Genomic DNA, 139600 nt, shown 5'->3' on the forward strand with positions numbered 1-139600 from the left:
TTATCAAACAAGAAGGTAAATAAATAGGAATTCACAATATGGCATGAAAGGTGGGAGGAGGACCAGAAAGGAAGGAGACATAAGATACAAAACTCAGTCACAACCAAGAACTTCATAGAAAGGAACAGAACAGATGAAGTTCTTATAACAAGACTACGATTAGACCACACAGGACTAAGAGACACCTTGTTTATAATGGGGAAGAGGAAATGTAGTGATTGTGAGGTTAAAGAAAACACCGAACATGTAATCTTCCATTGTAAGTAAGCAGAAAGACAAAGCTTCCAGGATAAAGTCTGGAAAGTGGGACAGGGGTGGGATCAAGTGGGGGATTTGGGGACAGAAGGAGAAGGAATAAGAGACATCAGGAGGCTCTCATTACGTTTTGAAGACACAGGGCTGATCTGTAGAATTTGAGAAAATCTGTTAAATTACATGATATTACACACTCTTGTACAGTAGGTGGCTGTGTGCACCTTACATTGTTTCCGATCCGCCAGTCAATCGAGAGAGGAAGAAGAAGACAAATACAAAAAAAACATTTTCCTCCCCTGTTCATTGGTGCCTGTGTTTCTGGTTTTCACCGTAGGAGGCAGTAATGAGCCTCACAGTTTGGTGTCGAGCTGTAAATGAAGCGAGAGAACCACAAAACAAGTGAATTACTTCCGGGTGTGATAAACATGGCTTCAACAACTGGGATGTCAGCGCTGGCTTTCGGGCGTAGCGGTGTCGCTGCCTCCCTGACAGCGGCTGATGACGGCGAGCGGTTCGCTCCGGCGGGCTTGGATCGTTGGAGGCTCGGGGTCGCGTCGGACGCCGAGAAACAGTTTTCCCGCAGCGCCGCTAAACTCCGATCCGTGCGAGCGGACTCAGGCCAACTCCCAGAAGAGCTCAACCTGGTGTTTGACCAGCTCATGTCGGAAAACTACAACAAAACCCTTTACCCCAACATCGACATCCGACCAGAGGTAACACACACTCCTCTGTCTGGTGGAGACGCCAACCCTAGCATGCTGTAAAACTGAAAAGATTGGGGTGTTATTGATATGTCAAGGTGCACCTGGTGCTATGGCAACACAAACAGGAACAACAACCAAGCCTTGACCAATGTGAACCCAGTGTTTATGAAACTGCATAATTTCAGTGCAAACCCAGTCTTTTAACGTTTTTGACATACATTCCACTTTATTAGGAACACCTCAATAATATTGAGAAAGGCCTCGGCTCTTAATGTCATGGATCCAACAAGATGGTGGAAACACTCATGGCTTCTGATGGAGAGATTCCACAGACTTCCTGTGGGTCATTATAAGCTGCCAGCACTGCACTTGGTATTCTATTGGTTGGTGAATTTTGACAGACAGAAGAAACGTCCAAGAGCAGAGGAGGAATCTGAGTGCAGATGAAGTGCAAGGAATCTATCAAAGCAACAAATCGTCTGAGTGCAAGCACATAGTTTGACCACAAGCTGAATAAGTCGAAGCACAAGCGGGGGCTATTTGAGTGTGAGGGCAGGGATTTGAGTGAAAGCTTTTTGAAATTTGAATGTGAAATCAATACATTCCGCTCTCAAACTGAAAGACCAAACTCTTAAATAAAGAAAGGGGGGGGGGGGGGAATGCACAACATGAGTGCATCACATTATGCATGTACACCAGGCTTTGAGGCAGGATGAATCATCATGCTGGGCGCAGCCATTATAAGATGGTTATAAAGGGATGCAGAGCACATTGTCATCAACAACACTCTTTGGTTGTTGAGCCTGTTGCTACTGCAGCCTCAGACGTCTGTTCTTGGCTGACAGGAGTGAAACATGGTGACCGTGGTCTTCTGCTGTTGAATATTTGTGTATCAGTAAGCAGATGTTTATATTTATCAAATGTCCTGTATCTGTTTCTGTTCCAGCAACAGAATATCTTTGGGTTTTATGTGCTTTTATACGGCTGTTAGACAAATAAGCCTTAACTTCTTTATTATCCATTTCAGGATGTGTGTACTCTGCTGAAACGTGCCGTCTCTCTTGTGCCGCTGACTCAAGAACATTTAGTCATCAAACTCTGCCAGTTAATACATCATCTGCTCTATCAGCTCAAGGTAACAACTTTCCTTTTAGTAAACAGTAGAGCTCAGCCTTCAAATCCATCAATTAGCTAAAAGTTTTTCTCACTCTTCTGTTCTCACTGATTTTTTCTTTAAGGTCATAATGGATGAACAGACATTGATTGTGCTGCTGAAGTATACATCCAGTGCATTGAAAGTGTGCAGTACATGGACACACGCCGACGTCCTCCTGGCACTCTCCACAGTAGTGTATGGGAATGGACCTCAGTGCCACCAGGTATGTATTTGTACAAGCGTTATGAAAGTGTGTTGTAAATAAAGATAACCATTGAATATTTACATTGAGATTCTTCTCGTTCACAGCAACTCAGTGAACTTCTGCTTGAAGATGGCGTCCTTCTTCTGTATAGTGCTCCATCTCAGCCAAATCTGGAACTACGTCGTGTTGCTCTCACCTGTTTAGCAAACATGTTTTTCAGGTAGATTTTTATTGGCAGACAGTTTGAGACGTGGTGTCTGTGATCTGATTTCGAAAAAGGTGTTTTAAAATCGTGGTTCCCCACTTCCAATCTAGAAGCCAGAATGAATATATATGTTGGTTTTTGTGTAGCTAAGGTGAAACAAGCAAGCTAATCATAATCCTAAATGTTTTCTTAATTTAATAACTTTCAATACCTCATCTAGATGCCTTGTACAATAACTAGAATAGCACTCAGTAGAGCACATAACTCCACCGAGGCCCAACAGTCCCCTTAAATTCAATCAAGTTGCACCATATTTCACTCATTTAAAGATATTAGTTACGTAAATATGTCTATCTCTCAATTTTAATGAAAGTGATGAAACATTTCTGCACCTGCCCTCTGGATTCACACCAACATTTTATGGGTTCTACTGCTACCCATATCACACGCTTCCTCCAAGTTTCATTGTAATCCGTCAAGTAGATTTTGCCTTACCTTGCTTATAAACAAATAAACCAGCCAACAAAAAGACAGCGGTGGTATTTAGATTTAAAGACCTTGTATTCAAAGAAATTGTTTTAAGGATTATGTAAGGATTTTGTTTCTTTCAGCAATCTCATTTTAACAAGTCCAGTTGGACCATTAGATTTGAGAAGTGGCATTGAAAAGATTGTAGCTTTGTGGAGGATGGCCACTGGTTTCAGCTTGGATTAGCAAATGTTAAAGTGCATTCTAATGAGGGCACAGTGTCAAGGCAAAAACAAATTTTTTAAAATCAACAATTATGTATATTTCCTTATTTTCAAATTTGTTTTTAAGCTACTCCAGCAGTTGTCCCAGAGTTACTACTATCATAATATGTCTGAAATCCATTCATAATGGATATCTATTAGCATTCTGTCACAAACTGTCTTTTGTATTGTATTGTCATTTCTGCATAAATGTTGCTTCATCTTGGCTGTAAAAGTTTCTGTGCTTGGTTGAATTGTTTCTTTCCAGGATCCCTGGTCAGGCCCCTCTGGATGATCAATACAGAAGTCTATGTTTCAAAGTCTTTCTGAAAAATCTGCAGTCACCCATGCCCCCCGACACTGATGAGCTCTTCTACTGCATGGTACGGACAATTGTGTGTTGTAACAAATAACATTTTGAAGAAAAAAGCACTCTATCATATCTGACCCATGCCTGCCCCTCTCTCCTCTGCAGGTGATCCAGTCAGCGCTGAAGGGACTTCACTGTTGTCTGTCAGGTGGCAGGTGGAAATTTGGTGGAGTGGAGGAGCTTGGATCTGTGCTGGCCACAATTAAGGTGCAAAGCTGTACCACACTTTTGCTTTATCATTCTTGTCCTTTTTCAGGAACATGCACTACACGACAGTTTTAATGTTATAAACCGGAGATATGTACATGTATTCTGCAGAGGCTGATGTTCCAGGCAGTTCCAGGGGTGAACGTCGAGTGGCCGGCTGTGCTTTACCCAGCTCCTCTTCCTCAGTATGAAGGTCTTTCTGCACCAAAACCTGCCGAACCACCAGAAACCCCTGAACCAAAAAAGGATGCTGCCGTGCCAGGCAAAACCTCAGGGGTAAGACAAGCCTTTTTTTTTGTTGGTCTTATTTAAAGAAAGGACCATATTCAAATCAGTTGTGTCTCTCCTAAGAATAAAAAGAAGAAGTCCAGAGGAAAGGCGAAGAAGACGAGCACCGAGCAGAGCAGAGGGGATGATGGAGAAGAAATGTTTGCATTTAAGAAAGAAGGTGGGGAAGAGGGAGGAGAGTCGTTTGCTACACCCTCCGATCCGTCTTTCTACCCGTCCTGGAAGCTTAAGAGTTCTGACTCTGAGTTTTCCGATGCAGAGGGCAACGCACAGAGCAAATTGAGGTACATAAAGACACTGCATGTCCATTCACGTCACTATTTTCTCATTCCAGAGAACGAGCATGTATGTGGTTGTTGTTTTTTCATTGAATGTTCAGTTGACTGAACTTAGGATGTCTTGAATTTATGATTCACAAGTCATGTACAAACGAGCGAGAAATCCTTTTCTGTCGTCCATCCTGTTGCATTTTTCTCTTTCAGATGTCATCATGGTCGTGTGCGTCAGGGAGCTGTGCAGTGTATGCTAGCGCTGGTGAAAAGTGTAGAGAAACGGATGCTGTATGGGTATTGGTTCTCCTTCATCCCTGAATCTCCTATTGGCGGACCACCACCTCTCACTCTGCTCACAATTATACTGAAGGACCCATCACCAAAGGTACAACTTAACCTCACTCATCTTATAATTCTTCTTAACTTATAGGACTGTAACATCTCTCTCTCTCTCTCTCTCTCTCTCTCTCTCTCTCTCTCTCTCTCTCTCTCTCTGTCTCTGTCTCTGTCTCTCTCTGTCTCTGTCTGTCTGCAGGTACGTGCGTGTGCACTTCAGGTATTATCAGCCATGTTGGATGGCTCCCGTCAGTTCCTGGCTGTGGCTGAAGATACGGCGTCTCCTCGGACATCTTACACACCTTTCTCCTTCTCACTGGCCACGACCATCAGAGAGCTGCACCGTGCTCTGAGTCTTGCGCTGGTAGCTGAGACCGCTACTCAAACACTCATACAGGTCTTTAAGGTATGATAACAAAACTTTAATAAAAAAACCTTACTGTGATATGAGATACCACTTCTGCTCTGAAAGTTACAGGAGAAGTGCACAGTTTTTTACTGTCAGCAATCGTGCTGCATTGATCAAACTAAAAGTCAACAGCCACATTAGCTGCCCTGTGAGGTTGTGATGCTCATTTTACGTCAGAAAATAAAATAGATTGCAAAAAAATAACCTTTGCTAAGAAAGTAAGTTAACCCTAAGTCCATTTACTCACATTAGATCCTTACCACGTACAGTAAGAAAGGTAATTTAGAGGGTAAACACAATCATAATCATTTGTATTGTTCATCCTATGAGTTAAAATCATATCTCAGCTTGCCTGACAAAGATATAGTGGTCACAGACTAATAATTACACCTCCCAGAATTACATTATATAATAGAATTAGCATAAAACATAAAACGCCGAGACAACGCCTATCTATCCAGGTTTATCATCCTAACAGTATGTCTCCTCGTTCCCTGTGTGTTAGTGTCTGGCCTGTCTGGTGTTTAACGCTCCCTACCACCGTCTCAGACCTGGTCTACTCAGCCCACTCTGGAAGCAGATGCGTCCTTATTTGGGCCACAGAGGTTTGTTTGTCTTCTCCACATGGCTTCAAGTTACAGGTCAGTACATAATGCTTCTTTTAACACAACTGTTCTCTGTCTTTAGACGTGAATGTGCGTGTGTCCGTCCTGACACTTTACGGGGCTCTGGTGCTGACTCACGCTCCTTTCCCTGAGGTGCAGCTCCTCCTCCAACAGCCAGAAAGCAGCAGCGGCTCCTTCACACAGCATGACTCTGCACTCAGCTGGAGACGGAGAGAGGGAGAGTCGTCACCATCGTGTACACCTCTCACACCCTCCCAGCGCAGCTCGTGCACACACTCCCCCCGCGTGCTTCATACACCGGGGGAGGAGGACAGCTCACCGCCGTGGCTGCTGCAGCTCTGTATGTCGCTGGTGACTCAGCCCAGAGAGGACCACCAGTCAGACAGCGAGGGAGCAGGAACAGGAGGAGGTGTAGTTTTAGAGCCAGCCCCTATTCTAGTGGAAGCTTTACAGGTTGGTGAGACGGTAAAACAAGAAATCCCCCTAGTAGACATTTCTGAAATCTGAAGGTCATTTTTTATGGTGTTTCAGCTCCTGTCCCACCTGGTGCGCGGCTACTTTTCTCTAGTGCAAGCATGTCTGTTAGATATTGGGCAGATGTGCGCTCACTGCCTTGGAGAGTCAAACCCCTTCATGCAACTGCACGCGACAAAGGTACCTCTATTCAAGCTTCAGTAACAGATGCTGAAAAATGTTCAGATATGACATAATTAACAACTGGAAGGTCAAGATCTGGGCGCTGATATCTATGTCCTTGACTTTTGTTTAGCTACTAGTGGAGTTGGGGACGGGAATAATCCAGCAGTATTCAGCAGAGAGCAAAGTGCCTGAGAGCTCGCGGGTCCCCATGAGCCACGTACGTACAAACTGTCCATACCGAATATACTTATACTGTGTCAGACCTGTTTTTATTATTAAGAGAGTCTTGTTTCATTTTTCCTTTTTCCCTTTTTATTGTGTTGGATTCTTCAATCTCTACTGTTGAAAGACACTGATGAACATGCTAACACAATAAAAAAAGACATTTCTGAAATAATGTCAAAACTATTTCCTCAGTCAAATCCTGAAAATGGTTTGTGATTGTGTTTCCACTCATTTCAGGTGGTACAGTTTTGGTCTGAAATATTGAGCGGTCCGCTCAATGGACCGCTGCAGAATGAACAACATACCATGCTGCAGATGAGCGCGTGCGACTCGCTCTCCTCCATACTGCCGCAGGCCTTCGCACAACTGCCTGTGAGTTTCACTGTGACTGAACTCCGTCTGTGGCTGCACAGCTCACACTGTGCTCCGTGAAAGCTGTGTGTGTGATGGTGTCTCGCTGTTTTTAGGACAAGACCCAGATGATGTGCGTCACTGTCCTGCTGGGACTGACATACAGTGAAAAATATCTGGTGAAGAAGTCAGCTGTTAGGGCTCTGGGAGTCTACATCCTGTTCCCCTGTCTGAGAGAGGTAAGGATTGTGATGAGCAGCTACGACCACCAACTTAATATCTTTTAACTTCTGTCAAGAGATTCAAGTCTGGAAAACCCCAGAAAACGTGTTTCTGAGGTGTTGATGTCTTTGCAGGATGTGATGTTCTTGGCAGATACAGCAAACACTGTCCTCGCCGCCCTCAGCGATCGATCTCCAAACGTCCGTGCCAAGGCGGCCTGGACTTTAGGAAATCTCACAGACACGCTTACTGTCAATATGTAAGAAAACATACAGAGTTTGGAGTAAACTGCTACACTGTTTATAATGTTACTTTAACATAATTTGATGTTGAACCGGGTTTCCGTGGAGTCTAAAGAAACCAGAACTTTAGGCCCTAAAAAACTTAAATATGTTAAAGAATTACGTAATAGGTCTTGAATACATTTAGCTATGTCTTAATGATAGTTATGTTCATTTAACTGTTCTTCAGTTGGACTTTAGAATTTTAGATTGTTTTTGGATACATTTCTCTGCAGCCCACATAGTTTCAATGTCTCTGTTTAGTTTTTCTTTGTCAGTGATACAGATAAATACAACCACAAACAAGAGCATTATGGAACTGATAACTACACTCAGCTTGTCTGTGGGAAAGACTATGGATACCTACTGTGTCTGAATGTAGATTGAGAGATAACGTGGTGTATTGAGGGCTATTCTGTACTGGGCTACTTCACCTTATCTGAAATTATAGGGAAGCATAAGTAATTCTAGGACTCCTTCATATCTGTGATACCTGACATTGCCATTAAAATGTATTCTTTAGGATCTTAAACGTTTTTGATATTCATAATTATATTTTCATCCTCGGACAATCGCTTGGAACTAAGAATCGTGGTTTTGAAAAGGAGGGGAGGGATATTCACTTGGTTGCAGTAAGCATCCTCACCACTAGTTGCCACTAAATCCTACACACTGGTCCTTTAAACGTGGATCACTTGCTTATCTTTCAAAATAAAATGCAGAAACACAAACTAAATGGTTTAGATAAAAAACAGTATGTTATATTGTTTAATGTCTATAATTTGTTAAGAGAGATTTGCTTTATGTAATCTGTTTATCAGTGAGAGTGTTGGTGTCGACTTCCAAGAGGAGCTGTCAGACATGCTGCTGCTCAAGATGTTGCAGGCAGCTACTCAAGCATCAGATGACAAGGACATAGTGAGTGCATTCACACTTTCACTCGCACAACACTAAGCAGGTTGTTGACAGGTCTCACGTTATTTCAAGATGTGTCTGTTCTGTCAGAGTAAAAAATCTATGTATGAATGAAAAGTATCTTCTCTGTTTTACCAAGCTCATGAAGACGAGACCATCAGAAAGCCAGTTTTCCCTTACTTTCTATCAAAGTAGAATGGCACCCTTTCCTCCGTCACTCATAGTTACAAAACGTGCCTGCATTTTCTTTTTCATAAAGACCCATGAATGTTTCTCTGGGAAAATGGTGAAAAGGTCCAAACACCCAATCTCCCAATGTTGAAGCAAGTGTAAATATATTCTTGGATCCACCCCCTGATACGGATTCATACCAAATTCTTCTTCCCGGACACGTTCCTTTCCAAATCCATAACCTCCTTGGCGGAGGTGATCAAACATATGCCCTGTAATGACATCATCTCCATATCTTCTTTTTGATTGGCTCTCATCTCCTTCCAACTTTCGTCCTCTCCTCAACCTCAGGTGAAGTCTCACGCAGTGCGAGCGCTCGGGAATCTGCTTCGTTTCCTGCGAGAGAGTCAGCTGACCAAGTCGGCCTTTCAGCGCCCACTGGAAGACGCCGTCCGCGCTCTTGTAAAAACTGTCCAAGCAGAGGCCATTATGAAGGTCAGATGGAACACCTGCTACGCCTTGGGAAATGCTTTCAGGAACCCCGCCATGCCACTCGGTAAGTCTTTATTCCCGGGGCGTCTGTCACTACTCTAATGTTTTTATATGTAGTTTATATATAAAGAACGTAAAACAACAGGATTCAAAGTGGAGGGTTAATCAGTAGGATGTTGCTCTCCTATTAAACTTAACAGTTCATTTTGTTTCTTTCTCTCAGACTCGGCCCTGTGGTCTCAGGACGTCTTCTCTGCCCTCTGCCACGTTGTTACTTTCTGTAAGAACTACAAGGTGCGCATCAAATCGGCTGCTGCGCTGGCGGTTCCCGCCCGCCGCGGCTGCTACGGGGACATAAAGCAGTTCAGTTTTGTGTGGCATTCCCTGGCCACAGCGCTCGAGAACAGTGAAGACACAAACGACTTCTTGGAGTACCGCTACTGTGCCAGCCTGCGACACACACTCTCACAAGCGCTACTGCACCTGCTCAGCGTCAGCCAGTCTCAGGATATGCCCGCCCTCGGGGCATCGATGGACAGCGAGGAGGGGTGTACCATCAAAAAGCATTTGACCAGATGTATCAGAGCAGAGGATGGAGGAGGAGAGTTGGAGGGAGAGAAAGAAATGGGGGGAAACAGTTTCAACACTCAGCAGAGAATTGAGCATCTGCAGCTGACTCTGACCGGAGTAAAGGAGTTGAGGGCTGAAGGGGATGGACGGAGAGAGGAGGAGAGGGGTAAGGACATAGTCGTCAGTTTTCTGGAGGATTGTTTGAAGACCTGTGAAGAGCAGTTAGAGCTACAGCAATAGGTTCCGGAAAACTGAAGTCTGGAGTCACAAAGGCTTCTGGAGGACAGAAGATGTTCAACCACACACCTAATCAGTGTGTAGTGACTGAATCAATGAATGTGAACATGTGTTTTTATTCCACAAAATGTACTATATCATGTAAGCCAAATGATTAACTGAAGTCCTTGATACACCCTGATATCTAAACAGAGTGATGGTCCAACTGGAATTAAAAAATATAAAATAAATCTAAGTGCTCCACATTAAGCACATACACATTTCACATTGATGGAATAGAGTTCTGGCTAATCACTAATTAGGTGAATGATCTGTATTACTGTGACATCTTTTTTTTTTTTTAATTAAGACATTGAAATAAGTCACTATATATCTGAAATATATATATACATATATATATATAAATTTCAGATACATTTAAAAAGAGATTATAAACATATTCATTTATATTTATTTATATATTGCAGACATATTTAAATAAAATTACATGAAAGATTATATTTTATATATTTGTGTATTTCAGACATTTAAATAAGACAAAATATTGAGTTTATTTATTTATTTATTTATATATATACATATATATATAGACACATTTAAATAACAAGACATAAAATATCACATTTATTTAAGTATATTTTTTCAGACACATTTAAATAAGACATTAAGTATTACATTTATATTTTTTTCAGATACTAAGACATTAAGTATCACATTTACATATATATTTTTGGACACATTTAAATAAAAAGACATGAAAGATGGTTTTATTGTGTATTTCAGACACATTTGAATAAGACATAAAATATTACATTACATGTATTTTTCAGACACATTCAAATAAAGACATCAAAGATTATATTTAGTTGTGTATTTCAGACATTTAAATAGTAAGACATAAAATATAACATTTATTTATATATATTTATATATATATATATATATTTTACAGATACATTTAAATAAAAAGACATGAACTGTACATGACATTTATTATTATAATTTGACCAGTCAGTGATTTTTAGTTTATGCATAAACCCCTCGCGGTGTTGGGTGCAGCCAGTGGGGGGCGCCAGAGTCCAGTGGTGGACGATCCGGGTTGATTAGTGATGCCTGATCAGTGAAGACCACGCTGCCTCAGGAATGGACGCGTTCGATTTGTTTCGGAAGCTCGGAGCTGGAGCTAAGTTTGACCTGAAGAGGTTTGGTCAAGACGCGAACCGGTTCAAGGTAAATTCAACACGTGAAGCTGATGTTGTACTACATGAAAATATCGCTCAATAGCAGCAGCACGAGCCATGGTTCAGTCTATTAGCTAACCCCTGTGAAAGTGGGCTAACGTGTTTGTTTTTACGGTATTGAGGAAGTTAAAGTTGGATTTGGTGCCTCAGTACCGCAGTACATTAGATACATGGTGGAACAGGATGTTGTATTTACACATTCAGAGTTTTCTTCTCTGGTTTTCAGGTTGTCAGGGCTCAGGGAGGAGAAGCTTCCTTAGATCCCCTCTCTGCCATTGATTACTTCGGCACAGGCCTGGCCAATGGAGCCCAGAGCAGCCCCACAGAGCTGGAGGAGCATGGAGAAGAGGATGAAAAAGAAAGTGACAGTGGAGATTCTTGTGCAGGAGTCAAAAGACAGAGAGAGGAAGAAGAGAGGAGCCTGAGGACGAAGAAGAAGAAGAAAAAGACGAAAATAAACCAGGTGGAAGGTAAAGGGTTTGTGTGACTGACCACATGTTTGTTTCTTGTGTGTGTATCTATCCACAAACTGTGTGATATATGCACGAAAACATTGAAGAATACAAACACGTTCAGTCACGAGTCGACTAGTGTTGTGAAACAGTAAACATCTGCGCTGTGTGATGTGGACACACAGAAACATAGCTGGTGAACAATATAAACCCCTCTGTTAAAGCAGAATGATAAATACATCTGTAAAGCACTGGACCGATTTTCAACACATGGTTTTACAAAGTCTCCGGGTCCAACTTCAAAAAGATTTTAATAATTCAACCAATGATACTTTTTGAAGATACTTCATATCTTATATAGAAATAGTGATGACCAATTGTGTCTCAGTTAAGTCATTTTAAGTAATTAACTTAATCACTATGATAATTAGTCATGAGAATTATAATTAGCTGCAGACGTAGTGTTAAACTACATAGAAAGTTGGCCACTTATTATTGTTTAAAATGACTCAAGTGAGCCTGTTTTTTCATTGTATGTAAAAGGAAATTCCTCGTAGGGTGGCATGATTTAAATGATTCTACTGTCAGACATTTTGTTGCCCCATATATACACAAACAGTTTGTTTTTATTGGGATCAAATCATCACACTTCTCGGCTTCACTGTCACAGATCTTAATGACATTTTTCATGCTAATTTGGTCATAAGAGGAACCTATGGAACCAAAATGTCAGGTCTTAGTTAAGGGAGATCTGGGATCACGAAGTTTGAACTTTTTAGAGGAACTCTGTGATTTTGACTGGTCATATCTCCTTGAATATATGTCACAGAGAAATTCATAGATTCATATAATTTGCACATCATCGACCAGGACTGATTTACGATGATAAATAATGTATATTCCCTCGCCTGGTTCTTTCATCCACAAACTCACTTCAATTTCCTGCAATTCAAAACATATTGATGTCATAAAAATCACTTTTTGTTTTTCTTGCGTTGCGTCATCCCACACAGCTCTTTGCAGTGTGTTCACTATTGAAACACAGTGACAATGGTGTGTGATGCTGTTTAAAATGAATGTGTTGTAGCTGTGCAGTTCAGAGCCTCACTGCTGTTTGCTGTGTTCTGTCTGACTGAAGCTGGGGGCACAGAGGGAGGTGGCATCACCTGGACGTCCGCACAGGAAAGAAAGATCCTGAATTTGCCGACTGACAAGAAGGAGAAAAACTCTATGAAGAGGCTGAAACATCTTCATCAGCAAAAGGTCGCAACACAAAGAAACACAAAGTGAAATGGAATCGTGTCCCTCCTCTATCTATGTGTAAAGTTCCTTTTCTGTTCTACTGATTTCAGGTGAACCATATTCGCTCCCAACACCGTATAAACGTTCACGGCTGCGATGTGCCCGACCCAGTGTCCACATTTGACGAGCTGCAGTCCGAGTATCGTCTCAACACACGTGTCATTCAGAACCTCAAAGACGCGGGGTTGAATTCCCCAACGCCAATACAGATGCAGGCGATACCGCTCATGATGCATGTGAGCACGCACACACACACCACACAAACCCGCACACATTCAGTTTGTAAACAACAGCCTGTGGGTTTGTCAGGATCTAAGTGACTGGTTTGTCTGTCAGGGTCGGGAGCTCCTGGCCTGCGCTCCCACTGGATCAGGGAAGACTTTGGCTTTCTGTCTCCCGCTGCTCGCACACCTGCAGCAGCCGGCCAACCTGGGCTTCAGAGCGGTGGTTATCTCCCCAACAAGAGAGCTGGCCAGCCAGGTACACACACACAGACACACACACGTCTTTTTTACTCTAATGGATGTTTTCTAATACAGCTGAGGTTTCAGGTAGATCAGACAGTATCTTCGTTTTCATATATACACTCCTGAAAATGTCTGGATAACAGGTTCTGGAATTTGCCTTTCACACATGAAAAACTTCGGACTTGTTCATAACAAAACAGGAACTCTTTGAAGCACTCAGGCAACAGTTGGCACAGGAGGCAGAACATGACGTATAAATACCACGGCGTATATCCTGTGTTTTGTTTACAGCACATCAAAAGTCCAAAAGCTCTGAAATCCTCATTCCAAGTTAACATCTTAGTGTATGACACTTCTTTTCAATCCTCAGATATTTATATCCTTTTTCCTTTTTGCGTATGTCGCATGTAAGAATTGTTATCAAGTCTCACACTTGCGCGTGGTGAGTCCTCTGGATAATTTCCTGCGGTTTATTTGGACATTATCCAGAGTTTTTACTTGGGACGGGCTGGAAAAACTCCTCTGGAGATTCATCAGATTTCAGTGTATGTCTGAAAGCAGCTTATGTTTGCTTGTATTGTAACATTATTCATTGTTGTTGTGCTTAGACCTACAGAGAGCTGGTCCGTCTGTCAGAGGGAGTCGGATTTCGAGTTCACATTATTGACAAAGCCTCTCTGGCAGCGAAGAAATATGGACCACAGTCAAACAAAAAATATGGTAAGAAGGAAGAACTTTGTTTCCAGAAGAGTTAAATGTGATTGCTCTTCCTCGTTGTTTACATCCTACTTTTCTATACACAGACATACTCGTCAGTACTCCGAACAGACTCGTCTTCCTTCTCAATCAGGATCCTCCAGCTCTCGACCTCAGCAGGTCACATGTTCATCCTTTACTCTCACGTTCCTAGATTGTTTCTTTTTTCTATCCTCTGATATTTGCCCATTTAATTGCAATATGCTTTTTACGTGACCTTGATGGTTGTGTTATGTTGCTGTTCAGTGTGGAGTGGCTGGTGGTGGACGAGTCAGACAAGCTGTTTGAAGGTGGTAAGACCGGCTTCAGGGAGCAGCTGGCTACAGTGTTTCTGGCCTGCTCGGGGTCAAAGGCGCGCAGGGCTTTCTTCAGCGCCACCTGCACACCGGATGTTGAGCAGTGGTGTCGTCTGAACCTCGACAACCTGGTGTCGGTCAACATTGGACACAGGTAATAATCTACCAATAATCTACCTGTAACACTAATACTTACTTTGATGGAGTTATATGGGCTTTTGTTCTCACATAAATCATCTATCGTCCTCTCAGAAATACAGCAGTGGAGACGGTGGACCAGCAGCTGCTGTTTGTCGGCACAGAGAGCGGCAAACTGGTCGCCATGAGGGACATCATCAAAAAAGTAAGGGCACATTAAGGAGGTTACCTTTCAAGGTTGTTAAGAATAAATTTTTTTCTGTCATTTTGTGCTTGAGATTATCCCACATCGTTAGTTTGATGAGCTGTTTCTGGCTGAATACAAGCTGTTCAGTATTATTTTGTGGAATCCTACTGACAAACAAGGAAAATAACAAACAAATGGACCGGGGTAAAAACATAGTTCAAATGTCTAAGCTTGGTAATTTCATACACAATCTCGGAGCCCATCGGCTGCTCTCTGATGATAAATTAGTTTCTGGGGGTAACTGCCTTTATTTTGGGGTCGAACGTTTTTACACACAAAACACAAACAGCGATGCTTTTTTAAAATGTGTTTTAGATCCAGATTACATTTGAGCTCATATTTATTAACAGCTATCTGCATAAGAATGCAGATAAATAAAAAAATCAACAGCAGATACATTTCAGTCAATGTGTTCTGCCTCTTCTTCTCACCACACGGACTGTTTACCTGCTCAAACATGATTGGTCAAACTACAAACCGGAACCAGAAGGCCTTCAACCCCAAAATCTTGTCCCTCACCCACAGATTCTGCATTTTCACATGCAGATTCTGTTTATAGTGACGAATTCATTCATTACATTCAGACATGGTCATTACAAATGAAACTAACTCTCTAAAGAGAAGAGACATTAACATGAAGGCATGTTCTTCTTGCTTTATTCCAGGGTTTTCTTCCTCCCATGCTGGTGTTTGTTCAGTCTATAGATCGAGCACGGGAGCTTTTCCATGAGCTGGTGTATGAAGGCATCAACGTAGATGTGATCCACGCAGACCGCACACAGCAGCAGGTACACACAGACACTCTAACAGACCTCAGTGTCGGTCCTCTCTGTGTCACTGAAGTGCAGCCTGGTGATTAACCTCCTCTTCTGTTGCAGAGGGACAATGTGGTGAGCAGTTTCCGCTCCGGTAAGATTTGGGTGTTGATCTGCACGGCGCTGCTCGCCAGAGGAATCGACTTCAAGGGGGTCAACCTCGTGCTGAACTACGACTTCCCCACCAGTGCTGTGGAATACATCCACCGGATTGGTTAGTTCAATATGATCATTGAGATGATTAACCAAATGGATAATGGAAAAATTGAGAAATTCGAGTCTTAATTAAATGTTATATATGTGAAAATGAGATTTGAAACATTAATATAGCAGCTGACAACTGTTCAATGTGTATCTTTGTTATGCTCATTGATTCTGCCTTTATGGATGATAAGAGATGCGTCCATTTCAAACAATGTAACTGTCACTGCACACATGCGTCCTTTACGTTGGCTTGGTTTTTAATCAATATCACTAGAGACAAACATGTCAACAGTTTAAGAGGTTGTGATAATGTTCCCCAGAAGAAAAAGTTAAAAAGATTGTTGTCCCTTTTCCAAGGGGAATTTACTTCATATGGATTCCTGTAGTTACTTACCAACTTCCGCCATTGATGAAATGTTTTCGTCTTGCCCCATGTTTTCTGGTGCTGTTTCCATTGTATCCATAAGCTTTCAGAAAACGTGCAAAAATATGGCTGAAATGAAGGCAGAGTACAAACGGAAAGCTTTGTCCGTTTCCATATCTAACGCTGAGCATTCATTTTTAAGTAGTCGCTCTAATCCTGTGTTGTCTCCTTTAAGGCCTTGCTCCTCTCTTTTCTCTCTGCTCATCTGTTCCTCACTTATTCTCCTGTTTGCTGTTCCTCAGGTCGAACCGGCCGAGCTGGACATCAGGGGAAGGCCATGACCTTCTTCACAGAAGATGACAAACCACTGCTCCGAAGGTACGTTGATGCAGCACAAAAATATAAAATATTAAAACAATTTATCTGCAGTACAGTGATGTTACAATAGTAAAATATTGGATAGTGTTGGATTTGGTTTACTTTTCTCTAAACATGAATTTTAATCAAAGGATCTACTCTTTTGCAGAAACATGCCGCTTCAGTCTGTACAGTTTCCATGCCTGTTTATGTATGTGATATTATTAATGATTGACTTTTCCCCTGAATATATTTCTGTCTCCATCTCTTTGTAACAGCATCGCTAATGTCATTAAACAAGCTGGCTGTCCTGTGCCTGATTACATGATCGGCTTTAAGAAGATACACAGGTAAAAGAGAAGGATGATGATGATCAGGAAGATTTTCAAAATTACTTCAATATTTAAAGCTGTTATTTGTTACTAAATTAATCAGTTGAATTTTTTTTTAATATGGGTCTAATATTCTGTCTTTTTGTCTTTGTACTTTAGCAAAGATAAGCGCAGACTTGAGAAGAAGCCTCCCAAGAGAAGCACAATTTGCACAACCCCTCGTTTCTTAATGAAGAAAACGGGCAAAGCACAAGGACAGAAACAACAGAAGCAAGCAGTGGATGGAGAGCAGAAAGGAGAAAAGAAGACCAAAGGACTGAAACTGAAGAAAAGAAATGAAACTCAAAAAGAAAAGGGAACAGAAAAACAAAGCAAGCCGTCACAGAAGATGGGATCAAATTCCCCTGCGGCTAAGTTTAAGAAGTAAGTTTTTAATTTCCTCATTCCTTAAAACAGAACCATGGAGGAAACAGTCTGAAATAATAATTAAAACTAGATCATTTTTATGTTGTGAGAGTGGACCTTTCATCTGATGTTGTGCTTTTCAACCTGAGTTTTTGTTTTAGAAATTAGACCCATGGAATATATAAATCCGACAACTGGAATGAGTTTTCTTTTCTTTCTCTTTTCTCTTCATCAGGAAAGGAGGGAAGAAGACTAAGCCACAAAAGGAATAGAAGAATTGGCACAAACAGCCTCATATGAACTTGGATGTGGATGCTTATTTTTTTTCTTTTTAAGGTTTGATTTACTGCAAATTGTTTTGCAGTAAATCAAATTGTGCTTTGTGTTATCAGAGTATAAAATAAACTGTTTTATATATATGTATATATAGTTGTTTGTTACATTTGCTCACCACTGAAAGAAGATATTTAACAAACATTCTTCAATACAAAATGAAGACCGTAATAGATGGATGTTGTAATAGAATACAACAAAATTGGTGGTAATCCACAGGTGCAGTCACACATAAAGGAAAATAAGTAAAACACTATAAACTACTAATTAAAGTGCAACTATATAAATAAAAGCCTATAAGATAATACAATGAAATACGAGCTAAATTATTGCACTTTGGGTGTTGCATGTGAGAGTTGAGAGTATCAGATAGTAGTATAAAATAAAAATGAGTGATTGAGTGATGATTATTTTGAACAATATGGACCCAGTTACACTGAAGGAAAAAAATGAATAGGAAAAATACAAATATACCTATCAATGCAGGTAATTATGAGAGAGACAGGGAAACAAATTCCCTTCAATGTGTTTAATGTCCATCAGTCGCTCAACAATGCAATTTGTATTGGTCAATTCAACAAAAAGATTGAGACCTGTGTAGAGTTATATCATTTAAACAATAGATTCTACTTCATGTGCTTGATGGATGTTATATGGATTATTAATGACCACACAACCAGGAAGAAAAACGAAAGACCTAGACATAGACAATAGTGACACTGCACAATAAACAAATAAATGAACAGGACAACATCACATACAGGAACACAACAGTGCAGAGTGTTTAAAGTGGGTGTGATTACTGCAGAGACTTTAGAGTCCTAAAGCTCAGGCCAGCTTGTGCTATTTACAGCACAGGGAATACCCACACTCAGCTGTCCTATGGCTTAAGGAGATTTAAAGATATCACCAGCAAAATTACATGTACATATTTAACTTGTTTTCCTTTTGCAAAGTGTCCCATTAAAATGACCAGTTAAGGTGTCACATCAACGTTTCAGCTCACTGAGGACAACAAAGAGTCTCAATCCAGCAGCTAAAAGTGAATTCAAACGATAAATACTTTGAACTTGCTTGTGATATGGTTCACTCTATTGCAAACTGAAGTGAAGTTTATTAAATGGGAGGAAGTTTTTTTCCCCCTAAAATAGGCCAAAAAAATTAAATGTGCATATGCAGTACAATATCTAACAATACTATACTTTCATGGCCCACTTATGAGAACATTAATGACTGTTGTGACATAATCAAAGAGTTACCTCCAGTTTTTGTTTGTTAGATGAACCCAATAAAATACAAATTGTATGTAGGTCTGGATCAGGGGGCAGATCTAAGATTTATTATTTTCACTTTCTTTAACATTGTGAGATATGTCGTTTTTTAGACATCTTCATTGATTTCTCAGAGAATAATTCATGGATCTTGATTTACAAAAATGTGTAGGAGACTGATATTTATTAGTTTGTGCAATTTAGTGGAGATCCAAACACAAATCTGGATCTAGAGAATTTAAATGTGGTTTCATAAGGGGCCTGTTGGGCCTTGGTGGGGGAATGTGCTCCAGTGAGGGACATTCTAGTTCTTGGAAGTGTATAAAGTCACTTTTGAGTTGGTCCAGTTCTGTGTATGTATTGTGCAATTAATCACAAAAATCCTACAGTTGAAATTAACAATATTTTTTTCTTTAAAATGAAGGGGAAACAATGGATTATCCGTGTAAATTACAATAAAATACTCATATCAAATAAAAGGCAGCTGAGAGCAGTTTGTGGATGTGTCTGATTTGTTCATAGACCGTGTAAACATTGTTTTTAGCGAGATTCATAAACTCATCATTTCAAGAAAGTGCGACTTTCTTTGCTATCGCGATACTTCAGTCATGAGTTCTCGCCCATGCATTATACGGCAGGAAACCCCGTTCAATCTTCCTTTCTCAACATGGCACCGAAGGTGAAGAAGGAAGGTTCGTCAATCTGATCATTTTCTATGAATAAACGGCAGGAATTTCATAAATATCGTCTCCTAGCGTTAACAGCCGGGTCCGACATGAGATGATGAAGCTGTAGCGGGTTAAATTATATCAGTGTGTCGCTGTCAACTGTTGAAATACGTCGGTAACTTAGAGTGGGGCTCCGGCATGTTAGCTGCAACGCGATGCCAAGCTAATGCTAATGTTAGCCTCTCTGGCTCATCGTCACACTTGTACATTTACGCTTCTTTCTTGGTTTCTTCCGACACTGTTCATTGTTGAATCTAAACTAGTTAATCTCATTGTGTGGTGTCGTGCTAGATTTTGTCATAGCTTACTTAGCATGTTAGCTGTGCTTCTGGCGATGCTAGAAGTCGCTGCTCATGTGAAACGTCACAGAACCCACATGTGAACCCTCACCCTCTGTTTTACCGGGAGCAAGATTATATATGAAGAGTAAAACTTAACTCATCATGTTAGCTGAGGTGTTTTAATGGCCACTAGGTGAGTCATTAACGTGATAGTTGACTGTAATTCTGCTAAATGCTAAAAAGTTGTAGTGCTGCTTCTGGCTAAATGACTATTTAGGGTGTGATTAAGTTCATGTAGCTATTATGTTTGTATGCTGCCACAGTATTAAAACAAGAAGCAGTGAGCTGTTAATCATTATATTGATCTATATCGATGTATATTTGTTGGTTAAATAACAGTTTAAGATATAGTAAGTTGTTCTGGAGATGTAATTGATTGCTTCTACAACACTGAAGCAGATGTCATGCACAAGTGAAGCTTGTATCATCTTGTGACTCTATATACTTGGTGAAGGCCAAAGGAGATGTTATTTTGTGGCCTATGACAAACTGTAGGAGCACAAAACGGCTGACTGACAAATGGTTATTTCTCTGTTTTAGCTGTCCCGGCCAAGACTGAGGCCAAGTCAAAGGCCCTGAAGGCCAAGAAGGCTGTGCTCAAAGGCGTCCACAGCCAGAGGAAGAAGAAGATCAGGACTTCTCCCACCTTCCGTCGCCCCAAAACCATGCGTCTTCGCAGGCAGCCCAAGTATCCTCGCAAGAGCGCACCTCGCAGGAACAAGTGAGTTACAATGACTGTATGCTGCCAACAAATGGGCGGACGGGGGCTAAACATGGTGCTCAAAGCGATCAAAGAATGAAAAAACATGATTCCAGCTTTTTAACTCACTGATGCACCCAGGTAGCATATTTAGAAGACTTGAGGGTGTTTTGTTGACTCAATATATATATTTTCCCTACAGGTTGGATCACTATGCCATCATCAAGTTCCCCTTGACGACAGAGTCTGCCATGAAGAAGATTGAAGACAACAACACGCTTGTGTTCATCGTGGACGTCAAGGCAAACAAACACCAGATTAAACACGCTGTCAAGAAGCTGTACGACATCGACGTCGCCAAAGTCAACACACTCATCAGGTAGACATTTTCACCCAGGCTGAGCTGAAGACTGGTTTTATGTTGTTGGAAACTAAGTTGCTGGACTGATGGCATTACTTTGTGCACTACATCTTTGGTTTAGTCCAGATTCTTTGAACAGGATTTTATTCTCACATTGTAAATATAAACTTTGCAATAAATTTGTCGTACCAGTCTTTTCATTGTTTCATCTTCTTCCCTGTATTTTCTGATCTGTGTCCAGGCCTGATGGTGAGAAGAAGGCTTACGTCCGTCTCGCACCAGATTACGATGCGTTGGATGTTGCAAACAAGGTGAGTCTTCAAATTGTTAGTTTTATTTAAGTTAAACCAAATGGTTGCTTTCAGAAATTCAATCCTGTGCACATGATGTAAACTTAAATTTATCTGAATGTCAATGATGCATTCAAAGGAACCACTGATGCCAGATGATGCAGGTGCAGCTCTTCTACTCTGTCTATGAACAGTGTGTAATTTGTCTTTTTTTCCTCCACAGATTGGCATCATCTAAACGGTGGCTGAAGAGACTTGTGGAAGAATAAATTTGTATAAACTAAACCTGATTTATTGTCCTGGTGTATTTGTAATTGGAGTTTTCCATGCGTTTGCAACTACTGCGAGTTAAACATTCAAAAATCCCAGCTGCATAAAGTGAATTCCTAGTTTGATATTTTGGAAATACGTAGTCTCCATCTTGCGAGTAAATGTGTATAATTGTCTCACTAACTAATATCAATCCAGAAGTATTGGGTAAAAGCATACATTTCTAATAACAGTACCACTGTGTAAGTCATGCTCACATTCATGTAAACACTGGTCTTGGTCAGTGTTGGTGTATCACAGTTTTACAACATTTTCTGGGTTTGTGATCATGACTAATTTAAAATTATTAACAGCACCAGGCATTGAAGTGTTTTGTTTATATAATATATATTTTAATGCGAATAACCATAATTTTGATCAAGTTGACTGGCAGTATGCACACAGATTTTTAAGTTAAAAAAAGGGAGAAAACTCATCCTGGTATTTTCACTATTGTGTTTCATCTAAATTGTACAATTGTTTTCTAATTTATATTTAAATACTTTTAATCCTCACTATGTAGGCTGCCATGTTTTGTACTGTAGCCCAGACTGGACAAACACCTTTGAGTTTTTATGACAACTGAAGACTTCCACAGGTTCCCTTTCATGTTTGGAAGGGGAAGGTTGAGGTTTATTCAGCTGCAACATGCAACTTCACCACCAGATGTCACTAAATTCGACACAACTTTTAACCTAAGCCTTACCTTGTATGTTCACATAACATGCAATGAATGTGGCTGTTTCTTTCAGTACAAACGGGGTTCAATTTAAAGAGCCTTTAACCACACAAGATTAACTGAAGTCATGCTCACTGACCGATATAGGGTTTGAATTATGTTTATTAATATAGGTCAAAGTACCTACATTCACTACATGGTAACACAACTGACCGATATTAGTGCTGTCAGTATTAACTGAAGTCCCAGGGTAAATGCTGCTTTATCACCAAGTGACAAATGTTTAATTTGAATATCAATGGAATATTAATGTTTCTTATTAACAGTAATGAAGGGTATACAGTTTGATAGCAATACTATTTATAGTCATCACTGCTCATCAGTTTTGGGTATGAGACTTTGCTTTCCCTCGTTGAAAAATACAAAATGATTCAGCTTCTCAGGTCAAAATAAGCAGACTTGGAGCAGGTGCGTCAAACCATGATTTAGGACCCGGTCAGACATGTTTCAAAGCCGAGGAGAATAAAACATTCAAATGGCAGAAAGTTCAACTTCAGTGATCATTTATATTCACTTCACATTGACTGTGCCCTCACTGTAGTTGCTGCCTGTGCTTGACCCTAAATACATAATGACCATCTCATTGATATTTATACCAGACAGACAAAGTAAAAAAAATTAAGCCTTACCATTGATTGTTTACTTCATGGCAGCAACAGCAAAACATAAATCATTTGATTACTTTGAGATTTTTCATATGGTTTACATATTGATATTTATGTTTTTGATCTCTTATAAACCAGCCCTAACAATAAAAAACAGATTTAATGATATGTAGAAAGTCTTAAATATTTCTTAAGGTGGATGGGTAAGTCACATGAGAAGAAAAAAAGCAAAACCTTTGCAGGTAAAAATGTATATTGTATTGCTTTACATTCAATCACATCATTGTGAAACAAGACTGAGGGAACACAGCTCAGCCTCCTGGTTATGAGAGGAAGGTTCGGACAGTGCCTTTAACCAGACCTCTGCAGATTGGGCACTTTCTAAGTGACGGTGCACACTCTTTGCACACCACCAGATGTCCACACGGGATGAAGACGATGTTGACCTCTTTATCCATACACACCTTGCAGGTACGCTCCTCCTGCAGGCGCCGCAGCTGCTCCTCCATGGGAAGGTCTGTGAAGTGAAAGAAAAATGTCTCCATCTTAATCTGTATTCCTGTTAGTTCCCAAAAACTGAAATTTGTGTAAAAGCTACAAAATCTCAGCAACACAAGTATTAACTATAAAATCAAATGACCTGACGTGTCTGGACCTAACAGGACATCACTGTAAATCTCAACATTAAATTCCTTAAATGTACAATACATGTAATTGCAATTTATGCAGAAAATACTGCATTAAAATGGGAAATCTTGATGGGTGCTGGATCAACAAAACATCACAAAATGTTTGATAAAGATTAGATCTAAACACCTAACCAAACCATTCAAGGATTTAATTCCCGGGACTCTTTTTCGAAACATCTACAGGAAGCTCAAGATGTCACTGGCAGATGTGAGCTTTAGGTGTGCGAAAATACTGCATTACTCTTCTGAAAACTTAGATTTAGAAATTTCCCATGACTTTCAAATAGGAGTTACAAAGTGAACGATAACAAGCCCACAACATTCATTTTGACAGGACATGACGTTCTCTCTGAGGCTCGGGTTTCTTCATACCTGAAAGATCTTGGCTCGGTGACGCAGCTTCATTTGACTGGGCTGAAAATGTGAAAGACAACATGGAGTTAGCTCACGCTTTGGTTTATACTCAGTGGAAACAAAGACTAATCCTTTTTTAATTCTCTTTTAAGACAGAACACTTTTGTGCTGTGGATTTCAACCTGGGCTTGAGTTCACTGAGCTACAGTTTGATCGCTGTGTTATTTGATTACATTTTTAAAAATCTATGTTGATGGTTTCTGTACAAGCTGATCCACAAACCCAACCCTTCATGGCCAAAACATGAAAAACGTCTTATTTCAATGTGAGTAAAAAATTACCCATGAGATCTCTGAGCAGGTGGACATCGTTTTTCTGGATCCAGTTGCGGAAGACTTCGGCCGCAGCGTTGCCCTTGGTGAGGACGAGCTCGATCAGCCTGGCAGTTTGCTGCTGGGGCGTAGCCTGAGCCTGGAGGCTGCTGTACTCCTCTGCAGCTGCAGGTTATCAGGGAAGAGTTACTCCTAATCAAGGTTTCACAACTCTTAGTGCTACAGCTGCATGATAAGGGCTAAAATAAGGACTCAAATAATGATCTTAAATACATAAATATTATAATGTTGAATCATATATCTGCATTATCTCCAAATTAGTGTATATTTAGGGGGAAAACTGATATACTCATTAAATAGTTTCAACTCCGGATACTGTCCTTCAATTACTACGGCGGGATTAATACCTTACTTCCTAACTCCTGTTTTGCTGTTGTTCTGACTGGAGAGTCGTCTGACAACCGTTTAACTCAGTGTAAATGTCAATCTCAGACTAAACCACAAAAGAGATGAGCTTACATAACACATTTTGTTCTCTCAAATGCTCCAACACAGGCTCGACACTCTTTAGACGCTGGATCAAAGCTGCCTGGTGTCTCTTCACAAACGTGAAACCATCTGAAACAGAGAGAGACATAATGATAATGTATAGTTGATCACTTTCACAAGGGTCAGAGAACAGCCGATACACTGGAATTAATGTCTGCTCCATTTTCATGTACCTGATGCCATCGCCTCAGCCAGCATCTCGCGCTCCTCTTCCCTCTTCTGGTCCTCGGCACTCAGCAGGTCCAACACCAGCTCCTGGACCGTTCTGTAGTTCTCTCCGCTGGTCAGGATCTTGCTCTGGACTGTTTGCTTGACTAGACTCCGCTCAAAGCCCATCTCTAATGCAGACTTAATCACTGGGGTGTTCATCATGACGGCATCCTCAGACCGCTCCTCTCCGGGACCGAGGTGGAACACTGAGAGGAAGAAAGAGAAGACACTTCAGACCGGGGGATTTGACTCCTCAGCTTTGACTCCTCAGCTTTGACATTTGAAACATAACATTTCACTCTGGGACCCTTTGTATCCTTCATAATGTATCATTTGATTTTATTAAGGCTCCAGATCAATGAAAAGTTTTATCATCGGGTGTTGTTGCACGGTACAGTTCAGCTGATTCTTAGTATGATGTAGAGAATCTACAGACCCTCTTGCCTAAATTCTCAGATTTATGTAACTTCATACTCACCAGGTGGATCAACAAATTCTCTGGAGCTGCTGTCTCCATTTGTTAAAAGCTTGAGGAGAAAACAGAGGACATATTTAAGCAACTTGTTCTAGGCCAATGATTGAACTGAGAAAACCTTTCCTGCTGTCGACTCACCTGCTCGAACAGCCGAGGGAAGCGAGCCTGGATCTGGTGAACAAATTCTTGTCCCTTCTCCTGGAGTAAATACTCACACCTGAAATGAACCAGAGACACAGGAATACATCCATGTCAGCCAGCCTCTTCACGTGTATTTAGACTATTCAAATATCTGCTGGATGGCGCTAGTTTATAATGCTGATACAAAATGATTAAATCAGCATCAACAAATCAACATAACTGAAAGAGCAGCACCTACCGAGGAAACCATTTAGCATGCTCCACCCAGGGATCATCTCCAGATTCCCAGCACCGAAGGCCTCCATCGCAGCAGAAACACTTGACGTCATCGTTACGACCTTGCGGGCAAACAAAGAGCTTTAAGTGTGACACATGGTTTTTTAGGGGGTTTCAAGGACGGAAAAAACAATAAATAAATTCGTCGTTCCACGAAACATGACTGTTTGAACATTCCCGTCTTTCTTTTTGTACTAGAGTTTCCACATTTGGGCCCAAGGTTTAGAGATCATGAGATTGTGATATTTATAACCAGGTGTCACTACAAAGATTACTGACACTGTGACACTGACAAATAACTGTCTGCAGTGGAATCCCCCCAGACTGGAAAAATCTAACTGGTATCAATACAGAAGAAATTACTTCATTTCAACACTTGATTTGCATATTATGAGTACATTCAGTGTGATATGTTCATGACCTTGAAATGGCAGCTTTCAGATTTAAATTTTAGAATTTTTGCATGAAGGTTTTATCTTTATAAAGCACTTTGGAGCTGTTTTTGAAAAGTGCTACATTAGAATTCCTTTTTATTTTTCATTGCCACTTACGAAGAAAATACACATGTTGATATTGGAAACACGCATATAACCACCTGATTAAATCCAAGTCCAGTATTCAGATTTCTTATGAGGTCGATGAATAACTGTCTCTTGGACATAGTCCTTACCAACATAGTAGAAGCCAGCTTTAGCCAGCTGGTCCGGCCGGACAGGTATACGAGACGGCCAGTTGACGAAGGTGAGCCGCCTCTCTTCGCTCTGCTGCATGGCTGGATTGGAGACGTTACTGAGAGTTGGTCCTCCTGCAGACAGCTGGGAAGTCACTGCTCCAGAAGCAGCTCCTGCTGCTCCGGCCAGCGACACATCGTCGGCTCTGTCTCCTCGGACAAAACGACAATTGGGATAATGTCTCTGGTGTTCGGACACAGCTCTGTCACCTGGCTCCCAGTTACTCAACTGCCAATACAAAACAAAGACTTCTGTCACATCCACTGTTCCACTCTGATGTTAGTAATGCCTGTAATACAATTTAGTAACACAACATAGAAGACAAGCAGGTAAGGAAACTAATCAATTCCATTAAAGTCACTTCAAATCTTAAGTGTTCGTATTTGAATATGACAGTGATGACACACACAAGCACCTGTCCTCCGCAGCTGAAGCACGCCACTTTGTCACCCTGGCCTAAATAGTAGAAGCCCGCCTTGGCAAGTTCTGTGGGGGTGATGATGGAGAGCGTCCATGAATTGAAGGAGTCCAGGCGGTCCTGCTCTCTGCGCATGCCTGGGTTGTGGCATGTTGGTCTCTGGTGGGACATGTCCTCTACACCCCGAGAGCTCAGTGGGCTGGAGGGCGGCGGAGCAGAGAAACCCATATTTAGGTATCCCCCTGGTTCTTCACCTTGGTTTACTGTTGGGTTAGGAGCGGCTGGACCTGGACCAGAAAGCTAGAATAAAGAAAATTACAGTCAGAATATACTCATCTAGCTAAATGCTACTTGTTTGGGCAACTACAGTTTTCAAATAATTTTGTTGTCAAGAAGGTTTAGTTCTTCAGCTATGATTTTTTTCTAGATATAGGAAATATTGGAATCCCTTATTCTGTAAGAAACTACCAATAAACTTACTGGTATGGCTGGGGCAATGCGGAGTGGGGAAAAGGCAGAGTGAGACGAGGAAAGTAGGTTGGCTGTGGACGGGAGGCTCTGGATGAAGGAGCAGGAAGGAGAGAGCTGCCTGTGTCTCTCTGTCGGACAGTCTCCGGCCTGCCATCCGTCTGCCGTCACGTTGCACCTGAAACACTGCACGCGGTCCCCCACCCCTGTGTAGAACCAACCTGCCCTGGCCAGGCTTCGCTCTGTGACTCCCGAGGTCGGGAAACGAGCAAAGGTGGATATGCGAAAGAGCTCTGCAGAGGAAAACGACATTTTATTAGCATGTTTTCTTAAGATTGGCAGATTAATACAACAATAAATTATAAACATAAGTATCTGGTGAAATTCAAGAATAAAAAAGATTGGTACCTGAGGAGTTATCATACTGTAGATCAGATGGAGGTCCGTTACGACACAATCCCATCAAAAACTGGTTGTTTTTGAGTTGAACAAGAGTTTCCATTTTTAGATTGAAGTATAGCGATATAAGGGAAAAGTGATGTCCTTTCAAGGGAGAGAGGTTTGAGAAAACCCAAGGTCTTTCCTTCACACGCACACTCAGTCACACCAAAACAGAAAATATCATGTGGGAGGGGCAACTCAGGAAAAGAAAGTTAAGTGTGAAACTTAAGAACCTTTTGACCGAAGCATGAAAACTCATCACACAGCATATTTATGCCCCTCAAACATCCTGTTCCCTGCATAGGATCTGGAACTTGGACCTACATTACCTGCACCGCTTGGAGAATACCACCAATAAACATTTAACTGGTGAAACTACATTTATGTTTTAATTACAGGCCCATTTGGTGTAAGTCAAACAAAACATCCTGAGCAGTCAAAAAAGGATGAACTATCTTAAAAAGCGTCTTCCCAGGATCACCCAGGATCCATGTAGGCTTTATTATCCTGTACATTTATCAGAAACAAGTCTAAAACATAAACTGACCATCTCAACCTAAACATGGGTGTGATTATATGTAAAAACATTATAAACTAAATGATAAAGTAAATCAATGTCTCAAGCACTCACATTCACACAGACCAAGGGACGCATAATCTCAAACCCCTCCCCCCATCTTGGACACCCCTTTTGTAGGTGATTAAGCCTCCATTATTGAATATTAAAAGCCTAATAAGAAAAACGAGATCCTCCTTTGGTAGAGTAATGGGATCTGCTCTTTTGTTTTCTTGTTAGCAGCACCTGTAGAAATGAAAACAAAAAACACAAGAGACAAAACAGAAAACAAAGGTTAAGTAGAAATAATTTCTGGTGGATTTTAATCTCTATAAATTGTCTGTATTAGTTATAAAAATCGATCTTTGGCAGGTTCATCAATACAATAATCAATGTATGAATCTATGTAACTGCTTTTTATTTTATTCTACTAAAACTCTAGTATAACAAACTCGAGTATAGCATCTAACTCAAGTGCAACATCTGTAAAAATAAATATGAGCTACTTGGAGCAAATATTGGGAAGGAAAATCTTGTGCAATCATTTACAACTAAGTTATTACAGCGTGAATAGCGATTCACCTAACAGTAATTTTCCACAGAAGTACATCCACCAATTATAATTTCAAGGAATCATCTGTTTAATCTTCTAGATCTGTATGACCCAACAGTTTTGAAATATCGAAAACAGAAGCAGCAAATTCTAACATTTGAGAAGCTGGAAATATTTGACAAATTCACTTTACAAATGTCTTGAATGATTTATCAGTTAAAGGATTACTCCAGAGATTTAGAGATACACTTCCATAAAGCTGGGAAAGACACAGGAGGCAGATATTAAAAGGAGTAGTCAAGATTGAACCAACAGAGGGCGAGATAACCCGATAGTTCCTCCATAGTACGAGTCATAATTCAAGGTACTACAATTCCCACAATGAAACCCAATAGCACATTCCTCGTAGATAGAAATAACCCGGATGACCTCATCCGGGTTATTTTCTAAAACCTTAGAGAGAGGTCTCCTTACAGCAACTCTCAGACAGAAATCCACAGCAACTACTTAATGACAGATTCATAATTTGTTATTTTTTAAGCAAAAATGCCAAACACTCAGGTACTGGCTTTGAAAATTTGAATAATTGTTCTTTTTTCTAATCTTCTATGATAGTAAACTCAACACATTTTGTTTCTTGCCGGCTAGTTAGACTAAATAAGACATTGCATTATGTTAATATGGGCTTCAGGGACTAATGATTGGCACTTTTCCCATTTTTTAAAACTCTACAACCGATGGATTAATAAAAGGAAAATTTCTCACATGTATTGATAATTGAAATTGTTGCCTTGAAGTCCTATGATGGACTAAAATAACCTTACTCAAGTTTTTCTGTGGCACTTTAATTTAATTAACTTAAATTTAATATAATATACAAATTACATTATAAATAAATAAGTTGAATATTTGATGAACAATGTGAATTAAAATGGAAGGAGGACCTGGGCAGAGCAGATGTTCCACTTCAGGTTTTACAGATTTATAACAAAACCGCAGTTAATCCAACCCTGCAGACACATGTGGAGTAAAGCTGGCGGCCCAACCTTAGTGGAAATTTTCTGGAATGCCCCATAAACAAAACTGCCAAACAATGTCTTCACCGATCCTTCAAATTACAGCTGCTGGCAGTCAAATAAAGAGTGTGTAGTAAATTAGTGGTTGTTTCCGTCAGGGGAGTTCGGTACTTTCCGCTGCGGGTCACTCTTCCTGTTGCTGCTCTGATTAATTTAAGGTGGAATTTAGCTTTAGCGGCTAACGTTAGCCGTGTCGTAGATATATTTAATCTTAAACACGAGGTCACGTGTTGAGTTATCGTGAGACGTGACCTCCGAGGCCCCCCGTAGAAACCAGTTTTGATAACACTAACTGACGATAGCATTAGCTTAGCGTTAGCAGGCGCTAGCAAAACGGAAGCGGAGTGCACATAGAACGGCTGCTAAGGCTAATAACAGCGAAACTTTGCTAATAATAAGCTGCGCGGCGACACGGGGAAAAGGAAAACGAAAGTGCCAAACAGCCGGGACGACACGGTGACATGTCATCCCCCTCCTCCTCCTCAGAGCCTGGTTTCACTCACCGCTCCACAGCCCAGCCGAGACGCTGCGGAAAGTCCCGGTGACAGTCGGGACTTCACGGCGGAGCACCAGCTACTTCCGGCTGTGAAGAGGCAGAAACAGAGATGATTCACCTGGTAAGAATTCATTCAGCTAAATACTCCCTAATGTATTTATATATATATATATATATTACATAACTATCAGAGATTATAGAAGTCAGAATCAGCCATTTAAAATGACTTGTTTTGGACAGCTGATCTATAAAATGTCTGTAATGCAATCAGTCAAAAGTTGTGTAAAAACAAAGGAAAAAATACTTTCAGAAAATGAAGATCTACAGAGACACTGCTCATTTAGTCACTTTTAACACATCATAACATACATGTATGTGTGTTTGAGAGCAAATGTTCAATGAAAATAAAATGTAAAGACACATTTCTGATTCATTACAACATAGATCTACCTCTGATAACTGCATTTAAACAACACATGATACTGTCTCAATTAATTCAACAACAATATTGTGTTACAAAATGTAAACTTCAAGCTTAATTCAAAATAACAGTACAAGGAATAAAAGAGGAGAAGACACTTACAAGTGGAGGCCTTGTTGAAGACAAGTCAGGAGGTTACAGAAACCATGAGCTGTCATTTAAGCAGATTAGTCTCTGGCATTTCCACTCACTTCCTCAGCAGACTCCACCTACTGCTGTGTGTCACGCCCTCCAGCTTGCCTCACTTTTAAATACAAACATATTTATTTTTTCAAAAAGTGGTTGCCATGACTATCTCGACTCCTGTCATGGCTGCATTTTTTCCCGCGTTCCCTCAAGGCTAATGATAATAAGCTTTATTGAAACACCTTTCAAAACACAGTTACAAGAATTACAAAAGTGAAAAATTTAAGGCAAGCAATAGGAAACAGTTAAATAATAATTAAAACCCAATATTTACAGTTAATAGTGCTCTAAAGTATCAATTTATGGGTAAAAAAATCCTTAGATTGTAACCAGAAAGACGCATTTATAAAGGGACTTAATCCTACTTAATCCTATTTTTTGACCCTACATCGGAAAAAAATTCGTAATTGTACTGGATGTACTTTCTGTTTTTATGCCGGTGAAGCACTTTTGTAAATGTGTTTTTCTTCAAAGTGCTATATGGAGTTTATTACATTATTTTCATTCAGATAAATTATGACTGTTATAGGTTATGTAATAAGGTATAGTGACATTGAATACCAGTACACCTAACTGCTTCTGTGCTGATAATGTTGATTTTAATATACAGTAAATACATATATATGTACAATATGAATTTCTCCATCTTAATTCAAATAGCCTTTAATGCATATAGGTCTGTTTGAGAAATGTCGTTTCAAGATTTTACAAAATGTTTTGTTCATTTTGGATAATAATTGCCTTTACTTTTATTTTTTTTACATAAACTGACAACCCAATGTGCCAACTGCTGCTCAGAAACCTAATGCAGTTAAAGACTGGAGTTTGAAGCTTGCACATTTACAAGCAGTGCAATTCATGTTTTGCTCATCATACAGTCTTTATGTCAGATATGTAAATAAACCTGCACTCAAACAAACTGATGGATGGAAAGGGTTGTTGTGAAAAGTGCACTTTATAAAATAATTGGTCATTATTGAAGTATTTGCATATCTCAAGACACATTTTCCATATAACTTCTTTTAAATAAAGTTAAACTTAAAAATACTATCATGATACAAAGCAGTTTTATATAACACTAAAACATGAGTAGCAATGACTACAGGTCAAGTGTATTTGAAAGTTTATTAAACAGAAACTTCTTTAAAATGATTACAGTGAGAGTATTTTATATAAAGCACATGCATAAAAAGGTATAAAACAAGTGTGATTGCCTCCAAACTCTCTGTAAATAACATAATGAACAGTATATTGAACATACATAGCGTCGTAGTGTCATGCATGCTAAGATAAATAATAGGCTAGGTAGTGTGTTGCATTATGTGTATGAGCCCATGGAACTTTAATTTAGAAAGAAATTACAAAAAAGATGACGTGGCTCTTTGTTTGGGGATGTTGTGAAATCATTCTTTACCTCTATATACTGTGTGTATATATATATAAAAAGGAAGCTGGTTAGAAGTAATGATCTCACCAGTAATAAAACAGCTTCAAAATTAGATAAAATATAAACACACTGCAGAAAAAAAAACAGATTATGGTCTGTGCTTATATAGACCATATACTCAAAATTATATAGTTTAACTAAAAGTGGAGAGTTACAGAGCTCTCCCATATTGATGATTGCCCTCTGTATTACAGATAGCACTTGTTGTTAGAGCAAAAAATAACAAGAACACAGCATCCACAATTAGTACGTTGTGTTTCTGAGGAGGCGGAGCAGAGTCCTTGACTCATGCGAACCTGACACCCATTTTTAAGGCACAATATTTGTTGTCATTCCCACTAAAAACAACGCTCTGCAAGGGGGGAAACTTGAGCCAAGACAGATTCTTTAAGAGCAGGATGATGAGGATTGGTATATGTGGCATCTATGGTGAGTTATCATGAATATTAATATCAAATATACATGAGGAAACCAAGAAGATAGCTGAGTGGTGGAGAAAAGATTTATGACATGTCTTAATTTTGATGGACCTTGAGATGAATCTGCATCTCGCTGTGTCCTCAGAGTAAGAAACAATTCGTTAAGACAGTGAGCATAAAAACTGCACTTTTTATATTAGAGTTACATTATTATTGTTTGTTAATGCAATTGAGACTCTTCAAATCAATCGGCACCCAAATTGCATAACTACAGCTGAAAAAGAGATGCAGACTTGATGCTCACTCTTAATGATGACTTTACTCGAGCAATTTTCAAGGGTCTGTCAATTAATTTAGGAAATTATGGGAAACAAATGATGCCTAAACCTTTGAGAAAATGCATCTGAAAATCTAAATCTTTACTCCATTCATCCCGAAAAAAATCTGCAATGGTATCAAGTGCAGATGATTTGTAAGTTACAAAACTAAAACAAATACTTTGACTGGTTTTATGTCATTCTCTGGAAGACAGGAAGTTTTGTATTACTGTATCAAACCATTAGTGGAAAAAGTGAGAAAAGGGAATAAAATGAAAACCAAGCATCCAGGCCGTGATGAAAATTATATGGCCCCATTTCTAAAACAAGGGGTGGACATAATAATATTACAACTGTACAATATAATGCAACCTGATAAAACAATTCTCCAATAAATACTACCTTTGTGACGCTTATATTCAATGATTGAGTGGGCAAAACAACCAGAACACTGAGCAGTAAAATGCAAACCAATACAAACACCTAAAATCCAGCATTAACAAAATCTGGATATAAGTAACTTCAAGGACGGGGATTGTTTTGGCGCAGATGCAGGCGATTATTCGAAAGAAAAAACAAACAAACACTTGAATATAAGAAAACTAACCAGAGGGTAAAATATAGCTATTTCACACAGCATAGACTATATATTGTTTCTAATGAGTGTGGCTACTGTTGAAGTCGTCGTCTACCAACTGAATTGATCACAAGACCAGATGTGTGGGGATTACAGTTTCCTAGAGGAAACCCTGTATTGTGTTGGATTGCGTTATACTGACCATGTGTTCAATGACAGGAGACATCAACAATACATTCCAGTGGTACCGTCTACCACGAGACACAAGAGATACAAACACACTTTCATGTTAGTTTCAATATGGAGTTCCTCGACACAGCCTCTACTTCTCTAAGTGCTTTGATTAGTTAGGAATGAGGCTTTTACTGTGACAAAAGACAAAGCTTATTCTCCTGAACTTTATTTTGAAAGAGATATGATTGGAAGTTATTACAATCTTGGTTGTGAGCAGCCCCGAAGTCTTCAACACTGTCTTATAAATGACTCGACTAAAGAATGTTAAGTCATTTATTTAATACCTTTTTTGGATTGTGAGCACAAGGGTGCGTCCTCTTCCTCCTCATGTTTCTGTGTCATAATAGTGTGTCTCTTTGAGCAAGATATTTATGGTTTTGTGGAACCAATGTAGTGTTAAATAGTGTCGATTCTTTGATTTGTCTCTTGCAACTCTGTTGTTTTCTGACCACTGTGAGCATGTGCATTGGAATCAGAGATCACAGGCTGCTTAGAGGTAGTAGCACTACTGCGATGTTGAGTCTTTTGTCCCACAGGCTTCTATGTAATAAGAGTTAAATGTGATGCTATTTTTCTGTTACACTTAAATAAATATCTTTTACATGTTTTCTTTGCATTTCTGTAACTTTTGCATGCAGAGTTTTCTTTTAAACTTGACACTGTTCTGTAAAGGCTTGCTGGAAACACTATTACCCATGTGGGGATAATAAAAAATCTGCTACCTAAAATTAGCTACTACTTCACCAGAGATGTGGGGAGCATCAACTGAGGCCAATAACTAAAAATAAAGGAGTGTTGTGAAAATTCTGATGCTCCGTCATGCACCTCTGTAAAACCAGGCCCAAAAAAAGAGGAAAACACTGCAGCTTACCACCTTCTGTCAGAGTCAGGTATTTATATTCCTCTGGGTGAGTAGGGTTAGGTATCCATCACACAACAGTAGCGTTTTCTCTCAGTAATCTTGTTCTGTACCACTTCTGAAGCAAAAAAAAAAAAAAAAGATCCTCCAAAGTTCTCAGTCATGTTGTGACGTCAGACCACACGTCGGGGGTGGCTGGGCGTGTCTATAGCCAGGTGAGCAGGCTGTCCCTGTCCATGTGTGATCCAGAGAGAACGGTCTCCATGTCCATCAGAAGGTCTGAACTGAGACCCTCGGGGATGCAGGGCATAAGCTCCTCGCCCTCAGACATCGGGAGCACGGGCATCGACTCCTGTAGGGACATCGAGGAGTTCTCGCCAGAGTCGCCTACACGAGTCAGAGAAGAAGATAAAATGTCTGAACTGTGTTGAGAATGTAAAAGATCAAGTCTATCAAGCTGTTTGGCCCCAAATCGAGGACTGTGTCTTTAATATAGCTGCACATGGATCAGGTAGTATTTATATACAGAAATAAAATGTGCAATTCATGTTTTGTCTTGTGTTCAATATGAAAAAAAAAAAATCAATACAAAGAAATAAGAGAGGGGAGCTGCTGAAAGCACAAATGTAGATAAATAAATAGATTACAGAGGCATCATTTGGATGCCACTTGATAAAAAGAGAAACTTCTGTGTGTTCTTTATTTTCTTTATATTTTGTGCTATTGCTGATTTGTTTGGGAAGTCTATTCAATAGTGTTTTTAACACACAGTTAATGCATAACTGATAATAAATAAATAAAAAGAATATAAATCTCAGGAGGTGTCATACACGTATAGAAGACACAGAAGAAGATGTCAACTTGGAAAGACAATGAGATTCGAGAATTTTTGGAAACTTGGGAAAATGTCCTGACCCAATTTTCTGGACATTGTCCGGAGTTCATGTCTGATAAAGGCTTAAAATACGGAAAAATAAAATAAACAATAAACTCAAAAGTCTGCTCTTTCACAGCAGAAATCCCAGGTCTATCTTTATCTATGACATTGTTGTTGTACGGTGTAGTGTGTGTGTGTGTGTGTGTGTGTGTGTGTGTGTGTGTGTGTGTGTGTGTGTGTGTGTGTGTGTGTGTGTGTGTGTGTGTGTGTGTGTGTGTGTGTGTGTGTATGTGTATTACCAGTGTCCATGTGATCCACAGAGCTCAACATGTGGTCCGATGTGCGGGGTAAGCTGCTGACACTCAGACCACTGTCAGTGCTCTCGTTGCGAGAGTGAGCGCTACACAACAACACATGCACATATAAACATTCTTGTATTTGTGATCATATTATCTCTTTAAAAATGTAATGCATATTAGAAATGACATGTACATTTCATAGAAATTACATATACAATAAATTTTTACTGGAACTTGGTCTCTTCATAGATTATTTATACATTAAAGATACAGATTTTACTTTGATAAAAGGTTAAAGATTTACTACAACGCTTTAGAAATCAACACTGCAGTTATAGAACATGACGACATTAAACTCACCCGTTAAGAGTAGGTTCGTAGTTCGGGGCTCTGATCCTGACATCCAGAGTTGGGACAAGCGTCTGTGCGTTCCTGTCATGGTCCATCCCACTGGTCATCTGGTTTCTTCCTCCTGCCTCCTACAAGACACACACACGTATGCTGTCATCTAAATTCGAATTGTATTGACGTGAAACACCATTTTTATTACTGGTTAATCTCAACCGAATATCATAATGCAACCGGATAACACAGTAACTAACTTTAAAAAACTTCTGTAGATTTTAATGCGATTTTAAATTGAACGAGTCTGAAGTGGCACATCCAGCTTCAGTTTTCTTTGACCTCTGACCTGTGGTGTGGTTTGCGGTGGGAGGCCTTGTTTGCACCTGAGCCTCTCCTTTTCCTGCCTTTGCTGCAGTGCCAAGTTAAGGATGCCAGGGTTCATCTTCTGTGCTGCAACATAAAAATTCATAGAAAAATTAGCTTTTTTTTTACGATTAAATAAACATTTCAAAGAGATAAAACATTTCAGTAATGGCATATATAAGGAAAAACATGTCAAAACTACTTTGGGATCTTTCTTACTTTTGTTGCTGCTAAACAGCAACTTGTGATGATGGACATTGAAACAAAATGTTCCTCATTGACGAACAAGAATTGTCAATTTAGGAGACACAAATTTGATAGTGCGCTACCTAGACGCGGGTCGACCCATGCGGTGTTCTTATTTATGTGATCGATGTAGAACACCTCTCCATCTGCAGTCACAGCCTGTTCCCAGCCTTCAGGCATTGGACCTGAACAGCAGTGAAAGTACACAGTGAGAAGGCAAATGGTTGATGGAGTGCATGGGGTGTTGGGAGGAAAAAGTAGAATAGCCCATGTCCTCTAATGTCTGTGTCACTTCTAGTTTGTAGAGATTTTAGAATAGAGGTGAAGGTTAGAGGGTAAATAGCTGAAGCATGTTCCTAAGAGTAAAACTGGTGTGCACCGGGCACCGGGCCTAAATGCAGTTGGTGGGAGGTTTTGTAAAAGATTAGTGTCAATACTCAGGGTTAATGCTCATTGTCAAAAAAGAGGGACTAGTTTATAATTTAAGGGTCTGTTCAACCAAATTACAACATAACAACTCCTCTATTCCAGAAACACTGTCCCCATTATTCTGGACAAAATACACTCTGCATTTTTAAAGCTGCATTAATAAATTTGAACCACTTGGGAAAGTCTCTCTTTTAGCTCAGTTTTTGGTCTCTACCACCTCCTGAGAGAAATGTGTGGACCTGCAGCTGCTAAATGCTCCGCTGTTTATCCCACTTTGTCTTTTACTGTGTTGCAGGTTGCATTTTTGGGTGAGCCGACTCGATAACAAATTCACATGGGGGGAATATATATTCAAAAGACAACAATGAGCAAACAATAAAAATGGCATTTTAATAATAAAGATACATTCACCCATCTCTCTTTTAAATGCGGATTCCATCGTGCACTGTCACCAGGGAGACACCACTAGAGTTCACCCTGGGTGTTACCCATTAACATGATCGCTCCCAACCAAAGTCACCACAAAACCACAGATGCTGACACCAAGAACTGAATCCCTGAAGAAAACACACCCAGCAAAGACCTTGCCAGCTGGAGATGGAGTTGAACTATGAAAGGCAGGAGTGTGCTCTAAAGAGAAACTGGATGGTGAGACGGGGGGAGTAGAGTGATACCTGTCTCTGGATTGATGTTTTGTGCTTGCGTAGCGGGCGCTGGGTTGCTGAGGGAGTGGGCATGGATCGGCGTGCCGGTGATAGGATGCTGGGTCGCAGCCGACTGAAGCTGCGACAGACGAGGGTCGTGCCAAGTGGTTGTCTTATCCAGGTGACTGCAAACACACAACAAGTCTAAACGTATCTGCATTTGTCAAACCATTGTAACCTGACGGATGAGATGCACAAGGCTCATTTTGCCTCGGACCTGATTTACCTGTACGACCAGATGTGCACACACATCTACACCTGCACAGGCAAAATGTCACTGCTCGTGCTGGTGTGGCCTTTGACACGAGTGTGAGCTGTCAGGCCATGTGCTCTCATTAATGACACTAGCTGAAACCGCAATGGTTGCAAAACTTGTTGGAACATTTTCTGTCAGCATGCAACTGGTCGGGTTTGAGTCCTGGTAACATCTACACAGTTGCATGTCTCTCCTCTCTTTCCAGTCTTTCACTCTACTGTCTGTAGCAGGACAGACATCTAATCATCTCAATGCTGGAATGTTTGTCAGATATCGTTTATAATGATCTAGATCAAATCAAACAAACAATTTTGACAATTTAATCTTAATCTTTTAGGTAACTAAGTTGGTTCCATGTGAGGATTTGCAAGTTGACAATGAGTCAGAAAAAAACAATATTGTTTTGGGCTTTTGGGAAATTACCTGCAGTGCTTTTCAACAATATCTGACATTTTAAAAAATAAAATAAAAGACAATTAAATACGATGCGTTCAAGTGCAGAAATCTGGATGTTGGAACAAGCCAGGGTCAATTCTTTGGGTTTTTCTAAACAGAAACCCTTCGAGTAACCTGCCGAGCAACAGATCAAACACGGTGATAAACAGAAGGTAGACCTCTTACTTGAGGAAGTATCGTTGGCCAGTAGGCGTTTTCGCCATTTCCCAGCCATGGGGGAGTGGCACGTCGTCAGGTATGATCGGCGTCGCTGCTACATCCGCTGCTTGAGTCGAGAGGGAGTTGACGGGGAGGGAGGCTGGGGAGGAATGGGCGCGGACGTGATGAGGAGTGAGGGAGCCGCACACACCTCCATCCGAACTGGCCTGACGAGAAACAAACAGGGTTTACAAACTGCCATGACGAGCGGCGAGTGGCGATCAGAAATGCAGTGCGAGGCAGAAGGAAGAAGAAGGCTGGATAAAATAATAATAACTTTACATGTATAGCACTTATCTAAACAAGGTTACAAAGTGCTTCACACAAAAGTCCATGGCAAAAATGAAGAATCGATTGTAATAAGAGATGTTCTGTTCAGTCCAATTTAAGAGCCAAATCATGACATAATAAGGTTGAGACCTTAAGTTTGTAGAGAAAACCCAACAGTTCCCACTGGATGAATACCAGAGTGAGAGAAGATGGAAAAACAAACGCTTAGAGGAAGAAGAGTGAAACTGGACATTCGCACGTCCGGTTGTTTTACTTTACAAGATGGTTTGTACAATGTAACAGAAAAGAGGTAAATCCTCACATTGGAAAAGCTGGAACCAGAAAATGATCAACATTGGTGCAGAACAAATGGCATAACATACATATTTATGATCACGCTATAGCTGAAAGTATTTTACTTGATCGCAGAAACTTACCGGCAGCTAATTTGGTATAAAAGTGATTATTATATCAGCTTCTCAAATGTGAGGATCGGATGCTCGTCACTGTTACATGTGAGCGTAAACTGAGAATCTTTGGGTTTTCAAGCATAGTTTGAATTAAAAATACTCTTGGACTATAAAATATTATGATGGGCAGTCATATCTTCCACTATTTATTCCTGACAATTTTTTTTATTTTAATTGATCAATTAAGGGAAAAAAGGACAGATATATTACTAAGCAGTCCTAACTGATCAGTTTACTACTTGTTTCAATGTCATATTGGGCAGAATATTTTGGCCTCTCATGTAGGGCTGGACTATATTACCCAAAAATATATCAAGATTGAAAATGTCAATGATATGTCACATTCTATTTATTTTAAGTTTAAAGACAGTTTTTTGCTCCTGAGTGAAGGTTGTGGTTTTAAAGTCTTCTTTATACAAATCTGAGGTAGCTCAATTATGTGTGACATCTCCTCACTGTGTTTGCACAATGTATAAGCATTATATCAATATATAGTAACAAAATCCAGTCAACAGCACTTTTACTAAAAGTTAGCATGGATATCATGTGACTGAAATCACAGCACTTCTTGGGGGTGATGTCACAGGAAGGGGCTGGGACAATGTTATTCAGAAGGATTGCATGACAAGGTCAATGACATAAGATTCTGAGAAGATTAATGTTAAAGATATATCTGTCATGAATAAGACAATTTTCCTGATTGTCATCAAATTATGTTTGTGACGTATTCAAGCAACAAAATGCTGAAAATGTGTTTTAAATGATCTTTTTTCCAAACTTTTTTTGTTGTCCCACTTTATCAACTATGATTATTCAGGTGGGACCGCATGCTTCTGGGAATCTGGGACAGTTATTTACGTTCTATAAATGGGAAAAATATGCATTTAATGACTTCCTGAAGTAAATAAGAAAAAGATAAACCAAAGAGATGTTGCATGTGGTCTGCAGTTGTCAGACAGGAGTTAATGGTAAATACTGCCTGTCCGTGTCTGTTTAAACTGAGTGTCTGGTTAGCTAACTAGCACATAATCAGTTTGCTCTCTAGGACAGAGATGATCCAAAAAGCACAGAAGAGTGACTGTCCTGTGGGGTGCAGCCATTGGTTTCACCAAACATGTGGAGAAGACAATGGGCTGACCGATGATGATGGACTCTCACCTGCATGTTTGTTTGTCTTTTTTGGCACAAAGAACAGTAAAAATACTCCTCGGAGTACGATATCTCCATTCTTTCTGCTGGTGTGGTTAGAAAACATCTCAAGGAATACAGAAAGGTACAATATTTTGATCTAATATGTACAACAAATATCGGAATAAGTCGCAGAAGTCCAAATTGCAAAAGAATCTCCCAGATTACTCAAATTCACCCTATTAATCATATATTATATCCATATATGTGCATTATGGTGTATACAGCGGTACATCTATGCACCACGTACAGCTGCTGTTGTTTATCATGAATGTGGTGCATATTTATGTAGCTGTTATCGGTACTGGTATTGGTACTTATATTGATACTGGCATTGGTACTGGTATTGATTCTAGTATTGATTCTGGTATTCGTACTGGCATTGGTACTGATATTAGTACTGGTACTGATATTGGTTCTGGCATTGATACTGGTATTGATACTGGAATTGTTACTGGTATTGGTAATAGCATTGGTATCAGTACTTGTCTGGAGTGGCCCCGGGGGTCCGGCTGCCTGAAGAAGGAGTCTGGCAGCTTCCTCATCCTCATGGGCAGGGAGGCCGGCTGCTGTGTGGCCTTGCTGGGGTTCATCACGGCGCTGAACAAGGCCTCCAGCTCCGTCTGCGAGTCCCCGCGGACGTGCACGATCTGCTGCCCGGCCGGAGGCGCGCCGCGGTGCGCGTCCATGTCGCCAAAAAAAGTTTTGCTGGTGTCGAAGCAGATCTGGGAAAAAAAATTAAGTTCAACAAACAAACAATGACAAACAAACACGACCGGATGCGTGTGCGCGCGGTTCTAAGAGTTATAATGATCGGCTGTGTTTACACTCTTCGCCCTCAGACACCCCCCCTCCTCCCCTCCACCCTGATTTCTCCCGTCGCGTCGTTCAGTCTATTTCAAGCCGCAACAATCTCGGAAGTTTAATCGGCTCCGAAAACACGAACAGTCTCCGGGTGTGTAAGTCGAAGTTGTGCGGTGTAAAGCGCCGAATCGCAGACAAAAAACAAAACCAAAGCTCCGCGGTGTGCAACACGTTACGAGCCTCCCACATACCTTCAAGCAGCCAGACCGTTTTCCTCCGTGTCTGCCTCCCTGTGTAATCCTGCAGGAAACTCAACTGAAGAATCACAGCCGAGCGAAAACACGCAGATCAACACTGGCCTCCGATGATTCCACGTTAAAGCCTCCCAACGTAGAAACAAAAAGTATGGAGGTAGTTGGAGAAAAGTGAGAGCTCCAAACTTTTTTTTTTTTTTTCTCATCCAGTGTTGAGTCCAGATTCATGTGATAGTGCTGAGGGGCGGGGCTGTAGGCTTTAAAGCTGCCGCAGCTGCGGGGGAAATGTTTCACTGCAAGGACACACACAATCCCTGCACAGGACAACACTGCAAAGGACAACACACTAATAAACAACACAAGTTGCTTATTATATTCACTGGCTCCGAAAAATGTCCACACACCCACCAGACTCTACTGCACAGGACAATATCCGGAGAACAAATTGTTTATCACAGTTTTTTATATTCACAGGCCACGAAAAATGTCCACTCACTCACCAGCCTTCACTGCACAGGACAATATCCGGAGAACAAGTAGTTTATTAGTGTTTTTATATTCAGAGGCTCCACAAAATGTCCACTCACCCACCAGACTCTACTGCACAGGACAATATCCGGAGAAAAAGTAGTTTATTAGTGTTTTTATATTCAGAGGCTCCACAAAATGTCCACTCACTCACCAGCCTTCACTGCACAGGACAATATCCGGAGAACAAGTTGATTGTTCGTGTTTTTATATTCAGAGGCTCCGAAAAATGTCCACTCACCCACCAGAGTCTCCTGCACAGGACAATACCCAGAGAACAAGTTGGTTATTAATGTTTTTATATTCACACACTACGAACAATTTCCAGCCTTCACTGCACAATACCCGGAGAACAACTTGTTTACGTGCGTTTTTAATGTTCACAGGCTCCTAAAAAATACCGTCAAACAGGACACTCACTCAGCAGTCAGGGGGAAAGCACAACACCGGGTTGTATATTCATATTTTTATTATTCACAGACTCTAAAACAATGCCAGGACAATCACACACCATTCATCACAGTACAACACCCGGAGAACAAGTTGTTAATTCTTGTGTTTTTATTATTCACAGGCTCTCTCACCAGCCATCACAGAATAATGCCTGGCTAACAAGCTAACAAGTTGCTGATCAGTGTTTTTTTAATGGAAGATACTTTAAAACAGGACCATCACTCACCAGCCTTCACTGCACAGGACAATACCAGGAGAACAAGTGTTTTTATAAATCAGAGGCTCAGAGCAGTTTCCAGTTTGTGGCCTTTTCTCCTGCTGAAGTTAAAATAAAAAAGCAGACAGAGGAGATACTGAGGAGGAAACCTGAGACTTTCTGTGTGTTCATGCGGTGTGAGATATAATCGGAAAAATTTGTTTTCCATCTGGGAAAAATTCACATGTACGCCACCTCAACAGCTCGGAAAGTGGGCGAAAATGTTGGTTCATGAGTTGCTGACGTCATCAACAGAATTTTACAATCAGCTCTAAATTGCAGCATTTTATGTGAACTTGTCAAATGTTTTATTTTTTTTGGTCACTTTCAAACTGTATATCAATCTCACACAAGCGCCTAACAGGTTTCAAATTATTTAGTCAAGCTTTATTCCAGAATCAGAGCCGGATCAGTTTAAAAATAAAATAACTACCAAAAAGTTACTAAATACAGCATAAAACATTGATTACAATCATCACACTTTACAAGTACACAGGGATTAAAAACATATACATACATAAGTTCCAGTGTATCAAAAACGACATAGGATAGGTGTATATAAAGTACATACTCAGCATTTTTTATTCAAGCTTTTTTTCTCTCGTCTACCTCATTCTGACCTGCCTGCTGCTGTAACAACTGAATTTCCCCAGTGTGTGGATCAATAAAGTTTTATCTTACCTTATCTTATCGTCCATGTAAATATCGGAAGGAGGTGTCAGGGGCCTCGTTCACACCTGGTAGTAACTTGTGGTTTTTGAGATCTGATGTGAACAGCTTTAAGTACAGGTGTGAACACATTCAGATCGCATATAGATCTGTTCACGCCAGACCACATCCGGTCCAAATCTGTCCACATTCTTTTAGCAGTGTGAACACAAGTCTGTCCTGGGCCACATATGAAGGACCTCCTACTCAGCTGACCTCCTCTGACCTGCTGCAGTTTCACTATGACTCAAATGTTTTCTCTCATGACTCGTCTCTCCACCTTTCTTTCGCTAGCTCGTGCTGACACACACACACACACACACACACTGGACACACTTGTGTACTCAGACTCGGTAAAAACAACATAACTTGGTCTTTGTGAACAGAAATGATGTACATATTAGTTTGTATAGAAAGGGGAGGTGATATATCTGAGATCCGATCACGAGACACATGTGGGGCAACATTTTAATGCCAGGTGTGAACACACACAGTCAGAGCTGTCCACTTGTGATCAGATCACAAAAACCACATGTTAATACCAGGTGTGTACCGGGCTGGGTTGTTGTTTAGACATAAATACAACTCATTTTGTCTACATCGTCCATGTCCACATTTCCACTTCAAAGCACACAAACAGGCCTAAGAACAACTCTACAACTCTGGGAGATGGGACCTCATCTGTCTGTGGGCCTGAGTCTGGCATGCTGCATTTGGAGGAGGTGGGGTGGGGTCGGGGGGTCATTGGGAAGTTGCATTGAGAAAACATCCTTCCCTGGTGTGGCCAACCCCAACCGCAGCAGCCGCAGTGTCCCGCCCTCTAGTGGAAAACATGTGCAACGACGAGCCAGAACTCAGCTGGCCCACAAATTGAATTCAACAATATAATGTCTGGTTCTATGTGGGACTATAATCTATTGTGCATCCAATGACTCGTTCAGTTATTTCTAATAATCCTAATTCACCAGAGTTTATATATTAGACTCTACTGGACATGGAGACTAAAAATATAGATCTAATTAAATGCTCTATTTTTTTATTTTAAAGAGAAATAAATAACTCAAATCACAATTTAACATACAATTTGAAACACCCAGTGGATGGCTGTGGCTCAGGGGGTAGAGGGGGTCGTCCACTAACCTGGAGGATGGTGTTCCAATCCCCTCCAGTTGGGCAAAATACGAAACCCCAAATTCCTCCTGTATGAATTATGTGTGCAAAATAAGCACCACTGCATTCGTGGTGTATGAGTGTGTGTATAAATGGTTGAATGGGACTTATTCTGTCCATTTTGTCCATTTGCTGTAAACAGAACAATGCTAAAATTCTGAGTTGCAATAAGCTGACACTTAATATGTATGAACTCATACGTTCTACCTTTCTCCTACTATCTTAGATTGTTGCCTGTTTGGTTCAGGTATTTAAAGTTATAGAGTATATTTCGAATTTAAAAATATGTTTTCAGAGGCTTTAACATAAAGAGCAAAATGTGAAAACTAAATGTAAAGGAGTGAAAACAGGAATTGTGTTTAATAAGTTAGATTTCACCATTTGGTCATGCAGTTTTCATGCACAGTTTACTGTTTACTGACTTTTAACAAAACATTTTGATGTTCTGAGGTCAAGAAAGAAAGTTTCCTTCCTACCTGTTAGCAACAAAAAGAGGACGACAACACAGCAAGCGTGGTTTAACAAACCAGTCTATGCTGGTTAGTTTTGGATTACCCCTGAAAGGTTTGTTTAACCACCAGTTTCTGATGTGACGTACAAATACATTTTTTTTCGCATATTTTTTATGCACCATGACATAAAGCAAACATACTGTATATATATATATATGTAATGTAATACATGCCAGTGGGCATTAGATGGCACTATCTCACCTTAACGCCTGCAGCATATTTTGTTTATTGTTACTGTCATAGTGATGTAAAGTAGGTCCACAAATACAGTCCAGCAGCAGTTTGAACACAGAGCAGATCTGATTGTTTATTCTCTCTGCAGGGTTTAATCTGTGTTCAGCAAAATCATATCCACACTGTTTTCAACCAGCGGACGGTGCCCATTCATACAAACAAAGCCATTGGGATGAAAAATATTGTTTTCTAATTGATTTCATTTTTAAATATTGATTTGGGAGGTCAGGACTGGGATATACAGAGCGTATTGGACAGAGTTGTGTCATGATTAATACAATAATACTGAGTGATGGTCCAAGAAAATCCAAGTGATTGAGGTTGTGTCTTTTGTCTGTTGTAGGAATAATTAGCATTATTTCACCTTATCAAATGTTTCTTTTACTAAGTCAAGTTTATATTCAGTTACAGACAGCTCTCATTTTGTTAATCAAACAACACAGGTTGAGTTTGTGTTTAGGGATATAACATTTTTTTCACATACATGAATTCTACATAAACATTCATTTTTCATCTTAACTTCTATTATCTTTAAGGTTTGTGTCATTAGTTGGGTCAGTTTTGTTGTGACCAGTTGCTGTTGTGTTTCTGTTTGCTGTACGTTCGGTTACATTTTGTTTTGTTAACCTCTTTTAGGGCCTTTTTACTGGTAAATATATTTTATTGGGTTTAACAGTTTTTATTCCACAAAAGAAAGAGATACGTTGTACGTTGATACATTTAAATCCCCATCCCCAGCACCCTGCCCACCCACCAACCCACGCACAGGGTTACATGCAAAAAAACACACACAGATGAAATTATTATGACATTTTAGAAGTAAAAAATTAATACACAAAATTAAATAAAACAAAAAAAATATTTAAGTGTAATTATATCCAAAACAGAAAGGGGAGGGGGTGCTCTCTGCTGTAATTGGACATTTATGGTTCCTGTAAAGAGTCACACAAATCTGGGAAGTGCCTCCATATGTTAATAAAGCTTTAAAAGGACCCCTTTGAGTTTATATCCCTTTTTTTTCCAGCTTTAGGAAACACGTGACATTTTTGACCCTGTGAGAAAAGGACGGAGAAGCACGTGGACTCTAACATCTCGTATAAGGGGTGAAGTGGAAGCTATGACAACAGAGAGTTCAGGATTCTTTGGATAGAGGGCACACACTGAATCAGGTTCAAATTGGACTTCAAACATCTCACGCAAAGCTTTGAAAACACCAAAAAGTGGAGAGAAGCAGACACAGTTAGACCATGTGCACTTGGTCAGTATGTCAGCTGAGCGTAACATTCAGATAAATCTTTGTTTTGGGGTTTTTAGTTGATTAGTTCACGTGGCCTTGTCTCATTTTTGTGGGTAAATAAAATCCGAAACCCTGAGTTGTGCATCTTGTTGCTTTGTCCATAAAACTTGTGACGTAAAAAACAACCAGTTGTGGTTTTTCAAATTGTTTAATATCTCAAACCTTTACAAAGACACAAGACGAGCATTTGATTAACAGACTGAATATTCTCAATATGTGGCTGTTATGTGTATCTGTTCAGATATGATGTGTCATTCACATGCATAGGTGGCTTTATAGGGCATGTAACATAGGACAGATGTGGGGGCCCCAGGGCTGCGGCACCAGGCTTTTCACATTCCTCTCTGACCGTGGCTGTAAACTCACACAGGTTCAGAACAACAGCGAATCTTTTCTTTGGCACTAGCGGCCCAGTTTTCCGAGGAAGCAACAGGCTGGCTGGCTCCAGCTGGACCCCTGACTGGAATGTGCTGTTGCTCTCCATTGCTTTCCCACTTTCTTCACCTCTTAACGGCCCTGTTAACTGGCCTAATTGGTCTGACCCTCCGGGAGGCTGTTTTCAGATGTATGAGTCAGCGGTCAGAGGGAGAGGAGAGGGGTGTAACAGGGAGGAAATATGAGCAGAAGATGCAGAGACACCCTACCTTCAGCTGCAGCTCCCACACAAAGACAAGCCCAGAGAAAGTGTTCCTGCATTAAAACGAGCTGCCCACTTCCCCTCTTTCCACATCTGTTTCTCATGCTGCTGGCAGGATATAACCTGTAAAACACAGACGGCTGGTAATAGACAGATTGAGGGGGAAGGTAATCACTCCTCACCACAAATCTGGAAAAAGCACATTCAGCAACTTGACAGAAACATCCAGACTTTTATCACCGGCCCTTTTACGAATCTGACCTCATCTCACAGAGCATGTTGTCATGAGTGTTTACAAGAAAAAAAGAGGGAGTGACTGAGCGAGGTGGAGGAAGGAAGAGAGGAGAGTGTAAAGTTTGACAAGTTGGAGGGAGGAGGAGATGCAGGGGCAACTCTGGTAGATGAGAGAGACAGAGGGATGGACACGTGAAGGGGAAAGTGCAGACTCTGTGGAAAACTGAGCCTGAATGGAGGAGTGGCTGCTGCTGACGGAATGGAGAGGGCTCAGCCCCTTCGCTCCTGGAGGAAAGAAGCACAGTCAAACACGTCTGGCATGATGTGGACAACAATTGTCCTCCTGCTCCTTTTGCCTCATCCGCTCTCCTCCACAGTATGTACAATATGCGTGTCAAAAATGTTTTCGACTCTGGTCAGTCGTCTGTCTTGTCACTGTCAGGAATTATTATGGTGACGTTCTTCCGGAAACTAAGAGAGATTTAAGAGCTTGGATTTTGGCATCGTGGACGGATCATAGGTCATGATTTGTCTTTTGTTTTACATCAATATTATATGTTGTGTGTAGTATTACAGGATTGTTATCACTGATGCATTAAACTTAAAGGAGCGTTTTTGTTGTTGTAGGTCAAGGTGGAGATGATTAATGCTATGTGTATGGCTGATTGAGCTCAGAAATCTCAATTGTATAATGACATTTTTGCCAATAATTGAATCTAAACACTCCATTCTGCAGGCACAGAGTTATAATATTTCAAACTGCTCAAGAAATAAGTGTCTGTATTTTGAAAAACACAAGAAATTACACAGTTTTTTGAAAGTGTTGATTCTAGAAAATTCAACAAGTTGTTTTGTATTGAAATAAATGTCAAAGTATTCCTTCCTTTACAAGAATATAAAACATACTTAATTCCAAATTAAAACATCTTCATAAACAGTTTTTATTATTAACATAATAATTACAAAATATGCTACAGATGTCAAATAAACATAAAGCGAAACAAAGAGAAAACTATACTCCACTTTATGTCAAAATTGTAATAAATAATTTTATTTATAACATTCAAATGTGGATTTTCTTCTCATTATGTCCATCTATCCAGCCTCAGTTGAAAAGACATACTTTTCCAGAGGTGAAACACAAAGTTTAAGGGGAGTTTTATCTATGACAAAACATCATATCTTTCGAGTGTGTCATATTTCAAGTATATGAAAATCTGAATTTGTAAAGGACCTGCTGACAGATAAATACAGTGGAGAAAAAAAGTACAATTATTCCATGTGAAGTGTGAAGCAGTTGACACAAGTTTGTTTCTACTGTGCTCAACCCGCCATGACAAAGTCCAGCAGACAAGAAAAAACAAAGAATAATGATTCAATCTGTAATCGTCTATGTGCCCGAAGTAACATATCCCAGGCTTGTCACAGTTATACATCACAGAATGGTGGATCAAAATTTCACTTTGGTTTTCTCTTTATTTCCAGGACACAGAAAATAGCACGGGTTTTAACCAATCAGAAATAGATAGTGAGGACTTCTCTGACGCTTCTGTCAAAGGCCAGACACCTGTCGAAGGGGTCAAAGGTCGGGAAACATGCTCCATCCCGTGTGATGTCACAGTCAAGCTGCTGCGGGATGAGAAACATTCAGTCTGTGGTAAAAAATCTATCTATCTATCTATCTATCTATCTATCTATCTATCTATCTATCTATCTATCTATCTATCTATCTATCTAAAATGATTGTGTGTGTGTGTGTGTGTGTGTGTGTGTGTGTGTGTGTGTGTGTGTGTGTGTGTGTGTGTGTGTGTGTGTGCAGGCCAGCTGCAGCAGTCTCTGTTGTCGTTTGGACGCAGCACCAGGAAGCTGATCAGGGACGTGATGGAGGAGCAGCAGAGGGCTCTGGACATCCTCAGCAGTCAGGTAAGGTCTTAGTCTTCTTTTCTCCTGTTAGCGACATGAGTTTCTAAGCGCCTGATTGGCCGGCCTCATATACAGTAGTGTCACACATTTCCAGGTCACAGAGCTGATGACCAAAGTGCAGACGCTCAGCTTCGAGGTTCAGAGGAGCAACAGCGAGATCTACTCTGTGAGACCTGTGCAGTCCCATGGTAACTCACACACAAACACATAGAGCGGTACAAGATTCATACAGTTGGGTCTTATAAATAAATATAAGTTTTCCAGGGATGGAAAATAACTACATGGATTTACTGAAATACTGTACTTAGGTACTTAGGTACTTAGCAAGTTTGCTTTGATCAGGACGAGACTGCAGCGACATCAAGGACAGTCTTGTGTCAGTCGTCCCCAAGATCCCCAGTGGGATTTACATCGTCCACCCAGAGAACACTGACTCTTCATTTGAGGTACATGCTTCATTCAGTCATTCAGAGTCTGCCGCTCGCTCATCAGTCATCGTTATGTAGCTAAATCAAAGCTTATCCTGCAGGTTTTCTGTGAGATGGACTATATGGGAGGTGGATGGACGGTGGTGCAGAGGAGGACTGATGGTTTGACTGACTTCAAACGACCGTGGGCTGACTATGCCGATGGATTTGGAAACCTTGCAGGTTGGGCACTGCAGCACAGTAACCAGGGCATGTTTCCTGTCTCATGCATTTAACCAACAGCAGCCAATGCAAGGTGTGCCACCTGAAGGTTCATCAACAGCTGTTGGGTGAATGGTGACTGTGCAACCTTGATCATTTTAGATGAATATCATCACAAAGAAATATAAACACTTAAAACATTACATTATTGGAACAACTTCACTTCCTTAGATGCGCTAATGGCAAAAGCTTGATTAATAAGCAGAATGTAGCAGTATGTCATAAACTATAGCTCAAAAAAATAAGTTTCACATCAGTTAGATGTCTGGCTTCATGCCTCAGTCTTTCCCGAACTCCTGGAAAGCTGCACCAAATTGCACCCACTTAAAAAAACAGTGCCTTAAATATGTAAGTAATCACTACCTGGGAAATCAGTGAAATGTCAAAAAATGCCCTATCCTGCAATGTTGATAAAAGTGCTAAATTCCTAGATCCGCCACCTGATCGAGATCTGCATCAAAATTTAAAGGGGGTTCTTCCCTGACCTACACGGCATCCTTTCATCAAGTTTCATGGTAGTCTTTCCCTGATCTTCCTTACAAACAAACCAACAATCAAATGAACAGGGGTAAACACCTAACCTCCTTGGAAGAAATAATAAAAAACTAACTTACAGGAAAACTGAGCACCTAACATAAACAACACTGTGATAGGAACTACCTAAAATGACATACACCATCTTTGATACTTTGTATTCTTAGTTTGGTCCATGTCCCATCTGATAACAGAGCAGGAAGTTTATGACTTGTACTGCAGCCAGCCAACAGGGGGTATCTTCAACCCTTATAAAGTGTAACTAATGGTGTAACATTGTTATTGCTGGAGACCTACAATTACTGGACTTGAGCGTCATTATTGGCCCCTGTACTTTAGGCTGTTACGATAAGTAGAAACATGTGGTGTGAAAATTATTAAAGATTTTGAAATTATAAAATAAAAAAACTGCCATAGAGAGCTGGCTCCAGCATCCAGCAAACACATCAAGAATCTTTGCAAAGCTAACTTTTTGAAGGTAAACACACTAACCCTTGTGTTGCACAAAAGCTGTGTCTCAAATCAGGGGCCACATCCTTCTGAGGACACAGTCTACCTTGACCATGAAGACCACCTCCTTTGTGGGCCGTGTCTGTGAAGGCCAAATCGACACTGAAGACGGTTTGGTCCATAGAGGCTTTCAATGATCGCCTCTATAATGACAGGACAGTCACTGTGATGCAAGGATCCTGCCCCTGAATTGAGACACAGCTAAAGTCAAGGCTAGCTGCTTCTACTAATCCGTACTCTCTGTGCTAAACTAGGCTAATCAGCTGCCTGTAGCTTCATTTAACAGAATAATATCTCATAATTTGAATTGGACAGATTTCCTTCAGGTATCTCTCATTAAACAAAGTCTACAGATGCTGGGGATCATGTTTTGCATCTGACAGTGATGGAAGAATCATATTATTTCTTTGTATGTGTGTGTTTGTGTGTGTTTAGGAGAACACTGGTTGGGCCTAAAGAAGGTGTTTTACATAGTAAACCAGAAAGAAACTCGGTTCCAGCTTCATGTTGCTCTGACCTCCCACTATGATGTGACTTCTTATGCATCATATGATGATTTCAGCCTGGACAATGAAACCCAGTTCTTCAGTATACACTTGGGCCGATATGCAGGCAGTGCAGGTAGGGTATGACTGAATAAATCAAGACTCACCCCCAGACAAATGTGGTCCCACTGTGTATCATGCGTTTCCTCCATGCCCACGTGCATTTCAGTCTATGTTTTTGTGCAGGCGATGCATTTCGTGGCTATGAACAGGAGCAGAACCAGGACACGGCTCCGTTCAGCGCCTCAGACGTGGACAACGACGGCTGCAACCCTTTCTGCTCTATCGACAACCGCACGGTGGAGAGCTGCAGCACTCAGCACAACCAGACAGGATGGTGGTTCAACCAGTGCGGACTGGCAAACCTCAACGGCTCTCCTGAGGATGCAGAGCAGAGCCAAGGGCAGAGGACAAACATTCTGTGGGACACCTGGAGACAGAACGGGGTCCCTCACACCATCAAATCTGTCACGATAAAGATCAGGAGGATTGCAACCAACAATTGACACATTGTCAGAGACAGAAGAGCACAGATTGAGTACTGTATAAGTTGCACTGCATCTTTGTACACCACAAAGTTTTAATAAAACCTTTTCTGAAATCATTCAATTAAGGGGTGTTTATCTCAAAACAAAACTACACGACCAAAACTAGATAAGCAAACAAAATAAAAAAAAAAAAAAAACGGAAATCAATAGCTATTGGCTGTAAATAAAAGTGGGAGTGTCCGGGTCGCAGAGAGCTGTGTCCCGTGGAAAATCTACAAAAGCTTATTAAAAAGCAGCCTCAGGTCCCATGGTTGCCAAAACTTGAGGACAGGTGAAGTCTGCATCACACGGATAAGCAGAGCGCTCTCTCCACTGTGGGAACATCCCATACAGATGTTACACATATCATAGATGGTGTGAAAAGGGTGAAAAGCAGCAAACCTGAATTCATCAAGCAGCAGATGAAGCTGATGCCCTGGTCAAGTGAAAAATTCCCATACCAAGCCATTCCAGAAGGACAATATTTAATATAATAAATACACAGCAGCAGCCTCACCTGTTGGAGATGACGGACATCATCCAAGTTAATTGCAGAACAACAGATTTAGTTTTTTGCTCTTTTTCAAAGAGTTTCAAATGGAAACTCTGAGGTTTTTAAGAGTTTAGGATTATTTACAGTCTTCAGCCACTGTACTGACCATTACATTTCATTCAGCTAACGCTTTTATCCAAAGCGACTTACAATAAGTGCATTCAACCATGAGGGTACCAATAATAACTAATTTCCAATAATAACTCATTCCCAAGTAGCCATATTCTCTTCGACTCCATCCACCTGGGAACAATCCAAGTTGACACCAATGGGACTTAAAGTCTTTTTTGAACAAGCAGATGTTGCACATTTCTCAACACATTTTGTTTAGTGTGTGCATTGATATTAGTGCTTATAGATAGATAGATAGATAGATAGATAGAAAACCTGTCCCCCATTAATATAAAGTTGATATTAAATATGAGTATTAGTTTTATAATAAAGTTACAAAGTTGACACTTAAATATTAGATATCTGAGTATCAATTTAGCTAACAAGATACTGAACCATCTGCCATGCATATTTTAAATGTCATATTTTCAAGTATTTAAAAATTAATAAAAAGGTAATCACTAATGGGAAATATATGTAGGCCAGTATCCCTGTATAAATGTATGTAATTTTTTATTTATAGATTATATTCCAGTCATTTCGTTTTCTAAATATGTATCCATTGTCACCTATTGAATATATACAACCTGTGTAAATATTTGCATTACTTTTAAAGTGTGTGTTTCTGTGGTCACAACTTATAAAATACATACACACATACATACATACAAATGTACAGTGTACGTACACACAATGTGGTACTTTAATGATGACTAGTTCTTTAGTCAACTAAAGATGAAAACCAATCTCCTTTTAATTGTGCTGAAATATTTGCATATCGCTTAAAATAGTTTCTTTTTTCGGCAGGCTCCATAAGGGCCAGTCTTGTTCGTTGCTGCTGAGGTCCTGAATTGTAATGATTTTGCATGTAAGTGTATACATGCTTATGCCTGGACCTCTCAGGGAGTTCATTCATTTCTTTTGACAGGCCAGTAGAATTCCTCAACTGAAATCTCATTCAGTTCAGACCCTTCACTGCAGGATGAGATAATTGCTGATATAGGCCAGGCCAGGGGAGGTTAAACCTTCTTTCACATTTACACACAGCTTTAAACTTCTCCGGTGTCTGTAGGATTCCCCAACTGAAATCCTCATCAGTTCAGACCCTTCACTGCAGGACAAGGTCATTGCTGATGTACATGCCGAGCCTGTGGGCGCTGAACCTTCATTGGACTTTAAACAGAGCCCAAAATTTCTCTTATGGCGTGTCTCTTCATCCCACCAGGAGTTATTGGCTGATTCCCTTTCAGTTTCATAATCCATATCTACAGCATGGGAATCCTCTTGGTCTGGGGAATCGTTTGATTTATCCAGATGTTTGGTTTCCTCTTCATAAACCAGGTGAACCCCTGTTATAAAACGGTGATTAAGAGCATCCTTGGGACTAATTCTATGTTCAGCTGATGTATGCAGACAGCATTTCAGGAAGTCTAAAAAAGCCATATCTTCAGGCTCGTTTACTTTTATTGCATCCTCCAAATTCTTAGCCAAGTTAAAACGCGTCCAGGCAATGTTTGTACGGCCATGGTACTCCTTTTGTGTCCTTAGTCTCCAAACTCCAGTCTGATCATCACAGATGAAATACCTCCGGCTGTATTTTCCAGCAAGTAACTGGTGATCATCTGGCTGGCCCAGCAAGCGCACCACAGTTTCCATCCAATGATACTTACAGCTGTTAGGGAAGAGGTTATTGCCAAAGTACATATATGCCATGACACAGCCTACTCCCCACATATCGACAGCCTCTGACAAGGGGAGGCCCAAGACTACTTCTGGAGCCCTGAATGCAGTAGCCTGCATGGTCATTCCAACTTTCAATTGGCTCACTGGAAGAGCCAGACCAAAGTCGATCAGCTTGATTTTGAACGGCAGATTCGTGTGATTGACAAGCATTATGTTGTCAGGTTTCAGGTCCGTATGAAGTATCCCAATATTCTTCAGGCCATCAAATGCCACCAGTAGCTGTTGAGTCACGTAACCAATTTCAGGGATCTTCAGGGTGAACTTATTCTCTTTCATCAGGGCATGAAGGCTCCTGTCAAGCATTTCAAAAGCCAGACAAGACATGTTTTTGAACCAGAAATTTTCAATGAATTTCACGATGTTGTTTTGGTCAGGGTCAAGAGCCTTGATCTTTTGTAACATCGCCACTTCTCTCTGAATGTCTTCATCTTGTAGATTTTTGTGGATTTTTATCGCCACATGTTCTCTCGTGGATAGGTTGACACATTTGACGACTTTGCCAAACATTCCCTCTCCATTAAAGCCATATATTTTATAGCTGAAGTTATTGCTGTGGAGTATATCCTTTATTTTTACTGCTTTCTCCATGCTGGTTCTCAATGTCAATGCTGTGGACAACACTTTTGAAAGAAAATGTTTTTTCCAAATGCTGTTGACTGAAAATAACCTACCATTTACCATTCCCGCTGTAATATTTGATAACAATGGTGACATTGATCTCTTTGTTCAGTCATTGACATCATACAGAACAAAGAAGAAGATAACAAAATATTAAAAAGATCAAAGGTCTAGCCTCAACGATTGAAATGCAATGGACAAATTAAAAGAAACACTGTATAACACAAGAATAATTTATTCACTTTTTAAGTTAATGATAGTATTTGTTTCTCTCTGTCATTTTGGAGATATTTCGGAAAACTAGAAAATGCATTTCCTGCTGAATATGCAGTGTATATGCTAAACTGGTGAAAGGCTTTGCTGATTCAAGCAGAAAATGTGTGATAAAAAAGATTAAAGGAACCTGTCCTTGTATCAACTTTCTAGAAGCATCCCATAGAAACCCATAATGAAGCAGAATATTGCAGGAAAAGTTTAATATGTTTAAAAGTATAAATATTTGAACTAAGTGGTTTACTAGCTGAAATGTCCTCAAGCTGAGTGTTGTGATGATAATTGAAATTGGTTGAAGTATGTTTAAGTGGCGTAATTAGAGAAAAATCAAAAACGTGACTGTCCGCATACAGGTAAATGAAGCTACATGAGACTTTGTTCACATTCCTGCAATACAATAAAATAAGAACAACTGAAAATTGCATTTGGTATAATGAGTTAATCCTATTATAATGGCTACATTACAAAAATCTACATATATCAAATACAATCCTCCAATACTTTTTACACCTGAGACTACAAAAACTGTTTTGTGGACTCAAACACTCAAACCCACCCCACCATAGTGGTCAACAGCTAATGGGTGAATTTTCATTTTTCGGTGAACTATCCTTTTAAGACTGTGAATGCAGTAATTCATCACCACTAGAGGGAGGCAGCACCTCTGTTCTGCCCTGCCCTGCCATGCAGGTTTCCTGGCTCTAAAGACCCACAGTGTGTGAGTGTGATGCAGAAGTGAAATAACATAATTACCTTTGAGGGAAAATTCGGCCAAGAGATTTAGCTGAGGTGTGAGTAGCAAACACAGCTGTGTGTGTGTGTGCATTTGTGGATTCATTGGAAAAACGCACACAGAAGACCACCCAAAGAGCCAGAGTTCCAACAATGTTATCACCAGAATCAGTGATACTAAAACACACACACACACACACACACACACACACACACACACACACACACACACACGCACACACGCACACACACACACACACACACACACACACACACACACACACACACACACACACACACAGAGTTGCGCTTGTCCACTCAATGCCCCCAAATAAGAGTGTGTATGTTTGAGCTGACAGTGTTTACATCCAAATCTTAGGTCTGTTCTGTTCCGAAGGGGAAGTCTTAACAAACTATTGCTGGTGTCATTTATCAGAGATTAGCCTCCTTATCCCTACTGTCAAATATGATGCGTTTACACCTTGAAATGTCCAAAGTGACTAAGCTTCAGCAACGAGGCCCTTAAAAGGCAATTTTCACGACCACAAACATAAATCAGAGACTCTGCTTTATCAGTTTTTTTTATTGTTGAGATAATCCTGTCATATAATGTGGAGTTTTTTTTATGATATTCATATCAAAACTGGGAAAGCGAGCGAGTGTTGCAGGCCGCACTGTACTATCAGACAAGAAAAGCTAAAGTACAAGTTTTTACAAGTGTGTTTGTGAGTGAGAGTGTGTTCTTGTCATGTTCTTGACTCACCTTTGAACTGCTGATGAGGTAATGCATGTTTGCGTTCTTAAACAGTGTATGTATACAAATTGTGTGTGCGTGCAGAGTAAGACGTCAGTTTCCCACAGTGGACAAGGATCAGTGGAGAGTGGGAGCGCACAGGAAGCAAAGAATTTGAACCCTGGGGAATCTCATCTGCCATCAGTCACTCCACACACACACACACACACACACACACACACACACACACACACACACACACACACACACACACACACACACACACGCACGCACTGACACAATTGAACATGTACTCTAAACACTGCAGTTTAAAATAACGTTTTACAGCCTGAGCTTTGAATCAGCTGCTGAAACCCAATATTTGGAGAATACTCCACTGCTGAAAATGTACGTACATTTTTTACTGATTAGACTCCAGTGTGTTCATTCATAACACTGAGCTGCCCTCCACATCTGTCAGGTTCAACGAGTCACGTAAATAAAAGTATAGTGGGACCCAAAAGGGAGCATTCTTTCTCAAGGACATAGAAAAAAAAACCGAGGGGGAGGGAGACGGAGGGAGAGTCATTCCACAGGCACTTGATTACTCGTTCGTATCAAGCTGGAGCAGACCCTCTAGTGTTGACCACTTGCAGGATGAACCACAAACCACTGGAGCCTTATTATAAGCCTGTGGGTTACACTAACAGCCCGAGGGCCAGGAGCCGTGATAACCTGTTGACCTACGATGATTTGGGAGAGGAAAACTGCTGCACTGCAGGACGAAGCTTTGGGTAACTCTTTGATTTACCTTCCTTATTGAGGCAGATGTTTATGTATTGGTCAGGTGTGTTTTTGTGCTTTGTTATCAGAATCAATAACCATTCGGCATTTAGCCATTTCAGAGTATTTATATTAACACAACATGGCAGATTAAAGTATATAAAGAAACATGACATAAGACAATGAAGTAGGACAATAACCTCATCAATCACCTCAGCATGTGTGTAGCTACTTGTATTCTCCACAGTGAGAGTGTACAGCCAAAGCTGTTCTGTCTATAAAAAAGCTGGTGATGAAAGTTAGATTCTTAAAAATTGATGTAAAACCTTCAAAGACATGAGGCTAAGGATTTTGTCCAGCATGTCTACTGCATGTTCCCTGTATGAGACACAGCCTTCACTGTTTTAACACTGAAAACACTGAACATGGTACAATGATCCAATGATTGTAAAGGATACAAATGTAACTTGGTTTTACATGAAATAAAGGTTTAAAACAAACCATTTTAATAAGCTCTATTGTTTTCCTCTAGACTTGGTTAACTATATGGAAGTTAAGATTGTAATCTCTCTCGCACAATGTTTAACATGTAACTTGGAGATTAGTTATATTTTTATTTTACTACAGCTACAACCTTTGATTTGTTCAACATGCAGTTTCTCTGTGTAGTTTTTTATATTTACTGTAGTAAAATAATAATAATTTATCTCATTTCCTTCATGTAATTCACAAACTCTGGTTATTGATGTAGTTAAATGTGAAACTGAGATGAGACAAGCTCCTGATGTGTGGTTTCCAAAAGGGCGTGAGTGTGTGTGTGTGTGTGTGTGTGTGTGTGTGTGTGTGTGTGTGTGTGTGTGTGTGTGTGTGTGTGTGTGTGTGTGTGTGTGTGTGTGTGTGTGTGTGTGTGTGTGTGTGTGTGTGTGTGTGTGTGTGTGTGTGTGTGTGTGTGTGTGTGTGTGTGTGTGTGTGTGTGTGTGTGTGTGTGTGTGTGTGTGTGTGTGTGTGTGTGCGTGCGTGTACAGGTCTCATGTTGTGGGGACATAAATCTGTCACATTTTGGGGACTTGTTTTCCTTGTGGAGACAAAAAGTCCTCATAACATACATCATAAAAAAACTAAGGTTAGGATGTATAAAGGTTCAGGATTGGATTCAATTAAGATTAGGCTTGGGTTTAGTTTAGGGTAAGTATTAGGGTTAGACAACAATGGTCAAGGTTGGAGTAAGTTTCCAGGAAATCAATGTAGGCCAATGTAATTTCCTCTGAAGTGATGAAGTCGTGTGTGTGTGTGTGTGTGTGTGTGTGTGTGTGTAGGCCTATAATCTACCATGTGGACATTATGTACTGTGTGTTTCTACAGCTACAGCAGCTCGGAGATGCAGCTCATGGCTCGCCTCAGCGCCGTTAAACGACGCCAGGCCCTTCGTGGTCCTTCATACATGTTCTCTGCACCTTCAGTCAGCCTGTCTGAGGTTGAGCAGCGTTTCCTGGAGGCAGCCGAATACGGCAACATACCAGAGGTGCGACGCATGTTGCTCCACATGCCCAACTTGAATGTCAATGCTGTGGACTACATGGGCCAGAATGCATTGCAGCTGGCTGTGTCCAATGAGCATCTGGAGGTGACAGAGCTGCTGCTGGGGAGGGCGGATTTGGCCAGAGTGGGTGACGCCCTTCTGTTAGCCATCAGTAAGACGTGTCCATTTAAATGAGTCCAACTGCATTCTGCATTCTATTGGTTTATACTTATATAATGTTGTCATATACATCAGCCGTATATTAGCATGATATAAAGTATATATGTGTCAAACTCAGCATAAGAAATTAGCAGATACATCCATTAAATGTGGGGCAACATGGTTGTGGCCACCTGATGAATGTCAGTCCAATAATTCCTCACTCTTTAGCTATTTTAAGGTCTCCACCAGCGCTTGTGCTGCATAAATCACCACAATGCTCACTATTTCACTGTTACAAACGGCTTCCTGCTGCAACTCAAAACATATTAGACTGAGCCGAAACTGTAAAGCTGTGGGACGTAGAACCAAAATAAAGATGCTCAGAATACTCAGAGTTGGGTGATATTCTAATAACATGACGCCCTGTGTCTGTCTGTGTGTCCGTGTTGTAGGTAAAGGTTATATTCGTATCACAGAGACCCTGTTGAGTCACCCTGCATTTAGAGATTCCCATCGTCAAACAGCGAGCCCTGCTCAAGCTGACATGTTGGATGACTTCTACGCTTATGATGAGGACGGGACGAGGTAAGACATTTGGAAGGAAGATGTGTGACAACAAATTGTGCACCAGTGACATAAAGATCTTAATTCTCTGACATGTTGGGGTGTCCTGAATATATTGTATAAGGCCTTTGACTTACCTTTTTTGTTGCTTTGTAAAATGTTCTGTTTGGGTTCATTCCCATAGGTTTTCCCATGATGTGACTCCAGTGATACTTGCAGCACACTGCCAGGAATACGAGATAGTTCACACCCTGCTGAGTAAAGGCGCTCGCATCAATCCCCCCCATGACTACTTCTGCAGCTGCGACTCCTGTAACTACCAGCAGCAGTTTGACTCCTTCAGCCACTCGCGATCAAGGATCAATGCCTACAGAGGCCTCGCCAGTCCTGCTTACCTCTCCTTGTCCAACGAGGACCCGGTGCTGGCCGCCCTGGAGCTCAGCAATGAACTGGCCATGCTGGCTAATATTGAGAAAGAATTTAAGGTACACATACCAAAGATCATACAGAATCACCAACAACAATTGTGCAAACACAAGTCCTCTAAGATCACAGTGCACATTCGTTACTCCTACAATTTCCCCTTGTGGTGTTTGTAGAACGACTACTGCCGCCTGTCGAGCCAGTGTAAGGACTATGTGGTGGGCCTCCTGGATCTGTGCCGCAGCACAGAGGAGGTGGAGGCCATACTGAGCGGAGAAGAAGACTCTGAAGACAGCTATGATCTCCCAGGTCGCCCCTCACTTACAAGGCTCAAATTAGCCATCAAATATGAACTGAAAAAGGTTAGTATGCTCACAAACAGGCAACAACAGTGAGGTAAGGTAAAGTTAATGTATTATAGTCGTGTTAGAGTCTGAATACAGAATGACTAGAAACACAGTGAAACATTTTCCCTTTGTATTGTGACTCTGTGCTGACAACACCCAGTAGCATGTTATCTTAAGCACACCTCGAGAGTTTGGCAAATTTGGCACAAATGTTCATATAAACTTAGATTGTCGACAACTGTAGGTGTTTCTGGTCTGAACCACTGTGTCCATGTGTCCTTCTCTCTTTAGTTTGTGGCTCATCCTAACTGCCAGCAGCAGCTGCTCGGTATCTGGTTTGAGAATCTACCCGGACTGAGACAACAGACCACTGCTATCAAACTGCTGGTGGTGCTGGCGGTGGCTATTGGACTTCCTGGACTGGCGGTGGCTTACTGGATCGCTCCGTGCAGCAGAGTAGGACCCTCATATTAACTCCTACATATCCAAACCTGACTTTAAGTCCCCACTGGAGGTTTTCTCTCATCCCTCGGTTGTTCCTTCTCTCTCATCCAGGTGGGGAAAGTAATGCGCAGCCCCTTCATGAGGTTTGTGGCCCATGCCTCGTCCTTCACAATTTTCCTGGGTCTTCTCATCCTGAATGCTGCCGACCGTTTCGCAGGCACCACCCATTTACCAAACATGACCCACCATCAGCACCCAGGAGGAGCACACCTCACCTCGGACCCACTGCTGCTCTACCGCATGACCACGACGCCCTTCACATGTATGGAGATCCTCATCATTTCATGGGTCATCGGTGAGCATTAGATGATCATTGAAAACATCATGTCTGTCAGGGTTTAATGTTTGCAGAGCTGCAGATGACAGAGCAGGAACATGAATATGTCATCCTGTTTATCATCATGTACTTTGTGCAGGTATGATCTGGGCTGAGGTGAAGGAGATCTGGAGTCAGGGACTGGGGGAGTATCTGGTCGAGCCGTGGAACTTCCTGGACTTTGGGATGCTGGCAATCTTCCTCGCCTCCTTTTGCTGCCGCTTCTCTGCTCTGAGACACGCTGACTTAGCACAGACCTATGTACACACACACTACACAACACTGATTAATGTCACACTGCCCCCCGAGATACACTACTTCACACTGGGTGAGCATGCTCACACACCTGCACAGACTAACAAACCATCCTTTACTTCCTGTATAAATGTACAAACAGCTGCAGTAAGTTAGCACATGAGGGTACTGTACAATGAAAATAGTCTTTTAAGGAAGAGCTGGGGCAGGCAGATGACAGGCTGGTGGCTGGCTGAGAATGTGCAGAAGATCCTGTGAGCAGGAGAAAAGGCAGGCGGGTTTGGCTCTGGCGATCCTGAGGCACAGGAGAAAAATAGCATTAGGAGATTCCATTGTTTAGTTCAGTTGTTTCCATCATTTCATCTTGAGATCCTGTAAAATACACATACTTTAGTACTTACTAAGTCACAGATTGCACACACGTCTTTGACAGTGGCTAGAAGCCAAAAGGACCAAATACTATTCAACAATTTACATGAAAAGCAAACTTGCATATTTGTGGAAAAGTATTTGGACTATGAGATTTCTCTTTGAATTTCAAGAATAAAGTTCAAAGACTATTTTGTTAATAGAGTTGAACTGTCAAGAATAAAGTCGCAGGAGTGACTGACAGCTATGTGAGCTGCGAGTGTTCCATGAAGAAACACTCGCGAAGATGATGATGGTGAAGAAACCATGTATGTAAAATACATGGTTTCTTCTTCTGAACAGACACTGTGTTAATGTGCAAAAAGAGAAAGAATTTCCTTGTTACCGAAACTGGCTCTGAAGAGCAATCTCAAAAATGTATCTACACACAGTGTTTTGTTAAAGCAGTCAAGAGCTAACGTTATTAGTTTGATATATTCTTAAAATTTGGACTTTTAATACCGAAATTTCAAGTTTATTCTCTTTTTTCTTGTTAGGGTTAGGTTTTTTTTTTCTGTTTAATCCCTCTAATCATAATGAATTGAGATGGACTGGCTTAATTCATATTCCTTCTCTGTGTCCTAATGAAATTGTGTTTATTAAAAAACCTCCTCAATCTGCAATGAAAGCACAACTACATGCTTCAAAAAGAAGAAAGTTTTACAAAGTTGATTTGCTGAAATTCACTAACATATCCGAGCTTTGTTTTTGCAGCACGTCTCTACTGGTTGCCGTCAGATCCCCAGCTGGTGTCAGAGGGCCTGTATGCAGTTGCAGTGGTTCTGAGCTTCTCTCGGATTGCTTACATCCTCCCAGCCAACGAGAGCTTCGGTCCACTGCAGATCTCTTTAGGGAGGACCGTCAAGGACATCTTCAAGTTCATGGTCATCTTCCTCCTGGTCTTCCTGGCGTTCATGATCGGCATGTTCAACCTGTACTCCTACTACCTGGGGGCAAAGCAGAACGACGCCTTCACCACGTGAGAGCTTCAGATTTGTACACCTTCAGAGTCATTTACATTCACTCAATACCACAATATTAACCTTAAGATAGGTCATACACAATTTATTTCCTGATCTGTTGTGTCAAAATCCAGCTTTAATGTGAACCCAGCCATAGCCTTAATTCATTTTTACCTCCACCATGAAGTTAATGTTTTCCCCAGTGTTTGTCTGTTCGTTTGCAGGATTACACAAAAGCTATTGAGCCCATTTTCGTGAAGCTTGGTTGAAGGATGTGGTTTGGGTCAATGTAGAACAAATTTAATTTTGTTGCAGATCCAGGATTCTTTTTTCAGTCTGTTGGCATTTATCAACATTTTTGTTCATTCCTCAGAGAATAATTCATGGATCTTGATGACAAAAAAAATCTGACATGTTTAGGGGCCCGATATTTATGAGTGTCTGTACTTTGGTGCAGATTTAAATAAAAACCCAGACCTAGTGAATTTAAATGTGGTTTCATAAGGGGACTTTTGGGCCTTGGTGGAGGTATGCACTCAACTGAGTGCCATTATTATTACTCCAGATGTGACACTCAGCTGGCACAAAAATGTTGTAAATGCATGATTTACAGATGAATAAGAACGTGTCTGAAAGTGAATGCACAGATATTTCAAAAGAGTGAGTCCCAACTTAACTAGGGAATGCTCCTCATTGGTCATGGATTAAATTTGGACACAAGTAGTCAGCAACTCAACCTAATCAACCAAAGAGTGATTTGTCCTTCTCAAATGAATTGATTTGATGGATTTTTAAAGGCGGCGAGAAAAAATAAGCAAAGCCATAGTTGTATGTATGAAAGAAATTGTCACGTTTAGCTGGGAGGGCCCAAATGCAGGCAAGTTAAGTTAGGGTGGTGAAGGTGAAGTTTAATGTGAAAAAAAAAAACGGCCACGGTCTCCAGGTGGCAGCAAACAGCACCAAAACATTAGATATATTGATTAATGAAATCTGAACTAAAACATGAGGAACAATCTATGTGCAAACAGACAAAGGGGAAACACAGAAACGATATACACACAAAAGAGAGAACCACACGCAGAATACAAATCCAGAACTCCAATCACAAGGAAAACGAGGTGAACATCCACAACCGAAAAAGTCCATACAACAGAAAACCTTTCGAAAAAGTTCAAAACTGTCTCTCAAAAGTTCACAGGAGTTCCCTTTGCTTTACAAAATGCATGTTACTGCATTTATACACAGTTAATTATTATTTATGAAAAAAGAACTTAAGTAGGAGTTTTCTTTGTGTGAAAGTTATGATGAAAGTCTAAAAATGTATAACAGTTTTGAAACGGTTGCACAGCAACACAAACATCGTGTTAAAGACTGTAAGGATTTCACTGTGTGGCCTTTTTCTCACAGAGCGTCTTTCATTATGATTAATGGTCATTTGAACTCCAAAATAACTTTTCTCTCATCTCCCTCCACCTCCCTCTCTGTGTGTCCCTCTAGCCTGGAGGAGAGCTTCAAGACATTATTCTGGGCTATATTTGGGCTGTCTGAGGTCAAGTCCGTCGTGATCAACAACGGACACAAATTCATCGAGAACATCGGCTACGTGCTGTACGGGGTCTACAATGTTACCATGGTGATAGTGTTGCTCAACATGCTCATCGCCATGATTAACAGTTCCTTCCAGGAGATTGAGGCGAGTTAAAGAAATGTTGTCCACATAATGATGTCATCATGTGCTTCACGTGCAGGATACATATACAGCAGGGGGCAAAGCTAGAGTGGAAGTCAGTGGAGTTCTTAGGCCCAACAGTCAATCAATCAAGCTGCAACAAATTTCACACACTCAAAGATATCTGTTCCCTAAACATGTCAGACTTATTAAAAAAATCTATATCCACATATGATCCCATGGAAATCCAAGGAAATCTCACAAAGAAAAAAATATATATCCTGGATATGCACCAAAATTTGATGGGTTCTTCCCTGACCCATACGGCATCCTTCCAATTAAAAAATTCAAAACAACTTTATTTGTCCCACCGTTCCTGGAGGTACTGCAACACTAGGTCGATGCGCCAGTGGAATGAGCAAGCCCCTATTCCATCTTCCTGTTCCAAAAATCAAGGGGGAGTATCATATATTAAACTGATAGCAACAGATACTAAACTTGATCTTAGCCAAAAGGCTGAGAAGAGATTTCACCAAGTTTTATGGAAATCAGTCATTTAGTTTTTGTGTAATCCTGCTGAAAAAACAAACGCTGATGAAAACATGAAAACATCCTTGGTGGAGATTGGCCATAGATCCCTGTCACAAAATGAGAAAGGACGGCATAGAGTTATATTTAAGCCATTTGAAGACCATGAAGGGAATTTTCATGACAAACCTTTTGAATATGTAATTTTTAGGGAACAAAGAGTTTTAGGGGCTGTAATAAGCTGCTGGAGCGTGTGTGTCCAACATCGTGCAGCTGTTGTGTTTTTCTCTTTCATCTCCAACCTGTTTTGTTTTCCCTTTTTAGGATGATGCTGATGTCGAATGGAAGTTCGCTCGGGCCAAACTCTGGTTCTCGTACTTTGAGGAGGGGAGGACGCTCCCTGTGCCCTTTAACCTGGTGCCCAGTCCCAAGTCCATGCTGGGAATGGGCACAGGTATCAAGACCCTGCTGCTGCACTATGTGGCAGGACACAGAGAGGACAAAACTGAGACACAGCTCAATCAGGTACCACTTACTGTTCACATGTGTGTATAATGCCTGTGCAGCCATTAAGTCCATGGTACCACAGTGGAGCTTGAGGTGCAAACGCCTGAGCACCTCCCAGTGGTTTCTCTGCTGCACTACAAGCTCCAGACCTGACGACAACAAGAAATGTCCCTTTTGTGTTCAATGAATTTAACTTCAGCTTAATCTTCCAGCTCGGAGTGGACAAAACTTCAGGATATGGAACTTCAACCAGCCCGTCCAGGTATCAGGTATGTGTGTGTGTCCAGGTATTACTCATGTTGTGGGGACCTAAATCTTTTTACACAGTCACTTTACGGACTGTGAGAGATAAGATTATTTCTCAAAATTATATTTTTAAATTGGGAGCATCTTAATGTTGTTAATTTGTAGCTGTTAAAATAAACTTTTTTTCCCATCACTGTTTGCAGAAGATCATGAAGCGACTGATAAAACGTTACATCATCAAAGCCCAAGCTGACAGAGAGAGCGACGAGATCACTGAAGGTAAAATCAGCAGAACGATCCCGAGACTGAACCAGTTTTTAATTGTTAACATTCATTTTGGGAATAAAGGTTTCTAAATGTTCTTGTCAGTTTGACTTTAATGTAAGAAACATGAATCATGAATTTTAGAATCTTCTTTTTTGTCATGAAGCGTTGTGTCTGTTGTTCACTCAGGTGAGCTGAAAGAGATCAAGCAGGACATCTCCAGCCTGCGATATGAGCTGCTCGAGGAGAAATCCCAGAGCAAGGACACGCTGGACGGACTGCTGAAGAGAATGGGAGAGATCAGTTCATCTTCATAGGAGACCGCACACAAGCGAAAAGTGCCTGTTCTGCATCACTCGATGTGGATAAAGAATAATAGCTTTAAAGCTTTGATATGTATGTGAATATAAATTTAAAAATGTAACTTATCACTTTATCTGGATAAATTATAAGTGGGAGCACATTGTTTAAAGAGGAGATTGTGTCGTTTTCACTCACCTACCAAAAACACAGATCATTATAATTTAGACATTCACACAAATGGACGCATGTACTAAAAAATGTACATAAGATAAGTTTCAGGCAATATTTCATGTAAGCAAAAGGGCAAAACTAGATTGGCCCAACTGTTGTATTAACATTTAAATTCAATCAAGCTGCTGTTTTACACACTCATAGAGATCAATTTCCTACATGAACCAGATTTTTTCTCGTTCAAGATCCATGAATTATAAATTGGTGAAAATGTTAAAGAAGGTTGTCGATCTGCCCCTTTTTTCTAGATCCATGTCCAATCCGTCCACCAAGTTTCGTGGAAATCTGTTTGGTTTTCTTTTGCATAAATAACCCTGTAGAAAAATAAACCAACAAACCAATAGATGGGCGCAAAGGTAGAAAGCCTGAACCTTGTCAACACTAACATTCAGTGTTTACCCTTTAATTTGAAATACAGTTTACGTGAGAATGATTAAATAGCAATAGTCTGTTTCGCACTTATTACACACATAATATGTCATGGACTGCGGCATTATTTCCTGTGCGGATGTAACCCCCCCCGTTAATTGAAAACAGCCTTTACAACACAATAATCCTGCTGGCACACTGAATGAGAAATATGGACTGTTATAAAACATGATTAACCTGTTGGTTTTGTCAAGTCAATTTAATTTGCAGCACTAACAAAGAAACCCCAATTTCTTTTGTAGCAGCTTTGGCTACAAGCTGGTTGGTATTATCTGGGCAAGTATGATACATAAATAGTGATTTTTCTTTCCTAAAGGTATAAGAAGCGATTATTCATTGGTAAGAAATGATAATATAGAAATTATCCAGAGAATTTGACTTTAACCTCATGTTCAACTTAAAGTTATGACCTTGGTAATATATTTGTAAGGAACTCAAAAACTCAAAAAATTAATGAACCATTTGCTATGTTTTCTTGAAAAAAATCAACAATAAACACACCCACACACAATATTACGGAAGCGTATTGCATTCACTTGAAAAAAAAAAAAGGTCTGTTTTTCTGAGATAACTAACTCGGAAATTCCGAGATAAGTTCTGTTTTTCTTAAAAAAAAAAAAAAAAGTTCTGTTTTTCTGAGATAACTATCTCGGAAATTCCGAGATAAGTTCTGTTTTTCTAATTAATTTTTTTTTCTGTTTTTCCGAGATAATTATCTCAGAAAAACAGAACTTTTTTTTTTTCAAGTGAATGCAATACGCTTCCGTACAATATGACTTAACATGAACTGAATCTACAAACATAAAGTGGCATCTTTTAGGAAAATAGTTGTCCTTTATTTAGACGGCATGAAATCTGACACACAGCCGGAGGAGGGCATTAATGGCAGGATTAATTCCGCTGCAGCACAGAGAAGTGGACACTTCAAGTTATAACATATATATGATTATTTACAAACATAAGTTATCAAGATTAATAGAAAAAATACTGTTTACAGGTACAGTACCTTACATGTAGCATAGAACATAAAAGACACTGATTAACATCTACTGTATTATAAGCTGCTTAATAACATGGTAAGGTTATAGTAGTCAGATACACACATCATCCAGATACAGCCACAGTAGTCTGACATACACACTGTCACAGTTACAAGATAAATATATTATATTATATACAATCATTAGCACAGTGTGACCGTATGCAACGTGGATCCCTAAAGGCTACGTTAGGTCTTTATTCTGTGATGTGGGGATGACATCATCATCTCCGTCAGACGTAGGTGATGTAGTTTTCAGGTATGAGTCCTGTTCTGCCATTGTACGTCGCCTGAAGCCAACCTGGTTCCACAGACGGGTACACTGCGCCAACAAACACACACAACTCAGCATGTAACGACTCACAATCGTCTCAAACACATGGAAATGTCTCAAACACATCTATGTGACCCCATGAACACCTAGTAAAATTTTAACTTGGCATTAAAATATAATCTGTATCTGGAAAAACACATGTTAATGGAACCGAAGCTTCCTGAGGAGATGAGATGTGCGAGTGGTTTTCTTACCGTTTGAGAACAGTGCCCCCTGTGGAAAACTGAGCTCATGGCTGTGCTCTGCTTCACAGGAGTAAAGAGCTTTTGCTTCCCTAAGAAACAAAAAAACATTATCAGTAAAAACAGCGATTTCGAACATGAGTTAAAGGGGATCTTTGAGTGTGTTTTACTATGTGTAAACTTCACATATCAATGACAACTTCAAAACTGAAAAACAACGTCATAAATCAACGTACCTTCCTGAGGAACAAATGTCTAATGCTGAGGAGAAGACTGAGCTCTCACGCTGTGGCAGTCTGACTGACAGTCTATGACACACAAACAGTACAAAGCTTTAAACACTGCGAGAGTGAACATGTTGCTTTCGAAAACACACACTCAGCATCAAAACAATTAAACAGCTTTCTTCTAAAATAATACAGGCAGGTATTGAGCTAATCAGAAATAATGAATCACTCCTGCAATCAGACCAATGATGTCACAGTTTAAATCTAGTTCAAAATCAAACGATGTATTTTTCTCTGGTCAAACACATTCATGTCTTTTCCTTCTCTCAGAGAATCAAAGGACTGTAACAGAGCACGTTAATGTCGGAGACTGACACTCACAGGGATCCAGGTCTCTGGTAACCATTGCTGGATATGGTCGCAGAGTGTTTGGCAGTCACATCGGAGCCATAGCGGATGTGTGAGGGTTTGCGTGCAGGTCTCACGCCTTGTGGGTCAAGCGACACGAGACTCTGAACCGATCCATGACAGCTTTTGTAATCTGCAATAAAACAGGATAAATCAGACCTGGACATAAACAGCTGCGTAATAGATGTTTAAACTCTTCACGCCGTCATCACATTTAATACAATTGCCTATTTGCAGCATTTCAGCAACTACATCAGAATTGTACGCACCCTCAGAGATGTGCAGGGAGGTGAGAGAGGAGGAAGTGGAAAGTTGGTAGGGAAACAACGAAGAGGAGGAGGAAGAGGAGGAGGAGGCCATCCTGTAGGCAGTCCTGCGTGAGGTAGAGTCCGTCACTTTGGTTTCTGTGAGGGTGGAGGAGTTACTGGGTGCATCTATTTGATCAACTGAATGGACGCTCTTCAGAGAGGAGATGGAGGATGCCCTCGGAACAGGTTGACCCGACCTGAGAGAGCAGGCGCGCTCCACTGACGCGTGCTGAGTGGAGGCGGTGGATGTGGAGGCTCGGGAGGGAGATCTCGACTCTTTAACAGAAGACAAGGATGCAGTGGAGTTTCCTTTGACAGACAAGGTCCTCTCTGCAGAGACTAAAGAGGACATGGAAGAGGACACAGAGGAAGTCTGCTGGGCAGGAGTGAGCTGGGAGGACGTCCAGGAAGAGGAAGGAGTGATGTGAGGGGATGCAGCGCTGTCTGCCAGACGTTTCGGATCCTGCTCGTTTGAGGAAATGTGGACGTGGGAATCGGTGGAAGCTGCAGGGGGAGATGCAGGGGGAGATAAAGGGGGAGATGCAGGGGCCGGGGAGGATGAGCTGGGCTCAGCAGCAGGAGAGGACGGAGGAGAGGTCTGAGACAAGCCGTTCTTTTCAGAGGAGTGTGAGGACAGAGACTCTTGGCTGCCCCTCGGAGTTGTGCTAGGGCTGCTGCTAAACGTGTCACCTGGAAGGAGACATGAAAACACATCATATAATAAAACTCCTGCTCTCTAGCCCATTCAGTCATTTGTGTGTTGATTACAGTCAAGCATTTTAGCTAATTAGATATAATAATGAGCACATTAGATCATTTTAGGATTTTTTAAAATTACACTAAATAGAGCTGATGGGAAATCACTTTAGGCAAAGGCTGGAAACCGGTTCCGACATTAATAGAGTACTGTATTGTATAATATTTCTTTTGACATAAAATATTAACCTGTCAAATAAATGTAAAGGGGTAAAAACTACAATATTTATCACTGAAAAGTTGCAGAATCGAAGTAAAGGTAACATAAAATGGAAACACTAAGTTAAGTACTAAAAAATTGCATTTCAGCACAGTACTTCAGTAAATGTACTTAGTTACTAATCACCACTGATTTACTCACTGTCATTGTCAGCCAGGCAGAGGGCAGGAGAGTAGAGACGAGCCTTCCTCTTTCCTGATGACAGGCAGATGGCCTTGTTCCTCCGAGGAGTCGCTCGAGAGGACGAAGCCTGAGGTAACGGTACCGACAGGTCCGGGGCCTCCCCAAATATCTGGCAGGAGCATACAGTATGCATGTCTGTCAGCGGTTTGGGTTCGCGTGCATACCATAGACTGTATTGGTGCATACGTGTGAGTGTGTGTAAAAGGTGTCAAAGTGCAAGCGTACCTTGTCATGGTTTTCAATGATTATCTCCACCACAATGTTCTGAAACTTGATATTCATCATGGCGGCCACCGTCTCTTCCTGTGACCTCATCAACGTGGGGCCGAAGATCATTCCCAGGTTGGACACGGTCATCAGGTTCTGGTCACTGTGAGAGGAAACCCTGCAAACACACACGCGCACATTTTAACATGTCCTAGCCCATGTCACCAGGAAATAAGAAAAAGCGATGAAAGCAATTTGAATAAATTGTAAAATAAAACTGCTTTTACAATTTTACAAGAATTTGCAACCTGTGTTTCCCCACCTTATTTATCTTTAAGCATGTTAATACATTTCTGATCATGCTTTGATTTGTTGAGCTAAAGCAAACTTCACTACACATTGTACTAAAAAAGCTTGCTGAGAACCTTTCATGTATGTTTTTCATGTTTCATTGTAATACTGGTCTAAAATGTGCCTGCTCACTATACCTACAGCTGTCAGATGTCCTTGAAACAAAAAGGATATAAGGGTGTGATGCTCTCGCAGTCTCAAATTAGTTGCGATGCATGGAAGCTAGTTCAGGCAGTCAACTCTCTCCATAATATCAATATAATCATATAGAGTCAGGAAGTTGGATGTCAAACTCAAACTATGTTCTGCTGCTGCAATAAACACTTATTTGAATTGTCCGACTGAAGTGTTATTGTGTACTCACTTGTGGAGGTGGTTGGTAAGGAGGTCCAACATCGTTCTGTTTTTTTCTGGTAGTTTGTGAACAAGAGCATGAATGGCTCTCACTCTGTATTTATGATCATCATACTCTGTGAAAGCAAGGAGAAGGTTATGATTTAGAGCTGAAAGGGTGAGAGGCTTTTTGTCATTATGTATTAACTTTGTGTTTTTAAAGAGGAAGATCTTACTTGCAGCCTTGATGAACTCTTTATGCAGCCTGTAGGTCAGTACTGGTTCTGCCAGACACCTGGATTTACAAAATAGAAATAATGAATTCATAATTAAGTAGAAGTATTTTTTTAAAAAAGAGACAGGTTAGCACTGTACTGTATTTAACCTGAAATAATTCTTAAGCCCGCTGGTGATGGTCTTGTTGTCCCAGGCGTCTGCGTCCAGCTGCATGTCAGAGGGAGCCGAGGCGGCTACAGGAAAGTAGAGACTTCATGATTCACCAGCAGTGACACATTTTTAATCCACAGTTTGAAACCTTTCATCAATCCTCTTACCGAACACACTCGTCATCAGCCGCTGCACTTTGGAGTTGACTCCTCCTGTTCTATACAGTCCCAGCGTGGTGATGCCTACAAACACATACAGACATGTTTTAACACACCAGGTAAATAAACAGCCTGGAAGCGGAGCCAACATGAATTGACTTGATCCTTTTACCTCTGTTTTCCACCAGCTCAATACACTTCTTAACAAAGTTGAAGCCCGCCTCATTGAGAAATGCTGTTAAAAACACAGACAAACATTACATTCATTTCCTGTGCATTTAAGGAATAATAATAGATAATCGATTAATTCATGAATTTCTTCTGTGCTGAAGCAGATGCACAATTTAAGAACAGAATAAATCAGGGTACTTACTCTCCTCCTTTTTGCTAAGTAAAGAAGGAAGAGTGTAGATCTGTAGAAAGAAATTCAAATTTTATTGTGTTAAACATTAAAACAAATGTATAACATAAACTAATGTAATCTACTTTCCAATGCAGTAAGGTTTCATTGCCAACCATTAAATTATGACGCCTAGCTGCAGTGCAAGTCTGATGCACCTTTTCTGTGCAGCCTACATTCCCCTGATACTTAATTATTTAATAATGCATATACTGTATTCATACAGGTTCTTTTCCATCCATTGCCTCCATCCACAGCCGCCTGTTGGCCTCAGAGACAGCTTGCAGGGTGATGACGCCATGTCTGCAGAGAGAGAGAGAGAGAGAGAGAGAGAGAGAGAGAGAGAGAGAGAGAGAGACTTCAGTAGTAACAATAACTTCATTCATTCATTCTATAGATGTGCTATAGACACGCAGTCTTCCCCTCTCACCTCTCCACCACCTCGATGTCGAAGCAGAAGCGCTTGTCGATGGAATCGGTCTTCCTCCTGACACACGAGCGCAGCCGGAACATCTCTGGTGCGCCGTTAATCACGCCATTCTGTTATAGAGAGACGTGTTTGCAAAATGTGTCTGGTATTTGGTACGATTATATTGTAGCAAAGAAACTGGATAGATGCAACTCAATGCTTTTAGGATCATTAGTTATAGCTCATCAGCTACTGAACTAATTTGTGTCAAAACACTACAAAAATATCAGTTAAAAACCCTAGCTTTCTTATTCAAGTAAAAGTTGCATTGACAGGACTTGTCTATTCAGATGCTAACGAGAAGCTGCAACACATTTTAAGGCCAGTTGTATTCCCACACATTTTTAGAATGGTCTTTAAAACTACATTAACGTATGACAATAACATACCTCAGGTCTGCTCAAGACTATTTTCACAGTAAATGTTGACACACGATTTTTTAAAAATGGGCTAAAAACATTTATCAACACTGGTGTAGTCGTTCATCTGTGCTGCCAGCTCACCTGTCTGCTGGCTGGTCTGGTCTCTGTGTTGCTCATGGTGAACATCTTGGAGCTTTTCTCATACGTGCAGTAGTATCTGGTCCACACACTGCCCAACGGACCTGGAATACGTGGCACACGTTTTCACGCAGAAGCACTTGAGTTTGCGTAAGCGAGATAAAGAGACAGAGAGAGAGAGGGGACAATATGATTTCTGTGTATCTCACGTTTCTCCTGGATATACAGATATCCCTCCATGGTGAAACAACTGGGGGCTTGGAAGTCTTCTTCTGCTGATCGGATCCTCTTCATCAGCCTCTCAACCTCAGCACGTGTACTTTCAAAGTTATTGCGAGCCTGAACGATAAACATATACATAAAAACTGCATTGAGGGGAGGCTTTCAAACATATTTACACAAGAAACATACAAGCAGTGTAGTTTTTACCTTCCCCAAGGAGATTATGTTTGTCTGGCAGTTATTTAGCAGGAGTACGCAAAAACTACTTGATGGATGACCACAAAACTTGGTGGAAGGATGGGGTATGGGTCAGGTAGGAACCCGTTAAATTTTGGGGGCAGATGGCAGAGGAATTTTAGTCTTTAATTAAAAATGTTAACAAGTTAAACAGTGAATGGTTACTTAGTCAAGCTGAGTAAGTTACTACATTGTAAACATTATTTTGTAAATCCAAGCTGTGCATCCTTTTCTCATTTGCATTTTTAACAGTGTCTGCTTTCATCCAAAAAGAAAAGAGCAAATTAAGAAAAATAAATTATTAAAGAAAAAAATGAAGAGCTATCACTTTCTCTTAAGAGGCAGGTAGACAAAATGAAAGAATAATCTCAGTAAAGATTTCTCTCACAAGTGATATCAGACCCAGATTCAAGCTTGAAGTTTGCAGTAAACACACACTCACATTCTGCAGGTTGAACTGAAGCTGCTGCTTGTAGGGTTCAAACTCACTGGCCAGCTCATAGCCCTCGTGGTAGAATGTAAACAAACCCTGCAGGAAAGCTAATAGCTGAAGAGCAAAGGGAAAAATCCACAGGAAAAATGTTACGTGCTGAGATGATTACAAAACAATGATCGTCAGTCATCGGCTCAATCAGTCAAAATAGTCCAAAAAAACCCAAACGCTGCTTATTGTTTGGGTTTTCTACCCTTGTTTACTTTACTACAAAGAGTTTCCCTCTCTGTCCGGCGGAAGAGGTCTCAGTGCAGGAACTGCTGCAACAGCAACAGGAAGTGGGCTTTACTGATATGTATCAATAAAACATTCTCATCACAGGCCAAATACTGTTTGTAGCATGTAGCTGCCTTTCCATGATCTTGTCTGCATGTACACAATTCTCGGCAGGAGGAAAACTGCTGATACTGACCAAACATCATGTACTGCAATTAAATCTGTATCCCAGCATGAATATACACTTTTCACTTGCACAAAAGCAACATAAAAACATATAATTATAAAAGAAATTATAATATTGTATGCATATCTGTGAACTTACCGGCTCCACAAATTCAAACTTCTTTCTTTCCTGCACTTCTTGGATCTTGAACACATACTGCAGTGATGCATCATAAAAAACCTGTCTGTCCTTACTCATCTGTGAGTCAGCCTGCAACAGAAACAGCCACAACACACATACAGTACTGAATGTTATCTAACACATGTGGGAGGAACTAGGTGTGTGTGTCTTGTAGGAGCCGGACAGTTCACCTCGTGCAGCTGGGACTCCTTCTTCTTGGAGGACAGACTGAGGTGTTTCTCCAGGACAGAGTAGTACCTTTCTGTCTCTTTGTCAAACTGCTTCTTTCCATCCTGGTGCAGACAGGGGGAGGACATGAGCAACAGATAACAGGTGGCTTGTGAACTTTTACATCTGATAATAAACGTCTTTTATTGATAGTTATTTATGATCCATTTTATCGTTAAACTGTATAATATCAAGCCTGAATCTGTTTCCTGGTTATAAGGTTTTGATAATGACATCGCAGTAATCATTATTCTATATATATATATCAGCCAATATATTGATATTGAAGATCTTTTACTCAATATGGGCATCGGCCGCCAAAATATCTGTCGGGTTCTGTTCTCTCTGATCTAAATTCAACTATTAGCATGAAGGAAATCCATCCCATAACTGTCAAGATATTTCACTCTGAATCACAAACGTCAGGGGAAACATCACAGGCTCAGCAACACAGCCAGATTTATCCCGTGGGGAGACCAGTGGCCACAAACAAATTTCATGTGAATTCAGCCGATGGTTGTTAAGACATTTTATAGTTTGGACCACAGCGGTGGTGTGACCCGCTGACCAAGAGACTTGCTACTGGTGTGCCTCAAAATATCACATTTCCACCAATCTCCAGTGGGATCACAGCACTCCTCCAAATATCCACCCACAACGTCCTGTATCTGATTCTTCATACGTTCCGTAGAATTTTGGACTGAACAAACATTCCAGATCGAAGTTATGACTAAATGCAGTGGGACCATTAATAATCTAAATGAAGAGACTCTGACAAAATATTTAGGACAACAGCTCTTTTCCAAAACTGCACATGTCCAAACTCTTCCTTCCTGTTCAATGACATCAGTGTGAGGGTTAACTGCTCACACTCTCCTGCTACATTCTGCAGGCTGAGGAGTCGCTTGCATAAGCAGGGGCCTTTGATTTTATTAGTTTGAGCTGCGACCAGTTCTATTTTCCAAACGCTGCCTTTGACTTGAGACTGATATCTCTGCTTCTGCTTTTCATAAAAGTATAAAAATACAGAAGTATACAAAGAAAAGACAATGAGAAAAATGGAATCATTAGATCTGAGACAGCTGCTGAAACCAGACACCAGACTCAGTTTGTATTTACACTGCCTCACTGAGTTCAACTGTGTCTGTCTGCAACGCGGCCCCTGTCTTGTCTCCCAGCGTCCGTTCCCATGACCCTGCTACTGACACCGGACTGAGATGCATCGTTTATCTGAACAAATTGGATTCTCTGACCACTGACTGAGAGGCTGACTGGGACCAGACCAGAGCGGGATAATCTGTCTGCTCACCACCCACAGTGTTAGATAACTAATGAATAATGATCTTCACAGACCGGCCTGGTTAAAAGCTGAACAGAGACAGTGTGAAGTTTTGAGAATCAAATGTGCTCCTTTTAGTTAAAGCGTTAATTCCAACAAGTGCAGATATATACCTTAACAGCTCCAATCTGCTCCTTACGAAACCTCTCGAGCGGTGAGATCAGCACGTCATCCGCGTTCTGGATCTGAGCGGAAAAAAACAGTCAGATCAGGGTGGCAAAACAGTAAATACTAAAACCAGCAATGAAAAAGAGACATTAGTTCAGTCACGGTGATGACTTTATTGACATTAGTTTCCTTCATGGGCAGATGTTGACACTGAACACTCAAATTCAACATCAATCTTCCTGTGTATCACTCAGGATTTCAAAACATTTCAAATGAAGACATTAAAACGTAAATTACATAACTGGGATCGCAAGGGGTCTCTCTATCAAAACATTAACAAAATACCTAGTTTGATGATGTCGGGAAGCAGTGTGGGATCGTGGGAGTTGATGTCGTTTCAACCATTGGGTTTATGGATGAGGTAATGTATAGAGGTTTTATTAACGTTAAGCAGCAAACGGCAATAAATAATCCAGATCCATTGTGAGTAACTACTAAAAACAGTGGAAGGAAAAATGTCTTTTGCCCCAAAAGAAACATCCTATTATCTTGTATAAAATTAGGGATTTCTCTGGGTTTGAACATTGTTGGAAACATTTTGGATAAAGTTAGTACACAAGTCAACAAATATATAACATAGGTCTAGTCGTATTTAGACATTTTAAAGAAGGATTGTTACATATTTTATCTCTAATAAGATTTGAATCCATCATGAAGTTGTCTATGGGTACAAAGGCTAAAACAAAGATTTAGTCTAGTGTTTGAGTTAACTGGGAGCAAGCATCATGCAATTAAATCCTCTAAGTATTTTAAAAATCAAATTATCAACCAGCCATATCAAGTACAAAGCAATTGTAATAATATTTTTGGAGCGGACTGTACGATGTGTATTAGAAACATACGGTTGATGTTGAGGTTTGACAGAGCTGTTATCAGAAGTCTGGTGTTTATATTTAGCCTGGGTCCTCTTTAGTCATGAGTCTATAATACTGCACGTCTTTGTCATGTCTTGCTTTGTTCTGCCTTGTTGATTTAAGCATTACAGTCTAAATAACTTCCCAGCCCTGCATCATTACTTCAGTTTAGTGCTGCACCAGTAGCCACAAAAAGGCCTGATTTCTTTGTAGGTTTTTTTGTAAAGCACACAACAATAAGCAGGATGAAACTGAAAACTAAAAGAATGAGGGGCATTGTCAAATCTCTACAATAGTCCACTCAGGTCAAACAGGTATTTCAGAGGAACCCATTTGCTGGAATTGCCCTTTAACTTAATAAGACGTATCAGCGGTGCTGTAGCAGTGGGGCCACTCCAGCAGACACACAAAGAGAGGGAGGGAGAGAGAGAGAGAGAGAGAGAGAGAGAGAGAGAGAGAGAGAGAGAGAGAGAGAGAGAGAGAGAGGGGGATAGAGAGAGAGAGATAGAGAGCGAGAGAGAGAAAGAGAGAGAGAGAGAGCAGACAAACACACACAGGACCCTTTTATGGACTTTCCCAAGCAGTCAGAGCTGTACTCAGTCTCACAGGGGAATTGGCAGAATAGGTTCCACATGGTTCCTCTGTAACCAGACCATACACACACACACACACACACACACACACACACACACACACACACACACACACACACACACACACACACACACACACACACACACACACACACACACACACACACACACACACACACACACACACACACACCACATACTTAGCCCAGTTAGCATACCTGCACATACATTGCACATGTATGGGGGTTAGCCTACACAAAGGCTGTGCCAGAGTCCAATCACTCCCACACACAAAGGCCTCTCTGGTTGTTGGAGGGGCTCTGAGTCAAAGACGTTTTTCTCAGAATCACTATGGAGACTCACTGCTGGCACAAGATTTTGTTTCTCAACAAAATGTGTGAATCAGACTTGTGGGAAAACCAGATCAAGGCACAGGCATGAGGAAGCTGGTGTGATTCATGGAGTGAGGGCTACTGACAAAAACTATTACTTTCACTTGTTCAGAGTTGAGGCAGATTCATGCCGATAAAGCAGAGTTAAAGAGGGTGCACAACTACTGGTGGACAAAGGAAACTGTTAGGTTAGACTTCGTTGACAATAATGTGGGTGAGAAGGGTTTTTGGTTTAATGGTATACTCAGATCCACAAGATACGACTCCTTGACTAAGGAGAATCCTTCTCCATTTAATTCCCAACTGAAGTCCTTCAGAAGTCTTTAGTTTCTGTTCCCGACAGAATACATTTCTCAGTTTTATACAGATAAAAATAGTGTACAGAGATAGTGTACAGAGAAAAGTCTAAAAATGTATTCTCATTAATATATAGTGTAATATGCTTAATTATTAATTAATTACGTTTTGAAGAATTAAGAAGTATTAGAAGTATAAAGAAACTTGTACCAATAGCCCTTTAAAATGTACAACACAAAAAACTATTTTTCTCTCCCTCTTCTCTCTCTCTCTCTCTCTCTCTCTCACACACACACACACACACACACACGTAGTACACAACGGTTTAGTCTTACTAGTCGTTTTCTCTCCTCTTCCATGGTGCTCAAGAGCTGAGAGAACTCCTTTAAGGACTGAGCTGTAAAAGACATTTTACACTTCAAATCTGGGAAGACTGATCATATTTTACACATGTTGCAGTTTCAGCTCTTAGTTTTTTATTTTCAACTCACCAATATTGACCTCATCATCAGTCTCAGCATCCCCAGTACATTCAAACTGGAACTCCCGGAGAGACTGAGAGAACCGCTGAACAGCAAGAGAAAGACCTGGCAGAAACACAGAGAGGATTTCAATCAGTCACTTAAGGCAGGTACAATGAGTTATTGCCATCACTAATTCCCTTATAATGGACAATAATGCTCTTGGCATGAGTTTGCACAATGCCATTATTGGTTCAACACAATGTAGTGTTACTTTTTTGCACAGACTGTAGATGTAGACGCTAGAAACATCTCCCCTTCTTCCGACGGTACAAAATTGAAATCAAAATGTTCCAGATGTGGGGGCCACCATCTTGCACTTTCTACGTCATTTGGAGTTTGTGCAGCAGTGATTTTGTGGAGGTGCTGCCAATACACACACCAAACCATAGCGAGTCGGTCTCAGCTGTCGATTATGTTTCAACCCATTTTATAGCATCATATTACGTATTTAAATCCAACTTGATTTAATAAATTTGATGTGTTGTTTGAGTTTTTTGTTTGGTCCAATTCCCATCCACTTACATGGAGGAGGCAGGGTTTATTACCTATACCGCAGCCTGCCACCAGAGGGTGATCCAGATGATATGGCTTCACTTTCGGGAGTTCTCATGCTATCCATCTCTATATTCAGTCGATGCTATTTCCCTACAAAGCTAAAGGTGACATCACTTTTTCCCTCCTGTAATAAGCTAACACCACCACAGGGACATGAGGTGTCAGAGTCGCATGTAAACAAACTGACACGCCCTGCAGTAAACGCCACTTAGACTGACTCGCCAAAATCTGTGTTTATGTGTCCAAACAACACTCCAATAACAGTTTAACACCCCTTTCACTCTGTGGTGCATCAACACTTGGCACCACAATGCCGCATTATCTCACTCACACAGTCATAACTCATTCGCCAGCTGCTGTAAGGCACTATTTTAATCACAGTGCTGCGTTATGCACTTACACTTAAACCATTAAAACGTGATTCAGTAACAGTTTAGACCAGATCACTGCCTGGAGATCAGCAAAACAGAACTGCAGTCAAGTCCAATGCATGAAAGTAGACACAGGGGGAAGCAGAGCTATAATTTTTGGAAGTTATTCACTACTATTAAATAATAGCTTAATTGCTATCAGTAATTTGTCCTTAATTATTGATATCTAAAATATGCACTGCATTGAGTTATTATGCATCTAATGTACAGCAGAATACATACTGCACTGTGCTTGGTTCAGTTTCGAGATGCTGAACTGTATTAGTTTGTGGTCAGACGTCTGCAAATCTTTTAATGGGTTTCAGTTATTTTTATGACATTGTTGTTCGATCGAATTGAAAATCCCCTTTACTGCCATAACACAAACACATGTGAGATGAAAACACTGACAACACCATATCTTGAAAAGACTTTCCAATGACAACAGAAATTCCAGTCAGTGAAGGTAATAAATGTTGGCCTATCACAAATAACAACAGCACCGCATCATGGCTATATCATATTTCTGTGGCGATGGTGTATTAGTGTGACATGGCAACTTGTGTGTATGGTACACGCTAATGTATTCAACCAGCAGGTGAGTCAAAGAAACCACAGGCCGTCACAAAGCGACGGTGTGTCTGAGCTTAAACCTGATCAAAAGAAATAGAATATGAGAGTCCCCATCAAACCGAGCAGCAGTTAACAGCCAGCTCTACAGAAGGTACAGAACAATCTATGGTCTCTGATACATTTCAGAACCATCCCTGATTTAATATATTTATCTTAGAGCGCATTCCTCTGCCAAGGCCCAACAGTGCCCTTAGATTCAATAAAGCTATACCAAATTATACGCTCATAGATATCAGGGCCCTAAATGTGCCAGATTTTTTTTCAGGAAAAATCCGGATCCTCACAAAAATGTTATCGACTCTTCCCTGACCCAAACTACAATCTTCCACCAAGTTTCGTGGAAATCCGTTTAGTTGTTTTTGTGTTTTCTTGATAACAACCGGAGAGGGGTGAAAACATAATCTCCTTGGCGGAGGAAACAACACATGTCAATGGACCTGTGCTATTGTTAAATCCTTGCTTAGATTAACATTAACAAATGCAGACTTGATCAGTTACTGTAGAACCCTTTATTATTTATTAACATATCATTTTAGGTGACTGATCATATCTTTTACCCTAAGTGCTAATACGAAATTCATACACCCCAAACCCTTTGATTGTTAATAAATCTGAGTTATTGAAAAAGTCTGCATTATTACTGAATAAAAACACACAGCCATGTTATTACCAAGACATACTGATGCACATGTCTTTACTCAAACAACCAAATGGCCACTTCTGAAGTTTAAAATTTTAAATGATACATTTAACATTTACTGTTCTTTGTACAACTTCTTTGAGTCTTACACACAGACCAACAGTTAGTCAAACTCTATGTATAAGTTATAAATCTAATGTTGATAAGAAACTAAGAATCCAGGCAAAGTGTGATGCAACCCTAAATCCCTTCTCGATAATTGGTAATAAGAAAACTATAAAGTAAGTTGGGAAATTAAACTGCAGCTTTGTAAACAGGTCGTTGTCAGACAATGGCCCCAAAACAAAATGCAGTTGTAAGATTGTAAGTTTAACACTGTGACTGTGTCATTAACAGTGCTGTTCACACCATGAAGCACAGGTCCCTGTGATAGACTTTCAACAAGTGAGTAGACTAAACTCACCACACTGTCTGAACTGATGGCCTCGGGCTGCCCTCTGTTATCAGGCTGAGGGCTGAGTGTAATGTAGCGCGGATTTAACAGATCACTACTTACTTCTGAGGGCAGATATGAGCATGTTTCCGTCTTTGATCAGGTCTTTGATAAACCTGTTGGTTCGCTCCAGCTCTATCTCGTGGCACTGCAGTCGCTCCCTGAACTCCGGACTGTCCAGGAAAGAATCACTAAACTCCAGCGTCGGCAGACCCATCGCTCGATTTCACTCTCACCGGTATCAGATGAATAAAGCACAGACTCCTCTGCTGTGGATTCACGGGATGATGAACCGGAGTTTCACTGCGCTCGGAGACGTTTGGTCAGAAGTTTGTTCCAGCTCCTTTTTTTCATGCCGCTCTCACTTTTTTTTCTCCCACAGAACTTCCGGACACTGAAACGCAGCAGAGCCCCGGACACAGACGCTTTCGCTCGGCTACATACACGACGAGCTCCGCGCGGCTCTCCTCGCCTTTTAAATGAAGTGTTCAAGTATAACGTCGCTTTGACTTGTAAGAAACTTCCCGGGAGACATGTGAAACCTCCGCCGCCACAAACAAAGCAGCTGCAGCCAGTATCATACGTCACACAGCTGTGGACAGAGGCTGCGCTGCAGCTCCACACAAGGCTCCCACTGTAGCCTTGTTACTATGGGAACGGGAGACTCCTGCTGGCGCGTGATAAAATAAGTTTGCCAAATAAGAAAAATACAAAAATAAAAACCTTTATACACAGGCTGGACTGTATACATGTAACAACAACAATTTCTCTCTCTATTAACATATGTATATGTGTGTGCGTTTAAACATATATCCACGTTTATTATTAATATATACATATATATGTATATCCGTATATGTATAGTGTGTGTGTGTTCTCGTTTTATTACCTGTGTAGGACCTTTTCCAGTATAAACACTGACCTTGTTAGGACCAGCAGACCTCATGGGGACCAAGGCCCCAATGAGACCAAATGTCATTTTTGAGGGTTGGGGGTAGGATGTGAATTGTGGTTAGGGTTAGAAATGAATTGGTCATGATTAAGGTTAGGGGTAAGCTTTTGGTTGGGCTGGCTACAATGAATGGATGTCAATGTAAAGTCTTAAAAAGGATAGCTATGCAATCCTGTATGTGTGTGTGTGTTTTCCTTTACTTATTCCTTTGTGAGGACCATTTAAAGCGTAGACCCTTAAGAGTGAGGACATTTTTGGAAAGTCAGGACATTTTGGCCGGTCCTCACTTATCAAAGGGCTGTTTGAGGGTTAAGACTTGGTTTTAGGGTTATGGTTAGAATTAGGTTTAGGTTAGGTTAAGTTTAGGGTAAAGGGCTAGGGAATGCATTATGCCAATGAGTGTCCTCACTAAGATAGAAGTACAAACATGCGTGTGTGTTGTATGTACATACAATTTCTTGACAGTGGAAGTGAAAGTGCTGAAATGATTGTGTGATTGAATGATAATGTCCTCAAAGTCAGTCAGTTCACGTACCAGTTAAGAATAAGATGATGTGAGTTTAAACACTATAATTAACTTACAGTATCTCTTGAGGTTAGGGTTAGAATTAGGGAATCATCACAAACTGACCTTTTGACAGAAAACGTTTTTGAACAGGAGGCAATTGGATTTCATTATATCCTGCAAAGATATTCATGATGGAAGATGATACTGCTCACATTACAAAGAAGAAGAGAGCCAATCAAGAAATCTAACAGCTTACATTACAACAGGAATCTGTTGTACCTATTTTGATATGCAAAATTATAGAGCAACACCACAATTTAATCAGATCAAATTCACCTACATATATGATACCCGTGTGTGTAAGTTTAAAGTGTTGCAAAGAATTTTCACATGGGTTTTAAAGGTTCAGTATGTAGAATTTGGTGACATCTAGTGGTGAATTTGCATGTTGCAGCTGAATACCCCTCACCTCACCCTCCCTTTCCAAACATGAAACAGAACCTGTGGAAACCTTCAGTTGTCATAAAAACTCAAAAGGTGTTGAGCTTGTCCAGTTTGGGCTGCTGTAAAAAACATGGCGACCTCTGTAGAGGGGACCTGCTCCCTGTAAATATAATGTATTTAAATATAAATGGCTCATTCTAGGGTAAAGAAAACAACAATTTGTACAATTTAATTGACACACTAGTGAAAACATCAATAGGATTATTTTATATAAAATTTCTGCCAATAGATCCCTTTCACCTTAATCCAACTCACTGGACCTAAATAAGTTGTATAACCTTATATAACTTATAAACTGTTTAAAATATAGACATATAAACCATTTCTAACTGTTATCTGACTGTGAACTGTCCTTGTACAAACTACATAGCAAGACAATATAACTATGTGCACACACGATTGTGAAACTGTGGTAGATAAGGTCATTACTCCCCCCAAGTATAGGGTTCCCTGCTGAGAAGAAACAGGCTCAACCAGAGCCTCCGATGTGAAAGAAATATAGTTGGGATTTGTGCCAGCTGGAAACCCGGCAGCTCAGAGCATTACTGAGTGCTGCCCAGATGCTTCGGGGCAACCACTGAATAGACATGTTTTCTCTCTTTTCTGACAACTTGGTGTGTGTTCGACTTAACACAACTGCAGTCTGATTTACTTCATCATCGCTGTACTTGCTACTGTACAAACTGTACATCACTGATGCAAAACGTGATTTAGACATGTTTCCTCAGAAACAAGGCTTAGCTTAGTATTTTTTACTCGCTGAGAAGCGCCAGTCTCTCGGATTATGATCCCTTTTTTAAAACTGTGCAAGCGGCCACTGCAAAGCTTCAGCTCTCTGTTGGTGCTTTATTGTCTCAGTTGGTAACCACTGTATGTGCTCTGTAGAAGAATAGGATGCCATGACTACTGCAGAAAACAAGCTTCAACTCTATATAATGCCTGGCACACAGGTTCACACATAGACGGTATAGGGAAACTGCAGAAGTATATCTCATATAAGGTAAGCAATACAGTATATTACTTACCTAATAAGGCCATTTTTAATCACAACTACTTTTTGCGACTGACAGCACTAGACCTGGGGTCATTTTTACAGTATTTTTTGTGTCTGACATCAAAGATTGAGAGCTGCTGGTGATGCCAGTGAGCCGACAAGACATTCAGGAGCCGAGAGACAAAATGTTCATCCAAAATGCCAACCCACAACAACCACGTCGCCACGAATTCCTTCTGCGTGGTCGACCCTACAGGGGGGAGCTGCCGTCTGTGGCAGGTAAAGGTCTGCTGCGTTGTTGGTGATGTTCTGGGATCAGTATACAAGATGCGTCCAATCAATATTTTATTTTGTCATACAAGGTTTTTTTTATTTATCATGTTCCTAGTCTGCTAGTGTATTTGTGTATATTTGCATGACCTACGGATGTTCCAAATATGTGTGCAAATGAGTCTCAGAATGTCTAGTTAGTTTTGTTACCTATTTCCTGTAATGTTGTAAATAAGAGAAAAACTATTTATTCTTCTTTAAGTCAAACAAAGATTACAAAGATTCGGAATAGAAAAGTCTGATTGGAAGCATTTCAGTAAATATTAAGTGAAATTATTAAAGCGGTGACAATGTGTAAATTGGAAATCGTATTCAATATAATACATTTTGAAAATAACTTATTATAACTTCTTAATACTGTTTCATGTTAAACATGCACAGTACTGAAAAACAGAAAACAGTTTTTCTCTAACGAAAGCACTTTTTTCCGTCTTTGTTACGTCCGGACCTCCCCAGGATTCCTCCTCTACCCGGACACTCCTGCTAAGATGGAGACCACGTCACAAGAGGCGTTCTGCTTCAGGCCAGTCCCACGACCAGACAGAGTCAAAGGTCACAGTGTAAACTCTATCATATCATATCTGTTTTGAGATAAGCACCGACTATTGTTTCAGTGTTGACAGTAGACATGCCCGGCAGCGTGTTGTGTGTCATATACATGAGAGGGTGTTTTGGAAAAGTTCATGTGAGGGCAAGTGATTTATGTTTTTTCTTTCTGTGATTTAAAAGTTGAATCAATTGCATCTTAATATAATTAATACGCTGTAATTTTTGGGAGATAATACTGGAGGAGTTAACCCTAAGAATATAACCGAAAAACTGTAAAAATGCTTTAACTTGCCTGCAAAGAACTGGCTGAACAAACGAGGGTGTATCCTTTAGTGTAAATGTAAATTAAAGTTAAAAACTTCCATTAACATGAAACATTACACAACAAATGGTGTGAAAGTGTTACATTTAACAACTGGATATATAGACAAACATGATATAAGATAAATAACAATGTTCATATTTAAGAATTATAGGGTATTAACAACATCGAAGAAGAAATGAAGTCTGCAACTAAGCGTGTGAATTGTTATAAGTTTTAAATTTGTGAAGTTTTTATACATATATTTTTATGGATGTGGTTTCCTTAGACAGAAAGACTTGCTGTTTCATGGGACATTTCAAATCTGTGTTGAAATGGAAACCCTTTAACAAGTTCATGAATACCTTCAGGAAGCCATATCGCACAGAGCACACAGCAGGAGTCGCACTGTCCTCATCCCCCCGCCTCGAGACAAACAGGAAGAGGAAACAGCAGCGGGGACAGGGAACCAGGGGAGGGAGCAACAGCAGTGAAAAATGAACAAGATACAGCAGAGATGCAGTCTCAGTATCAGAAGGATTTCCCTCCCCAGTCCTCCTGCCGCAGGAGGCGAACGCCCGCCCTCCCGCAGCCAGACAACATCGGCATCAACCCGGCCTTCAGGTGGGAGAGAGTTGTACTAACACCACAGTGTACTTTAGCATTGTGTAGAGAACAGCTCATCAGAATGTGTGTTTTGGTTCACAGGATCGAGTTTAACACAGTTCAAAGAGAGACGTACCCTGGTTGGCCCATCATGAACCCCAGGTATGCCGGGCCAGCGGACTGAAGGCAGCCCCGTCCTGACAACCCAACATGGCTTCTGAAAGAAAGTCTACCATATGTAAGAAATCAGCTTGTCACCCCAGACCCGCTTGTGATATGTCTTTATTTAACCATTTTCTGCTTGCTATTATTATTGTGAAATTTCATTGTATTGCCATGAATCCAAGTTTGTTCCGGTGATGATGTCATAATCACATAATACCTTGCACAGCAATAAACTGGATTTGAAGAGGTGAAAAATATACCCGTCTTATAGATTCTTATGAGCAATTTTTTAGTTTGTTACCGACTCGTGAACTATGCTGTAACTCGTGATTTTTCGTTTCGGGAAACAAATGATGAATTTCCCAGCAGTGAGATCAATCTGAAGAACTGATGGACCAATGATTCCACAGCCTGGTGTGTGAGTCACTGGATAAGAGCTAATGCTAATAAAAGACCTTTAGAGTTAATATTGATGCGTTCAGACATACCTGCGGTCAGCTTGAGAGAAAACAATCCTCTTGATGACCCATACCTGAAGCATGACCTGCCTCTCTGTGCAGGATCAGGCATCAAACAGCTGCAATAAAACTCCACAGCACTGAGAGTTTGATGAGTTTTATATCACACTTTAAAAGTGACATCCTGCACATTCTTATTTAGCTTTTGTCTCTACCACAGGCTGTAAATAAAGAGAAACGACACGTCTCCTCATGTTATACAAAAATGAAGGTAAAATATTCCACATATGGATGCTGTTTTGTCCTTGTCCAGCCAGCCACCAGGGGGCAATCAAGATGATTTGGCTTTACTTTTAGGAAGCTGTCTTGCCGTCCATCTTTTTATTCAGTTTATGGTCTGGACATGATTTCTTGTATTTTATAGTTATCAGTGTTGTTATTTTCGTTTTCAAATGAGTGGTTTGGAACATGTCTGAAAAACAACAACCTCCATTGGCTAAGAACACAAATCAAGCCTTAATTGTAACTAATGCAGTTTCACCTTTAATAACTCTTATTGGTGGACTCTACATTTGCTTGATGATGTTTAGCAACATTGCTAGTGCCAGAAATAGCAATAGATAACAAAAGAGTGAAATGCCACCAATTAAAAATTGAACAATTGGACATTTTTAGTAACTTAAACTGACGATGAATGAGGAAACAGAGAAGCTGCTAAAACTTTAGTCGCAATCTCTTGAGCATAGAACAAGCGTAGCACAAAATCCTCATCAGTGGGTTCTACCACATATGATGCCTTCAAATGTCCTCATCGGTTTAGAGTCTGTATAACACCGAGAAGTTAAACTGTCCACCTGCCATACTTGTCCCAAGCTGTGCAAACCTCATCAGTACAACTGTCTTCCACTGCCTTCTTGGCTTCACATTCGAGGAGCTGCAGCAGCTGGGATGAACATCTGTCCCAGGCAGCACATGAACCAGGGGAGAGTCTTCTTCTTCGTTTGGTTTTACCGCCATCAAGGTGAGAGTCATGTTGCTTCACACGGTATCACCTCCTGTCCCGGTGCCTGCTCCTGTCCCGGTACCTGCGGTCGTCCCTCTCTCTGCCTCTGTCCCGGTCATCTCTCCTCCCTCTGCTGCCCCAGTCCCCCTCCCTGTGTCGGTCCCGGTCCTCCCTGTCTCTCGCCCCATGTCTCTCCCACTCCCTGCCTCCACCTCCCCGGTCCTGCACCAGACCCACGGCGAGGTTGATGGGTTTACGGAACGGCCTGTCCCTGCCGCCGAACCGCAGCTGCCCGGACTCCTTCTTCCCTCCCTGGCCGCCGCCGAGCCGCCGCGGGAGCCAGCCCTTGAGGGTCCTCTCCTGTTCGAAGTCCACGAACACTTCGTACTGGTCCACCACCAGTTTGTTGGCGTCCCGGCGGGCCCGGACCACAGAGCGCTCCTCCTTGTACTCGATGAAGGCGTATCTCTTGGAGAAGCCCGTGACGATGTCCCGGACCAGCCGGAGCCGCTGGATGTCTCCGTACTTGGAGAAGACCTGGTGCAGCTTCTCCTCGGTGGTCTGGGGGTTCAGACGAGACACGAAAAGAATGAGCAGCGGATCTCCGGCGACACCCTTGTTGGGCTTGTATCGGGCACCCATAGCCCTCCACACCGCCCGGTCATGCGGCTCCAGGTCCGTCCCGTCGATGCTGCCAGCTTTGAGCGGGTCGTACACCTTCGCTATGGGATTCCAGTCAACCATTCTTACCCGAAACGAAGCTACAAGCGTCTCCTTTCGTCCATGAGCTCCAGAGTGTTCCCTGAGAGTAACCGGGAGCTGCGCGTCCGTCCACAAAAACACCCCGTGGTGAAACGAGCCCTTGTCCATCGCATTATAATAGTTCCTACTCACTCGTTGTGAGTTGAAACCAGTTTAATCACCAACGCTGTGGACAGACGGCGTCAAAATTATGACCTGTATGGTAACACATTTGTAATAATACTCAAATAAAGAAATAAAGAAATAAATATATATATATAGATATAGATATAATATGCAGAGTAACAACAAAAACATCAAATATGTCACGTAGTAGTTCAAATCCAGAATTCTCTTGGTAAAAATATTTTATATTAAATAATCAGAACTCATATTGCAATCTACAAATATCCACAGACTAAAAATGCTACTAAAAATAATATACACTCCATACATACCTGCCTTTTCACCAGAAACTGTCCTCTGACCCAGACATACAATATATTCAAAGGACTGCACGTGATTATTTGAAATACAAAGTGGTAATGAAATTTCACTTAACCATCCCAACTCAAGCCCCACTTGCTAGTTGTTATGAGAATGGACCTCCACACGAGAGCTAAGAAGCTGATAGGATTTCATCTCCGACACAGTTGAGACTTCTTATCTGCATCTGCTGAAAAGTGAAGTGTGAAGGTTCAATCTTGACTTTGGGCAAAGTAATTTATCAATTTATACCTCACAAATGTCAGAGTTACTTAAAAAAAAAACTGATGTTTAAATGTCCCCAATGAAGTAATCGTGTCTACTTTACTGCTGCAAGTAATAGCATGTGGGACCAATAACCCCTGTTAGAGAAGACATTTGGATTTAAGGCAGGGACTTAAGTTAAGTAATATTAGTTATTAGTAATATTGATGACGGTTCCGTTTCATTAAAATGTTCCAGCTCTGGAGTCCTATCCATGCAAGGTTGCTGAAAACCAAATGACAACACATAAATGTCATCTTTTAATGTTATTACATGTCACGTCAGCATTTCCTGTTTAACCTGTGGTTAATTCTGGAGCTTGATCGTCTGGTATGTGCAATCTGCCATTTTGATTTAGGAATAACTCCACATTTGAGACAGTATGGAACCAGGACACACAGATGTTAAATATGTCAAAATACCTTTCTCATGGTAAATTTGACCTTCACACATTTCAAAAAAATAAAATCATTAAAAAATAAAAATAAAGGTCCAGGGCAACACTTTACAAAAAAGATTTTTAATAAAACTGTGAAAACACATCTCTTTTTGCTCCACATTGAATCAGTTCTTACAAAATCATAAAGATACCATCACCCCTCTGCTATGTACAATAAAGTTTGTATTTTCTCAGTCTGTAGCACTCTAATGTACAGCACTTGAATTGCTTTGGAAAGGTGAAAAAATAACAACTTTTCACTAGCACAGATTTTCTGTGTCAACTAGATCTATAGAAGTTCAGCAGCCCTGCACCTCAGCTCTGCTCCTAATTCAACAGCTTCAGATTTCCATTACATGTCCTCCACGCTCCATTTATAAGCCGCGTCCTGGACAGCTTTTTTATCTGCTATCCTCGAGTAGCGTTTCTTCTCAAAACCATTTGACCTGCAAGAGAAATTAAAAACTGCCGTCAATTGCGCAAATCACACCCTGATCTCCATCTTTAATTTGATGCACCACAGCAAACTTTCAATACGGTGCCCAATCTTGTTCAATGTAAAAGCCAAAAAAGTGACCTGGACTATAACACAATTAAATGTAAGAGAATCATTTGAAGTTGTGGTCACATTAATCCAATTACAAATGCATCCCATTTATTCATTCTTCTACAGAAACACACACTGCACCTGTCAACGCCATCCCAGCGATATCCTGGTGGAAGATTGAATCGGTTTGGAGGTGGTGGTGGTCCTTTATACTGAGGTTTTGCTGGTGTATTTGTGCTCCGAACTTTTTTCCGTCTGAGCATCGCAGCCATCGGATCTCCATCCCTTTCCTGCTCTCTCAACATACGATCAAGGTCCTTGTCATCGGAGTGACGTGCCAGCGGCTTATGGACTTCATGCATTGCATCCTCAAGATTCTGCTGATGCATCTGGCCCTGGGCCAACCTATAGACACACGTTGACTTTAATTTACGGAAAACAAGTCGAAACATAACACATTTAAATTTTAATTGACACGGTCAAAATCACTCTGTAAGTAGTAAGTGTTTGCAAACTCACCCTCTCCCCCACTGGGCGTATTTCTCATCCTTTGCTGCTTTTACTCCGGCTTTCCTCTTCTGTTCTTCTCTCTCCGATTCCAGATCTCTCCTTTTACCACTCTTGTCTCGGAACACGGTCTGGGCATTACGTGATTCATCTATTCAAAGCAGGAATACAGGTAAAACATAAATAACATATTTATAAGAACAAAGCTCAGCTATGACTAAAGTAATCAGTATACTGTTGGAGTATACGTGACTCATTTGAATGGAATATCCTGGGAACTTTGCAGTTAACAGCTGTGAAGGGTAAAGTTCATTAAAAGAGAAAAGCTGAGCCAACCTTCCAGCGGCTTGTTCTTTCTTTCTCTGCGGCGGTTCTCTTCCTTCTCTTTCCTTAAAACATCTACAGAAACCAGACCTGCATGTCCACCAGAAAGCAGCCCCTGAAAGCAGACACACACTGTAAACACAGCTATCTGAGAAAAACATAATTTTATAATTCATCTAGAATTCAACACATTTTTCTTACCTGTGACTGGCCAGGCCTACGAGGAGGTGAAAGATCTTCATCTGAGTCCCTTCCACTCTTTGGCCGCCGCCTGGGTGGAGACTGATCAGTATCAGGTTCTTGTTTTCTTTTTGAGCGCCTCCTTGGAGGAGACTGGTCGAGGTCTGTAGCGTCTACCTTTACTGGCTTTTTCCTTGGAGGAGACTGATCAGAGTCTGAATCATGCCTGTTCTGATCCCTCTTTGTCAGTGGTGAGCCAGAAGGATCAGGTGAGTGTTTTTTACTAGGCTGTCTTCCAGTGGGTGAAGAATCTGACAAATAGATAATTACTTGTTTAGACAAGTGTTCATATAAATGTTTATACCACTAAACACTTGAACCAAACTGGTTCAACTGTGCACAAGTTGTTTGGCCAGTTGTACTATTAGGGGATGACAGGAAGGGAAAAGCTTGACTGGACATATGGAGATACATGCAGATTCATAGTTTATAAAATGTCATTGTTATTTTATTTATATAGCATCATATACAATGTTGTTATCCAAAATTAGACTCCAAAGAAATTTCTAACTTAAAGTTAGTTTTCACAAAATGATTTCTTAAGCACTTCTTCAATTCTGTTTTAGTTTGACCAAATCATCAAATGAGATGGTTGTAAACAGGACAATAACTTAACCACGTATGCTGATGTCTTCTGGTTATCGTGATGTTTTTATTTTTGTTCATATCATATTGCCCAATGCAAAAATAAATTAGATTTAGCCTCAAATATTACTTCTCACCTTTACTTTGTCCCTTCCCTGATTTCTTCAAGTGTTGACGTGAAGGTGACAAGTCTGGCGAGTCATGGCGATCTCTCCTGGGAGAAGATATATCCAGAGAGTCGTGGCGACCTTCCCTGGGAGGAGATATGTCCGGAGAGTCGTGGCGATCTCTTCTGGTTGGAGATGCGTCTGGAGAGTCATGTTGACTTCCGCTTGAGTCGTTATCTTCATCAGCTATAAGAAGAGGACACTCAAAGTGAACAATGATCTTTACCACAATGGCAAATGTTCTCTCTGCCTCTTTTACAAACAATAATTACCTCCAATCACTTTCCATCTATTGCCGGTTCTGAAGGCTTCCAGCTGTTTGACCTCTTCTGGTCGATCATCAATCATCTCAGCAACCTGAGAGGAAAATCAAGAGACTAAGATTAAAGAAAACATTTGTCAATGTGGCGATATAAATTTAATAAAGAGGATAGATTTTGCATTTTGTAACAATATCTTTTATTATCTCTGGTTGTATTGGAGTATAAAAGGCATTTCTTGTAAATCAATGAGAATAACTACATTATGGCAGTATTGGATATGATTTTTCAATGTGATGATGAACCAAAAATAATATCACAATTAAAGCAGAAGCAATAAATTCTTAGTTGACTGACTGAAAGAATGGCAAATTTTCCTCAGTCTAGCTTCTCAATTGTTACTTTTTAATAGTTTTAAAAAACTCTATTTGAAACTGACATAAAAAGGAATTAAAGAACCAGAGTTTGTGATCAGGATTTGCCATATAAGCAAATAATTAAGAGACTATCGATTGATCCGATGACTATTGATAAATCTGCAGATTATTTTGTATATAATTATTGTATAATAACTGATCTTTGCAGCTCTAGTGTTGATATCGTGATGTAAAATAACACTCGCCATATGACAGAGGACTCTTATCTCAAGACATGTTTGTTCTGGCATGATTTTTAAAATTTGATCAAGTTTGATTCAATTTTTCATAACAAACTATAAAATGAACCCCAGAGGAAAGCAAACAGAAACACGGGTCTACATCATGGAAATGAATGGACTCCGGTTGAACAGCTAGTGAACGTTAGCAGTAAGTGAACTCACCACTGGAGCCTCCTCTTCGTCCTCTTCATCCTCCTGCTCCTCTGCCACCATCTGTTTCCAGTCTATATCGTCGTCTACTATTTTCAGTCTGAAACAAAACAATTACAAGTGAGTTGGGTGACGCTGCAAACACGATTTCATTCAAAACGTCCAGTTTGAAATGAGAGCGCAGACACATGAACTAGCTTAACACACAGACGTTAGCCGGAAACAGCTCCATTTAAACGCGCCCGTGAACTCACCCTCTCTCCGGGACCTTACTTCGTTTCTTTTTAAGCTTCCCTTTTGATTTCTTGGCATCTTCATCAGTAGATAAATATCGTTTTAAGTATTCCGCTCTCGAAAGTTCTGTTCCCTCACTGCGTCCAGCGGAGGCGGCCATCTTTGTGTTGTCGGAAACTACGGAGAGCACCGAGGGCCAAGAACGTCTATTGCTCTCTCAGTCAAACTCCAGATGGAAGCTGGTTCGGTCCAAGTCTCTGCTGCTCAAGTCAACATGTCTGCTGTGAAAATGTGTTTTTTTTTTTTTACTGCATCAGGGATGATTTATGCGTCTCATATTGAGAATACTTATACAAACAAGTATTTTCTATTTTAACTGTGCAATATTCATTCTGTCAGTGCAATATAATGGTTCATGTGCAATCAATTCACTCTACATATTCTCACAGTGCACATGTTTATTTTGTTTGTACACTGTATATATGAGTTTTATTCTATTTATATTTTTCATTTGAAATTATTTTTTAATATTTACCTTTTATTGCTTACTGATGCCTATTTTTGACTCTTGCTGCTGTTATATTGCAAATGTCCCCATCATGGGACTAATAAAGGATTATATTATAGTTGTAATAAGTATATTTATAATTAATTCACGTCACTTTGTGTGGACATTATCTTTTTCATTCGATTTTATTTGTCAATATGGCCTGTACGAATAAACTTTGATTGATTGATTTGATCAGTGTCAGAGAAGCCACATGAAACTGACTTTGCTGTATTTAGTCATTTATTTATTTTATTTTCACACTGAAGGACCCATGAGTCTGAAATAAAGCTTAATTTACTTACTCTGATTTGATATTGTAAAACAATAAAACATAACAGCTCCCAAAGGGCGTGTTCATTTGTTTATATGCACTGTAGATCAGCTTGAGAACTCTGTAACCATTTTACTTTAAAACATTCATCAGATGTTCTAATTCTAATGCTGTAACATATAAGCTCTCATTATTGCCTCTACGGAAGTGGTTATGTTTTTATTTGTGTTTATTTGTTTGGTAGTTAGCAGAATCATACAAAAACTGATTTCCATGAAATTCTGTAGACTGGTAGGGCATGACGAAAGAACCCAATACATTTTGGTGTGGATCTGGAACAGGGAATTTTTGTCCACTTTCTTTAACATTTCAAGATAGAATATTTTTTCTACATTTTCATTTATTTGTCAGAGAATAATGGATCTTGCACACACTTGTGAAAATCTGTCATGTTTTTAAGGGACTGATTTTTATGAGTGTGTGCAATTTGGTGCAGATTAAAGTAAAAAAACCTGTATGTGGTGAAACTAAATGTGGTTTCACAACCACACTGTTGTGCCTTGGTGGAGGTATAAGCTCTACTGTTAGTCAACATTAGTCTCCAACATAATGGAGCATGTGTGCATGACTCAGCTTTAAAAAAAAAAAGAAGTGTAATATTCTATTGGACCTTGTGGCTCCCAGTTCTGTCCCATGATGAACATGGAATTCACAGCAAGTCTGACTTTAAACAGCAAATATTCTTTATTGAAAACAAACACTGCAGCTTACAAAGTAATATTTACTTGACACGTTACTTAGTGCAATTTTATACACATTCAATACAGTGTGTCCCTGCCGCAAAAAAGCACATCTGTATACATTTCTGTTGAGTCATCTTCATTCATTCTATAGAGAGTGATGAAAACAGATGGATACTACTTCAGTGGCCTTACAGGAAGAATACAAGGGAAGGAGAGTAGTTGCAAGCTGTTGACATCTTTTTAATGTGGGGTGGTATTGTCGGGATGTTGAAGGATGCAGAGAGATGGTTAAGTGTGGTTAATTATGGGCGTATGTGTGTATTTCTTTAGCTTTGTGTGTGATAGAAGAGCAGCAGACAGGCGATCCAGGAGCAGGATCTCTTCACAAACACGCTTACAGCTGAACACGGGACAAGTTGACCTGCAGAGGATGAAAAGTAACAAAAACTTCTCTGAAGTTTTCTCCCACTCACTTAGTCTCACGCACACACCACCAAACAATCAATCCACCTACCTGCCTCCACATTGATACTGGCAACCTCCCCCGATATTTTGCACATGTAGGTGGTGTTGTATGGGAGTGTTTCCGTGAAGCCGCTCAGGGTCAGTCTGTAGCCCCGGGGCTCCAGCTCCTGCACGTAGCTCTTGTCCTTAAACTGGCTCTCTGCGGACGAGCCGGACACATTGGTGTTAATGAGGTACTCTTTGGTTCCAGAGGACCAGGAGAACTCATAGCTGTTGTACTTGTTGGACTTGAGCTCGATCATGCAGTCCACTCTCAGGTCCTTGTCATCCTCAACACACACAGAGATTTGATCGCTGCACTCTGCTGGGATCAGCAGCACTGGGGCAGAAAAGAGAAGGGCACAGGAAAAACACAGAAGTGATTAGATTACTGTATATTTCCTTTCATTGCACCAGAAGCCTTTACGTAACTGAGCAGGATTCTCACCTCCCAGCACTCCACACACAAACAGAGACTTGAGCATGATGGAAAAGCACCCATCCAACTTTGAGAACAAGAGAGGAAATGAGAGAAAGAAAATCACATTACAAAGATCATCATGTAAATGTAAAACATAAGCAATCCATGGCTTTACAGTGATAAGACTAATCGAGTTATAATCCATTTCTGCTTCTCAACCAGGCTCTCCAGGCAGTTGTGATGTAGTTTTGGTTGAGGTCACGACATCATTTATAGTAAAGGGATTCAAAAAGAACAAAAGGAAAAAAGTATACAGCAAACACAGGTTTGTCCCTTGGTTTGAAAAGGCTGAGATACTCTGATCTAATTTATAAAATATTGTCTACAGAACCACCTGTGGGAAAATCGAATGACTGGACAGGATTCAAAGTGAAAGATGACATAGATGTTTTTTCTCTTCCGTTTAATCTCCTGTTTTTTACACTTTTCCTCATATTGGCACAGTTTGGCTTGTATCACTATCCCGAGCCTTAATGGATTTAAATGCCAAGTTAAAAACGTCTATTTATTGAACTTGATTGTTTTCTGTTATCACCCCCTGCAAATCTAGATGATCTAGCACAGGGGTATTCAACTAAAATTTAAAGAGGTCCAGTTAGAGAAAATTTCTTGAAGCAAAGGTCCGGAAGATCATAATGTCTAACTATTTAGTGTGATATATATTTAAGTAGCCTAGTAGTTGTATCAACATCTGCATGTAGTAAATACCTGACTGTCAAATCAAATGAATTCAGTACGATTCAAAAACTTCTTGACAATATTTATTGTCACGTAACATAGAACTGAACATATATGTATGATTGCAGATATGTATAATGTTCTCTCATTAACTAAATAAAAGTAGGGCTGCATTTCAAAATAAGAGAAAATAAATAAAATGTGAAAATTGTGCATGTTCAAATAAAGGGCTTAACTTCAGAAAAATAAAATAAAGGGAGCAAAAGCTTGAATTTCCCTTTTTCTGTTTCACATCTTGACTCAAAAGTCTCAACCAATTTTACAGATAATAAATCTCAACACATCTTAACAATTGAACAGTTTTAGAATAACTTTCTTCCCCTCTTATATCCCACTCCCCCACTTTGTTCGTCTGTTTCTCTCCCTTTCTCCGTCTCACTCCTCTGTTTCTCAACTTTCTCCGTCTCACTCCTCTGTTTCTCTCCCTTTCTCCGTCTCACTCCTCTGTTTCTCTCCCTTTCTCCGTCTCACTCCTGTTTCTCTCCCTTTCTCCGTCTCACTCCTCTGTTTCTCTCCCTTTCTCCGTCTCACTCCTCTGTTTCTCAACTTTCTCCGTCCCACTCCTCTGTTTCTCTCCCTTTCTCCGTCTCACTCCTCTGTTTCTCTCCCTTTCTCCGTCTCACTCCTCTGCTTCTCTCCCTTTCTCCGGCTCAGTCGACTGTATCTCTCCCTTTGTTTTCTCTACCTGTATCGCTATCTTTCTTTTTCTTTCTACCGTCTTTTCGTGTGTAACTTGTCTCTAACTCTCTCATCTGTCCGCACTGTAGAGTCGCAATGTTTACCGCCTGGAATGCACATACTTTATTGGCTGAGTAGTATCACATGGGATGGCTTAACTCGCATGGAATTCGTCTGTGCGTTTTCTCATCCGCTAAACCACTACCGTAAAGACTACAAAAGCTGCGCCGGTTACAAATAGAAGCGCCCCGTCAGGTTTTAAATCATAACCTTCTGTTTTGGCTGTAGGTCCGGGTCCGTACGGGACGGCTTCTGGGTCCGGACTCGGGTCCACCTGTTAGTGACCTCTGATCTAGCACATTCTTTGTTGTCCAGATTTGACCCTAGTGCTCACACAACTTCTCTGATCTGCAGCGGAACATCTCTCAGGGATCTTACCTCCTTTCAGGACTGGATGATGAAGGAGCTCCTGCCTCTGTGCACTCGTCCGGTGATGGTATTTTGTGCCTCAGTGTGCAGCACTGCAGAGCATCTGACTCCTGAGGCGAGGTAGGAGCGACACAGAGAGGTGGAGAGAGAGTGGGAGGGCTGAGGGTGGACCAGAGAGCGCTGATTTGCCTCTCTCCTCTGCAGTGTCTGACGGAGGACACATGGGCAGGCTGGCTGAAGAAAACACAGCGTCAGCATCATTGTGTAATGACCTTGTCTCCTTTCCTCTCTGGGCCTCTCCTCACTTTTTTCCCTTCACAGAACTACCTTGTTCTGCTTGGCCCTTCACGTCTCTCTAAGTTATGTTCTCCCTCTGATTTCCATTTTTAAAGTTGCTCTTAGATTATAGATGATTTACATGATGATTTAATCTTGCTTTTTGCTGTACATAACAAGCATGTAACTGTACACTTACTGTAGGGTAATGATTTGAAAGAGAATATAGATAGCTTTCACAGTAGAAATGCACACCATTACAGGGGATATTTTAGATCCCTTCCACGTCCCTAGAAATTTCTAGCACTGTCATTCCAAATGACTCATGCACAATAACGGCTCAGTGTCTCCACCTTAAGGCCAATAAAGGGAACAAAGTGGGTTGGGTGCACATTCACAGCCTGTATCACTAGGTGCCAGTGTTCGGCCATGTGAAGTTAAAGTGGCTGCTGTGGTAGGGATGGATATGACCTACATTGCTTAAACTAAAGGAGGGGTAGAGTTTCACCTCATCTCAAGTTCACTTTTTAAATTCTAACACTCATAAAGCAAATATAAAGTATGGAAATAATCAACATAGTAAGAAGTTAAATAATTTAGGATGAACTTGCAGGTGAGCTTGTGAATCCTTTTTACTCCTTTTACCCATTTCATGACCTCTGTGACAGTGCTGTTCCCAGTATGCACTTCAGAGGGAAGGATTCTGGACAAGTTGCTTGCTCATGTAGAGAATAATTGGACACATTGATTGATGATCAGTCTGCTGTCCATATGAGCCATGTGTGTATGGATGAGGGAGTAACCCCAGAGAAACATACACATAAAGGGTAAATTGCACAAGGAAATGATAAGCAAGGAATAAAGAGTTTGAGCACAGCATGTTATTGAATACTGACTAAAGGCCTAATCACTGTGAGCAGTTTGTCTTGACAATATTGAGTAAAACAACATAAAATTACAGTATGTTCTTTGAAAAAAAACAATTGATTAACACCAAAAATCTGTGTTGTTTTCAAAATTCACATTTTCTTGATCTCTGGTTATGGATCCCAACTTAATTTCACACGAATACAACTACACATACCTGCTTGTTGACAAATAATCCTTCGAATCCTTTGAATTGATGCCATCGTGAATACATTTCTCTGTCACGATGCCTCCTACATCATCTTCCTGGTTCATTTTCATCATCAGACACTGTCTCACTCTTTCTTCCGGATCTCATTTTCAAGTTTCACTCATTTCTCACCTGCCTACAAAAGGTTTCTCTCCTGAGCCTCCCTCCTCTGCAAAACACCCTGGACATCTAGACAAGGCCAAACCATTAAAAGTCATCTCAGCAGTCTGTTAGTATATCAAATGCATGTGGGATATTTTTGTGTGTTCTAACATTATACTATACAACTCCCTGTACACGTCCAAGTGTACAAGCATCAGATCACCATTTCTATGTCTTTATTTTCATTTAATTGATTTATATAATTTTTTACATGGTCCAAATGAGACAAAATATCACTTCCTGTTCGGGCAGCAAACAAAATAAAAGAAGTTTTCTATATAAAATGCAAGCTGGGACAGATAACACAAAAAAATACTAACATACTAGACTAAAAAACACACAAAGAAAGTTTTAGTCAACACAACAATATTACACAACAAAATGTGTAATGATTTGGCTGCCGAGTCATTCAGTTCATAAAAACAACATTTGCTAAAATGGAAGGACACAAATAAGAGTACAAATTAAGCAATTAGAGATCACATATTAGATCACAAATTAAGAAACGATGTGCTTTCATTTGTTTTCTCCCACCACAACAATTTCCAGGCCCATTAATTATCCATTTATGACCTCCAATGAGGAGGTTATGTTTTCACTTCTGTCGGTTTGTTGGTTTGTTTGTCAGCAGGATTATGTAAAAACTACTGAACAGATTTCCATGGAACTTGTTGGAAGGATGTAACATGGGACAATCAAGGATGGGCTAAGAGGGAACCCATCAAATTTTGGCATGAATCCAGACAAAGGCCAGATCCATTTTTCCCCTTCATTTTATCAGGGAATAATTCATGGATCTTAATGAAAAACATTAGCTAGAGGACTGATATCTATGAGTATGAACAATTTGGTGCAGCTTGATTTAATTTTAGGAGACTGTTGGGCCTTTCTAGTCACCCCCGACGAGGCGGTTATGTTTTCGTCTGCATTTGTTTGTTTGTTTGAAGACCAAATTAGTTGGTGCGGATCCTAAATATTGTTTACTGATTACACAGGGGAAAATTAATAGATCTTGATGAAAAAAATCGGGCACTGATATTCCTGAATGTGCGCAATCGGGTGCAGATCCGAATAAAGTATGAATCTAAAATCTAGTGAATTTAAATATGGTTGGACTGCTGGTCCATGGTGGAGGTATGCTCTCGACTGAGTGCCATTCTAGTTTAGTTAATTCATACTCAGATCAACTCAGGGATCAAATCTCAGTTTCATCAATGGATGATGGATCAGCACTTCACTGCCTTCACTGGCCTTCACTGGTCAACGGGATCTGATTCCTTTATGTACGCCCCTGTCTGGTGTCCTAATTGAGTCTGCTCGTTTAAAACATGTTGACTGCGCCTTTTGGTTTTTCTGTAAATGTGCACACCATCCAGCTGAGCCCTCACACACTGACAGGGATGACAGTGAACTGAACTGGGGGGGGTAGGCTCTCTCTGAAATAATCTGCCCACGCGTTAAGCTGCTTTATCCCCGCCAAGCCTCAACCGGACAGTGCTGCCGCAGCCCCGTCACCAGTCGGCGGGGAGTCGGACTTAAAGCGGGAGAAAGAAAAAGTGACACACACGCACAAACAGGCGGGGAGATAAGTTTGAGAAACATTTGTTGTTTTTGTGCAGTTTGTGGATCCGGAGTCAGCGGGAGCTCGGTGTGTTTTTTGGAGCGCTGAGGGGAGGCTGACTCACGGTGCTGGAGCTGAACCTGCAACCTGCACTCAGTCCGGGAGGCAGGAGGTAGAAAACAAGTGCACGCTGGGAATCGAACCACACAGAGAAGCTGGCACTGGTGGCATGGGCATGGAAAACACTGGACTGTGGATATTCCTGATAACAACCTGTGTTGTTCCAGGTATGGCTGCTCTGCTTCTCTTCTTAGCGCCTGGCGGGTCGAAGATGAGTCTGGTGATGTCAGGAACAGGACATGGTTGATTTATCTGTTTCTAATCTATAGCTACCGATCACTCACGAGGAGATCAGACACAGGGCACAGACTGAAAGTAAAACTGTGCCAAAGAACAATTCAGAATCAGGATCAGGTCCAGTATGTTGTATATTCACTGTTCATTAAGTTCATTAAGTAAACATATCTGACATTAGGAGGTAAATTAAATTCAAAGTATAAATTTATAAAAGATTATATTACATGAGTGATTTGAAATTCATAAAATATTTGATCTATTTTAGATGAGTAATGTGTAGCATATGCATGTTTAATGAATCAAAGATCAATGAGTCTGTTTACTTCTATTATCTTCATTTTCACAATATCTCTATCTTCATTATCTTCATTAAAGTACATGTGGTAAAATAAAAATAAAAAGGTCACCACTTTCTGATAAGTTACTTTTATGTATATTAATAGTAGTAGTGAAGTAGAACTGAACTCAGTAGAGTGCATTCCTCCGCCAAGGTCTAACAGTCCCCTTATATTCAATCAAGCTGCACCAAATTTCACACACTTATAGATATCCGTTCCTTAAATTCTCCTGGATCTGCCTCCAGATACCGGTACACATCAATCATCAATATTTAATAGGTTCTTCCCTGAGCTATAAACCATTCTTCCACAGTTTCATGAAATTCTGTTCTGTTGTTTTTGTATAATCTTGCTCAGAAATGAACAAACTAACTAACAAACAAATGGATAGGGTTGAAAACTTAACCTCCTTTGCAGAGGTAATATTTGACTTATGTTTTATTTATATTTATAAACCATTTTAAATTGAAATAAGTATGTTACCTGCTTGTGGAAAATCCTTTTGCATGATAATCATATCTGAAGGTACAAATATAGACTGTATATTAAGATGGACAATGTGTTTGCACCTCCTCCCATTATCCATATTTTAAGTTGAAATTTTTCTATATAAAATGCAAGCTGGGACAGATAACACAAAAAAATACTAACATACTAGACTAAAAAACACACAAAGAAAGTTTTAGTCAACACAACAATATTACACAACAAAATGTGTAATGATTTGGCTGCCGAGTCATTCAGTTCATAAAAACAACATTTGCTAAAATGGAAGGACACAAATAAGAGTACAAATTAAGCAATTAGAGATCACAAATTAGATCACAAATTAAGAAACGATGTGCTTTCATTTGTTTTCTCCCACCACAACAATTTCCAGGTCCATTAATTATCCATTTATGACCTCCAACGAGGAGGTTATGTTTTCACTTCTGTCGGTTTGTTGGTTTGTTTGTCAGCAGGATTATGTAAAAACTACTGAACAGATTTCCATGGAACTTGTTGGAAGGATGTGACATGGGACAATTAAGGATGGGCTAAGAGGGAACCCATCAAATTTTGGCATGAATCCACTTATAGATATCCGTTCCTTAAATTCTCCTGGATCTGCCTCCAGATACCAGTACACATCAATCATCAATATTTAATAGGTTCTTCCCTGAGCTATAAACCATTCTTCCACAGTTTCATGAAATTCTGTTCTGTTGTTTTTGTATAATCTTGCTCAGAAATGAACAAACTAACTAACAAACAAATGGATAGGGTTGAAAACTTAACCTCCTTTGCAGAGGTAATATTTGACTTATGTTTTATTTATATTTATAAACCATTTTAAATTGAAATAAGTATGTTACCTGCTTGTGGAAAATCCTTTTGCATGATAATCATATCTGAAGGTACAAATATAGACTGTTTATTAAGATGGACAATGTGTTTGCACCTCCTCCCATTATCCATATAAGTCTGCGCTGTAGCTTTTAGGGGATGAGTCGTGGTAACGAGGTCTTGTCAATACACGCGTTCATCCAATCACTATTAGTCTCAGCTGTCAATCATGACATTTAACCCTGTTTTTATAACTAATTAAAACCAAACTTATCAGAAAAAATTACATTTGACCAAACATCAATGTGATAAGAACAAATATATTTTTTAAATTTTACTTCTTACTCTGGTCCATGTCCATACCGCTAACATGGAGACTTGATTTATGATCCATACTGCAGCCAACCACTAGGTGGCAAGCAAAATGCTTAAAAGCTAACAACTGATGTGTTCGTCATCAGTAAATGGTTTAATAAAACTATCACTGAAGGGATTAATAACAACTTATAAAACCGTTATTATACATTTTCAAAATTAAGTTTATTCTTCATGTGATTTATTCTATAGCTTCAGGGATTTTCTTGTTTTCACTAATGTTTGATGTTGTATTTGATGCTCAGTATGTTAATGTCAGTTCTAATCGTTTTCATCTGCATATCGAAATGATTTACTCTCTGAAACTAAACAACGTTATTCTTGATCAATGCAAATTAGACAGCTTCAGCAGACTGGTGTGTATTTTTCAGTCGGTCCCAACTCCACTGTGAATAACCTCGTCTGCGGCTGCTCCTGCAGATGGCCTCCGCACATCTTGCAGAGTTCTGTGTGTCTAACTCTTGCCTCATAGTAACAGGTGCATTGGTGTAATCACACTAAGCTGGGGGCCAAACATGCAGCTGGCATCAGAGTTGTAGCTGTGTATTACAAGGGGGGTGGGGCAGGGGTGGTATACGGCATACGGAAGTGTTCAGCTGCTGCATCTGCTGTGATTGCTTTTTTCATTCAGTCTCAGCCTCCCCCCCCTCCGTTGGCCAGTTGAGCAGTAATTTGCTGGTGTGCAATACATGTGTGTATGTGTTATTAGCGAGTGTGAGGTCGCACCATGTGTGTAGGATTGTCATGTTGAAGGACAGACCAGTGGATTAGAGCTGCACAGGGAGCAGCAAGAGTGTAACAACATGATCGCTGCCAAGTCCCATCAGCCGGCTGACTGTTGCTGCAGCGTGTCTGTCTTCTCCTACTCAGAGTGGCTCCTCAGGGCTGGCAGCTCCTTGTGAGGTTGCCACCAAATTGATGAGGGTGCTGTCACGGAGAGTCACTAATATGTTTTTCCCCCTGCATAGAAAAGTTCTCTGCAGAAAGACACAGACAAGGCCGACAGACAGACATCCTCATGAATTTTAGCATAATCCACCGTCCACAGCTGGAACACACAGACGCTGCTCCACAGAAATAATCCAGGACAAACACACAGCCCTTCTACCCCCCCTCCATTTTGAGTCATTCTCCTTTTTGCACCATAGTCGGCTCATTTGAAGCCCCATTTCCCCCTTCTCCTCTTCTCTCGGCCAGTTGATCGTCCTCCACAGACTTCTTTCTTAATTTCTCTCCATCTTTTATATTCTCCCTTCATGTCCAAAAACACAGATGCAGCAGTAACCATCGTAATCCTGTGAGCTGCCCGCTGAACACCGGCCAAACACACACTCCGGGTTCCTGTAGTGTCACAGAGATTACACACCCACACAAACATGCACACATCTACATGCATGCATGCGCGTGTGTGTGTCTGCACAGATACCAGTCATAAACAATGAGAGATTACAATCAATTTAGGGAGGGAAAAAAAACGAGGGGAGAAGAAGAGTTCTCAATTCCAATCAGGAAAAAATGGGCAGCAGTGCATATCATTTGGTAAAGTGGATATCCAAATGTCAGAGTTCATCTTTGGTGAAGTTGCTGGTTTGCTGTGATGCTACGCAATCTGTTGAGAGATACCATGTAAAATGTACAAATATTTGAAGAGTCAAGTTGCGGGTAGTGGTGTAGAGTAGTCATATCACACATGAGTCTTTAGTTTGACCATTGTGTGTTTTTTCGCTCGGTCTTCATTCTGCCTAAGGTTTCCCTACATTGTAAGTCACAAGGCCAAAGACACAAATACACAGTGTAATCCCAGATCAATCACAGATTTGATGGCCTAAAGATTAAACAGTTAATCTGTCGTCTACTCTTTCTCTCTGTGTTTTTCATTTTCTCGTCTGTTGCATGAGGTCAGAGGTTTTTTCTCTGTATCTGTAGCCGTCTGGTAGGCAAGTGAGGGAGGCTGGAGGTAGATGTGGTTTGATGGGGCATGGAACATTGCAGTGTAATGTGATGATTTGTATTAACAGCATCACTGCAGACAAGGATGTCACCTTCATATTTTGAATCTGGACACATACTGCATGCATGAATGATCTGTTAAGACGTCCATTTTAACAGTAATGGCGAATGTCATTGCTGCTTATGGCTGCTGATATTATGTAGTTTTTATGAACCTTAATGTGTGAGGAGCTTTTTCTCGAACACAGCACAAATCAGTGTGATGCATGAAGTCGTATAGTGTCAGAACAATGCAGTTGTCATTGTGTGTGCAGTGCCCACGCTGTTTGAATAGCAAATGCACCTAATCCCATGAGTGTGGTCAAATGCATTGTTGACACACTAATCCCATTTATATTGGCAATCCACCAAGGCGAAAGTGCACCTGGGTTTTAAAGGGAATTGGTGATGGCATTCTGAAGGGTTTATAACATAAAGACCATATATAATTAAGGACAACCCTTTGAACTATGCGTCTGATGTAGTAATTTAAAAAAAGAAAAAACAACACATTGTAGATTGTTTGAATAGAGCCCTTACATTTATTAAAATAGGTATCATTTTAGATTGGTCATTTTAGATTTTTGTCATACATTCATGGTCCCCAGAGGATTCACCTAGTGAATCCTACAGGTTAATGTTTGTGGTTTTGAGTGACTTCTGGATTGTTTTAAATGTGTGTTTGCTGATGCTACATAGCAAAACTTAGTATTTACAACTAAACTCGTTCACCAATCTCGAGGAAATAGTGATATCACTTCTTTTCCTCTGGGCCGTGCTGCTTCTTCGTCCTCTCATGTTGGACGCTATCATGTCACACTATCTCCTCTTGAGGTACAAAGTGGTATTATAAGACGAAACAGGCCAGGGGCAGTTAACATGCTAACTTCAGTAAATATCTGTGTGACACAATACATGTACATCTTTGATGTAATGTCAAAACTGTTATTTCTTCACATTTTGTCGATAGTTTAAGATCATTTTAATTTGAATATTTTAAACTAAAATACTTACACATAGCACCTTTAATGTGTCTTTTAGGTTATCGCTCAGATTCAATCATTTATATGACAAACAAATTATTTAGGATTTTATGACATATCTGTTTCATTCTGATTCGGTGTATATTGGGATGTCTGTCTTATTTTTTGTTCATTGTTATTGCTGCATCTAACTTACATTTCATTGTTGTGTGCTGAAATGTGAAACAGCAACCAGAGAGTATGTGAATGACATTACATTTAACATTACACACAAGTGTTTCTCCCATATTTTTTCATAATAACCAGAAACACCTGCCACTGTCTCTCCATTGCCCTCACAGAGAGACAAGAAAAGGCTGAAAATAGATTCACTTAATGAAGAAAGATGGAGGATATCCTTTTCAGTATATAAACAAAAAGCCCAGCAGCATGCTGTGATGCCCTTGCTGTTCCTACATGCTGAACATTCAAGTGTGAAACAATATTGCCATTGTTTTGTTACGTTCCCATGATCGTCTCTTGCCTGTGTGCTGCTGTTTATGTATTATTGTCCGGACGACTGCTGAGGTCATTTCCTATAGTCTAAACAAAAGAAGAATGTGAATGGACCCAGCAGAAAAGAGGAAGGTGGGCAAACGAGATATAAACGTGTGTGTGTGTGTGTGTCAGCTGTGGGCTCTCTTTCTGCTCTGCCTCCACCTAAAGCCCCTAATCAGCTCAGCTACAGAGCTCAGTAGGGGGACGACTCTCAGGCCACATCTACACTAAAACCTGTTAGTTTTCAAATACATCACTTTTGCTACATTTACACCTGCGACCACACTACTCCGGAGTTTTGGTGTCTCTAAAATTGAACGTTCTGGAAACGCTGCTGGCCCGTTTTAGTGTGTAAACTCCGGTCCTGTGTTAGGACCACATCTGCACCAATACATTTTAAAATCCAAATGTATTGGTGCGAATGTAGCTTCAGAGTATTGTGTATGTGACTTTGATGGGTGGTCTTTCGAGAAAAGTCCCGTTTAGATTTGGTTTTAACTTCACATGTGGACAGCTGTAATTCAGGTGTGAACACAATTAAGAATTATTGACCCATTTGAGATCCGATCACTCAGACTACATCCAGAGGTGGTGTGGGACACATACGGCCACATTCTTTTTGCTGTGGAACCCAAATACATCCTGGGCCCTGGTCGCTCGAGACACATGAGGAGACACATGCTAATGCCAGACGTGAACTGATGAACTCAGAGCTGTCTGCTTGTGATTGGATCACTCAAGAAGTATGTTAATACCGGGTCAGAACAAAGCCAAAGAAATGTGTTTAATTCATTGAAAGGTACTTTATCTCCTCATTGTGAAGGAAATCTTTCAGGGGGACAGAATCATTTTTTGTCTGGAGACAAATTATGTCTTAAGCTGAAGTATTTATTCTCATTACTGGATGCATCAGGGAAACCAGGCTGATGAGCCGTACAGAAAGTTAACAAGTCAGCAGTTGTGTTGCCATCAAATCTGAGGAGTATTATAAACTCCAGTAAAATCTTGAAATTACTTTTCACGTGGAGCTTCTCTGTTGGACAAATGTATGTGAACCCTGGCTCATCTCACCAAACCATTGTCGTGTCTTCTCTATCTGTCTCGAAGAAAGTCAGTGAATGTCCTCATGTCCTCCTATCTATCTGGCATCCTAAGTCTACTGACTCAGTATTAACACATGTGGTGTATAATCCTCTTCTGACTTTACTCTAGGTTCTGTCATCCTGGGTTACAGAGAGGCCCCCAAAAATAAACAAATGAAGTGAAAAATGATCAAATTAAATGAACAAAATAGACCTAAACCATCAACACTTCCATTAGAAGACAGGGCTGAAATTACAAACTGACTTGCTCGTGAGCTCTTCCTGTATTTACTGATGTCCACAACAAGTCCATTTTAAAACAAAGATCAAAGATCCCAAACCAGACAATATTTTAAGTTCTGTATCAGAAATAAACTCAGCCTGTACTAACACACCTGAAAACACATATCACTCATGCATGTGCTGGTGTAAACAGGAAGTAGCTATGAATCAGTTATTGTACAGACAAATTTCTTAAAATGTCAACCTGCTCCTTTAAGACAGGTCTCATACATTTCATCCATCAGAGATACAGTAAATTATCCTCTCACAGATAAATACAATGCATACTGAACATGGCCATAATCAAAATCCTGATATCAATCTACCATAATAAGGTCAGTGGAGTTCAGAGTGTTTGACTTTAAAATGAGATGGTAAAAGCTGATGAAACTGAGCCTCAGTTAATCACAGAACATTCACATAACATTAAACCAAGGGTTCTTCGTCTGTAACAGAAGCTTAAAAATGCACAAACAAATTTGTGATGGTTAAATCCACAATATTTCCGGCTAAAACATTTTGTAATTGTGAGCTGCGTATATGTACACCATCAAATGGACCACAGAGTCTCTGATGCAGATGCGGTTTAATATCCTAAATGCTGTAATCTATTCCCACTGCTGACCTTCTCCCCTCCCACTGACCCACACAAACACACAATGGGTTATAAAATCCCACTCCAGTACAAAACTATAAAACCTGTGGATGTCAGCAGTGCAGGTGGAGGAACATAAAGGTCTTTCCAAGCTTTTATATGCATGTTTATATTTATAGAACATACAAAAACACACCATATACCAAATATCTGCATATTGAATTATTTTTTCTTGGATTTATATTGAAAAACAAGACCAAACAAATATAGGAATAATATACTCTTCATCTAATTGAGGCTTTTGTGTTTTTTTATATTCATCTTGCAGGTAAAAAGAAACATACTTATAATGTAACATGCTGTTTGTTACCAATGTGAATCCGTGCTCTATATGTGTATCATAAATCAACTTTAAACAAAGCACAAGATTCTGTCTTTCATCAGTCAAATTTATGTTTTTGTGATTTTGAATAAGACACTGAATTTGTACCTCAATTTAACCAATGTAATTGTCAAAACATTCTCTGAAATTTTGCAGGTCTTAAGTGACCTTGTGCAGTTTTAAAAGTGCAGTGACACTTAAGCTTCAGAGAATACGGTATTGTCTATACAATGTTATATATATATATGTGTATATATATATATATATATATATATATATATATATATATATATATATATATATAATTGTTGTTGCTATCATTAATAACATATTTACACTTTTATTTCTTTCATTATAACTAGTCAGAGCTGAAACCTGATGGTGCACAACTGTTCCTGGTCTCTCTCTCCTCTCTCTCCCCCTCCCCTCTATCTCTCTCTCTTCTCTCCCCTCTTTTCCATCCATCTCTCCTCCACTCAACATTTTCTCTGCTCACCCCATCCGGTCTAGTCTGGTCCTGCCAGAGGTTTCTTTCAGTTAATGAGGGAGTTTTTTCTCTCCACAGTCACCAAAGTGCTTGCTCATTGTGGGAACTGTTGGGTTTCTCTATGATTCTTAAGGTCTTGACCTCCTGTGTAAAGTGCCTTGAGATAATGTATATCATGATTTGGCGCTATACAAATTGAATTAAATTTAATATATAAACTGTACTCTCACCCACACTTTAAAACAGCTTCAAGTATAACAAGTATAGCTTTCATTCATTGAACTTAATAAGCCTTATGTACAGCCTTGTGAGGTAATTTTTGTTGATTTAAATTAAGATCAATTCATCTCTTTACAGGCATATGACCTCGATTCTTCACTGTATTTCAGGGCTGATTGCCTCTCTATTCTCGTACAGAGACTTCCTGTGCTTGACCTTTATTTGGGTTATTGTTGAAGACTTTTTTAAATGTCATCCAGTATGATGATGCAATTTCTTACATTAGATGCTAAGACCCTTTCCACACCCCCACAGTCTACAGATCTGACACTAGATGAACTCTTGCTCTTTCTATCATAACAAAGTGTGTTTTTGCAGACTTCTCCTCTGTCTCTGTTTCCAACTTGTTCTTTTAAAGAAGATTGTAAGATATTGTTTTGTCCTGACTTTAAATAATTGAATCTAATGCTAATAGATAGCCAGATGTAAGAAGATAAGTGCACATTTCGAGAGGAAACTCTAACAAAGCTGAGCCACTCTTGTCAGAGGGGTCAGCTGTAGTTTTGATGTCAGAGACTAGAACACTAATGGACTGATCAATACTCCATCAATAACATGGAACTATTTGGCCGCAGGACGAACTCTGACTTATCGTATCTGTTGTTTTTTACATATGTATTCATGTTCTGCCACATTATAGAGGTAAAGGGTTTTCAAAGGGAATAACCATAAAATAAACAATTTCTTTTGTAAAAAAAGTTTGTAAAAGATATTAATGGAAAGATGAGATGTATTCAAAGATGGCTGATTGTCACTGACTGATGTTGAATGAGGGATATTGATAATATCTGTGAACCTGTCAGATTGAGTATGATGCTACTTTTCAATTTAGCTGACAGACACACACGAGACTCGTGTACATTCAGGAAGCGGTTGTGGCTCGGTGGTGGATTGGTTGAAGGGGATCAGTAAGTCAGTGGGAGCAGTAACCAAACAAATCGTGCTTATTTATACCTCACTCTAATCCATGACCTTTGACCTCAGCTGCTAAAATGTACCATCTTTGACAGCTTAGCTCACTTTATAGGCTCAACGTGCTGCGCTGACTGTGAACAGCTTAGAGCGTGCCAGTCTGATGCTGCCAACGTGTGTGTATGCGTATTTGTAAGTGTGCCCAGTTTAGGTGAGCGTGTTTTCATGTCTTTAACACTCACGTTTCTCCCTCAGGAATAAAAAGCCAGACTGTGGAGATGGATGATGGGAAGGCGGGGTATGTCGGGTCAAAGGTGGATCTCCGCTGTCGGTTCATCAACAGCTTCCCCCCTGTCAAAATCTCACAGGTATTCAGTTGTCCTCTTGAACATATGGATAACTTGACATTAAATACAAAAACTCCCAAATCCGATGATACTATAGAAACTCAGAGCACAGATTCCATATTTCATCATAAACCCTGTCCATGTGTTTATCTGCGCTTAAGTAATCTGTTGAACCTACGTTCTTATACATCCAGTGATTCATTTAATTTAGCTATATTTTTGCATCAGAAACCGGATTTTGCATTGCGTATTAAACTGGATTTTACATGTGTCACTGTGTGAAAAAGGCTTCGGGAATTTGTTCTGAAAGTGACAGTGATGCGGAAATGATACTTTGACTTAAGCATTTGAATATAATATAATTTATAACACTTGATTCTAGCACGCACATTTTACTGTTTTTTAAGACAGTCCTCAATCTAAAATGAGTCTCTACTCAACATTTCAAGCCTTAGTGAGCTCCTGTTTCAATACATTTTATAGAAATAAAAGTTGAGGTTGTCTTTTTTCGTATAAAGTCAAATTTTTTCTTACCCCCTCATTAACTTACATTGGGTCCATCTTAGGTAACATGGCAGAAACTGGTGAATGGCACCAAGCAGAATGTGGCGATCGCCAACCCCTCCCTGGGTGTGTCCGTGGCCCCGCCCTACAGGGACCGCGTCACCTTCAAGAATGCGGCAGTGAGGCGACGCACTCCAACCCTTGAAGACACCACCATCAGCTTCTCCTCGCTCCGCCTCACTGACGAGTCCAGCTACATCTGCGAATACACCACGTTTCCCGCAGGGAACAGAGAGAACACTGTGAACCTCACAGTCTACGGTAAGACACACGTGTGTGACGATCTGAGCAGAGGTTGTTGAATATTAGGATTTGTTATGTTTATTAGTACAGCATATTGTGGAGGTGCATCAGTGAGCACCTCCAGGTGAACCAGGGAGAGTTGAGAGTAGTTGGCCAATTAGCTCTCTCTGGATTAAAAAGGCAGCAGCAGAAACTCGAGAGACAAACACGAGGAGAGACTGAGAGAGAAGGACTGAGCTAACCTGAGCTGCAAAGCCCAGGTTACAGCTGTTGTTTGCATTTATTTGGTTGTGGCCAACAAATGCATCCTTCCATCCCCAAGCAACAAAGGCTACAATAGTAATGTGGTAATTGTGCCAGCAAACAACGAGACGTCCAATGCTTGAGTATCACGCTTAAACTCAACTGCACAGCAAATGGTACACACCAGGGGACTTTCATCTTTTCTCGGCATGTCCAACTTCATATCTGTTGCTAGGCACCAGCAATAAGGACAGGACAAGCCAGTGACGCCGAGCAGGGAAAGCCTCTGTAGACCAGACCGTCTTATTTTGGTTCATCCTGTTCGGCCTCTGAAGAAAGCGGTCCTCATGGGCTGGGTAGACTGCGTAGACTGAGGGATGCAGCTCCTGAATTGAGACACAGTCAAAGAGCGCTCCTGTAGTGAGGGGTCACACAACTGCAGCGCCCACAGTTTGATTCCAGCCTGTGTGGTTGTTTGTCACACACCCCACTCTCTCACCCCATGTTTCCTGTCTTCCCTTTCACTATTGACCAACTTGCTGGTTCGATGTATAAGCCTTGTTTGGATTAAGTGGTTCCTATCTGATTTATTACTGTTAGATATAGACAATTAACTCTTTCCATGGTCAATATTGAACTTCCACAAACTTAATACCATACCAAAATACCATATTCTGTTTATGATTTTGAGTAATAAAAAAGCTAATTTATTGCTGAATGCTGTCTTTGCATTTCACATAGAAAATGATCCAACATTTTTGAAGTCTTAATCTTTTTATTTGATACTTCATTTTGAATAATAATGATGTTCTGTAAAATCTTCTTTTCACAGGATTTTTTTCGGAAATGTGTAGTTTTGTGCAAATGCAAGATTTATTGTTGAGTTAACTGCTCTTTATATTTACTGTCAAGCTAAAGTACCAGCTTTTACCTGTCCGCACCCTGGACGGGCTTTAAATCAACCAAACGCCTTCTCGTGTCTGATCATCTCTGTTCATTTTAATTCCCTCAGTTCGCCCGACAACTCAGATGAGTCTGTCCACCCCGACGCTGGTGGCTCGTTCGTCCAATCTGAAAACACCTGTGGCCACCTGCATCTCTGCCAATGGAAAACCACCGGGTGTCATTAGGTGTGTGTGTGTGTGTGTGTGTGTGTGTGTGTGTGTGTGTGTGTGTGTGTGTGTGTGTGTGTGTGTGTGTGTGTGTGTGTGTGTGTGTGTGTGTGTGATTTAGAGATGAGGAGTGTTTAGCCCTCCCTTTATTATGGTTAGCATTGCTACACTGTCATAGACGTTTTTTCCCACCACTACGCTTTTGTCTTATTGAATTTTAAATCTTCTGCTTCTTCTTCTTCTACACACCCATTAAGGAAACCCTTGCCTTTTATTTAGAGTTCACACATTTACAGTATCTATCTACATCTGTGTTTGATTGGTTCCTCGTGGGTGTGAGCAGTTGGGAGACGAAGGTGCCGGGAGAGGCGACCACTCGAGAGTACAGGAACTCAGACGGGACGTTCACTGTTCAGAGTGACTACATTTTGGTGCCAAGCAAAGAAACACACAAGGAGACGCTCACCTGTGTCACCAGCTACAACGAGGAAGTCTATACTGACAGTGTCACCCTCGATATCCAGTGTGAGTCTCGCTCATTCGTAACAATAGCCTCATAACTCCACAGTCTCTGAATCAAAATTAATTTTACATTTTGTGTTTACCAGATGAGCCAGATGTTTCAGTGGACGGCTTTGATGGAAACTGGTATCTAAACCGAGAGAACGTCCAGCTGAGCTGCAATGCTGATGCCAACCCAACCGTCTCTCTGTATCAGTGGAAATTGTGAGTACAACTCTCTGTAACTCATTTGCTATTTCTTACTTTTTAGAACACACAGTGAAATGTAGAAGTGTCACACGTTTCTCCTGCACACGATGCTAAATTCAATGTTTCTTACCTTCACCACGTTGGTGTCTGAGGCTGTTAATGATGTGTGCAGGTAGAGAATTTGTTTCACAATGTGTTTCCAGATTATTTTAGTGTAATATTCTGTGTTCTGCAGGATTAATGGCTCCATACCGAACAGTGCTGAGATCCGTGACAACGTCCTCAGCTTTAAGGGGCCGGTCACATACGACCTGCAAGGTACATACGTGTGTGACGCCACCAACAGCATCGGGACACGATCGGGCTCTGTGGAGGTCAGCGTCATAGGTACGTTCACTTATGCTCTGGGGTCATTTGTTTTGATGATAAGAGTAAATTAATAAGTGAACAAGTATTCCTCCCAATATAACTTCATCTGATCCTGCTGTTGCTTTGTGTTATACTTTTCTTTACGCTCCTATTTTTCTTGCATGACTCTAAAAAGTATACGTGTATGTTTGAACCTTTATTACTGTGTCTTTCTCTGCAGAAAAGCCTCTACCGCAGATAGCAACAGGTGATGTCATCAGTGTCATCGCCTTGTTGCTGGCTGCTGGAGTGCTCATGGGCATCACTATCACAGTCCTGGTGCTCAAAATCAGAAGTAGAAAGGACAACTCCTCGTATGTAAACACCACATTATCTTTTCTTCCCTCTGTTTCACCTGCTCATTATGGTTTGTGTCCTTCACTACCATCCTCATCATCCATCTTTTATTCTGTTTTCCTCCTTGATCAGAAATGATTCTCCGTCCAGAAAACCGTCCCAGCCGATAAGGAAAAGACCAGGAGATGATATCCAGGTACAGTGTCTTGTATCTATAATTCATATACAGCTGTGAAAAATATTTTCCCTCAGATTTTTATAATTTGTGATGGCAGTTCCACACTACCTGTTATATTTGAGTGTGAATTATAATGGTCGTATAATAATATAGTTTTCAATGTAATTAATGCTGGCTGGTAATAGTAGAGTCATTGGCAGCTGATGCTGAATAATACATGAAGCAGCTGCTACAGAAAACAACACTTCACCCTCTCCCTTCAGCTCTTCTCAAAGGTTTTTGTCACAAACAAAAGAAGCCATTACAATACATCACTTCACAAATTGCAAGTAGTCTCTACTCTACATCAGTCTTCATCTATAATATTACAGTGTGAAGTTTCTGTTATATTTAGTTTCCTCACCAAAATGCATCATGTGTCAATGTGTTAATTGTGTCGAATGCATTATTTAGAACATTTTGAAACCTGTAGTATATACATCTATGTTTACTTGCATGTAGTTTTATTTCTCTATCTTTGTTGGCAAATTGCTGCATTTCTTGATACAGAAACAGCAAACCGTAGGTCAGTGAAAAAGCATTAAAACCTTTGGCAGGAAAGTTTATTGTGTCACAGATGAGCTCATCCTCATGAGCATGATGAGAAAAAAACACTAGGGGACCACACATCCCTCTGTAGTACTGCTACAAGCTCAGAAACTCTAATAATAATGTGATCATAACAATAAGCTTTTAATCTTTTCTTAACAAAGTTACAAAGGTGCTTCACAATAGGATAAAACATAAACATATGTATAAACATAAACAACAAAAAAATAAGTAAGTAAATAGAATATATTGAAATTCATCCAGAAACGAAATAGAAGAACATTCTATGAAGGGATTTAAAAGCAGTAATAGATGTTACATTTCTGATCTCAGCTGGGAAGTAGATTTCAGAGTTTGGGGGCCTGTACTTTATCCTTTAGTCACCAACTGGGATTTACCAGAAGACTATCAGTTGATCTAAGATGGCGTGCAGGCTCATAAGGAGTTAGTAAATCCTGGATATAAACAGATGCTTGGTTGTGTAAAGCGATAAAAGTCATCAATACAATTTTAGGATAAAAGCGAAAACAAACAAGAAGCCGATGCAGCGAGGCTACAATCAGTTTTAGGCGGCCATGTTTTCTTAAACCAGTAATAATCCTCGCAGCATTTCGTGCCAACGGAAGGTGATGCAGGGAAGCCTGTGTAAAACTATATGTGTAAATGTATTGTATTAATTTTGAGCTTTAACGTACAACTCTCATGTCTCCACAGCATTCAGGACGGTTTTATGAAGAGCTTCCTAACACAGCAGATTATGTGAGCTACAGACTGGCCTGTAACAAGGAGGACTACCCCGAGCCCTACTCCCCTCCCATCAACCCCCCTCTGTCGTTTCTGCCCCAGCACCCCTACCACTCCTCACAACCCACCACCACGACCAGCAGCAGCAGCACCGACACGTCGAAAAACACCTTCTCTCCTCCCTCACACACCATGGCCATCTTTAAATACCCCTCTGTAACGGGCCTGTCTTCTCCTCCCCCGGGAGTGGCGGCATACACTTTTCCTAAAGAGCAGTACGTCTGAACCGGCACCTCGTCACAAACTCAAACCTCTGCAGTGAGCTCAGATGAAACGACCCGATTCAAACCCAAACCTTGCCAAGGAGGAGGAGGTTGGAGATGTATGTTGAACCCTGGACTGTCAGGAGTTGTCTCTGCACTTGTATGCACCGTTGTGGACGGCTCTGGAACTCAAAAAGACAATGATGCTTTTGTTTTGAAGCATTTTCTCTTTTGTCCTGTCTTTTACTGTGGCATCTAATCTTTGAAAAGGGAAGATTGTTGAACCATGTTTTAGGTTAGAGAAAGAGGATTTTACTTTTCTGTGGAATGAATATGCAATATATTGCATGGATGTATTATTTATGAATGAAAAAAAACTTTAAACAGAATGTATGGGATTATCTCTTGATGTGACTGATTCTGTACTTTATCCTCCTTTCTATCATTTTGTAAAAAAAACAAAACAACAAATAACAAAAACTTATTATGGTTTCCTCCTCTATCTCTAAAGTCAACTTTCTCTGTATCCTAGCTGTGTTGTGCACTCTGACAATCCCAGATCTCATCTTCTGGTTGTACCTTCTGTCCTCATGTTATACTTTTACTGTGCTTGTATTTTGTATGATTTATGTTTTTCTTTGCAAAGAAAACAACATTTTTTATTTACAGAAGACATTTTTGAGATCTATGACGTTGATGTTTTTATTTGTGGTATCTGTGGATTTTAGTATTCATTGGCACTGGCTGTTGAATGAACCGTGAATTTTTAGCATTTGCTATAAATAAAAGTTATCATGTGAACTTGTATCAGTGGTGTACACTCGACTGAGAATTTTAATTTAGGCTGTTACTTGAAAGGGTTGAATGCTCTAAGGTTCAGAAAACACAGACTGTCCATTACTGCAGCTCCTCTTCTCAGCCTCTGTCTGAAACACTTGGTTTTCTGCCTCTTTAAGGCCCCAGTCTGCTCTGATTGGCCAGCTGGCCCACTCTGTTATGATTGGTCAACCACTTCCAGCACATGTAGGAAGTAGGACACTGTTAAAATAAATACCGGATACGTTGTTTTTATCAAATACTTAAAGAAATATGTTCGATACTTAAAAGTTGCAAGAGACAAAATCCCTCAAAATGTGTTTCTGGATAACTGGATGTAATTATTTAAATCAATTGTATTTCTTCTGAAAATGTGTTTTTTTAAATAATGTATGATTATTGATATGACTTATTTGTTCTAACAAATCATCTTAGCTGTGACACTATCTCTGTATATTAACCTAAGTCAGCTCTGACAATCTTCTTCACTCTTGCAGTCACTTGGGCAAATAATGAAAATCGCTGAATAAGCACTTAAACCATTTGCTAATAACACAATGGTTATTGGCAGAGACCCGAAGTCATCACCTCTGACATAATAAGCTTCCCTCTCTGCAGTGCTGGGATACATTGTAGGTCCAGTTCACTTTTTAAGTGCACGTCAAGACCAGATCAGATAACTATTGAACAACGTCAGGAGAACATGACACACATAGTGTATATAAAAACATTGTAGGCTGAAGTAAAAGAGGCGAGTGGCCATTTTCAGTTTGATTGACATGTCCCCTTCCCCCCACTACACACGTACGATCACTGGCCTAAACCTTTACAGCTTTAGCCAATTACTTCTGTTTAGTTCTGTCTCAACAATAACAGGATCATGTGTCAGCTGACAGTCGTCACTGTAAAAACAATCAGAGACGACAGGACGGCTGATCCCTGCTGGAGACAAGACGAAGGAAGTTTGACTCTTGGACTAACTAGAATATGGAGGTGAAATATTACTGATGTCTCATGGTTACAACTTACAAACCAATAATTAGTGAGGAACAGCATCCTCCTTGAGTCCATTAAAGGCTGTTTATTGTTGCAGTTTAATATGATACATAAGAAACAGTGACTTTGACTCTCAAGAAGTGGAATTAACGAGATCATATTTTTATTTATTTTATTTCCTAAGTTTGACTATTCTTCACAAAGTGTACACGCTAATATGGGAGTTTCAGAGAACCTCAAATATAATCAATAGCTTTTAAATTAACATTGGATTATTTGACTTGTGTGTGTGAAAGAGTCAACTAACTGTTCAGTTCCCTTCAGTCTCACAGAGCTTTAAGGCATATTTTAGGTTCTTGTTGCCACAGTAGGAAGCTGCCATGAGAGAAAAAGCTCTCGTGAAGTTAAATGTGGTTTCATAAGGGGGAACAGTTAGGGTGATATACGCTCTACTGAATGATAAAGGTTCTCCATGGCGTTTCACTTGATTGTTTGTTTTTGTATGGACATGGAGGAGACTGTGGCCCCCAGTCCTCATCACTGCCAGTCGAGGGGAAACTGATCTCCGTCCTTTGTTCATTCATTCATGACAAACCTCTCACATTACACACTCACGGTTCCACTCACACGGTCTCTCCTCCTTCTCCTTCTCCCTTCTGAAACTGCTTCTCAAACATAAAATTACTGCTCATCTTTAAAAAACTCAGAATGAGCGTTCCAGAGATGAGATTGTGTGCAAGTGCAGGATCAGCATCTCATTACACTGAACACTGCAGTTTTTTTTTACATCTTTAAATTGCGGCCTGCAAAGGGCTGGGATCACAGCATGTTGTGAGGAAACCCAGAGCATCGCTACAAGATGCCAGAATTCTAAATCTATTTTAATCCTAATCTCATCAGTAGAGTTTACTCTGCTCTCTGGTCCCCACATGACCTCTGAAATTAAAATCTGGAGCTTGTAATTTTACAACTCGCCCAAGACGACTGGAAGCAGAGGGAAATATCTTCTTATCTCGCTTTGGCTACACGAAAGAATGTCTTTGCAGTCTCCTCACCACCAGAATGAGTTTGAAATGGTTTGTGAAGCATGCACCGTTTTTTTTGTCCTTAAGCTCATACTGAAACAACCAAAGGGCAAAGAAAGTAAGAAGATATAAATCCTTTAATCCCTATTTTTATTGTGTGCTTCTACTGTAAGGCTGGCTTTATATCTCCATGAGGGATTCATCAGTGTTTTTAAGTTTCACACATCACAGCTTCAACAAGATGAGAACGATGACAAAATACAATTCCCCACCACACATATGAAAATAACTCCATCACAGCAAAACCTTTGAGAGACTCTCAATGATTTGTGTTTTTTCATCGTTGACAGCACAAATTGAAGTCCTGTGTGGAGGAATGTTCATGTTGAGACCCTGGATATCACCAGTGTTTGCGTGAGTGTGAGCGAAAGACTAACCTGGCCACTCATGAGTCTCTCATGTAAAATAGATGAGCTCAGTATGACCGTGTTATTCTAACCCTGCGGGAGAAAGAAAGAGGGATGGAGGGACGGAGAGAAAGGAACAACACATGAATAATTGAGCCCAAATCAGTTTAGTGACCGTCCGTCCCTTCCTACTCTCGGTCTAATGAAGTCAGTGCCGGCAACTGGATTCTCTAACAAACTCCTGCAGTGCAGAGAGAGAAATACGTGACCTAGGCCATATAAGGGGAACCGGTTTTTGTGGTGAAAACGTTTGATCATCTCTTCTACATTTTTGGGATTGAAGAGGTTGTTAGACTCAGGCTCATCATGATACCATGGTGGCCCAACTGCTAGGGCTGGCTTTTCTGTTTCTACCTGTCAGCTTGGTCACCTGTGCAACTCATGGTAAGTGTTTTACAGTGTCTTTAGATTCATTTGTACTTAAATAACTGGTTTTATAACATGATTTGATTGGCTTCAGAAGAATATGTTGTGGTTTTGTTGTACAAATTGAGCATTTGAAGTAGCCTACAGTATGACACTTGATACTGGAATCTGGTATTGATATTTCAAATTAGTTTCACAACAATTCATCCTCCAATATTCTTTTCATGTATGTAAATAGATAATAAACAAAAACTTTGTTATCATTATTTATACTGAGGAGAAAATGTTACAGTTAAACAAACCAAACAAAAACATTGTCTCTTTGGAGGCAAAAACGACAACACCGTTTTGAAGTTTCTTCACTTTCAGTACAGCAATTTCTTGTTTCTTGCATAACACCTGCACTGATACCTACACATCTATAGCTGGACTAAAACCGACAACTTTATCAGAGTGGTCAATTTAATGGACCTGCAGAAATGAAACAGTGTTTAATTCTGACAATTAAACACTGAGCAGAATTGTGGTATTGATTGTTTGACATGTGATGAGTTGTTTCTGATTTAATCAACAACAGTGGAACATTGCCCTCAAAGTCAAGTCATTATTTCACATGATTGTTTTAAGTCATTCTGTAAATTTTTTCTTACTTATCGACATAAATATTGAATATTGTGACATTTATTTCAACCATATCACCCAAACCTATTTCTGCTGACCGCTTGGTGAAATGGTAACAGAGAAAGAAAACAGCTATGAAAGCAAAGGATGGTTTATAGACTGAATATGTCTGGAAAAAATAATTGGACTAATCCCTTATTAAACTATTAGAGTGGGTCTGAAACATGCTGCGTAATCAACCCTGTAATTGAATACTGACAGGGCACATGACACGACCATCTCCTTTTCCCTCACGCACACACATTTGGTTGCATGATTGTGTGTCTCCTCTTCCTCCTCCAACAGTGCAGATCAAGTCCAACTGGGAGGTGGTGTATCAGGACACCAGTGTGTATGGCGTGGTGGGAAAAGCGGTGATCCTGGAGTGCGGCACCACCTTACCTGACATGTACATATGGAGCTTCACCAAGCCGGGCACTGAAGCTATAAAAGCTGTGGTGTACGATTTGGGGAAAGGAACGAGGATCCAGAAGCTGGCCGTGACTCTGGGAAAGTTGACGGTCATCTCAAACAGTGCAGCTGTGAGCATCGAGAAACTGTCTGTGGCTGCACACGGCCTGTTCACCTGCCAAGCCTTCTATGATATAGAACAGGAGCCCAAAGTAGTCTACCACTACGTGCACCTCACTGTCCGAGGTAAGACTTCACTTCTTCAGACAGGGGTGTAGCTAGGACGCAATACTCAACTCTTTTACCCCAATATCACTATTAATTAGTTATTCCATCTTTTATTAACATCTGCATGTATCCAAATCTAAAGCTCCACTAATTCTGAATAAACATTCCAAACATCCATGTTCTTTATAAACACGTAACATAAAGATTTTTGTTGAGGATCCTTTAAATTTTGATTTGAAAGAATTGCGTCTACAATGTCGATAAGATGTTTTACAGCTCAATAATAAACCAGGTGGACAAAACAAACATATCTTAGTTATTACTCAACTGCAATATCTATCTCCGAAGGCTCGACTTGAGGCGAGTTTGGAAAACAAAAGGTAGGTATAGACAATTCAAAATCAAAATAATGACAGAAAGTGTAGAAAGACCCAATGATTAAAGGCAGTGGCCAATCCTTATCTGGTCTTCTATACCCAACACCACACAATATAATAGCTATATCAAAAGATGTCCCAACTAAACTGCATTTATCGACACACAAGTTTAACTGACTATCTTACTTCGGCCACTTGTCGGCCATTTTGGATTTTACAAACAACTACATCCTTGAGTAACAAAACCAAAACAACTTTGAATCAAAAGTGTAAACATCCTGGACAGATAAAAAACGTTCTTCATCTGTCAGCTTGTAGTCCAACAGGCTACAGTAGAAAAGGTAACATCTAACATGATCTGTCTGGATACCCAGCTAAATACATAGACAATACAAATACATTTACCAATACATTTACTGGATTTATGTTCATCTAATCACACCTACATGTTGTGTGTCTTTGTCGTGAATTCAGTTCCAGTCAGTAAGCCTTACCTCCTGATGAGTGATGTGTCTCCAGTGGAAGGATCGACCATGTGGATGCGCTGCAATCTGGAAAACGGGACTGGACCGATCCAGTACGTGTGGCAACACGAAACCCGCACAGGCAACATATCCACCTTTGCACAGGGAAACACCAGCGTGATCAACGTGACCGACGTCCACCGAAACCACACTGGCTGGTTCCGCTGTGTGGCCAGCAACGCCGTCAACAGCGAGAGCTCTAACCGGCTATGGCTAGACACCATTTGTGAGTATTCATTGGATGCTTTGGGGTTTGCTTACTTCACAAAATACTTGTATTCTAAGCTTTTAAAGACACTGCACATGTTCATAAGTAATATTTATAGACCACTGAGCAAGATTTATGTCTAATGTAAGAGGCAGATATTTTTCTAGGAGTAGGTGAAGATCAAAAACAGAACGGAAAAGAAAGTGATGCCTGATGTTTATTCACCAGGTTTATTCACAACTCCAAATGTTGAATTGCTGCTGTGTAGAAAAGACTAGGTTGAAGTCACCTGTATCTTACATGTCCGTGTCCATCATAAATGTGTCGTGCTCATATCCTTTCTCCTCAGTTGGCCCAGACATTCCTCATATAGACGTGACTCCGTACACTATAACAGAGCGGGGATACTCAGCCCTGGAGAGAGAGACTGTGGCTTTACTCTGTCAAGCCCAGTCCAACCCGGCCAGTCAGTACGTCTGGTTCTACAACAACTCCCAGGTCTACACCGGGCCGCAGTTAACCATCACCAAGATCCTCCGCATGCACAGTGGCGACTACGCCTGCTTGGCACAGAACACGTACCTTAACACCCGCTCCAGAAAAACCATCAGCCTGACTGTCTACTGTGAGTCTGATACCTAACCTTGGTCCATGCTGTCAATGCTTTGACTCCACTGCTGACCTCTCTACTCAGTCCTAACCTGTGTTCTTCTGTCTTGGTACTGCAAATGGCAAGGAGTGTAAAAGAGTAATGACACCTATCCTGTTAACCAGAAACCTCCTTTGCTCCCTCTGTTTTTCTGTTTTAAACATTCACCTTCGTCAATTCTCTTATTTCAAGCTCTGTTCTCACAAATTTTCCCAAACACTCCCAAATATCTTGCAAATGTACACACACTCATACGCCTACACAACAAACACGCAGCAGAGTGTGGAAGTACTGCAGACCTATTCTCCTGTTCGGGCCGTCTGGGATGTTGACGGGATTCTCTGTCAGGTACCTCGCTGTGATGTCACAGCCATGGCAAGCGCTGGTTGGCTAGAAAGCCAGTGCTTGCCATTTTTCTCTAATGTTTGATTTTTGCTGAGTTTCTGCTGTTCTGTCAGTTACTCAGATGGTGTATCTGATTTAATACATCACCCAAGAGAGACAGAGTACATTGCCTATTCATATGCATCTTTCACAACAGAAAAGACAAGCTCTGGAATGAAAAGCCCATTGCTCTTCTATAATTGTGGTTCACACCAAATATCCTAACTTCTTTAGTCCCACTTGCCCTGTCTTTGGCCCCGATGACCTCATGCACCCCCCACTTTGCACATCACTACCCTGTCACGCTGCACTTTATCTCCACAGACCCGCCCGATGGCTCCCCCTCCTGTTCTGTGCAGCCGGCTCTGAATCACACCTCCCTGAGACTGCTCTGCTCCTGGCCCGGTGGTTTCCCCTCCGCCTCCCTCCACTGGAGCGAAGACCTGAAACGACTGGGACAGGAGGAGGCCGACACAAGGCAGCAACCAAATCCACTGACCAACACTGCCATCTTGCTGCCAGCTGAAGGCCTGACTTCCAACAACAGCCTGTTTTCATGCATGGGTTCCCACCCAGCTCTCAAGCAGCCGATAGCGTGCAGCACGCGCACATGTAAGAAACACAGAGGAAAAGTGACAAGTTGGTTTTTTTAAAGCTCCCTGATCACCAAACCTGTGACAACTCTCAACTCTTTTCCTCCATCAGATGTTCCCCCTGCAGATCCAGTGTGTTTTGCCTATGTGACAAACAACAAGCAGTATCTGATGCTGTCCTGCTCCTGGGATGGAGGGGCCCCAAAGGCCTTGGTGTGGTGGGAGGGCCCAGGTGATCAAGGCAAAGGCGGAGAGGAAAACTCCAACATCCTGATCCTTCGCTATGGCACCGCTCGCAGCGAGAAGCCCTACACCTGCCATGCTAAACATCCTCTCCTGGTCCAAACCAAGACCTGCAGGCTCACACTGGGTCAGTAAAGATTGTTAATATCACCTCACAACAAATGGGAGACACGGCTTGATCATTAATTAATTGAATATTCACTTGCAGAGGCTCCTGTGTTGCTGACACAGCGCAGGGTTGTGTCTGTGTATGAGGGGAGTGATGTGCAGCTCACCTGCAACCTGAGAGCCAACTATCTCCCGGTCAGTGACATCACCTGGTTCAACAATCAGGGTGCGGACATCCACGACACCTCCAAGTACAAACTCCTGCGAACATCTGCATGGGCCAATCTGACTGTGAGAGACACAGATGAGACTGGAGACAGCGGCGAGTACAGATGCACCACCTCCAACGCAGTGGGAGGAACGGAAATCAATGTCACTTTAGTGGTCAAGAGTAAGAAATCCTTATATTTGTCAAGCAATCACTCCACCACACAGTTCGACATCCTGGGAAATGCACTTATGCATTATCTGCTGTCTTCTGGGAAGTTAGATTAGAGGATTGAGACCACATAGCGATTAGCTTAGTTTAGCATAAAGGTTAGTATTAGACAAGAGGAAGACTGGCAAACAAACCTTGATTGTACAAATGGCAAGTTGTGGTATGAGACTAATGATTGGCTGGGAGGAGTAACTGCGCCCAACCAATAAAATAGACTGATCACACTATTACCACCCATAAAAACCCAATTTGCTGTTTTTTTATTGGATTATATAAATAAGATATAATATGCTAATGAATGAGCTTTAAAGGGGCTGGTAGGTCGATTTGTTTGGAAGGAGCTAGGCTGCTCAGCCTTTGTGGTAAACTAAGCTAACCAGCTACTATCAGCTTCATATCTACTGCACAGACATTATCAATCACTCTTCCAATCTAATTCTTAGCATAAACTTCAAAAAGCATATTTCCCAAAAAGATAAAGAGCTTACAGTGAAGGTTTGAATCTGAGCATTGTCTGTCACAATCCAGCTGTATTCACAAATATGAAAGCTCATAAAAGTTTAAACTTTCATGTTTGACTTGATGGTGGTGCTATAATAAAAACGAGGACACCAAAGTCCATCCAATAATGATGTAGGCTGCTATCTGTCTAATGTCTATTGTGATAGACCATATCAACATGCACAAACTGACAGGTAATACGGAAGTGCGTATTTCTGTTTGATTATGTATTTGTTCTTCTTCAGGGCACCCCATGCCACCCAATGCAACCCTTATCAAAGCGATGTACAACAGCCGTCAGCGTATCGAGGTGGAGCTGGAGTGGCAGGTGCAGAGCGAGGAACACGGAGGGTGGACGGGTTTTCTCCTGGAGCACAGATGGGTGTCAGAGCGACCCGGGAGGAGAGGCAGCAGCAACGACTCAAAAGACGAAGCCGAGGACAGGATTGGTCCACCAGCCTGGTACCGTAACTTCCTCCAGGACCCCGATGTCAGAAGTCACACAGTAATAAGACTAACTCCCACCACTACCTACCAGTTCCGTGTCACACCTGTCAACCATCGCACCATTGGACACCCTTCGGCACCAAAGACTCCAGGTATAGTTCGTAAACATAGTGAGGAAAATGTAGTGAACTGAGCAAAGACAGGTGCCGTAGTTGGGGATTCCTTTACAAATCAATGATTTAAAAAAAATTATGCTCTGATTGCTGTTACTTTGACTTTGATAACAGTCTAACCTTTTTTTGTTTTCTTGTGTTATCCACTTAGGTGAAAGACTCATACACAAACAAAAAAAGCACACTAACACAATCACACATGACCGCTTCACTCTTCACTCCCTCTTTATCTACTTCCTTACCTTTCCTCAAACTGGCCCTGTGTGCTTCTTCCTGCAATTGCTTTGTACCATGTATAGAAGGATCTGATTAATCCAAGCCAAATGATTATTTAGGAGGCAGAAAAGGCTTGTAAGTCAGGTTTAGGGTGGGATAGGTCAGTGGTTTTCAACCCTGCATGAAAACAGGCAGCTATCGAGACTGGATTGACTTTTGGGGAGCGGTCATGTCCATCAACCAGGCCAAGTAAGGCTGCGTCAAACCCATAGAAAATAAAACCGACCATGGGTCACTCAAAGCTTGAGCGGATGTAAAATTTCCAAACAATTGTGAATTAAGTGCATTTTGTGCCACAAGACAAACAGACATGGGTTGAGAACCACTTGAAGGAGCTGAAATGTGATAAACCAAACACACTGTGCGTTATGTCAGAGGTGTACTGTTTTTGCAATGTGTAACTGTGATGTGTTGCAGCGGAGGCACGCTCCAACATGTACCCTGCTGTGATTGGAGCAGCTATCGGTGGAATGCTCTTTGCAGCCCTCCTCACGGCTCTGCTGCTCGTGTACGTAATCCGCAACCGCAACAACAATCCTCGTGAGTCCTGCACACAAACACCAGCATCCTAATGGCTTCTATAATGAAGCATTTGTTCCTTTAATGTGGCATTGATCTTTGGTGTTTTTCTTCTCCAACAGGGCTACATGATGTGCTGTTTGGCTTGTGAGTAATTAAGCATATTGTACTGATGTTGACAGCTTACTATGTGTAGACATGCTGGTATAAGTGTTTGTTTCTGTGTGTCCAGGCAGCACAGCCAGTCGAGGGAAAACATCAACTTCCCAGAGGATGACGTTGTAGGCGCGTCGGAGGGAGGAATAGAGGAGATTGGTGGATTATCCAGTCCAGGTAGATGAACCCCCATCGAACACAGATTCATAGAACTGTCAGCCCCCCCACTCACTTAGACAAAGAGATTTAAGTAATTTTTGTGGGCTTTTGAAACACTTTTTCCCTTGTCCCTTTACAGCTCATGGGCCTACAACTGCCAGAGATAAAAAAAAAAGGCCCAAGACTTTGGATTTCTCCATTTTTGTAATAATATAAAGACTTTTAATGAATGTGATTTGGGCTTCAATATTTTTTCCAAAACTTTGAAAATGAAATATTACTGTTGGGGTAATCCTCCATAGTGCTTCACAGATGAAGCCCACGATAATGAAATACTTTTACAGATGATCAAACAGGGATTTATGGTTTATGGGAATCCCAAGGTAGCCAGGTAATGTGGCCATGGCGTAAAAGGAGTGAGATGCAAGATTCGCAATTAACACCCACACAGTAGCTTTAATCAGCCAAACAATGGAAGGAGTGTACTTTTGTTATACACAACCTTTAATAAAGAATCATTCTTTTAGCTGTCCACTATTTCAGAGAAAAGTAAATCGTCCTGTCCTGTCATCTCATCAGCGTTTATGAGAAATCCGATTTGAACTAATAACTGTATCAGTTGTCTACCTGATGCTAAACCTTGATGCTGGTCTCTTCCAGGTCCAACCATGGCTTTACCCCGGGCGGCTTCACCCCTCACCACCTCGCCTATGAGTGCCACCCCCTCTGCCAGCCAAGGCCCTCCCCCCGAAGACGATAACGAGCCTGTCAGCGTCACCATCACCGTCAAGGCCACAGGCTCATAGTCATTTATCACTCCCCCAGTTGAGAAATTATTTTTTGTTGATGGTTAGTTTGAGACTTATCTGATCTCCACTAGAATAACAAGACTTCATATATCTGTCACTACAACAATTGGTCACACCATCATTTGAAGCATCAATTAATATCCTGCATTAAAAAATATATATACCGCTTAGCCAACAGAAATGTCCTGCACGAGGTGAACAACTTCTGCTGTTTCCTTATTTAACAATTTCCCACTGGGGCTTTTATATTCACATGGATACTTGTAAAATTTGAGCTCATCACATATCTATCCTTAAAATTATTCTATACTTTGTCACTGGTCATGCTCATTGTGCACATTTATCATTTATCACATAACCTTTAGTGTATAGATGCTCATTGTTTAATAATTTATTCAAGACTTTGGACTGTATCATGTCAAACATAACCAGAACAACTTAGTCTTCTCAAAGGCAGAGCAAAGAGAGACAGAGAGACAGACAGACACCCCTGTGCATCCACCCACAGCTTCTGCTCCAAAATAAGTGAAAACTGGCTAATATGACATAATACTTCTACAAGAAAACAAGTACGACATAAAGACACAAGCAGGACACGTTTAAAAAAACCGACACAACAGCTAAATATGTACAGGTTCTCTGTAACGTCCATGGCAGTTTGTTTGTAGTCACCAGAAACTGTGAGGCTGACGCTACTCATGTGAGTAAAATCTTCTGAGTGCTGATGATGTCACCGAGCTTCTGTTTTATCTTCACAAAGAGTCGTTTGAACTCCAGACCGTCGCCCTGGAAAGACACAGACACACGTCAAACTGGTAATAACACGTACTGGGGTGTTGTTGTGTTGATGCTAGGTAACAACCAAAAAAAACGTTTTCAAACAGGATGTTGCTGTGTCTTCACTGATTCTTTTCTGAGGTTTTTTGTGGTTTAATGGCACATTTTGTGTCTCAACCTTTATTATGGTAATGGGTTATTCACATTAAAAACACGTTGAAATGCTAAAAACCAACCTTAGACAGCCTGAAGTCCAGCAGCACTCTATTATTCATCTCTAGCAAATGGACTTTGAAGATGAGTTTGTTATTGCGCTTGTCGAGTGTGCTCACCGTCACCTGAGGAGCAGAGAGAGGTTCATTAAACTGAGGTGTTTGATGGTTCCAAGCACGTGTAGGATGTTTGTGAAACAGAAACTGAAACAGATATTCTGCTTGTGTGGTGCAGGAGGTGTTTTTTTTTACTCAATTTCAAAGCATGTAATGATTCTACATATATCTAAATCCTGTGAGTGCAGATGTACCTGTTTGGTGCAGGTGAGTTTGAAGCCAAGCGACAGGCTTTCGCAGGCCTCTTTCAGGGCAGATAATGAGGCGTCGGCATTCACAGCAGTGAAGAAACGCGTCATTCTCCGCACTAATCTCTGCCAAGGAGACTACACAATAAAAATAAGACAAGTAGTTAAAGCATGAAATAATTGGGGGAAAAAAGATCCAGGGCCTGTGTTGTTCACACAGATCATCACGTGTTGTAAAACAAAATACAAACTGATATAGCACCGAGCATGTGAATTACCTGACTGGCTCCCGGTGTGCCCAGTAGCTGACTACCCAGCAACATGTGCTCCGGCTTGGTCGGCTGGGAGAAGCTGACTTGTCCGTCGGCCTGACTGATTAACAACATGGCTTCCCAGCCACCTGCTGCGAGATCAGGCTGAGAGCTGGAAAACTGCATCCTGTCATCACTGCAGAGGGAGGAATGTGGTGTTGAGATGATGCAAACAAACGTAAATACAACTTTAGAGTTAAGATTTTTTTTTTTGTGAAAGCTCCTGACCTATTTTTTCTGGATTTTAGTCCCACATCTGTTCGAAGAAGTTTTTTTCCTCCTGAACCCAGAGAAGCTGGCGGGTGCTTCACACCTGCAGGGAACCACACAGAAATCACGCAATTGAACAACAAACTTAAAATTCAGTTGATTCTTTTTGTCCTGATACTAAAACTTGCCTTGTGTAAACCAGCGATCTTTCATTATGTCTGTGATGGTGATGCGTGCATCTGGACTCACCAGCAGTAATTTGGACAACAAACCTGTGCAGAGCGGTTACATGTTAATGAAATTAACCTCAAACACAAAAAAATTTAAAAGAAGTAGTATTTACAAGATTTACTTACTAAGTGGCATTGGTTGTATTTTCTTCCAAGGAGATAGATAAGTTTTCTTTTGAACCCAGTCTGAAAACTCTTGACAGCTCTCAGAGGGCTGGTCCCATGGTAACTCTAACAAAGAAGCAACATAAAGAGAGCGACAAAACTTATTTCACAGCCACAAAAATCTTCCTTCTGTAGTTTGGTATATAAATATAATTTACCGTAAGGTTTTGATAGTTTGACAATGTCTGTGACTACCAAATTAAAACTAGTTCATCTTTGAGTCAAGTGAATCTTTTCGTCAAATTTGAAGAAATTCCCTTGAGGGAAGAACAGGATGGACAGATGAATGAATCTGTCTGTAACCTTCACAGTATCGAGGTTCTTACTATTGGAGCACAGAAGTGGGTATGATACTGTGTCGACCCCCTGTAAACAAATACTTTGTGGTTTTACCTCCAGCCAGCATGGCAGTGAGGACTATCCCACAAGCCCAAATATCCGCGGGCTGAGCTTTGTACTCTGGTCGGCTGAGAAGCTCCGGGGCCACGTAGGGAAGCGTCCCACAGAGTCGATTCAGAGGACGCTCTCGTCCTTTGAAGCGAAACATGGTGGCCAGACCAAAGTCTGTCAGCTTCAGGTTATCTAAAGGTAAAGAAGAGTAGCAGATGATTGTAAGAATACATTCTTAAAAATGTATTTCTATGTAATGTGATGTAATATTTCTCAATCTGGTGGGTACACATTGTGTTTCCTCACCTTTGTCATCCAGCAAGATGTTCTCTGGCTTTATGTCTCTGTGGGTGATGCCAATATTGTGGAGGTACTCCTGCAGGGGTGTGACTGTGAGTTTAATAACAGCAGAACCATGCAGGAGATCACATCATTGCACAGATTTGTTTCACTCACCACAGCTGCCATTAGCTGCTGGAAAAACCTATGAGCGTCGTTCTCTGCCATCCCCACGTCAGGCTCTACAGTGACAGCAGGATGACATTTTAATAACATCGATCAATCACAGCATTAATAGATAGCAGCAACAGACTGGTGATCAGGCTGATATTGTTTATGAAGCATTGGCTATCAAATATCCACTGCCACTGTGTCATTTTTATATTTGGGTTATGTGCATTTATTATAATATGAAGAAAAGAAAGGCAACGATTGTATTTCCACCCATGTGTCCAGTAAATTTTAGATTAAATGAGTTCAAAGAAGAAAAAGAAAAGACGAAATAATTAGTTGGGAGTCAGGTATGACAACAAATAGGTATTATATGTAGCTTTATAATCTTGTGATTCTTGGCATTATCTGTAATGTTCAAAGAGAAGACTTCAGTCTATCAGAGATTTGGTCAAAGCTAAATGAAAGTAGTTCTATGTTTGCCACCATCTGTCTCACCGATTCGGTCGAACAGCTCCCCTCCGGTGCAGTACTCCAGGAAGAGGTAGACCGTCGGCCCTTCCTTCCGATGGCCAAAAAAACGCACAATGTTGGGGTGGGTGAGGATCTACCAAACAGCAGTAAATAGCGTTAAGTGCACACACAGTTTTCATAAAAAGGTGCTTTCAGCCAATGTTTCTAGCTAAAAACAAAGGTTGAATAAATGTAAAGCTTTTTATCCATTTAAAAACATAGTAACTGGTCAACACACATTACATTTTCCCACTGCAGCCGGTAACCACTGACTGCACTGACCTACCTTATGGACGCACACCTCCTTCTTGACATTTTCAGCGCACTCTTTAGCCTGAGAGGTATCGATCACCTTCACTGCAACCGCCTCCTCCGTCTGCCGGTTCACCAGCAGCTTCACTCTGAGACGCAGGAACACAAAAGAGACAAGACGGGTTCGATCACAGAGGACCAGGCGGAAAAGGAGACAGATAAAGGCAGCGGTGGAGAGTTAAAGTTACCTTTGATTGAACAGGGTGAGTGAGTGTCGGCAGCACAATTTGTTAACTGACTAACTAAACTGTGTATTTTTTATGTCCACCAAGGAGGGTATGTTTGCACCCCCTCTGTTTGGTTGTCTGTGAGCAGGATTACGCAAAAACTACAAAACAGATTTCCACATACATGGGCCAAGGAAGAATCTTTTCAATTTTGTGAGGATCCAGGAAATTATTTTCACTTTCATAAACAAGATAGCAATAGAGCATTATTTTTTTAACAGATTTTTCAGGGAATAACTAATAGATCTGGATGAAAAACTTTGTGATTGATATTGTTTTATTGCCCAAACATGGTTTTAGGTAAACAAAATCTGTGTTGTGTTAGATAAAATGCAGATTTATTCTCACATTAATGTGAATATATATATCACATTAATTATCTGACCCTTCAGAATAGAAGGCAGCAAACTGACATCTTACAACTCTCTCAAAAGTCCTGTGGGGCGAGCTGCAGAAGTAAGATGCTCCAGGGATTTATTTATGTAATAATCCTACACATCAAATGAACACATTGACTCTATCGGGTGGAGATGTGCTGCTATGAACAGTGGTAGAGTAAATAATGTTGTTAGTGATAATAACAGAGGAGGATTCATACTCTCCGTAGGCTCCTTCTCCCAGTGTCTGCAACAGGTCCCAGTCCTGCACAAAAGGCACCGCCATGCTACAAACACAAACACACACACTCATGTATTTTCCTCATATTTCACCTCCTGCGGACCTGTCAGCTTAGTGGAAATTCCCCGTTTCATCAGTCAAAGCCTTAAATGTCACGGACGTATCGACTCAGAGTTAAATAACCGACTCACCTGTTGTGTCAGACGAACTTTCTCATGAGTCTGAGGCAGCGACTCTGAAGACTCTAAAGAATCTGCCACAAATTTGGCGCCTTGTTTTTTCTCCTGTTGATGACTTCCGACATCTTCGACACTTCCGGTTGTTCCTCTTCTTCGCTGAGCTTTCACGGCAGCTGCTCTCCTCAGCGCCCCTCTACCGCTCACTACAGGTAACTCCTACTCCAACAGGTTTTTACCACATTCACTTATTCATTTGTAGTTTAGTCATTTTGCTTGTACGAAATCTTTAAATAACAATAATTTTTAATAATAATACGCTCAGATTAATTAAATAAAAGTAGCAATATCATGTTGTGTAATGACTCTTTTGCAAGTAAAAGTCCTACGTTGAAAATTAAACTTGAGCTAATAAGAAAGGCAACTCAGCAGGTCGTTTGCATATTTAAACAATGTAGCTGTAGAACATGTAATATCTGCACATGGTCTAACCACATTAAATCCTAACGTTTATTTCTAGTTTTAATTTAAAGTAATTCAGGTCTTATCACAGTGGGACAAAACCCTTGAAAAGGCGATGTAATAGTGGATGGAACTGCAGCCTAGCCTAGTAATTCTTATAATTTAAGTGAATAAACATAATATGTACAAAAAATACTCTTATGTCATCTAATGCTAGAAAATATTAAGAAATAATTTTCCTTGGTCTACAGATGGAAACTATCTACTATTAAGTTAAAATTGTTAAAATATCCAGCTTAAACAGGCCGTATATTCTATATTATTACATGGCACAAAATGTTGGATGGAACAAATAATGACCATTTTGAATACTCTCTTACCAGTGGTGTGGTTAATCCAATAGGAGGCGCTAGAGGAGAGACCATGTTGTTGCTCTTAGAGGCATGAATAAATCAAAGCAATAACTCATGGACAGAAAGCAGTTAAATGCAAGTGGAAAATGAAATCCCTATGGAGAATGATTGTACTATAAATCATAATAAATACAAATGAAATAGAAATCTTCCATACCACAAGACAAAACAAAAATAGACAGACAAATCAGCCCATCTGAGTCAATTCCTTCCACCTGGAACATTCAACAAGTGTGACTCACAAGGTGTATTAAAGGAAACAACAACAAATAGTGTCTTTGTGTAATATCTCTGCATCAACACAGTAACAAATCCAAACTATCTGGTCTTTATCAGTTGTGACGTCAGCTCTGTGAGAAGCTGGAGACACACCTCACATGAACTGTGAAATCCTTACCACCATTAACATTTCTTGAAAACACAACACATATGGATGTGGGCCACTTCAGGCAATGATGCGGCACTTCTGGCCTTTTTGTGGCCCGTTCAGAATGGATTTGAGCCTGAAGGGGCCCATTTGTAAAATAGCAAATGTGAACCAATTATCCCAAAACAGATGTGGGCCTTTTTTTTATCAAACAATCGGTGCTCCAGGCAACGTGAAATCTGGATGTGAAGCTAAAGTGGCCCATCTGGTAAATTGTGAATAAGGCCCGAATAGCACAAAACAAATTCAGGCCACCTTTGGTTGTCATGCAGTGTTTCAATCGCTTATTTGTGTCCCAGAGCTGGAAAACAGGAGTGTCTGCCCAAGTGCCATGGTTCCATGTAGTATTTGGATGTGGGCCAAATCTGGGCCAAAACAATTTTGTAATGTAGGAAACTTCTGAAGGTAACAGGTCAAGCAACTTATAAATATGACGAGTAAGAGTGAGGACTGTAGCTGAAGACTTAAATCACAGCTGAAAACTAGAATTGCAGTTGGGGTCCTGCACAGGCTCAGGGGCCAAAGAGGTCAAAGAGCAACTTTGTAAGTTTTCCTGACGTTTCAGTTTCTAAAATATATTTATTTATTTTAACAGTAAGTCTTTCACACCTTTAATGGATCATTGAAAATAAATAATTGGAAAAATAATGAAAGGAAAGGGAGTCAATCAAATGTCAGAGAGTGAGCCACAGTGAAAACGGGCCCAGGGGTGACGTCAATCGATGGATGAATCAATGTGTTCGTGTGTGATGCTCGACAGTGCCTCTGGATTTTGGGAAATGATGAAGCAAACGTTTGTTTGTCTTGGTTTCACAATTTCTTTGTTTTTTCATGCAGCATGTGACTGTGTGTGTACACATGTGAAATCCTGGATCTCTGTCCTATTTATGGTCACACAAACACACACACACACACACACACACACACACACACACACACACACACACATGAATAAACAGAATAATGTTTGGACTGAAATAAACGAATCCTAAACTGTACTGAATTTTGTTAAATCTTCTCACTGTTGGGAGTAGGAGAAATAAGATTTTCTACTACACGTTACATTAATATATTTAAGAAGATACACACTTAATTAAATTTGTTTGTCTTATTGATTATAACTCAATGATTTTATTTATATTGTGTGTTATTGAGGTCTATACTCATTTGTAAAAAAAATTCTGTGCAATATAAACCGTTATGTGCAATTCCATTTACTCTGCATATTCTGACACATAATATATTTCTTTACACTGTGTATACCGGTTTAATCACATTTATATCTTTTTTCTATATATTGTTGTATATTTCTATTTCTTTATATTCCTTCACCCAAGTACTGCATGCTACTAATGTGTTGTCTTCTGCTGCTGTAACATTGCAAATTTCCCCATTGCGGGACAAATAAAGGACTTCTTATCTTATCCTATCTATAATGCAATGGTTAAAACTTTAGTGGAAAATAGTTTTCTTTGACATTCACTAATGATCTCCTTTTATTTGTCTTGAAGTTAATAAGTAGCCGGACCATCTGTGTTTGTCCAACCCCCTCTCTGTGAAATAAATGTGCATCTCATGAAGAAAAACCTCATTTTCATACCTTTCCCCAGTTTAGGCTTCAACATGGGAATTTCTCTCCACTGGACCTGGTTTGCTGTTTTTTCATGTCTCCTCTGCATGGGTACGTTTATTATTACCTTAAATTTAAAAATACACACATAGGTAAATATTATATATAGATAAATAGATAGATTGACAGATATTTTATAAATCTTGAAGGAAATTTAGGCATCCAGTACCTTCAAACACACGTACAGACGTGAAAGGAACAATATTATATGTAATTTTAAATTTTTTATTGAACAAAAATGCTCATGTATTTATATTTACTGTAAGTCAAGTAGATTTCTTTGGAACATAGATTATAGTAAACTTTAAAATAGATTTTTTTCAAAACAGTTATATGTTATTTTTAAGTAACAACCGTGTATATTAATGATTTCCATTGCTGTTACAATCCTTTTTTAAATAGAAATGACAATACTGACATTAAGATTCCAGTGTATAAAAACCTTTGGATATTTCTTCCGGAGTCAGAATGTTTGCTCTCTGAAATCTGAATGTTTCAACTGAAGAGGAATTTATTCATTGTGTGGAACAACTTATCTTTAAAACATAAAAATAACATCTACATAATATCAGGTTCTGGAGGGAGCTTCCTAAAATAGGAGAACCATGTAAATGATTGGCCCAACAGGAACGGCTTTGTGGAACAACTTATTTGATGGTATTTTTTGTAGAAAAAAAAAAGAATGTTTGACCAAGTTATACTTCTTCGACATAGAGAAGACAAGTGACATTTTTTTGTAACATAGAACCTGAACCTGTGACTCATTTATTTTAACATTGCACATATCGAAACTCCTTTTGGTCTTATTTAGAAAATAAATTATTGCGTAAAACTAATAATGATATTAACTGTGAGAATGTACTTGTATATTTTAATACGGACAATCACAACTTTGTTTTTGTTGTTGATCTTCTATGTTAAATTTAATTTACACAAAATTTGTGTAACGTCATAAGCTTATTTCGGAGAAGATAAAAAAAAAGCAAGACTTGTGAAAGTCTAATAATCTCTTTGAGGAGGAATGATATGAGAATTATATTTCCTTCTTTCCTTCCTACCTTTTCAATAAAGTCTATTCTCATTGTCCTTGTAATACATTCTGTTATTTATCTATTTAAACTTAAATTAGCATTTAGCTAAATGTAAAGGGTACTTGTCTGGTGTTTTGTAAAATTTCCTTTCAACAAAATGAGAACAAAATAATATAATATGAGTACCCAGCTAGATCCTGGCCGCCAATAATGTTTCTCTTCTTCTCAGGATGTGGGGTTTGGTGTGAATGCACAGAGGAGGGTATGCAGATAGAAGGAGGTCACTACACACTGACCCAGCAGCTGACGAGGGGCAGCCTGTTGATCTACCACTGTCCTGAGAGCTTTTATCCATTTCCTGTCCTGACCCGTCTGTGCCAGCTAAACGGCCACTGGTCACCCAGACCCAAAAGATTTACACCTCAGAGATGCAGGAGTGAGTAATGATGATGATGATGATGATAATGATGATGAAAGTGTGTGTCTCTTTGCCTCAGGCCTCCTGCTCTACACGAGAACTCAGGGGTTTTTGTGTTGTTTTGCAGTTGTTGAATGTCCAGACCCCAACGTGCTGGACTATGGGACCGTCTCCCCTCCTCAGGAGAAGTACTTTGTGAACAATGAGACCACATATGAGTGCTACTCTGGATACACAATGCGAGGCTCAAGCAGGCGTGTGTGCCTACCAAACGGGAAA

At 40.5% G+C, this 139600-nt stretch overlaps 15 protein-coding genes, 1 non-coding gene and 1 pseudogene across 22 annotated transcripts in view; 10 read left to right on the plus strand and 7 right to left on the minus strand.

Moving 5' to 3' along the window:
• Positions 1-630: 630 nt before the first annotated feature.
• heatr6 (HEAT repeat containing 6) lies at positions 631-10151 on the plus strand. Its single transcript, XM_034606354.1, has 20 exons — positions 631-968; positions 1987-2094; positions 2198-2338; positions 2425-2540; positions 3525-3639; positions 3732-3833; positions 3945-4109; positions 4185-4405; positions 4604-4778; positions 4929-5135; positions 5644-5743; positions 5826-6217; positions 6296-6418; positions 6534-6620; positions 6866-7000; positions 7096-7218; positions 7336-7460; positions 8304-8400; positions 8920-9124; positions 9284-10151. Exons 1-20 carry the CDS (start codon positions 681-683, stop codon positions 9868-9870), a joined length of 3612 nt encoding a protein of 1203 aa, XP_034462245.1. The 5' UTR covers positions 631-680; the 3' UTR covers positions 9871-10151.
• An 828-nt stretch (positions 10152-10979) lies between these two features.
• Positions 10980-17672, plus strand: ddx52 (DEAD (Asp-Glu-Ala-Asp) box polypeptide 52). The gene is made up of 15 exons (XM_034606357.1): positions 10980-11097; positions 11335-11578; positions 12699-12823; positions 12913-13098; positions 13199-13342; positions 13938-14049; positions 14133-14205; positions 14332-14535; positions 14634-14724; positions 15432-15554; positions 15645-15795; positions 16452-16527; positions 16785-16856; positions 16998-17261; positions 17479-17672. Exons 1-15 carry the CDS (start codon positions 11011-11013, stop codon positions 17513-17515), a joined length of 1989 nt encoding a protein of 662 aa, XP_034462248.1. The 5' UTR covers positions 10980-11010; the 3' UTR covers positions 17516-17672.
• A 1797-nt stretch (positions 17673-19469) lies between these two features.
• rpl23a (ribosomal protein L23a) lies at positions 19470-21557 on the plus strand. Its single transcript, XM_034606364.1, has 5 exons — positions 19470-19539; positions 20457-20637; positions 20819-20995; positions 21219-21288; positions 21491-21557. Exons 1-5 carry the CDS (start codon positions 19470-19472, stop codon positions 21503-21505), a joined length of 513 nt encoding a protein of 170 aa, XP_034462255.1. The 3' UTR covers positions 21506-21557.
• LOC117775001 lies at positions 21355-21421 on the plus strand. Its single transcript, XR_004616163.1, has one exon. It is a non-coding gene; the product is annotated as a small nucleolar RNA SNORD42 (small nucleolar RNA).
• A 761-nt stretch (positions 21558-22318) lies between the features above and the next one.
• On the minus strand, positions 22319-30772 carry birc2 (baculoviral IAP repeat containing 2). Its single transcript, XM_034606358.1, has 13 exons — positions 30693-30772; positions 27972-28806; positions 27576-27856; positions 27093-27395; positions 26617-26905; positions 25909-26008; positions 25668-25746; positions 25533-25581; positions 25018-25260; positions 24815-24913; positions 24305-24460; positions 23982-24023; positions 22319-23437 (listed from the first exon to the last, which is right to left on the minus strand). The coding sequence occupies exons 2-13, from the start codon at positions 28063-28065 to the stop codon at positions 23244-23246; spliced, it is 1929 nt and encodes a 642-aa protein (XP_034462249.1). The 5' UTR covers positions 28066-28806; positions 30693-30772; the 3' UTR covers positions 22319-23243.
• Positions 30773-33297: 2525 nt separating this feature from the next.
• LOC117774166 (transcriptional coactivator YAP1-like) lies at positions 33298-42843 on the minus strand. Of its 2 annotated transcripts, XM_034606360.1 has the most exons (9): positions 42362-42843; positions 41792-42031; positions 39346-39545; positions 38439-38593; positions 37419-37520; positions 37073-37176; positions 36742-36860; positions 36382-36482; positions 33298-35592 (listed from the first exon to the last, which is right to left on the minus strand). In XM_034606360.1, the coding sequence occupies exons 2-9, from the start codon at positions 41993-41995 to the stop codon at positions 35411-35413; spliced, it is 1167 nt and encodes a 388-aa protein (XP_034462251.1). In that variant the 5' UTR covers positions 41996-42031; positions 42362-42843; the 3' UTR covers positions 33298-35410. The 2 variants fall into 2 exon arrangements, with proteins under 2 accessions (XP_034462251.1, XP_034462252.1); XM_034606361.1 differs by lacking the exon at positions 37419-37520 and having other exon boundaries at positions 33301-35592; positions 42362-42597.
• A 5706-nt stretch (positions 42844-48549) lies between these two features.
• Positions 48550-53200, plus strand: angptl5 (angiopoietin-like 5). The gene is made up of 8 exons (XM_034606359.1): positions 48550-48769; positions 49879-50050; positions 50213-50316; positions 50411-50504; positions 50659-50762; positions 50846-50966; positions 52485-52670; positions 52781-53200. Exons 1-8 carry the CDS (start codon positions 48653-48655, stop codon positions 53098-53100), a joined length of 1218 nt encoding a protein of 405 aa, XP_034462250.1. The 5' UTR covers positions 48550-48652; the 3' UTR covers positions 53101-53200.
• Positions 53201-58470: 5270 nt separating this feature from the next.
• On the plus strand, positions 58471-68024 carry trpc6a (transient receptor potential cation channel, subfamily C, member 6a). The gene is made up of 14 exons (XM_034606356.1): positions 58471-58678; positions 60030-60358; positions 60801-60933; positions 61097-61397; positions 61512-61697; positions 61974-62138; positions 62238-62481; positions 62603-62830; positions 63880-64144; positions 65625-65820; positions 66649-66849; positions 67044-67100; positions 67281-67356; positions 67531-68024. Exons 1-14 carry the CDS (start codon positions 58542-58544, stop codon positions 67656-67658), a joined length of 2646 nt encoding a protein of 881 aa, XP_034462247.1. The 5' UTR covers positions 58471-58541; the 3' UTR covers positions 67659-68024.
• Positions 66157-66324, minus strand: LOC117774990 (annotated as a pseudogene).
• Positions 68025-69115: 1091 nt separating the features above from the next.
• Positions 69116-84094, minus strand: arhgap42a (Rho GTPase activating protein 42a). Its single transcript, XM_034606368.1, has 24 exons — positions 83470-84094; positions 80643-80738; positions 80487-80548; positions 77961-78032; positions 76472-76573; positions 76260-76370; positions 75668-75772; positions 74976-75105; positions 74770-74870; positions 74228-74337; positions 74022-74100; positions 73771-73810; positions 73570-73632; positions 73407-73481; positions 73238-73322; positions 73089-73147; positions 72884-72989; positions 72187-72346; positions 71920-72070; positions 70764-71492; positions 70468-70627; positions 70096-70167; positions 69872-69951; positions 69116-69665 (listed from the first exon to the last, which is right to left on the minus strand). Exons 1-24 carry the CDS (start codon positions 83621-83623, stop codon positions 69577-69579), a joined length of 2991 nt encoding a protein of 996 aa, XP_034462259.1. The 5' UTR covers positions 83624-84094; the 3' UTR covers positions 69116-69576.
• A 2073-nt stretch (positions 84095-86167) lies between these two features.
• si:dkeyp-69c1.9 lies at positions 86168-88642 on the plus strand. 2 transcript variants are annotated; one of them, XM_034606371.1, is made up of 5 exons: positions 86168-86370; positions 86467-86643; positions 87151-87246; positions 87916-88168; positions 88253-88642. In XM_034606371.1, the coding sequence occupies exons 2-5, from the start codon at positions 86508-86510 to the stop codon at positions 88332-88334; spliced, it is 567 nt and encodes a 188-aa protein (XP_034462262.1). In that variant the 5' UTR covers positions 86168-86370; positions 86467-86507; the 3' UTR covers positions 88335-88642. The 2 variants fall into 2 exon arrangements, with proteins under 2 accessions (XP_034462262.1, XP_034462263.1); XM_034606372.1 differs by having other exon boundaries at positions 86491-86643.
• A 272-nt stretch (positions 88643-88914) lies between these two features.
• snrnp35 (small nuclear ribonucleoprotein 35 (U11/U12)) lies at positions 88915-90620 on the minus strand. The gene has a single exon (XM_034606370.1). It carries the CDS (start codon positions 90518-90520, stop codon positions 89822-89824), a length of 699 nt encoding a protein of 232 aa, XP_034462261.1. The 5' UTR covers positions 90521-90620; the 3' UTR covers positions 88915-89821.
• Positions 90621-91768: 1148 nt separating this feature from the next.
• On the minus strand, positions 91769-95571 carry bud13 (BUD13 homolog). Of its 2 annotated transcripts, XR_004616030.1 has the most exons (10): positions 95399-95570; positions 95157-95244; positions 94349-94433; positions 94047-94262; positions 93286-93575; positions 93097-93178; positions 92773-92911; positions 92395-92658; positions 91946-92152; positions 91769-91909 (listed from the first exon to the last, which is right to left on the minus strand). XR_004616030.1 is itself a non-coding variant. In XM_034606369.1 (9 exons), the coding sequence occupies exons 1-9, from the start codon at positions 95536-95538 to the stop codon at positions 92059-92061; spliced, it is 1398 nt and encodes a 465-aa protein (XP_034462260.1). In that variant the 5' UTR covers positions 95539-95571; the 3' UTR covers positions 91943-92058. The 2 variants fall into 2 exon arrangements, 1 of the variants encoding a protein (XP_034462260.1); XM_034606369.1 differs by lacking the exon at positions 91769-91909 and having other exon boundaries at positions 91943-92152; positions 95399-95571.
• A 7150-nt stretch (positions 95572-102721) lies between these two features.
• Positions 102722-118990, plus strand: nectin1a (nectin cell adhesion molecule 1a). 3 transcript variants are annotated; one of them, XM_034606375.1, is made up of 11 exons: positions 102722-103175; positions 113068-113180; positions 113726-113984; positions 115222-115339; positions 115665-115846; positions 115930-116047; positions 116268-116419; positions 116622-116754; positions 116870-116933; positions 118218-118551; positions 118602-118990. In XM_034606375.1, exons 1-10 carry the CDS (start codon positions 103118-103120, stop codon positions 118530-118532), a joined length of 1512 nt encoding a protein of 503 aa, XP_034462266.1. In that variant the 5' UTR covers positions 102722-103117; the 3' UTR covers positions 118533-118551; positions 118602-118990. The 3 variants fall into 3 exon arrangements, with proteins under 3 accessions (XP_034462266.1, XP_034462265.1, XP_034462267.1); XM_034606374.1 differs by having other exon boundaries at positions 118218-118990; XM_034606376.1 differs by lacking the exon at positions 102722-103175 and adding an exon at positions 108783-108883 and having other exon boundaries at positions 118218-118990.
• Positions 118991-122026: 3036 nt separating this feature from the next.
• Positions 122027-130643, plus strand: LOC117774177 (V-set and immunoglobulin domain-containing protein 10-like 2). The gene is made up of 12 exons (XM_034606377.1): positions 122027-122198; positions 123147-123497; positions 124331-124606; positions 124938-125213; positions 125946-126233; positions 126327-126584; positions 126666-126956; positions 127751-128104; positions 128819-128941; positions 129043-129067; positions 129153-129253; positions 129896-130643. The coding sequence occupies exons 1-12, from the start codon at positions 122129-122131 to the stop codon at positions 130039-130041; spliced, it is 2559 nt and encodes an 852-aa protein (XP_034462268.1). The 5' UTR covers positions 122027-122128; the 3' UTR covers positions 130042-130643.
• chek1 (checkpoint kinase 1) lies at positions 130414-135102 on the minus strand. Its single transcript, XM_034606383.1, has 14 exons — positions 134956-135102; positions 134745-134810; positions 133894-134008; positions 133593-133701; positions 133101-133165; positions 132951-133020; positions 132648-132836; positions 132216-132320; positions 132048-132131; positions 131878-131962; positions 131617-131785; positions 131345-131476; positions 131058-131159; positions 130414-130830 (listed from the first exon to the last, which is right to left on the minus strand). The coding sequence occupies exons 2-14, from the start codon at positions 134807-134809 to the stop codon at positions 130741-130743; spliced, it is 1380 nt and encodes a 459-aa protein (XP_034462274.1). The 5' UTR covers position 134810; positions 134956-135102; the 3' UTR covers positions 130414-130740.
• A 2672-nt stretch (positions 135103-137774) lies between these two features.
• LOC117774178 (complement factor B-like) overlaps positions 137775-139600 on the plus strand; it is a 12229-nt gene continuing 10403 nt past the window's right edge. For both annotated transcript variants that reach the window (XM_034606378.1, XM_034606379.1), the window contains exons 1-3: positions 137775-137923; positions 139133-139339; positions 139449-139600. The exon at positions 139449-139600 is cut by the window's right edge and continues 34 nt beyond it. In XM_034606378.1, coding sequence (XP_034462269.1) covers positions 137818-137923; positions 139133-139339; positions 139449-139600 — 465 coding nt within the window. In that variant the 5' untranslated portion in view covers positions 137775-137817. The remainder of the gene's footprint in view (positions 137924-139132; positions 139340-139448) is intronic.

This window comes from Hippoglossus hippoglossus, chromosome 14 (assembly GCF_009819705.1).
Source record: "Hippoglossus hippoglossus isolate fHipHip1 chromosome 14, fHipHip1.pri, whole genome shotgun sequence".
NCBI lineage: Eukaryota > Metazoa > Chordata > Actinopteri > Pleuronectiformes > Pleuronectidae > Hippoglossus > Hippoglossus hippoglossus.

What these genes read in the sequence shown, in the direction of transcription:
- heatr6 (XM_034606354.1), top strand. Translation starts at nt 681, where the DNA reads ATGGCTTCAACAACTGGGATGTCAGCGCTGGCTTTCGGGCGTAGCGGT. An exon ending in CACTCATACAGGTCTTTAAG is followed by an intron (nt 5,136 to 5,643) that starts GTATGATAACAA and finishes CCTGTGTGTTAG; the next exon opens with TGTCTGGCCTGTCTGGTGTT. An exon ending in TGCAACTGCACGCGACAAAG is followed by an intron (nt 6,419 to 6,533) that starts GTACCTCTATTC and finishes ACTTTTGTTTAG; the next exon opens with CTACTAGTGGAGTTGGGGAC.
- ddx52 (XM_034606357.1), top strand. Translation starts at nt 11,011, where the DNA reads ATGGACGCGTTCGATTTGTTTCGGAAGCTCGGAGCTGGAGCTAAGTTT. An exon ending in AACATCTTCATCAGCAAAAG is followed by an intron (nt 12,824 to 12,912) that starts GTCGCAACACAA and finishes TACTGATTTCAG; the next exon opens with GTGAACCATATTCGCTCCCA. An exon ending in GGAATACATCCACCGGATTG is followed by an intron (nt 15,796 to 16,451) that starts GTTAGTTCAATA and finishes GCTGTTCCTCAG; the next exon opens with GTCGAACCGGCCGAGCTGGA.
- rpl23a (XM_034606364.1), top strand. Translation starts at nt 19,470, where the DNA reads ATGCATTATACGGCAGGAAACCCCGTTCAATCTTCCTTTCTCAACATG. An exon ending in ACCGAAGGTGAAGAAGGAAG is followed by an intron (nt 19,540 to 20,456) that starts GTTCGTCAATCT and finishes TCTCTGTTTTAG; the next exon opens with CTGTCCCGGCCAAGACTGAG. An exon ending in AGCGCACCTCGCAGGAACAA is followed by an intron (nt 20,638 to 20,818) that starts GTGAGTTACAAT and finishes TTTTCCCTACAG; the next exon opens with GTTGGATCACTATGCCATCA.
- birc2 (XM_034606358.1), bottom strand. Translation starts at nt 28,065, where the DNA reads ATGGAAACTCTTGTTCAACTCAAAAACAACCAGTTTTTGATGGGATTG. An exon ending in TCCCTCGGCTGTTCGAGCAG is followed by an intron (nt 25,582 to 25,667) that starts GTGAGTCGACAG and finishes TTTCTCCTCAAG; the next exon opens with CTTTTAACAAATGGAGACAG. An exon ending in GGCTGAGGCGATGGCATCAG is followed by an intron (nt 24,914 to 25,017) that starts GTACATGAAAAT and finishes TCTCTGTTTCAG; the next exon opens with ATGGTTTCACGTTTGTGAAG.
- LOC117774166 (XM_034606360.1), bottom strand. Translation starts at nt 41,995, where the DNA reads ATGGACGCGCACCGCGGCGCGCCTCCGGCCGGGCAGCAGATCGTGCAC. An exon ending in GGCCAACGATACTTCCTCAA is followed by an intron (nt 38,594 to 39,345) that starts GTAAGAGGTCTA and finishes GTGTGTTTGCAG; the next exon opens with TCACCTGGATAAGACAACCA. An exon ending in TGTGGATCACATGGACACTG is followed by an intron (nt 35,593 to 36,381) that starts GTAATACACATA and finishes TGACTCGTGTAG; the next exon opens with GCGACTCTGGCGAGAACTCC.
- angptl5 (XM_034606359.1), top strand. Translation starts at nt 48,653, where the DNA reads ATGGAGAGGGCTCAGCCCCTTCGCTCCTGGAGGAAAGAAGCACAGTCA. An exon ending in TGAGAAACATTCAGTCTGTG is followed by an intron (nt 50,051 to 50,212) that starts GTAAAAAATCTA and finishes GTGTGTGTGCAG; the next exon opens with GCCAGCTGCAGCAGTCTCTG. An exon ending in TGGACATCCTCAGCAGTCAG is followed by an intron (nt 50,317 to 50,410) that starts GTAAGGTCTTAG and finishes ACACATTTCCAG; the next exon opens with GTCACAGAGCTGATGACCAA.
- trpc6a (XM_034606356.1), top strand. Translation starts at nt 58,542, where the DNA reads ATGAACCACAAACCACTGGAGCCTTATTATAAGCCTGTGGGTTACACT. An exon ending in GGATCGCTCCGTGCAGCAGA is followed by an intron (nt 62,139 to 62,237) that starts GTAGGACCCTCA and finishes TCTCTCATCCAG; the next exon opens with GTGGGGAAAGTAATGCGCAG. An exon ending in CAGAACGACGCCTTCACCAC is followed by an intron (nt 64,145 to 65,624) that starts GTGAGAGCTTCA and finishes GTGTCCCTCTAG; the next exon opens with CCTGGAGGAGAGCTTCAAGA.
- arhgap42a (XM_034606368.1), bottom strand. Translation starts at nt 83,623, where the DNA reads ATGGGTCTGCCGACGCTGGAGTTTAGTGATTCTTTCCTGGACAGTCCG. An exon ending in CTTACCAACCACCTCCACAA is followed by an intron (nt 72,347 to 72,883) that starts GTGAGTACACAA and finishes GTGTGTTTGCAG; the next exon opens with GGTTTCCTCTCACAGTGACC. An exon ending in GACATTTGTTCCTCAGGAAG is followed by an intron (nt 69,952 to 70,095) that starts GTACGTTGATTT and finishes TTTGTTTCTTAG; the next exon opens with GGAAGCAAAAGCTCTTTACT.
- si:dkeyp-69c1.9 (XM_034606371.1), top strand. Translation starts at nt 86,508, where the DNA reads ATGCCAGTGAGCCGACAAGACATTCAGGAGCCGAGAGACAAAATGTTC. An exon ending in GGAGCTGCCGTCTGTGGCAG is followed by an intron (nt 86,644 to 87,150) that starts GTAAAGGTCTGC and finishes GGACCTCCCCAG; the next exon opens with GATTCCTCCTCTACCCGGAC. An exon ending in GGCATCAACCCGGCCTTCAG is followed by an intron (nt 88,169 to 88,252) that starts GTGGGAGAGAGT and finishes TTTGGTTCACAG; the next exon opens with GATCGAGTTTAACACAGTTC.
- snrnp35 (XM_034606370.1), bottom strand. Translation starts at nt 90,520, where the DNA reads ATGGTTGACTGGAATCCCATAGCGAAGGTGTACGACCCGCTCAAAGCT.
- bud13 (XM_034606369.1), bottom strand. Translation starts at nt 95,538, where the DNA reads ATGGCCGCCTCCGCTGGACGCAGTGAGGGAACAGAACTTTCGAGAGCG. An exon ending in AGTAAGGTCCCGGAGAGAGG is followed by an intron (nt 95,245 to 95,398) that starts GTGAGTTCACGG and finishes GTTTTGTTTCAG; the next exon opens with ACTGAAAATAGTAGACGACG. An exon ending in CGCTGGGATGGCGTTGACAG is followed by an intron (nt 92,153 to 92,394) that starts GTGCAGTGTGTG and finishes TTTCTCTTGCAG; the next exon opens with GTCAAATGGTTTTGAGAAGA.
- nectin1a (XM_034606374.1), top strand. Translation starts at nt 103,118, where the DNA reads ATGGGCATGGAAAACACTGGACTGTGGATATTCCTGATAACAACCTGT. An exon ending in AACAACCTGTGTTGTTCCAG is followed by an intron (nt 103,176 to 113,067) that starts GTATGGCTGCTC and finishes TTTCTCCCTCAG; the next exon opens with GAATAAAAAGCCAGACTGTG. An exon ending in TGTGGAGGTCAGCGTCATAG is followed by an intron (nt 116,420 to 116,621) that starts GTACGTTCACTT and finishes CTTTCTCTGCAG; the next exon opens with AAAAGCCTCTACCGCAGATA.
- LOC117774177 (XM_034606377.1), top strand. Translation starts at nt 122,129, where the DNA reads ATGGTGGCCCAACTGCTAGGGCTGGCTTTTCTGTTTCTACCTGTCAGC. An exon ending in GGTCACCTGTGCAACTCATG is followed by an intron (nt 122,199 to 123,146) that starts GTAAGTGTTTTA and finishes CTCCTCCAACAG; the next exon opens with TGCAGATCAAGTCCAACTGG. An exon ending in TGGTGGATTATCCAGTCCAG is followed by an intron (nt 129,254 to 129,895) that starts GTAGATGAACCC and finishes GGTCTCTTCCAG; the next exon opens with GTCCAACCATGGCTTTACCC.
- chek1 (XM_034606383.1), bottom strand. Translation starts at nt 134,809, where the DNA reads ATGGCGGTGCCTTTTGTGCAGGACTGGGACCTGTTGCAGACACTGGGA. An exon ending in GGAGCTGTTCGACCGAATCG is followed by an intron (nt 133,166 to 133,592) that starts GTGAGACAGATG and finishes CTGTCACTGTAG; the next exon opens with AGCCTGACGTGGGGATGGCA. An exon ending in AGATCGCTGGTTTACACAAG is followed by an intron (nt 131,963 to 132,047) that starts GCAAGTTTTAGT and finishes GGTTCCCTGCAG; the next exon opens with GTGTGAAGCACCCGCCAGCT.